Genomic DNA, 129167 nt, shown 5'->3' on the forward strand with positions numbered 1-129167 from the left:
ATGGAAGCTTCCTGATGGGAGAGACTGACTGAGGGGGAAACTGGGTCTTATTCTGATGGACAGGGCCATGCTCAGTAAATCTTTAATCCAATTTTCTGTAGATGGAGGAAGCTGTGCTCCCTCCCTGTTGTTTGACCTGAGGCCAAACTATGGTGGCGGCAGCGAAGATGATGGCGACCTCCTTCAAAATGCCCTTGCACACACTGCTGCACTGAGTGCCCCCGACCCTGCAGCAGGCCACCGCCAACCCACACCTCTGCCAGAGACTCCTGGACCCTCACGGGCATGTCTCGGTCAGTCTCTTTTGGGGTCACTGCTCCTTTCTCCTGGGTCCTGGTGCACACAAGGTTTTGTTTTTCCCCTCCAAGAGTCTGTTTCCCCAGTCCTGTGTAAGTTCTGGCAGCCCTATGGTGGAGTTAATGGCAACCTCCTCCAATAGAGCTTATGCCATACCCAGGCCTGTTGCACCACAGAGCCCCTGGCCCTGTGGCAGGCCACTGCTGACCCGTACCTCTGCAGGGGACACTCAAACACTGTTCTGGCTCAGTCCCTGTGGGGTCTCTGGGTCCTGGTGCACACAGGGTTTGTTTGAGCCCTTCAAGGGTCTCTAGTGGGTATAGTGTTTGATTCTAAATACAATTTCACCCCTCCTACCATCTTCCTAGGGCTTCTCCTTTGCCCTTGGACATGGGGCACCTTTTTTTGGTGGGATCCAACTTTCTTCTGTCAACAGTTGTTCAGCAGTGAGTTGTAATTTTGGCATTCTCACAGGAGAAGATGAGCACATATCCTTCTACTCTACTGTCTTCCTCCACCGCCTACCATGTCCTTTACATATTCTTTCAGACAATGCAAGACTGCCTCTTACAGAAAACTCTTCTCCCAAATCAATCAGAGCTTCCTTCACTGCTTCATATCCATACAACACCACAGCAGGCTTCATGCCATAACACACAGTGAACACAGGGCCATAGACTTCTGAGAGCTGCTGAGAAAGCCATGAAGTAGTCACTCTTTTTAAAGGTGACTTTAAAGCAGTGGGGGGGGGGGGGGGGCATAAAATAAAAACATTTTCTAATAAATGAAAATTGAAAGAATTTGTTGTCAGCAGACCTACACTGTAAGAAATGCTAAAGCAACTCTTTAGACTAAAAGAGAAATTAAACCAGGTGGAATCTCAGATTTAGAGGAAGGAATGAAGTAGTTAAACATACTTAATGACCTGGATAACCACAGTGGTGTGATGATTCACCTAGAGCCAGACATCCTGGAGTGTGAAGTCAAGTGGGCCTTAGGAAGCATTACTACCAGCAAAGCTGGTGGAGGTGATGGAATTCCAGCTGAGTTATTTCAAATACTAAAAGATGATGTTGTGACTCAATATGCCAGCAAATCTGGAAAACTCAGCAGTGGCCACAGGACTGGAAAAGTCAGTTTTCATTCCAATCTCAAAGAAGGACAATGCCAAAGAATGTTCAAACTACTGCACAATTGCACTAATTTCACATGCTATCAAGATAATGCTCAAAATCCTTCAAGTTAGGCTTCAGCAGTACATGAACCGTGAACTTCCAGATGTACAAGCTGGATTTAGAAAAGGCAGAAGAACCAAAGATCAAATTGCCAACATCCATTGGATCATAGAAAAAGCAAGAGAGTTTTAGAAAAGCATCTACTTCTACTTCATTGACTTTGCTAAAGCCTTTGACTATGTGGATCACAACAAACTGTGGGAAATTCTTCAAGAGATAGGAATATCAGACCGCCTTACCTACCTCCTGAGAAATCTGTATACAGGTCAAGAAGCAACAGTTAGAACTGGACATGGAACAACAGGCTTGTTCCATGGGAAAGAAGTATGCCAAGGGTATATATTGTCACCCTGCTTATTTAACTTATATTTAGAATACATCATGCAAAATGCCAGGCTGGTTGAAGCTCAAGCTGGACTCAAGATTGCCAGGAGAAATATCAATAACCTCAGATATGCAGATGACACCTCTCTAACGGCAGAAAGCAAAGAGGAACTAAAGAGCCTCTTGATTAAGGTGAAAGAGGAGAGTGAAAAAGCTGGCTTAAAACTCAACATTCAGAAAACTAAGATCATGGCATCTGGTCCAATCACTTCACAGCAAACAGATGGGGAAACAATGGAAGCTGTGACAGATTATTTTCTTTGACCCAAAATCACTGTGCACTATGACTGCAGCCTTGAAATTAAATGGTGCTTGTTCTTTGAAAGAAAAGCTATGAAAAAGCTAGACATAGAATTAAAAAGCAGAGACATAGCTTTGCCGACAATGGTTCATATAGTCAAAGCTATGGTTTTTACAGCAGTCATATATGGATGTGAGAGCTGGACATTCTTTATAGAAGGCTGAGTGTCGAGGAGTTGATGCTTTTGAACTGTGGTGTTAGAGAAGACTCTCAAGAAGTCTCTTGGACAGAAGGAGATCAAACCAGTCAATCCTAAAGGAAATCAACCCTGAATATTCGTTGGAAGGGCTGATGCTGAAGATGAAGCTCCAATACTTTGGCCTCCTGATGCAAAGAGCCAACTCATTGAAAAAGACCCTGATGCAGGGAAAGATCGAAGGCAGGAGGAGAAGGGGATGACAGAGGGTGAGATGGTTGGATAGCATCACCGACTCAATGGACATGAATTTAAGCAAGGTCCGAGAGTTGGTGAATGTCAGGGAAGCCTGACATGCTGCAGTCCATAGGGTCGGAAAGAGTTGGACATGATTGAGTGACTGAACAACAACAAAAACATACTAAAAGGTTATTGTTTTTCTCTTTGTTTCTTTAAAAGATAAATGTTTAAAGCAAAAGTAGTATCATTGTAGTGTATAAGGTTTATAAAGTCCATAGTAGTAACATATATGACAACATTTACACAAAGATGGAGAAAAGAAATTGTACCATTGTAAATTTCTTCCATTTTACATGAAGTGCTAATTTAAAATGGACTGTGATTTTTCAAAACATAGAAGAACTTTTCTAAATTATGTTAAAATATTCAACTCAACAAAAAGTGGGAAAGTGAAATCGTAGGCAAAATCATTTTACCTCCCTCTACTAATCAAGGTTGTTTTTAAGACTTGCATGTCCTCCAAGCAGCACACAGCCCAAACAACAAAATATTTGCCTCGGTTGTTTTCCAGGAACTTGGAGTCAGCTGTGTCAAGTTGTAACTTAGTTGGTTGAGATCAGATATGACCACTGATCCTCCAGTTGGGCACGTGTGTGTCCAGTTCGTGACCTTTTGACATCAGTGGGACAAAATTCCACCGTCAGATTGTGCTAAATGCCTCCACTTTTTAACATGCAGAACCCTGTAGCTTAGTGCACCTGTGCAGAATGAGGAATACCGCATCTTTTCCCAAGCTCCCTAAGCCTCAGACCGTCCTGTTTCTTTATTCTTTGTTCCATTAATGCCCTGAGCCCCTTGCCTTCAGGGAGGCAGGTCTGAGAGTTGCTCTCCCATCTCCTTGCTTGGCTGCCTTGCAAATAAACCTTCTCTCCTCCAAACTTCAGCACCCCATCATTTTGGTTTGCTGTGTGTCAACCTGATTCAATAACAAAAGGAGTAACAGAGTAACAGAAACACATGACATTGCACTTGAAAACATGTGGGCTATTTTCAAATATCTTCTGATATTGATCTCTAATAATTCCACACTGATAAGAGAATGAGAAGTGACGTGAAGAAGTGAAGTCGCTCAGTCGTGTCCAACTCTTTGTGACCCCATGGACTGTAGCTTACCAGGCTCCTCTGTCCATGGGATTTTCCAGGCAATAGTACTGGAGTGGATTGCCATTTCCTTCTCCAGGGGATCTTCCCAACCCAGGGATCGAACCCAGGTCTCTCACATTGTAGACAGACACTTTACCGTCTGAGCCACCAGGGAAGTAAGAGAATAGACACTGTGATTTCCATACCTTGAGACCATCAAATTTTTGCACCTGGTCTTATGTCCCTGGATATGTTCCGCTGTCTCCTAGTTTATAGTCTTTGGGAACTTGAATAGAATTTGTATCCTACTGTTGTGTGAGAATTGTATACATCTTAATTATGTTGAATTGGTTCATAGTGCTTTTCAGGTCTACCGTAGCCTTTTACTTCTCTGTATATTCATTCTATTCATTTTTGAGAGTTTGATATTGAAACTTCAACTAAAAATCTTAATTTTTCTACTTAAAAATAACTGCAATATATAGCGGAACTATATTAACCTTGTTCTGTATTTACAAAGCCTCCTGTAAATGTGTTACCATATTTTCATAATTAATAAATGCATGACAAACATAAAACAGTACGAATTGATTGACCTTAATCCAACCATATCAACAACTACACAAAATGTCAATGGGCTATATTCCCCAATTAAAGGGCAGACTGCCAGGCTGAATTTAAAATGCAAGATTGAGTAATATGCTGTTTATAAAAGATGCAATTTGAAGACAAGGACATAAGCACACTGAAGGGAAAAGATATATCATGCAACAGTAAGTGTAAGAAAGCTGTTGCGACCATGTTAAAATCAGTCAAGGTAGACTTCACGACAAAGAAGCATTTCATAACAATGAAAGAATCAGTCCATCAGGAAGACATAATCCTGAATATGTATGCCTCTAACATTAAAGTTTCAAAATATATAGAGTGAAAACTGACAAAACTAAAGGAAGAAGTAGACACATCCACAGTGATAACCAGAAACTTGAATTCCTTTCAGCAGTTGACAGAACAAGCAGAAAAAAAATCAGCCTGACCAATTCCTATCAAATAACCATTGCCCCTGGTTCTTTTTCCTTCTGAGGCACCTAGTGTAACACAATACACACAGAATGAATTAGAAAAATTTAAATAATTCAGTATATTTTTTCCAATACAAATTTTTATAAAATGCTATTTTCTTATCACAATTTTATTTTCATGAAGTTCTTAGAGCTACTGCTTTAGCTCACCCAGTGCATGGAGAGGGTTATGGACTGAATTATGTTCCCCAAACTTCTTGTGTTGAAGCCCTAATCCTCAGTAAGTCAGAATGGGTTGGAGTTAGGACCTTCAAAGAGGTGACTAAGTTAAAATGAAGCTGCTAGAGTGGGCCCTAATCCAGTCTGATCTGGTGTCCTTATAAGAGGCAATCTGGACACCAAAGAGCCACAGAAGTGCACGCACAGAAGAGAGACCACATGAGGACTCAGGAAGAGGGTGGCCATCTCTAAGCCAAATATGGAGGCTTCAGAAGAAAACAAGCCTACCAACACCTTGAGCTTAGACTTCTAGCCTCCAGAACTGTGAGAAATAGATGTCTGCTGTTCTGGCCATCCAGTCTGGGTAGCACATGTCCTCAAGTCAATCATCACCCCTCTGCATTGCAACCCCATGACTAACAGACACGACATGAAGGCCTGTTTCTCACCTGGCGAAACCACTGAGGCCTCCATCAGCCCCTCCTCCAGCCCCTGCCTCGTTCTAACTGAACACTCAGCAGAAGTCCAGTCTTTGACCGTTGAAGTGGACAAAAGAAGGGAGGTCATTGGATGAAAATCATCATCATGCTCACTACTGCATTACCTTACTACAGAGAAGTCAGGACATTTGAACCTGAGCTGGAAGACTCTGCATTTAATGTAGTCCTTGAACAGGAATACAGGCAGAAGACCTGTGGCGTGTTTATAGTGCCTTGACTAAGGAAAGCTTTGACACCCAGGACAATATGCCACTGTAAGAGTCAGAGCAAAGTACTGCTCTGACTTTCAAGCAAACAGAAGGAAGGATGGGAGGACAAGTGAGATATAAGGAAGGAAGACACACTACTACCAATATCTTAACCCAGGGATACGTTCAGCTGATCCGCATGCAAAGGAGACAGAGAATTTGAGAGAAGGTGGTGTGTCTAGTCCAACAGTCCCATTTATAAAAGTGGAAGTGATCATCTTGATCACATTATGATAGGCAGGTAAAATTGATTTTTTTATTTTTTTAAATTGTTTTATATGCAGATAAAATTTTCTCTGATACTAGGTTGACTCCAGTTGTGAAATATTTGGCAATATTTGGCAAATATCTGCCAAAATATTTGGCAAATTTGGCAATCAAATGAAGAGCAGGGATATTTCAGTGAATGATGATAATTCAGTCATATTGTCATGTAGAAAGAAAGGAGTTTTTATTCAGTGTTTTCTCTCATCTGTGAATGATAAGCTATTTCTGAGACTGAAAATAAAGGTCCAATATAGCAGTAAGCTAACTACAGGTGCTTTTTGGTGTCACAAAGCAGTAACTGCAGACGTATTGACAGAGAAGAGATTCCGTTGCGGGTGGAATGCAGAGTCGGGGGGCCAGGTTGGGGGAAGAGATTGAAGCTGCCCTCTCCTGATTGGCACTATCAGGCTCCAAAAATTTTCAGAAGCCCATCTAGAATGAGCGCTGCTTAAAATGGCAGGCAGGCCAAACCACACAGACCGAGGGATGAGTTGGCATGAACTTCTGGCCACGGTGAAGGCCAGGTCAGGCGGCTGAGTTCAACAATCCCGCTGCCTCCATAAAGATAAAAAGAGGAATTAGCAGTGAGCTTTCTCTAGAATCAGCAGCTCAGCCTAAAACACTCACTGCCCGTTATCCTGAGTCTAGAGGTCTGTATAAATGACTTTTTATTTACAAAGGCAAGTATTCATTTATATGATAGTGGATGCGAGGTGTGACAACATCGTGACTTATATTTAATGATAAAAAGTATTTTGCGCTTCACACTTGAATACGTTTATTAAATGTTTTCACTTTCATTTTATAAAGAGGATGCTAGAACTCAGAGACGTGAACTGGTTATGTAACGTGTAAAGCCTGCGCAACAAATGAGTCTAAGGCATAACCGGAGACGGAGTCAGAGGTTACAGTCAGGGCTGCTGCATACAGGGGCACAAACAGGCCTTACAGCGGGTCCCCCAGGGCGCAGCTGCAGACCATCAGCTGCTCTATCCTGAGGAGCCCTTTGACAACTCTTATGAAACATGTCTCAGAAACTTCCATGGAAGGTCTTGCCTGGTGGTCCAGTGGCTAAGACTCTGGGCTCCCAATGCAGGGGTCCGGGTTCCCAGAACAGGGAATAGATCCTCCATATTGCAGCTAAAGAGCCTGCAGGCCCCAACTAAGAGTTTGCATGCTTTTGAATATACTATCTAGGTTGGTCATAACTTTCTTTCCAGGGAGTAAGCGTCTTTTAATTTCATGGCTGCAGTCACCATCTGCAGTGATTTTGGAGCCCAAAAAAATAAAGTCTGACACTGTTTCCACTGTTTCCCCATCTATCTGCCATGAAGTGATGGGACCAGATGCCATGATCTTCGTTTTCTGAATGTTGAGCTTTAAGCCAACTTTTTCACTCTCCTCTTTCACTTTCATCAAGAGGCTTTTTAGTTCCTCTTCACTTCCTGCCATAAGGGTGGTGTCATCTGCATATCTGAGGTTATTGATATTGTGCAGCCTTAAAAAGAGTGAGCCCCTGCCAAAGAGTCCCATGCTAAACCGTGGATGAACCTTGAGACATTACGCGAAGAGAAAGAAGGCAGTCACAAGAGGACAAATACTGTGTGTTTCCACTCACAGAAGGTATCCAAAGAAGTGAAAACTACAGAAACAAACAGTAGAAAGGTGGTTGCCAAGGACTGAGAGGGAGGAATTGGTGTTTCCTGGGTATAGAATTTCAGTGTTGCAAGATGAAAAAGTTCTAGAAGCCTGTTGGACAACAATGTGAACATACTTAACACAGCGGAGCTGTACACTCAGAAACAGTTCAGATCAAACACTGAATGCTATGTAGTTGTTTTTTTTACCACAATTAAAAGAAAGACCAAAAAAAAAAAAAAAAGAATATAACCCCCCAAATAATTAACTCAGAATTTTCAAAGAAAGAAAACAATTGGTGAGGGTGAAGGAAATGACACCCAATCCTGGGATTTTTTTTAAAGATTTTTTTTAATGTGGACCATTGTTTTAACTGTTCATTTGTTACAATTCTTCTTGTTTTATGTTTTGGTTTGTTGGCCACGAGGCATGTGGGATCCTAGCTCTTGGAACAGAGATCAAACTTGCAACCTGTGTGTTGGAAGGTAAAATCCCAAAGACTGGACCGCCAGGTTTATGCACAGTTCATTCTCCATTAACATGTACAACAAATTTCAAAGGACACAGAGTCGTTTGGATATCCTCCTTAGCTCCTCTTTCCAAAAATTCTTAGTGAAGAGACTAGTTAGGGTTCAGTCTGGTTTCACCATATAACACACAATGTGCTTATTTCACTCAGTCACTGAGATATCTGTTTCTTGCTTTGGGATCTTTAGGAGTGATTTCTGTGAGTTAGCTTTACTTCTTGGCTTATTTACAGGAATTCTTTGAAGACTGAGTTAGTATCAGCTGGCCGTGAGGAAAGGCTTTGTCCATCCCTGGCTGTGAATCGCTGAGCTCTGACCCTGCCTCTGTGGCATCTGGAGGCACAGGGTACTTTCAGCAGAGCATCATTTTGCAGCCAGGACTAAGTGGGTGGGGGGGTTTCAAGCCAATTTTGGTTATTAGAATCACTTCCTACTTGACGTGAAAGCTAGAAATTCCATCTTGACTGTGTTACTATTAAAACATTTTTTTCTCCCTTTCTTTCTTCCCTCTGCCAACAGTTGCTGGGAGTTGGAACAAATCTATTTCCTCATTCAATGTTGTGTGAGTCACCACAAATCTTCCAAAGCGAAGCAGATAGTCTTTTCGTTGTTGTTTAGTCGCTAAGTCACCAGTGGGACCAGAACTAGACTCTAGGTTTTTCTGACTACACATGGGACATTCAGCTATGTGCTGCGCTGTGCTTAGCTGCTCAGTCATGTCTGACTCTTTGCAGCCCCATGAACTGCAGCCCGCCAGGCTCCTCTGTCCAAGGGGATTCTCCAGTCAACCTACAGGAGTAGGTTTCCATGCCCTCCTCCAGGGGATTTTTCCCAACCCAGGATCAAACCCAGGTCTCCCATCTTGCAGGCGGATTCTTTACCAACTGAGCTACCAGGGAAGCCCAAGAATACTGGAGTGGGTAGCCTATCCCTACACCAAGGGAACTTCCCCACCCAGGAATGGAACCAGGGTCTCCTGCATTGGACGTGGATTCTTTACCAGCTAAGCTACCAGAGATGCCCCATCTCGGCTATACTTCTTAGCTGTACTTATCGGTCACTTATTAGTATTAATTTCAATTTTCAAGAGATTTAAGTTTAAAAGATTATTTTCTTTAAATTATTTTTCGAGCCTAGTAGTAAAAACGACCAAGAAAGCTAAACAAAATAATGACATTCATTATCACAATTTTGTAAGTGTAGGAACAGAGAGGAAAATTAACATTTATTGAGTATCTACTATTTGACAGACCTGTACCCACTTTATCTTATTTAATCCTCACCACACTGAAGAATATTTATTATTATGTAAATACTTTTCCCTGTACTTGAGGGAGCAGGAGAGTGAGGATGAAAAAGTCTAGTAAAGTACATTTATTCACACCATACCATGGCTCCCATCCCTCTGTGGTCAAAAACAGCCCCATGGAGTGTCATGCTCCTAGAACTCAGTTGTGACTCTGTCACCAGGGAGTTCCTGGAAGCCTCCCCAACAGCAAGAACAGAGAGGCCACAGGCCAGTCAGAGACTCAAAGGACAGCTGAGTCCAGGCACTGCCAGGCCACCTGCACCTCTGGCTGCAGATGCAGATGGGGCCCAAGAGGTGCCCCATATACCCACCGAGAGCAAGCATCTATCCTGCCATACCATGCATCTTAATCAGCCCTCATCCAGCTGTCAAATCGCACTGCCACCTTCTACAGGCCTATCAACACCCTGTCCCCAACTGTTGCTGTTGTTCAGTTGCTAAGCCGTGTCTGACTCTTTACAACCCCATGGACTGAAGCACACCAGGCCTCCCTGTCCCTCCCTATCTCCCAGAGTTTGCCCAAATTCATGTCCATTAAATCAATGAAGCTATCCAACCATCACATCCTCTGTCACCCTCTTCTCCTTTTGCCTTCAATCTTTCCCAGCATCAGGGTCTTTTGCAATGAGTTGCCTGAACAGTATAAAAAGGCAAAATGGTACCCAATACATAGTTTAAAATGTATGAAAACAAGAAGAATCATCAAGATATTCCCGCAACCCATCATTTTACTCAGTCCAAAATATTAGTGAATCTACATATGGAAAGTTTCAAAAGAAGTCCTCTGGATTTTAATTATCCTTTTGAGCAAGAATAAAAAGGAAATTGTAAAAATAAATGAGCACTTTTCAGAATTAAAAAAAAAAAAAAACTGTAAGTAATGAGAAGTCATCAAACAGCTGAACAATTGATCTTGATTTTACTTACGGAATCATAACTCTGCAGTGTCCACTAGACAGCTTGGGGGTAAAAAAAATGCCAAGCAAATACAGAGATGAAAAATTCCAGCAGACTGGAAGAAACAACTTTCAAGAATGTGAGAAATTAAGAAACAAACATTTGAGCTTCAACATAGGCAATTAAAAGCTAAAATTATGAAGGGAAAAAAGCAATCTATGCTGTTAACTATAGCTATCCTACAGTATACTACTACGAAGACTTGACTCATTGGAAAAGACGCTGATGCTGGGAGGGATTGGGAGCAGGAGGAGAAGGGGACGACAGAGGATGAGATGGCTGGGTGGCATCACTGACTCGATGGATGTGAGTTTGGGTGAACTCTGGGAGTTGGTGATGGACAGGGAGGCCTGGTGTGCTGCAATTCATGGGGTCCCAAAGAGTCGGACACGACTGAGTGACTGAACTGAACTGACACATTGTATAGTACCTATAGTATTAGTAGTATACTATCAGCTGCTAAGTAGAATATGATTGGACTTCCCAGGTAGCTCAGCTGGTAAAAAATCTACCTGCAATGCAGGAGACCCCTGTTCAATTCCTGAGTGGGGAAGTTCCACTGGAGAAGGGATAGGCTACCCACTCCAATATTCCTGGGCTTCCCTCGTGGCTCAGTCCGTAAAGAATCTGCCTGCAATGCAGGAGACCTGGGTTCAATCCCTGCATTGGGAAGATCCCCTGGAGGAGTGCATGGCAACCCACTCCTGTATCCTTGCCTGGAGAATCCCCATGGACAGAGGAGCCTGGTGTGCTGCAGCCCACGGGGTCACAAAGAGCCGGACACAACTGAGAGACTAAGCACAGCACAGAGTATGATTACTATTAGCTATAAAGTAGATATGAAGCTCTAGAAAATAAATGGAGAAATTTAGAAGCTCTAGAAATTACTATAGATGCAGTTGGATCAAATTTTTAAGCAATAAGGTTTCATATACACACACGCACATTTCCAAGCCCTCTGGCCTTTTCAGACTAAGTCAACCAGCACGCTTTTCTTTGCAGCTTCAAGAAAGGTACTACCTGGGAAAATGAAAAGGACAATGGACTCAGGAGTCTGGCATGCCGGGACTTGGCTGGCATAGAGACAGGTGATTTGGGAGCATACATTCTCTGAACCGGAGAGGGAGAAAGCTAGAGAGAACTGGATTTATTTAAGAGCTATTGAGAGGGAGGAATTGACAGGATTAGTCTATTAATTTAGGACTGTGGAAGAGGCAAGGGAGAAGTCAAGGATGGTTCCTGGGGTTCTCTTCTCAGTAATCAGAAGGATGCAAGTGTCGTTCACTGCCGTTTGGTCCATAGAAGGAGCTGATGAATTGGGTGGGTGGGGAGCAAAAGGAGACTGCTTGTGGCCAGGGGAGGGCAGAAGGAGTCAGCCTTCAGGCTGGGACAGGCTGGGATGGAGCCATTGGAGAGAAGCTGTGCAGTGAATGGCTGGACTTCAGACGCTCAGGAGAGGTTTCAGATAGAGACAGTAATTTAGAAGAGAGTCACATAGAAGACAAAAACCTGTGTAAGGGATGAGATTGCTGGGGGAAGAGTGTGTATAATAAAAAGAGAAGGTGACCCAAGACATACCCTGAAGTCAAGTGAACTGAAGTCGCTCAGTTGTGTCCGACTCTTTGCGACGCCATGGACTTTAGCCCACCAGGCTCCTCGGTCCATGGCATTTTCCAGGCAAGAGTACCGGAGTGAGTTGCCATTTCCTTCTCCAGGGGATCTTCCCAACCCAGGGATCGAACCCAGGTCTCCCGCATTGTAGGCAGATGCTTTCACCATCTGAGCTACCAGGGAAGCCCCGTGTACCCTGAAGGAACATCAGTATTTAAAGGATGAAGGGATAAAAATGAGCCCTCAAAGGAGACCACAACATATTCAGGGCAGTAGGAAGAAAACCAGAAGACGACTGTGTGACGGAAGCCATAAGAAGAACATACTTCAAGAAGGAATTTGTCATCAGGACCACATGCTGCTAAGAGGTGAAAATAGAAGTCGCGAAGTATCCACTGGATTTAGCAATGCAGAGCCGTGACCTTGAGCAGAAGCACTCTGTTGCCATAGTGGAGCAAAACCAGATTCCAGGGGGTGGAGGAGTAGCAGGCGGCAACACAGACACAACTGCTGCATCCACTGGGCTAATATCCCAGGATGCTAACCACCACATTCCGGAATGATCCCTGACTGCCAGCACATGGAGGGAGCGAGCGATGCAGAGACAGTGGGTACAGCTCATCATAGTAATTTCCATATTAACAACACGGCTTGGTGTTTAATTGAAAAGCACTAAACACCACTCATGAAGTAAACATTGACTTGCAGTATATTAGGCAGAGCCAGAGCAAAAGCTGGCACAGTAAGCTGTGATTCTATTCCTCTATTAACTGCAAATCTTACCATGGGGTCACACAGAGTCGGACACAACTGAAGCGACTTAGCAGCAGCAGCAGGACCAGTTTCAATTTTGGACCAGTACTACAAATAATAATAATAAACAATAACGATCTCTGCCAATTCCCAAACACATCAAGTTGTATACCTTAAACATCTCCAGCTTTTTGTGTATCAATCACACCTCTATAAAGCATTCTTTTTTTTTTTGTAAGATCGCTCCCAATTGTTTAAATCCTCAGGCAAAAACGTCAAAAGAATTGACAGGCAGTCTTAAGAAATTTTACAGTATAGACTACTTAAACTTTTACTTTCTGAACTCATCCTAACCCTGTAGTTAGGATCAGTTCAGTTCAGTCGCTTAGTCATGTCTGACTCTTTGTGACCCCATGAACCGCAGCACGCCAGGCCTCCCTGTCCATCACCAACTCCCGGAGTCCACCCAAACCCATGTCCACTGAGTCAGTGATGCCATCCAACCATCTCCTTTGTCATACCCTTCTCCTCCTGCCCTCATTCTTTCCCAGCCTCAGGGTCTTTGTAAATAAGTCAGCTCTTCACATCAGGTGGCCAAAGTACTGGAGTTTCAGCTTCAACATCAGTCCTACCAATGAACACCCAGGACTGATCTCCTTTAGGATGGACTGGTTGGATCTCTTTGCAGTCCAAGGGACTCTCAAGAGTCTTCTCCAACACCACAGTTCAAAAGCATCAGTTCTTCGGTGCTCAGCTTTCTTCACAGTCCAACTCTCACATCCATAATGACCACTGGAAAAACCATAGCCTTGACTAGGCGGACCTTTGTTGACAAAGTAATGGCTCTGCTTTTGAATATGCTATCTAGGATGGTCATAACTTTCCTTCCAAGGAGTAAGCGTCTTTTAATTTCATGGCTGCAATCACCATCTGCACTGATTTTGGAGCCCAGAAAAATAAAGTCTGACACTGTTTCCACTGTTTCCCCATCTATTTCCCATGAAGTGATGGGACCAGATGCCATGATCTTCGTTTTCTGAATGTTGAGCTTTAAGTCAACTTTTTCACTCTCCTCTTTCACTTTCATCAAGAGGCTTTTGAGTTCCTCTTCACTTTCTGCCATAAGGGTAGTGTCAACTGCATATCTGAGGTTATTGATATTTCTCCCAGCAATCTTGATTCCAGCTTGTGCTTCCTCCAGCCCAGCATGTCTCATGATGTACTCTGCATGTAAGTTAAATAAGCAGGGTGACAATATACAGCCTTGACGTACTCCTTTCCTATTTGGAACCAGTCTGTTGTTCTATATCCAGTTCTAACTGTTGCTTCTTGACCTGCATACAGGTTTCTCAAGAGACAGGTCAGGTGGTCTGGTGTTTCCTCCACTAGCTTTGTTCATAGTGATGCTTCCTAAGGCCCACTTGACTTCACATTCCAGGATGTCTGGCTCTAGGTGAGTGATCACACCATCGTGATTATCTTGGTCGTGAAGATCTTTTTGTACAGTTCTTCTGTGTATTCTTGACACCTCTTCTTAATATCTTCTGCTTCTGTTAGGTCCATACCATTTCTATCCTTTGTTGAGCCCATCTTTGCATGAAATGTTCCCTTGGTATTTCTAATTTTCTTGAAGAGATCTCTAGTCTTTCCCATTCTGTTGTTTTCCTCTATGTCTTTGCATTGATCGCTGAGGAAGGCTTTCTCATCGCTCCTTGCTAGTCTTTGGAACTCTGCATTCAAATGGATATATCTTTTCTTTTCTCCTTTGCTTTTTGCTTCTCTTCTTTTCACAACTATTTGTAAGGCCTCCCCAGACAGCCATTTTGCTTTTTTGCATTTCTTTTTCTTGGGGATGGTCTTGATTCCTGTCTCCTGTACAATGTCACGAACCTCAGTCCATAGTTCATCAGGCACTCTGTCTATCAGATCTAGTCCCTTAAATCTATTTCTCACTTCCACTGTATAGTCACAAGGGATCTGATTTAGGTCATACCTGAATGGTCTAGTGGTTTTCCCTACTTTCTTCAGTTTCAGCCTGAATTTGGCAATAAGGAGTTCATGATCTGAACCACAGTCAGCTCCCAGTCTTGATTTGCTGACTGTATAGAGCTTCTCCATCTTTGGTTGCAAAGAATATAATCAATCTGATTTCGGTGTCGACCATCTGGTGATGCCCCTGTGTAGAATCTTCTCTTGTGTTGTTGGAAGAGGGTGTTGCTATGACCAGTGCGTTCTCTTGGCAAAACTCTATTAGCCTTTGCCCTGCTTCATTTTGTACTCCAATGCCAAATTTGCCTGTTACTCCAAGTGTTTCTTGACTTCCTACTTTTGCATTCCAGTCCCCTATAATGAAAAAGACATCTATTTGGGTGTTAGTTCTAGAAGGTCTTGTAGGTCTTCATAGAACTATTTAACTTCAGCTTCTTCAGCTTTACAGGTCGGGGCATTACTGGTAGTTCAGTTCAGTTCAGTCACTTAGTCGTGTCCAGCTGTTTGCGACCCCATGAATCGCAGCACGCCAGGTCTCCCTGTCCATCACCAACTCCCGGAGGATGGGTTAAATTAAATATTTTTGTGTTAAGAGATTAAAAAATTGGATTGTATCAATTGCTTTTACTGCAAAAACAGCACCCCAAAATGTGACTCAAAACAATAAATATTTATTATTTTGCACAATTCTGTTGGTTAGAAAGAATTCAACACAAGCTTGCCAGTGGGGATCTCCAAGCTGAGTCTGCCCAACTGTGGTGTGCCGGCTTGCTCAGGCAGCTAATGGTAGTTGGTGGGGCAGCTGGGGCTGTATGGTCTAGGGTGGCTTCCTTCACAGCTCCGGTGGGTGGCATATGTTTGTTGGAGTGATGTGTCCATGGCCCTGTGTCTCTCTCCATCCAGCAGGGGAGCTCAGGCTCGTCCATGTTGTTCCAAGTGCAGCAGGACAGCAAGCCTAATGTACAAGCATTTTTCAAGTCTCTCCTTATAGTACATTTGTTCCTGTCCTGTTGGCCAAGCAAGTCCATGCCCAAGCCCAGATGTACTGAGTGGAGAAACAGAATTAACTTCTTGAGGGGAAGACCATACATTCACATTGCAAAAGGGCATGCATGTGGGGATGAAATAATTTGTGGCTATTTTTGCAACCTATCACAACTACCTTGAGCTTAATCTGCACGATACCCTAGGAACATCCTCTTAATTCATTTAAAGAGTCATAGAAACAATGAGTCGTGTACATGCCATATATTCAAAAGAGAAGTATTCTGCTGTTTCTTTGTTTCAGAGGTGGTGCTAAAGCACAATGAAGGAAGGGTGTTCTGGGGCTTTGAATTCCTAAAAGGCCAGGTCTGTATCTGCCTCTATTCTATATGCCCAACGCTATGGTAACTTCATCTGAATGAATGAATGGTTTGTTTCCTAAATCTGCTGCTGCTGCTAAGTCACTTCAGTAGTGTCCAACTCTGTGTGACCCCATAGACGGCGGCCCACCAGGCTCCCCCATCCCTCGGATTCTCCAGGCAAGAACACTGAAGTGGGTTGCTATTTCCTTCTCCAATGCATGAAAGTGAAAAGTGAAAAGTGAAAGTGAAGTCACTCAATCGTGTCTGACTCTTAGCAAGCCCGTGGACTGCAGCCTACCAGGCTCCTCCATCCATGGGATTTTCCAGGCAAGAGTACTGGAGTGCGGTGCCATTGCCTTCTCTGTTCCTAAATCTACTAACACCAAAACAACAAGAAGGGACTTCCCTGGTGGTCCAATGGTTAAGAATCACAAGTTCAATCCCTGGTTGGGGTACTAAGATCGCACATGGAGCACCCACGTGTCCCATTCCACAACAAAGACTCAACACTGTGCAATAACAGTCGTGTCCGACTCTTTGTGACCCCATGGACTGTAGTCTACCAGGCTCCTCCATCCGTGGGATTTCCAGGCAAGAGTACTAGAGTGGGTTGCCATTTCCTTCTCCAGGAGATCTTCCCAACCCAGGCATTGAACCCGGGTCTCCTGCATTGTAGGCAGACGCTTTACCATCTGAGCCACCAGGGAAGTCTCTAAATAAATACTTTTTTTAATTTTAAAAAGTTGATTCCACTAAAAAAAAAAAAAAAAAAAAACAAGAAAAAAAGCATAAGGACTGCTGACTCTCACAGATCTTGAATTTCATGACTTTCTAAGAATAAAAAGGTGGGGGGGAATCACATAAAATTAGGCTGTACAGTAATATACTGAGGCATACTTGTCAGCTTAATTTTATTGGTTTCTGGACTCTGGACTTGTTGTGTGTATTGTTGATAAACATAACAGAGAAAAGAATTAAAGGGAAGAAAACTCTGCTAGTACATTTTCTTTCAAGATTGTACATATTAAAAAGACGTTTACTTGCCAGGCACATCATTCGTTATATGCTGATCTTTGATAGCCCTTGACTGAAAGAGGTAAAGAAAACTGACCTTGGGAAAGGCAGAAACCCGACCTTTCCAGAAGGCATTCCATGTAGGGGTAGTCAGATTCTGTCCCTGGTCAGAATCCTCTTTCATGACGGCAGTTCTTCCTTTGTATCACCTGCTGGGCACTCAGAAACAATATACTTGTAAATGATCCTTATTCATCATGTTTCTGTGGTTTAATACAATCTCTCGGGAGGGAGGGGACAAGGAAGAGGATGAAATAAACCTAACTTTGTTGAAATATTAATTTGTTTCTGGTGACCTTTGATGACTGTGTTTTATCACAAGAAACGATCCCTACGGGGGGAAAAGAAAACATTGAAAGGGAACTCCTTCCAAAGAGAAAGAAATTGTACTTCCCCAAAACATGTGGGCTGAGATAGGTTCATGTACTCGTCAATGAGCCATAAAATTGTTCTTCTCTGGTGGCAGCCATAATGGGCCTTGGGAGAAATCAGTGAACGGAGGAGACCCAAGCCCACAGGGAGTGGCTTTCAGAGACCAGCTGTGCCCTGCGTCTTCTCCCTGGTCTCTTGTTTTGACTCTACAGTGTGGAAGGCAATGGGAGGGAAGAGAAGGAGAATTCCTGGTAGAGTTATGAAGGATTCAGACCACAGTGGCAGATTGTTGACTGTGTTCAGACATGTCTCTCCATCCTGCCTGTATCACAGTCCCTTCTAGGTTTCCTCTAAGTCGCTTCAGTCGTGTCCGACTCTGTGTGACCCCAGAGACGGCAGCCCACCAGGCTCCCCCATCCCTGGGATTCTCCAGGCAAGAACACTGGAGTGGCTTGCCATTTCCTTCTCCAATGCATGAAAGTGAAATTGAAAGTGAAGTCTCTCAGGTTGTCTACTTGAAAGTTATACAGTCGTGTCCAACTCCTAGCGACCCCATGGACTGCAGTCTACCAGGCTCCTCCGTCCATGGGATTTTCCAGGCAAGAGTACTGGAGTGGGGTGCCATTGCCTTCTCCAGGTTTCCTCTGGATACCAGCAAAAAGGAGAGCCCTCCATCTAAACCTTCTGGCTTCCTTTACTTCTGCTGCAGGAAGGGCGACCCCTTCCAGGACCAAAGAATGGGCTCTTGTTTAACACTCGGAAATGAATGGTCAGAGGAGACACACGGACTGACAAAACAAGAGGCTCCATTGGGAAGGACACCTGGTCAGAGAGTGGGAGGGTAAAGGGAACCCAAGAGAACTCTTCTGCCACATGGCTCACAGTATCGGGCTTCACGGTAATTGGGTAGGTTTCCGGTTGTCTCTGGCCAGTCCAGTCGTCGTGACTCAGGGTCCTCCCTGCTGGTGTGCGCATCTCTCAGTCAAGATGGATTCCAGCGAGGATTCTGGTGGGTTGGTAGGACATATGAGCTGGCATCTCCTCTCTCCTTTCGACTTTCCCCAATTTCTTCCAGTTGGTTCTGTGTTCCTTACCGAGACCTCCTATTGTTAAGATAACTCATGCAAGTGGCTACTGTCTTGCCTGGTCAGGGTTTCAGTGTTTCCCCAACACCTCTTTCCCATTACCACTGGGGTCACAGCACTTCTTTGCCTCTAATCCTGCTCAGCTTTTCCCAGCCCAGTATGGGCGCCTCTAGGGGTGGCCTCCTGAGAAGCACATCCTTCCAGCTCACCCCCACAACCTACCAGGCTGGACGTCACTGCCAACCTCTCCCTTCTTCGTGGACTGGAGTGAAGACAGAAGAAGCAGCAGCAATCACAGCCTCCTGATGGAACAGGGAGGGGTGCCCTACAGAGGACACTGAGGATGTAGCCTCTGGGTGGATGCTGGTGAAGACTTTGGGAATTCAAAAGGCATGCAACTGAGTCTGACTCTTTTGCAACCCCACAGACGGTAGCCTGCCAGGCTCCTCTGTCCATGGGATTTTCCAGACAAGAGTACTGGAGTGGGTTGCCATTTCCTCCTGCTGGTCATCTTCCCATTTCAGAGATCGAACCTGCATCTCCAGTGTCTCCTGCACTGCAGGTTGATTCTTTCCCATGTGTCACTGGGGAAGCCCCATGCATCAGAGGAGGGAGGCCAAATAACGTGCCGTGGTGCCTGCCTCCCTCAGAGGGTTCTGCCAGGTCTTTTTCCATTTGCATCCCAGACATGTAACGCTTTCAGAAAAACAGTGCTCATGGGCATCCAATGCAGAACCACACAGGATCCCACAGAAAACATGGCATATTTTTGGCATCTGGACAGTGTCAACTTGGAGTCTCCCTCTTCACGTGCTCATTCAAGAATTTTAATGGGAATTTGGGAGATAGGGAACCAACAATGGTGTCTTGTTGGGAGGAACCAAGGAACTCTGCTTCAAAAAAGACAGATTCCTCCATTTACCCAAAGCTTCCCTGATAGTTCAGTTGGTAAAGAATCTACCTGCAATGCAGGAGACCGTGGTTCGATTCCTGGCTTGGGAAGATCCCCGGGAGAAGGGATAGGCTACCCACTCCAGTATTCTTGGCTTCCCTTGTGGCTCAGCTGGTAAAGAATCTGCCTGCAATGCTGGAGACCTGGGTTCGATCCCTGGGTTGGGAGGATCCCCTGGAAAAGGGAAAGGCTACCCACTCCAGTATTCTGGCCTGGAGAGTTCCATGGACTGTATAGTCCATGGGGTCACAAAGAGTCGGACATGACTGAGCAGCTTTCACTTTCCATTTCCCCAAATGTAGCATTTGCCAGAGTGCTTGTATGACTTCATGTTAGCTCTGAAGGTTTTCAAACTTTTTGCTGCATTTAACAACACGCGGGTCACCTAGTTGTCATTTATGCACGCCGCTAGCAAATAGTTATTGAGTGCCTGTTTCGTGCCAGGTTCTGTTCTGGGTGCTGGAACAGAAACAGCAATGAACAGTAGAGACAACCCTGTCCTCGTGAACACACCGCCAACTGTCATCTCCAAACATGCCAAATTCCAGCTTCTCTGCTGGGATCCTGGACCATCTTTCCAAGAGGAGAAACCCAGAGTGTTCTTCTGAGTCCTGGGGTGAAGGACATGGTCGCCCTCTTACCTCCCATATCACTGCTTTTCCGTCTCACCGAGGTGGTTTGTTTTCCAGGATTTACACTGCTGCTGCTGCTAAATCGCTTCAGTCGTGTCCGACTCTGTATGACCCCATAGACGGCAGCCCACGAGGCTCCCCCGTCCCTGAGATTCTCCAGGCAAGAACACTGGAGTGGGTTGCCATTTCCTTCTCCAATGCACGAAAATGAAAAGTGAAAGCAACGTCGCTGAGTCTTGTTCAACTCTTAGCGACCCCATGGACTGCGGCCCACCAGGCTCCTCCATTCCAGGCAAGAGTACTGGAGTGGGGTGCCATTGCCTTCTCCGGGATTTACACTGAAAACTCTCAACTCATGTTTTGTATCAATAGGAGCAAGGATTCTTATGTTTGCTCACAGAGAGTCTAGTTTATGCTGCAAGCTTGATCAAGAAAATTATTCCATTGGATTTAACATGTACTGAGAGTCCCTTGGACTGCAAGGAGATCCAAGCAGTCCATCCTAAAGGAAATCAGTCCTGGGTGTTCATTGGAGGGACTGATATTGATGCTGAAACTCCAATACTTTGGCCACATGATGCGAAGAGCTGACTCATTTGAAAAGACCCTGATGCTGGGAAAGATTGAAGGCAGGAAGAGAAGGGGACGACAGAGGATGAGATGGTTGGATGGCATCACCGGCTCAATGGACATGGGTTTGGGTGGACTCCAGGAGTTGGTGATGGACAGGGAGGCCTGGCATGCTGCGGTCCATGGGGTTGCAAAGACTCGGATGCAACTGAACTGAACTGACAACCTAAAGTGAGCAAAATACTGTGTTTGCTCTGGAGACATACAGGCAAAGGGTGGATTTAGCTTAATGAGAAGGAAACTGCATAGAAATCAGTGAGGAATGAGTAAATAATTTAGCACCACTTGGAAGCAAGGCCAAAGTGTGAGCATACAACCTCCTACTGCTGACAATAAGGAAGGTTCAGGAAGTATCCAGGCAGAAGATAAGCCAGCCCAGGTTAAGAGGATGGCTTTAGAGATGATGAAAGAGGGCCAGATTTGAGGATTGCCACACAGGAAAAATGGAAGGGACATATGTTCCTTAGGAGGATTATTCATATCCCTTGTCCCCCAAAAGGAGATACTGGTTGAGAATTTTTGGTTTGAAGGGTTAAAGGGGCCATAAACACTAAAGTTTGTGAGGACCTTATGACCAATGAGGTTTTTAGAAATTGAGATATTCCAGACAATTAACATTGTCTCATGCACCATGTTAAAACTTCCTGGTCTCTTTTTTAAAGTGAAATAAAGAAGATTACTCTTGGTAGACAGAGTAGAACACCTATACCATTCCCATATCCAGCTAGAATCTGGGTAATGTTTTGAAAGTCAAGAGTCTTTATTCTAAAAGAAAAAAGGCTTAGGAAATGGCTGTTTTTATTTGGATAGTAAAATATTTGATATTAAGTAGCATATTTTCAAAATCTCTAATCTTACTTCTAATCTAGTTCAGTTCAGTTCAGTTCAGTCACTCAGTCGTGTCCAACTCTTTGTGACCCCATGAATCGCGGCACACCAGGCCTCACTGTCCATCACCAACTGCCAGAGTTTACCCAAACTCATGTGCATCGAGTAAGTGATGCCATCCAGCCATCTCATCCTCTGCCGTCCCCTTCTCCTCCTGCCCCCAATCCTTCCCAGCATCAGGGTCTTTTCCAATGAGTCAACTCTTTGCATGAGGTGGCCAAAGTATTGGAGTTTCAGCCTCAGCATCAGTCCTTCCAATGAACACCCAGAACCGGTCTCCTTTAGGATGGACTGGTTGGATCTCCTTGCAGTCCAAGGGACTCTCAAGAGTCTTCTCCAACACCATTTTATAATATTTTTATTCATCTTCATTCAGTCATTTTAAAATTCCAAAAGCTACAGTTTACCTTAACCATTTTTAATTTTATGATTTATCATTACTAACATGTCAACGGCACAGATTTCAGAAGTCAATTTAACTTAATATTCCCCTCAAAGCCCAGGAGAGCACCGCACCCCATCTTACAAGAATACCTTACCTTTGTCCTATCACACTTTACTATTTTTTAAATATTTATGCATTTATTTATTTGGCTGCCCCGGTCTTAGTTGCAGCACGTGGGTTCTAGTTTCCTAAGCAGGGCCACTTGCACTGGGAGCATGGACCACCAGGGAAGTCCCAATGGCACTTTACTACTGCAAAGCACTTGCACACATTAAATTATTTCATCCTCACAGTCAGTCATCCTGTGAGAAAAGTAAAATAGACACACTGGTTCCCATTTTACAGGTGAAGAAAACTGAGGCTCACACAAACTAAGTAAATGGCTCACAATCATAAGCCTAGTAAGTAAAAAAAAAAAAAAATTCTCACTCTGAGTTTTCTAGCCGCTTGCCCTTATCGCCAGCCCACTGCGTCTCCTATCTTCCTGTGCACGCAGTTTCTGTGCATTGGCCAGAACAGGTCTGTCTTTATCAAAGAAAGAATTATCCACCATGGCTTAAACACACCCCTGGTCCCCGGTGATCCTCTCACTTCACAGAAACGCCAGCCAAACTGTACCCAGATCCTGTGCAGGCAGAAAGCGTGTGGAAACAGAACACCACAGGCCAGCGACACACAGATACTTTTTTAAAACGCATGTTTGTGAATAAACACGTCAACATCTCTTCTTCCAGCAGCCCTAGACTTGCTCCCAGTGAAAACTACAGCTCTGGGAGCATTGAATTTCAGGATCATGAGGCATTGCTCAGGGGCAAAAGAAATAAATGGGGAGACATTTTGCTTTCCACACACAAAGGAGAGAAACAGACAAGAGGGCTTGGCCCGGGTGTGCGCGTCTCCATCCTGCGCTCCCTCCACCCACCAAAGTGTCAAAGGGTGTAAATATGTTCAAGAGTCTTGATACATGGAGCAGAATCATGCTGTCAATTATACTTCACTAGGAAGCTGATTCCTGGCATAAGGCACATACCCTATTCTGAAGGTATCTGAAACTTTTCCACAATAAAACATGAATATCTGAGGAAATGTAGTAACATTGTTACCCATGCCCAGCCTAAGGATTAAAATGTTAAGGGTGAAATGCAGTATAGAGGAAAGGTAACTTAGGGGGTCTGGGGGCGTAGCTTACCCATCTCAGGCTTCTGTGCAGAAGCCCCAAACCGAGTCTCCTTTCATACACGCAGCCTGCATCTGGAACAGTTGCAAGAAAAGCGCTACTGACTTCCCTGGTCCAGTATCCAGGGAATAAGAATCCGTGGTATCCATGGTATCCTTGATACCATTGCAGGAGGCATGAGTTTGATCCCTATTTGGGGAACTAAGATATCCCTGCTGTGCAGTGCTGCCAAAAAATAAATTAAAAAAAGAAAAGAAAATCACTATGTTCAGAAACAAGCCAAGTTACAGATAAAGCAAGGAGATGATGTTTTAAAAATGGTAGAGAGGCTGAAAGAGAAGAGATCGTTAATAACTCTAGAGAGTTAAGAAGAACTCTAGAGGATGTAACAGGAAGACGAAACAGGGATAAGAAAGTGAGGAGAAGAGAGAGGAGAGACTAGACTAGAGGAGAGAAATCGCGGGCAACTATTTAAAAGCAGAGAGACAATAAACACTTAATGACTTACATTTTGGTAGTGACCACGACCAACGGGCATGCCAATTTAAATAAAAATATCTCAATAACACCTTAATGCTGAAGGCTTGACTGGACGTTAAACAGCAACTCTAATAGTGTCTCTGGATAATCATGGAAATTGAGAATAGGCTGTGGTTCTCAACCTGAAGTGCCCCTCAGAATCTCCTGAAGAGCTTTCATGAAATATAGATACCCAGTCTCCCTCTTAACCATTACACTAGAATCCCCGGGAGTAGACATGAACATTGATAGTCTCTGACAACAAAAGTATCTTTTTTTTTAATTTATCATGGCTTTTTGGCATCAATTTTTATTTTTGGCCACGCTCCATGGCATGTGGGAACTTAATACTCTGACCAGAAATCAAACCCATGCCTCTTGAGAAGGGAAGTGCACTGTCCTAGCCACTGGACCTCCAGGGAAATCCCAGTATTCTTTTTTTTTTTTAATAGATTTTATTTAAAAATTTTAAATCTGTTTATTATTTATCTGGCTGCATCGGGTCTTAGTTGTGGCACGTGGGATCTTTCCTTACTGTGCACAGACTCCCTAGCTGCGGCCCGTGGGCTTCATTGCTCCATGGCACGTGGGATCTTAGTTCCCCAACCAGGGATCAAACCCACGTCCCCCAAACTGCAAGGCAGTTTCTTAACCACTGAACCACCAAGGAAGGCCCCCCAGTATTCTCTTTAAGATCCCAGGTATAGCCAGGGTCGAGGACCACTGACACGTGGCAGTGATCCTTAAAGTCGATGCTGGACGACCAGTGTCACCGTTACCGGGGAACTTCTTAGAATCAGTCTCAGGCCGCACCCCAGACTTACCGAATCAGAGATGTGGGCACGGGGCCCAGTAATCCAAGTCTTAACAAGCTTTCTAGGTGACTCTGGGATATGTTAAAGTTTGAGAAAACCACTGTCTATGGGATGCAGTGGGGGCAGGGTTCACCTGCAACTCAGAAGCAGCCACAGCTGTATCCCCAAGTATCCTTCCTGGTGAGCAGAAGTTATGTTCTCATCAGCATTTAATGAGAATTCTTACTACTAAATATTTTTACATGTAATTTTTGGCAGTTTAATAGGCAAAAGAAAAATTGTCTCACGATTGAACATTAGTCCTATGTTCATGGCTAACATAAACCTTACATGTAAAAGTTCAAACTGATTTCTTTGATTTTAGTCTAAAACAGAGTGACTAGCCAGTTACTCTCTAGTGAAGGCAAACGCTCTGAATAGATGCAAAGGGGTAACAGCTCTATGAAGCATAAAGATGGTGTTCTAGTTACCAACTTTCAGCCCAGTAATAATGAACATACACAATATCATTTGTTCATAGTCCCTATTTTTTTAAAAAAGAGAAAGGGAACCACTCTCAAAAAAAAAAAAAAAAATTAAGGGAGAGAAAACTAAGAGGAAATTCCTCAAATTAAACAAGCTTAAATATTGGCAGTATGTGGACTAACACACACGCAAAATGTGATATATATTTCCTGAAACTGTTAGTCAAGTGGAAGGAATCATGTTTCTGTATTTTCTTAAATAGAATTTGCCAAAGCCTGGGTGGTCCATAAGTTTAAAATAATAACAATTTGTTCTCCAATCTGGCCTCATTTAGCTTCCTTTTTCACTTTAACATCTTGAATTTCTCCCAGTGCTTAGTTTGCAATTCACTCAACGACAACAACAAAAAAAGGCTAAAAGCAAACATACTTAGAAAAAAAAAAAGGCAAAATAAAACAATAGCTTCAAGTTTGGGCTCAACTAACAAATAAATTATTTATACAGAAAAAATATATCTTCTCTTTTCAACAGGTTGTTGTTATTCCTGCTTACCTAGACTATTTCCTTCCTCTTTCTATTGTACTCTGCTGTAATAATAATTAATGCAAAACTCAGAAGCACTCAGTAACCTATCCCTGACTGCCACCCCATGTAGTGCAGACAAGATGTTTAGCAGAGACAGGCCACAGGGAATCAGTTCTCGGAAAGCTACACAAGAGAGGAACGCGATCATCTTCAAAAGTGTGAGGGATCTCTGGGGAGACCAAAGGCCAGCACCAGCTGTGGGTGGAGAGGCGTGCAGAGGCAGAGGAACAGGTGAGCGAGTGCTGTTCGTTTCTGCTCAGCCTCTCCGATTTCGTTTGACCATGGCTCACCCCGTTAGGACTCAGGAGCTACATGCACAAAAAAGAGCCCTCGTGGCGGGGGAGGCTGGGCAGCTGCCCTGAGCACCCGCTCCTCCCAGCTGCCTCGCCAGCCTGCATCAGAGATGTTAGATCACATCTGAGGGAACCGTCTTCTCCTTTTAAAACTTCAAAGGAGAACCCTCACCTGCGGAGTGCTTAGCTGGAGAGACGGGCAACAGAGGAGCGGTGGTCTGCAGTTCCAGCATCAAGGACTCTCTCCCTGGGGCTCACCTTCTAACCTCTTCTTAAAGTCAAAAGGAAGCCGTAAACCAGAGCCTGAGCCTTGACGTCTCATTCTGGTCTGATAAGTCTAGGGGAACATGGGTTCGCAACCTAAATAACCAAGGTTAGAACCACTATAAAAGGAAAACTGCAAACTGTACAATGTAGATCATATCAAGCAGAAATGCTAGAATAGGCAGATTAAGAATTTAAAATAAGCAACAACCAATGTTGCCAAAAAGATACTGGTAACATGAAGCAGGGAAAAAGTTAAAAAAAAAAAAAAAAAGAGAGAGAGAGCCAAATGGAAGGATTAACTATAAAAAAAGAAATAATACTTAAAGAAAGAATAGTAGACGGGATAAATAGCAAGCTGAATGCAGCTAAACTGCAAAACCAAGAGAGCAGACTGAGGAAATCTCCTGGGAGGCAGAAAAAATAGGATAAAGAAACAAATATGTAAATAAAAAGTTAAGCATGGAAGATAGAAAGCAGACAGGCTGACATACTGAAAATAGGAACACAGGAGAGATAGTTAAAAGGAGGGGAGGGGATATTTAAGGAAATAATAAAAATAAATAGCCCTGAAGTAAAGAAAGATGAAAGAACTCAGACGGAAGCAATTGGGTGCCAAATAAGAGAGATTAAGAACTCAGAAACAATATTGGGAAATTTAAGCACATAAAAGATAGAAAATTCTAAGCGCTTCCAGAGGGAAAGAACATCTTCTATGAAGCTACAAGAATCAGATTTCTTAACAGCAATACTAGAGCGAAAGATTTGGAGATTCTCCAGACATTCTGTTGTTGACTTCTAATTTAACTCCACTGTGGTCTGAAACATACTTTATATGATGTGAATCTTTTAAAATGGGTTGAGACTTGTTTTATGGCTCAAATTGTGGTCTATCTTGAACAGACACTTTACCCAAGAAGATATATAGATGGCAGATAAGCACATGAAAAGATGCTCAACACAATTAGTCTTTAGGGAAATGCAAAATAAAACCATAATGAAATGCCCCCACATACGAACCATACCAAGTGTTGCCAAGCATATAGAGAACCGGAAATCTCATGGACTGCTGATTGGTTCAGGAACTTTAGAAAGTAGTTCAGCAGTTTCTTAAAAAGTTCAACATACATCTTCCATCTGACCCAGCCATTCCACCCCAATGTATTATCCAAAGAAAAAGAAAATATATATCCATACAAAGGCTTGTTGAGTGTTCTCAGCAAACTTATTGGTAATAGCCCAAAAGGCAAACAATCCAAATATCCATTAACAAGGGAGTGGATAAACAAAGTACATTTATAGCACGGAACACTACCCAGCAATACAAAAGAATAAACTATTGATACATAAAATAACATAAGTAAACCTCAAAATAAATGCTAAATGAGACAAACAGAACAAGGTCATAGTATTAGATTTATATTAAATCCTAAAAATGCAGATAATCTACAGTGATAAAAAGCAAGCAAGTGGTTGCCTGAGACGGGGAAGAAGGGCTGGAAGAAATAACAGCAGGATTACAAAACAGCAGGAGAAAACTTTTGGGGGAGACGAATATACTCGTTATTGTGATATTATCATGATTATAGTAATGATCTCATGACTATATACATGTGCTAAGACTTATTAAAATGTACACTTTGAATACATGCAGTTTCCTGTATGTCTTTGTTGCTGGTTTTCAGTCACTAACGCGTGTCTGACTCTTTGCAACCCCATGCATGGACTGCAGCACACCAGGCCTCCCTGTCCCTCACTGTCTCCCAGCGTTTGCCCAAGTTCATGTCCATTGAATTGGTGATGCTATCCAATCATCTCATTCTCTGTTGCCCCCTTCTCATTTTGCCTTCAATCTTTCCCAGCATCAGGGTCTTTTCCAATGATTTGGCTCTTTGCATCAGGTGGCCAAAGTATTGGAGCTTCAGCTTAAGCATCAGTCCTTCCAATGAGTATTTAAGGTTGATTTCCTTTAGGATTGACTGGTTTGGTCTCCTTGCTGCCCAATGGACTCTAAGAGTCTTCTCCAACACCACAGTTCAAAAGCATCAATTCTTTGGTGCTCAGCCTTCTTTATGGTCCAGCTCTAACATCCATACATGACTACTGGAAAAACCATAACTTCAACTATACAGACCTTTGCTGGCAAAGTGACATCTTTGCTTTTTAATACGCTGTCTAGTTTTAGGTTTTTTCCAAAGAAGCAATCATCTTCATGGCTGTAGTCACCACCTGCAGTGATTTTGGAGCCCAAGAAGAGAGAATCTGTGACTGTTTCCATTGTTTCCCCATCTATTTGCCATGAAGTGATGGAACCAGATGCCATGATCTTAGATTTTTGTATGTTGAGCTTTAAGCCAGCTATTTCACTCTTTCCTTTCACCTTCATCAAGAGGTTCTGTTGTTTCTCTTCGCTTTCTGCCATTAGGTGATATCATCTGCATGTCTGAGGTCATTGATATTTCTCCCATCAATCTTGATTCCAGCTTGTGACTTACCCAGCTTGGTATTTCTCATGATGTACTCTGCATATAAGTTTAAAAAAGGGTGACAACACGTAGCCTTGTTGCACTCCTTTCCCAATATTGAACCAGTCCGTTGGTCGATGTCCATTCTAACTGTTGCTTCTTGACCTGCATACAGGTTTCTCAGGAGACAGGTAAGATGGTCTGGTATTCCCATCTCTTTAGGAATGTTCCACAGTTGGTTGTGATCCACACAGTCAAAGGCTTTAGCATAGTCAATGAAACAGAAGTAGATGTTTTTCTGGAATTCCCTTGCTCTCTCTACGATCCAAAGAATGTTGGCAATTTGATCTCTGGTTTCCCTGCCTTTTCTAAATCCAGCTGTACATCTGGAAGTTCTCGATTCAGGAAATACTGAAGCCTAACTTAAAGGATACTGTGCATTACCTTACTAGCATGGGAAGTGAGTGCAACTTTCTCGTAGTTGGAACATTCTTTAGCACTGTCCTTTGGAATTGGGATGAAAATTGACCTTTTCAGTCCTGTGGCCACTACTGGGTTTTCCAAATTTCCTGACATATTGAGTGCAGCACTTTCACAGCATCATCTTTTAGGATTTTTAAATACCTCAGCTGGAATTCCATCACTTCCACTAACATTGTTGGTAGTAATGCTTCCTAAGGCCCACTTGACTTCACACTCCAGGATGTCTGGCTCTCGGTGAGTGACCACACCATCGTGGTTATCTGGGTCATTAAGAGCTTTTTTATACAGTTCTCTGTGTATTCTTGCCTCCTCTTCTTAATCTCTTCTGCCTCTGTTAGGTCCTTACCTGTGCTTTATCATGCCCATCCTTGTATGATATGCTCCTTTGACATCTCCAATTTTCTTGAAGAGATCTCTAGTCTTTCCCATCCTATTGTTTTCCTCTATTTCTTTGCATTGTTCATGGAAGAAGGCCTTCTTACCTCTCCTTGCTATTTTCTGGAACTCTGTATTCCGTTGGGTGCATCTTTCCCTTTCTCCTAGCTTTTTGCAAGGTGTCCTGTATGTCTACTATACCTCAGTTCAGCTGTTAAAATGAAAAAAATAAAAGTTACCAGAAGTTAAAATTTAGTCTGGAAAAAAAAGATATATGAAACACAGACCCCAATTTTTTACTTTTAAAAAATGAGCTAAAAGTGGGGGGAGGGGTGAGCTGGAAGACTGGGACTGACCTATATACTCTACTGATACTATGCATAAAATAGGTAACTAAAGAGAACCTCTGTGTAGCTCAGGGAACCCTACTCAGTGCTCTGTGACGACCTAAATAGGAAGGAAATCCAAAACAGAGGGGTATACGTATCCATATAGCTGATTCACTTTGCTATACAGCAGAAACCAACATAACACTGCAAAACAACTGTACTCCAATAAAAATAAAGAAAAATTTTAAATGAGCAAAGAAAAGAAAGTTTAAAATAAAAATACATATTTATAGTAATCCAGAACTAAAACCCTAGATAATATCAATCCACTGGTGGATAGGAGAAGCCAAAGGGAGATGAGTTGACATCCATCAGGTGGAGTCCAGTCAGGACGCAGAAACGCACCGCTGTTGCTAACAGTGAGAGCAGAACATGATCAAGGAGTTGGTAGCCAGGTTGTAAAGAACTGGAAAGTCAAAAAGGGAAACATTATCACGACCCCAAGCCTTCTTTTTCCCAGCAGTGGAGTTGTGCCAGTAGCAACAGTTGACCCTGGTTTGCAGGGCTCCCGACATCCCCTGGCCCCCACTCTCCCCACTGCCCCCTAATTCCAACCTCACCTTGACTTCCCAAGAGTAACACCCCCCACTCAGAGCTCTCAGTTCCACTCTGCAGGGCTCCGCCTCCAAATTTCTAGATTTTAATAATTTTCATCTCCTCAAATATTTTCAGAAATATTGGGGAATTATAAACACCACTTGTTGAAGAAATAATTAAGAAATTTTCACTGATTTTTTAAGCAAGATAATAGCAGTGAAGTTATGTTTCCCCCTCAAAAGTCTTTATCTTTTAAAGATTCATACTGAAATATTTACAGTTGAAATAATATCATGTCTGTTATTTTTCTCAAAATAATCTGACAGGAGGGATTGCTAAGGAGATGCAACTATAGATAAAATAAGATAAGTAATCACTAATCACTAATTGATTATTATTACAAATGGATGATGCATAGGAGTTTGTTGACATTTGAAATCTTCCACAATGAAGGGTATTTTAAAAAGCTTAAACACAATAGTATTTATATCATGAAAACACATTCAAAAAAGTATGACTATCTAGTGCATTAGCATGGTTGCCGTTGCTGGGAGTGGGGATAAAAGGAAATAAAAATGAATGAATGAAGCACAAGAGTCTAGCCCAGACCAATGACCAAACTTTGCCATAAACTAAGGATTACAATTGGCTCAACTTTAGTACAATATAAGACAAAACAAAGTCCCAAGTCTTTAGACAGGCATTTTAGGTCTTCTAGATTTGGATTTGACCTACTTTTAAAACATTTTTTATCATTCACCTTCAAAATCTAACATCCCGTCAAAATGGAATGTTCACTTGGATCATGAGCAGCCAGTTCTCTCACATGATGTAGTTCCTAATGGTCCTACTGCCTCCAACTCTGTGTCTGCATCCCAGTCTCTGTATAACAATTTGTCACTGGCCCTTCAAAGTCTAGCCCATATAACAGCGCCACTGATGCCTCGCCAGTGACCCTTTCTTCCAATGGAGAAAAATCTACATATAAAACAAAACAGAAACAAAAAACATAGCACTTTATCAGAATTTTGCTTAAATAATTATCCTGTTCTTATTTGTACTAGAGGGCTTGGGTTTTTGTTTGTGTTTTAATTTACTGTAGCTCTAAAGATCCAGTTCTTCACAGTGTAGTATCCTAGGAAACGTACCAGTTGTATTCATCTCTGTATCCCATGCTTAGCACTGTGTCTCGAATATTGCAAGTGTCTCCTGAATGATCAGTGAGGGAAGAAGGCAGAAAGCGTTGGAGGGAAGAAAAGAAAGGTTGAAATGAATGAATGAACTGTGTTATCTCAAGGAAGAAAACTGATTAAAAAAAAAAATCCAAACTCACTTAAAACTGTGGGAATGATTTTTTAGGAAAAGATGTCATCACTTTTGTAACTGTTACTTCTCAATTGTCCAGAGCTTCCTTTTTTTAAAAGCATGTGAGCACATATATCAAATGGGATAAAAGAAAGAAAGACGCAAGGTAAACACGGAAAAACATGTTCAGACGCCGTTTTGTTAGGACACTGTCCCACTTTTATGCCCGAAACAAGGGCAGCAACATGGAAGGCAGATTTCAATCCGTTGCATTTTGAGGAGAGGTGTGCTTCCCTGGATTTACCCTACCTCCCGAAGCTGATAGACCTAGCAAGAGGCAAAAACAGGCAGGAGGACAAAGAAAACTCAGTCTTCTTACCGGTGGTGGCATAGAGAGCTGGGCAAGACTGAAGGCGGGAGGAGAAGGGACGACAGAGGATGAGATGGTTGGATAGCATCACCGACTCGATGGACATGAGTTTGAGCAAGCTCCAGGAGTTGGTGATGGACAGGGAAGCCTGTTGTGCTGCAGTCCATGGGGCTGCAGAGTCGGACACGACTGAACTGAACTGATAGTCTGGAGCTATCATCCCCTGCCTTATTTTCGTAGGTCTGTGACTTTGGACAAGTCATTCAACCTCCGATTCTCTGAGTTCTCTGATTTTACAATGGGGCATCACTATTGTCGTCCCCATTGTTCTTGCTGACTGTCTTTTCTGAATTTTCTTGTAAATGACTTGATGCCTTTTGCGGGGACAGGAGGCTGCTGCAGCGTTTCCTTGTTAAGAAGGAACCACCTGGACATTCTAAGGAGACTAGTCTCTGGAAGGAGGGTGGGCGAAAAGGAGGGATGCAGACCCCAGGCGGCAATGAGGTAAGGAGGCGTGGGCAGGAGCTCCCCTAAACGGCTTGGCGACCACCTGGCTTCCAGCAGAGCTGGGCGCCAGGGACATCTCAGCCTCCACAATGGGATGTCACCAAAATTCCGATGACTGCACGTTGCCAGCGACAGCATCCTGGGACTTTCCTCTCTCTGCAGACCTGGGAAGGCTCTGGAGAGGGTCCCTGATGCCAGAGGATGCAGAAGCCGGGGCCCAGACAGACCTGGAGAGAGAGCTGAGTCCGTCCCAGAGACAGGAGAGGGGCGGCTTCTAAGCCTGGTTGTTCGGTGCCTCTTCCAGGGCTCTAGAAACACTAGTGGAAGTGTGACGGGTGTGGCAGGGGCTGAGGTCAACCAGTCACATTCTGGGGCAAAGAATCATGACAAATTGGATATTAAAAATTAATATCACACTACATATAAAATTAATATTACAATTAATATTCACACACTGCTATCTATAAAATAGGTAACTAATAAGGACCTACTGTATAACACAGGAGAAACTGCTTAGTACTCTGTAGACCGTACATGGGAAAAGAATCTTATAAAAGAGTGGCTGTATGTATACATATAACTGATTCATTTTCCTGTACACCTGAAACTAACACAAATTGTAATCAATTATTCTCCAATACAATTTTTTAATTAATGACATTTCATTTTATACCCCAGGTGGATGAAAGCAAGACTTGCTGCCAAAATCACCATGTACGTCATGCCATATTTTGCCAGTTCTAAGACGCCATTACATTTGACCCTTGACTAAGGATGGGATTAGAGGCACTGACCCTTTTCACAGTTTCACAGTTGAGAACCCATGTATAACTTATAGTGAACTCTCCATACTATTTAAAAGGAGTAACTTTCAATAATAAGGTGATAATTCTTACTCAAAAGGTAGGGTGAGACTACGTATTGTGGTTTTTTTTGGAAAAGCTTTCTAACTGCTTTATTTGACCATTAAAAGTTGCTAAAATTTTATCTATTTAGTCTCCAAGTAAATGTAGATGTACCCTAAACCAATTATTTAACTAGCATTTTATTGGAAGCAAAACACTATGGGGTTATATAAATAAGAATTTAAAATGAGATGTAGCCCAGATACTGTAGACGATTAATACTAAAACAGATGTATTAGGACTTCCCTGGAGTAGCAGTAGATAGGAATCTGCTTGCCAATGCAGGGGACACAGGTTTGATCCCTGGTCCAGGAAGATCCCACATGCCTCAGAGCAGCTAAACCTGTGCACCACAGCTGCAGAGCCCAAGCGCTGGATCTAATGAAGCCTGAGTGCCTAGAGCCTGTGCTCAGACAGAAGAGGAGCCACATCAATGAGAAACTCGCACACAGCGACAGAGAGTAGCACCTGCTTGCTGAACCTAGAGAAAGCCTGCACAAAGCAATGAAGACCCAGCACAGCCAAAAATAAATAAATAAAATAATTTTTTTTTAATCATAAAGAGGATATATGAAATGGTGAGAAGATAATTGCTATCATATGTATAGAAGGAGTCAAACTTTGGTTAATTGGAGGATAGGAGGAAAACAGAACTCTTTTCACAAAACAATTGATATTTTATTACGGCTTACTCCAGGTAATATGAAAATAATAAAATAAGAGTTCCTTAAAATTTATGGTTATAGCAGATATAGAAATATTTCCTTATAGTTGCTATTTACTCTTAAAAGCTATACTATGCATATGTAATAAAAATAAATGCATTTCCTACTATTACTCATCACTTCTATCAAAGGTTAATAGTTATATTATTCTAGAATCATCAATGTACAAGTTTTTCAGAATCAGTTTATAAATATCTTGTTTTAAACATCACTATCTCATAGGGGTTTTTCTGAGGCCATCTCCCATCTTCACTATATCCTCCTCTCCTTATTCCTTGCCATAGCACTCTTTTACTGTCATGAAGGTGTTAGCTGCTCAGTTGTGTCTAACTCTCAGTGACCCCAGGGACAACAGCTCCTCTGTTTGTGGAATACTCCAGGCATGAATACTGGGGTTGTCATTCCCTCCTCCAGGGGATCTTCCCAACCCACTGATCAAACTCGAGTCCCCTGCATTGCAGGCAGATTCTTTACTGTCTGAGCCACCAGGGAAGCCCATAATTTAAAGATACGCATTAACTCATACATCTCTTAACACCACTTTCTTTCTACCCAACCTGGCTGTAAATGGAGAGAGAACTACCCTGCCTTTTGTTTACTTCTTTGTCCTAGCACCTAGCACAGTACAGGGCACCCAGTAGACAATTAATAACTACTCATTCGATCTCTTTCTGTTTCCCCACCACCCTAACCTTACTCCTTTTCCTGCCTCTTTCCCTTAAAAAAGACTCCTTGGTGGGCTGCCGTCTGTGGAGTCACACAGAGTCGGACACCACTGAAGCGACTTAGCAGCAGCAGCAGCAGCCTCATATTATACACCAATTTTTATTCCCTTCCTCTGTGACTCTGGATTGCAATACTAAGGCGATTACTAAACTACAAGCCTCAGAGGAAACAAAACATAATAGTCATTTTTTTTTTTATATTTCAACAGTCTTCTTTCTAAATACGGCTAAAAGAAACTCAGCTTTCCTTAATCATGCAATAACATGTTACCTGAATTAATGTTAACAGACTTTAAAAAATTGAAGTAAATATTTGAAGGCTTATGTTGGCATTTCTTTTTACCTTTTAAATAAACTACCATATAGTCATCTGAATATAAAACAGCCCCACAATGATATAAACTAGCCATAACTTGAAAACAAAAAACTCAGAGACCTCAGAACATATTACCCTAGTTAAAATGGGGTGAACTGAATCTCCTTTTTACAACTATAAAATACAAATATGGATAAAAGAGAAAACTCTTGCTTGGAGTTCCATCTTGAAGAAGCACAATGTATGTTTGTTTCTTATGAGGAAAAAAAAAAAAACAGGATTTATAAACAAACTTGGGCATAATATAATATGGATTAAATTATTTGTTTCTTACAAATGTGACATCTTCAAATGTACCAAATATCTGAAAAATGGAACTATTTGTACATTTCCCTCTGTTTTACAGTTTAGGTGCCTCCAACACCCAGGGAAACGAATTTTCTTTCTTGTGGTCTCAGTGCAGCCAATGCCATTAATTCAAGGCAATGCCATTAATGATCATTTTCAACCCAAGTAAATTAAAAAAAAAAAACCTTGACCCATGTAATGTGTTGAGTCAATTTAATGAAACTCAAATCAAATATTCTTTAATGTTTTGACACTATTTTGACATACTTAAATCTCACCATAAATCTTTCATAAATACTTTAGGTTTTAGAAACCGTTTAAATACTACGCTTCTAAGATCTAGAGATTCATAACAAACTATCAAAGGTAACTAAAGCATCTCTCTTTCAATAGCAATTACAATGATTATCTCATTTTGAAGAAATTTAAGAAGGAAACTATATGCCCTACCTGAAGGAAAAAGGGAGGAAAAAAACTCTACTTCAACTAAGAGAGTTCAGCCCTAGCAGGTATGTGCATGCTAAATTGCTTCAATCGTGTCCAACTCTTTGACCCCATGGACTGTAGCCCCTCAGGCTCTTCTGTCCATGGGATTCTCCAGGCAAGAATACTGGAGTGAGTTGCCATGGCCTCCTCCAGGGGAGCTTCCCAACCCAGGGATCGAATCCACGTCTGTAACGTCTCCTAATACTGGCAGGCGGGTTCTTTACCACTAGCACCGCCCAGGAAGCCCAGGCAGGAGCAAAGGAACATTCTCTAGAGCTGGCAGCTTCTTTGGCTTGCAAAATCACAGGACTGGTAGTTAAATCATTTGTAAAACTAACCACAAGAAGGTCTAGCATACACAAATCATCACAGTAACAATTACTGCTCTCTATTGCTTTCTTCAAAATGGCACCTAAAAATCATCACATCTATTCTCCTGTTTATTGTCTGTCTTCTCCACCTAGAAGGAAAGTTCATGAGAACAGAAATGTGGTCCTTCCCATTCATCCAAAGTCCCCAGTACCATGAGCAGGACCTACATAGAGTGAGTACCTAGTAAATATTTGTTAAATAACCAAGCACACACATCCGACGGGCAGAACATTGCCTCCATGGTATAACTATGTATCATCTAAACATCTAAAAGTTCTTTGCAGCCCAGATCAACACTGGTGCTCATTTCAGAGCTACTTTGTGGACATATTTAATTCATGTTCTTAAATATTAAAGGATATCTGTAAAAGATTTCTTAGGCATTTGTTTTGCACAGTGAAAAGAAGACAGCACCTAAATTTAACTTCAGTTGGAATCTTACCTTCAAGGACAAATTCTCACACCCGAGGTTTTAGCTCTTGCTATCACCCCTGCAACTTTTTTTTAAACCTTTTACTTTGTATTGGAGTATAGCCAATTAACAATGCTGCGATAGTTTCAGATGGACAGCAAAGGTGACTCAGTCATACCTAAACATACATCCATTCTCCCCCAAACGCCCCTCCCATCCAGGCTGCCGCAAAGCACTGAGCAGAGTTCCATGCGCCATACTGTAGTTCCTTGTTGCTTATCCATTTAAATCTAGCCGTGGGGACACAGGCTTGACCCCTGGTCTTGGAGGATCCCACGTGCTGCAAATACTGAGCCTGTTGTCTAGAGCCGGTGCCCCGCAACAAGAGAGCACATCCCATTGAAAAGGCACCGCAAGGAGGAAGTAGCCCCCACCCACCGCGACCGCCCAAAGCCCACGTGCAGCAGTGAAGAGCCAGCGCAGCCAGAAATAGTTAATTCTCACCCTTGCATTTTACTTACGACTCAGAAAACCTACTGAATTTCCCCCAACACACACATCTGCAACTACAGGACCAAGACCCGCCTGACCTTTCCCTGTACATGAAAATGGCTCGTGAGCTCTCACACAAGTTACATTTGGTTTTCCTCCGCAGGATAAAGGGCCTGGTCTATGTGCTTGAGAGACATCTCTGGACAGAGAAATTTATTTTCTATACCGTGAGTTTTAGTGAATAGTACTGAAAAGGAGTGGCCTGTTTTATACTCATGGGTTTACTTTAAGGAGCATACTTATTGAATATTTTCCTTTAAAAAGAAATCATTTCTTGAGGGTCTTCTAGCAGTTTCCACGGTACGGTTATCTCTCATCCAGTCTTTCTCCCTATCTTCCTCCAGCAGCACATGACTGAAGGAATTCCTCAAATACCCAAAAGTCCTGGACAAAGAAATTAAAATACACAGAGAGAGAAAACAGAAATGTACAAAAACTAAAGACGTCAAGTTTAAGAGTTTCTTTTGTCTACTCTTGAGCCAGTAAAGATGATTATCTGGTTCTGAAAGTCTCTACCATATGAAATGAAGGCATCACTCTTGGGGCAAGAAAGGTCCTGAATGTTCTGTCAAAAGACCCAGGTTTAAGTGCAAGTTCTATCATTGAACGTTTCTCCAGCTCAGTCTCCCCATCTCTAAAAGGAAGTCATATTACAATTCTACAGGATTATATAGCCTGCAGGTGGGAGGTCAGGTGAGGGTACAGTTAGGACAGTCTTTGGGGAAAGATGGGCTGAATCTGGGCGGTCAAGCCATCACCTGATGGAGAGAGATGATGATGTCACCAGCTGCCCCTGGCCGGCAGCTTCTCTACGCAGAGAAGAAAGCTGTTTCCTGGACCAGCCTTCCTTTTGCATTTGTTCTTGAAAGACAATTGCTTGAGAACATTTTGGTTGTTTTTCTTCCCCTTCTTCTATTTACTTACTTTTATTTTTTTCCCTGTTGATTGGGGATATTTTGAAAAGGGAGGATAGGAGGAAGCTATCTGCTAAACTTCAAAGCTATCTTCCTTTAAATTAATTTTTATTGAGTATAGTTGATTTACAATGTTGCATCCGTTTCTGCTGCATCAAATATACACAGTAGATTTTTATTAGTTGTCTGTTTTGTATCTGGCAGTGTGTATGTATCAGTCCCAATCTCCTACTCTGTCCCTCCCCCTGCTGAACTTCAAGTCTTGAAGCACGGGGTTAGTGCAGAAACATTCGAGAGTCAACATCCACTGGCAGGTGCTGGCAGAGCTGGAGCAGTGATTAAGTGTTCCCAGCCTGGCCTTATGCTAGTGGTGCCACTTTGGGGCAACATAGGTAACCTCTCAGCCTCAGTATCCTCCTTGTAAAATTGCCCAACTCCACAGGGGGTGATTGAAGAACCAAATGAGATATCAAACATATGTGAAAGCTACCCTGTCATATACAAATATGAGTAATTAGTAGTGCTTGTTCTTAGAACTTGGAGAAGGCAATGGCACCCCACTCCAGTACTCTTGCCTGGAAAATCCCATGGACGGAGGAGCCTGGTAGGCTGCAGACCATGGGGTCGCAAAGAGTCAGACACGACTGAGCGACTTCACTTTCACTTTTCACTTCCATGCATTGGAGAAGGAAATGGCAACCCACTCCAGTGTTCTTGCCTGGAGAATCCCAGGAACGGGGGAGCCTGGTGAGCCGCCATCTATGGGGTCGCACAGAGTCGGACACGACTGAAGCGACTTAGCAGCAGCAGTTCTTAGAACTAGTGGGGCATAGAGAGAAAATGATGACTGAGCAGCTTAAATTTGTAAAACAAAGCAAGGCCGTCTACTATAAGTCCTGTGAATCAGGAATCCACACAGTTAAGAACATTCAATAAAATGGTTGATGGGAAGCCCTGGTTGCAGGTTAGGTATATGAGACACGCTCATTCCCTCACCCCCTTAACGCCCCCCTTTCTTCTGTCAAAGCACTTGGTAGGCCATAAAGGCCGATTCAAAATGTAGGTATTACTGTTTACTCAGTTTTGTTTTTAGCAGTGTGAGGAATGAACTTGGACTTTGAAGGCAAACAGGCCTGGTATCAAACCCTGGTTTTGCTGTTTCTTGCTGTTTCTAGGTGTGGCCTTTGAGGATGGAATAATCTGTGAGCCTCAGCCTCCTCTTCTGTGAAATGGGCTCTTACCTACAGAAGTTGTTCCCAAACTTTTTTATGACATTGAAAATTGAAACTGTTAGTCACTCGGTTGCTTCCAGCTCTTTGCAACCCCATGGACTGTAGCCCACCAGGCTCCTCTGTCCAAGGAATTCTCCAGGCAAGAACACTGGAGTGGGTCGCCATTCCCTTCTCCCGGGTGGGGGATGGGGGGAGTGTTCCCGAACCAGGGATCAAACCTGGGTCTTCTGCATTGCAGACAGATTCTTTGCCATCTGAGCCACCAGGCCACCTTGAAAAGGAGAATATTCTTACTGCAAAGGATGCTGCCACCCACAGTGAGATGTGAACGGACCAGGAGGCTCTGATCACCCAGATCAGGTCCTGCTTTATTTGGCTTTTGGGGGAGGAATAAATGTGAAGCAGGGAGGGGCTGCCCATCCCAAGTGGTGCTTCATGACAACTCATTTTGTGAACTCACTGGCCCATGCTGCCACGAGCTGTGACCTGCCCTCCTTGACATCCTTACAACACCCCCACCCGCCACCATGCAGGCAGCTGCTGGGTAGCAAACCGATCTCCACTTTGTCCAGGCTTCTTCTTGGGGAGAAATATGGTAGAAGAAGCCCATGGAGGTTTGACTGAATTACCCTTCCCAAAAACACACTAGAAGAAATCATAAAACCTTAAAAATGAAACTGTCAGAGAGGCAACTTTCAGTGGCCACTAGAGAGCTTTGAATCCCAGTGTTTACAGGCTGTTGTTACTCAAAAGCCTAGTATCTGTCGGCCTTTACAGAAAAGAAGCATCCAGGGCTTGGAAGATGCTTTGTGAACTCTCTGGTCCTTGAATACAATAGCGCTGGTCCTCTGGAAATTCCTCCCCTGCCTTGGCTGATACAAAAGAAATAACCATTTCAAGAGCCTCTACCTAATACGTGTCAGATGTTTTGCATGTTATTTTCAATCTTTACAATCAGCAAACTATTGCCCAGGGTTAAAGGTGGGCAGAGCTGGGATTCCAATTTTCAAACTGAGATTTCTTCCAGAATGCTGTCAGGCTGCAACTAGCAGGCCTCAAAGTCCTGAAGGCCAACTTCGAAACCAAAGAAAGAGCCTAGAGTCAGCAATGGAGACATCAATGGTGTAATGAATGGGGGAGCTCGCACGTGGGAAGCAAGGTCCTGGAGCAACACCCCACCCGCCACGTGGCAGTCTTTGACGGGGGTGGAGGGTGGGAGTAGGAAGGGTATGTGTGCTGCGGCGGGCTACCGGTTATAGAGGAATTGGTGTCAGCTTGAGGTGGCTCAGATGGTAAAGCGTCTGCCTACAATGTCAGAGACCGGGGTTCAATCTCTGGGTTGGGAGGATCTCCTGGAGAAGGAAACGGCAACCCACTCCAGTATTCTTGCCTGGAAAATCCCATGGACAGAGGAGACTGGTAGGCTACAGTCCATGGGGTCGCAATGAGTCGGACACGATTGAGCGACTTCACTTTCCTTTCACTTTGACTCATAGATTACCAGGGAAACAAGCAGAGAGGCACACCCCTCCACTGGCCTTCTGATAAACTATCATGATGGAGATGTTCTAATCTAAAGTTAGGACAATCCCTAGCTGGGGAGGCAAGTATGTAGGAAGTCAGTCCTGTGAGTATGGTGTAGGTGGAGTAGGCGCTGGTGGAGCAGGGGTGGACACGAAGCAAGAGAACAGCTGTCCTGGGGACATCCTGGTGCTAGAAGAGTGGTTGAGACGCCACACTTCTGCTGCAAGGGGCAAGGGTTCGATTCCTGGTCTCTAAGATCCCGCATGCTGCACGGTGTGGCCAAAAGCTTTATTTAAAAAAAGAGAAAAGTACCTTTGTATCGTGGGTGGCCAGATCACACATGTACCATACTTCCTGTCTAGTAGGAACAGAGCTTTTAAGGGAGCTAATGAGTTTCCATTCTTTAAAACTGAATTTTCAAGAAATCTAGACAGGGGATTAAGAACACTGCAGTTTAATGTTAATATTGGTACAGGTATATCTCTCATCTCACACAAACAGAAAATAAGATGCTATGGGGAGTAGACCGGAGTTAGAGCAGTTAGAAGCCACGAGGAAACCAGAAACAGGATAAAAGTAAGGGCCCTACCCTCTCCCTCCTACGGTAAGTTCCATAAGGGCATCACAGACCAAGAATGTACTAAGACAGTTGTACATATCTGTGTTCATGGTAACTGCAAATAAAGATACTAACCTTTGTATATACTCAGTTTGTCTCAACTAACCATTCTGATGAACTTAGAAACCCTCGCAAAGATTTAAGGAAAAGCACCCATGCAATGCTCAGGATTAATCCTGAGCCACGTAGACCACGGTTTCTCACTGCTGACATTTTGAGCTGGATGATTGTGTGGGGCCGCCCTGTGCACTTATAGGATAAGTTGCATTTTATTTTTTAAAAAACACTTATTTATTTGGCTATTCCAGGTCTTCATTGCGGCATGTGAGAACTTTAGTTAGAGCATGTGGGATCTAAACCCCTGACCAGGGGTTGAAGTTGGTCCCCCTGCATTGGGAGCATGAAGTCTTAGCCACTGGACCATCAAGAAGTCTCGGATAAGGTACATCTTAGATGAGTTGATTCTCCCCCACCAAAGGTACCTATTACGTTTTAGCCTAAGTACCTCAATGAATGGCAGGGGTATTGTGCATGGAAAAATACCTTCAGGAAGAAAAATTACATTATTCCTTTTTTTTTTTTCCTGTTAGGAATTGATCTTATCAAAGCAAAATTGCTCAATATTTAGTACAATTGCCTTTTTCTGTATGTGTAATTATGGTTAGCGCCTTTTCACATCACGTCATCCACAAATGATGGCTTGCTGTGTGACAAAGGTGAATTATCTGATGTCATTTAACCTAGAATGAAGTTTGCATTTATCTGTGTGAACCAGTGTAAGTGAAATGGGAAGAAAAGGGTGTAGACTAACATTACAGATCTTTAAAAGGGTAAATCATGCTTAAAAGGCCTTACACTCCTTTTGACAATGGGCCTACTTTGACCACAACAATTATCCATTCCAGCTATTGTGAAATAGTTTATACTCCATGTGACAAGCACTGTTTTTTGGCTTTGTTTTTGGCTTTGATTTAAACTCAAGGTCCCATAATTTATAACAATAGTTAGAACATTTGGAATAAAAACCACTGGTTAACGTCAACCGTCTCCAATTTCTGAAGGAAGGAAACCGATTTCCAGTAAGAGATCAGCCGACTGCACACTCCTTCCCAGCTTCCTGGCTCTCTCATCCCCATGTTCCTCTTTCTTTCTTAGAGGCAAGGGCTCATTTAGAGCTCACCACTGGAGATCATTCTCAGTAAGATCCGCTCTAATGAGGGGATACCCCAAACAAGAGTAGCCGTGCAGCAACCCTGAGAGGGCGGTGGCCCAAATCCTGGAAATCTCTGCCCCCTCCCAAAAATAGTTGGAATAGTTCTCCCACTCATTAGCATATGAAATTACCCGGCCTGTAAAAACTAACCATGCCCCATTTCACAGCCGCATTCACCCTCTGAAATGGCCCACACTCTGTCTGTGGCATGTGCTTCTCTCTGAATCTGAATAAATCCACTTCTTACCTATCACTTTGTCTCTCACTGAATTCTTTCTGCAATGAGACATCAAGAACCTGAGCTTAATTTGGTCCTAAAACCAGGTACCACGGGTTTTGGCTGGGTTTGAGTCCCAGCACATGGGTTCAAGTCCCAGTCTGTGGTAAAAGGTTTCAGTTTCTCACGCCCACATCTTTAACCTCACCCCTGCTAACTCCTATCCACCTTCTTTACACACCCATGCTTTCCCAGCTTAATAGAGGCCTTCCCTTTACTGAGCAGATCTTTTGTAACTCTACATGAAAAAGAACATGTTTATATATATATATATATATATATATTCATATAAACTAGGGGTTGGCTTTTAAAAACCAAGTTAAAAGGTTTTTTTTCTTAAAATAACAATTGTGTATCTCAGCATCCTGTGTTAGAAATACTACACAATACAAAAAGATCTGCACTTTTTTCAACTAATTTAGTACTACTGACACCCGAGCTGTTTAGGTTGGAAAGGAAACCACATTTCCTCCAGATTCTCACTGAAACAGGTGAAGAGTGAGGAGATGGGTGGTCTCTGATGATGACACTGCTTTGCTTAGATCCACGCAGAAGGTTACCCCCTGAGCTAGGGTGAAGCCCGGTAGCTTCTTTTGGCTACTGTTCTTCTATCTTAAGGTTTAGGGACCTTCTTCAACATCATCAATTCAAATGCTGAACACGCAGCTGTGGGGAAAAATCCTTTCCACATCATTTGCATCATGTACGCTGAAGTTAACAGCACTGTGTGTTTATTTTCTACCAATAATTAAAAAGGAAGAAAATCTTAAGCTCCTCAGTGGCAGACCAGAGGTCTTTTGGGGAGAGGTGTGTCAAAACAGGAAGGCTGTGGTGGTATCAAGACCCAAGAAGAGTCCCACGGAAGGAAGCCCTCAGCTTCAGGCAGGATTCAAGGTGCAGCAGGAAGTGCACAGGCTTTGAAATTCACACTGCAGTTCAGCTCTGCATAGCAACGACCTGTTCACTGGATCTCTGCAGCTTCATCCAAAAACAAGGAAACAACCAGGGCTGTTCCATAGGCTTCCAGATCAAAGAGCTTGGTATAAGGCAGGCATAAAGAGTAAGGTGTTGACGACAGAGGATGAGATGGTTAGATGGCATCACCGACTCGATGGACATGACTTGAGCAAGCTCCGGGAGTTGGTGATGGAAAGGGAGGCCTGGCAGGCTGCAGTCCATGGGGTCACAAACAGTCCAACACGACTGAGCGACTGGACTGAGCTGAAATGGCACCACCCGAGAGACCATCTGGTGGATGCTCAGGCCAAACGGAGCAGTAAGGCCTGGACAGGTCACCTGCAAACGACTTGAGGCTTAGAGGCCCCTAAGTACGGCCCTCTGCTTCCCGCATTGCCTCACTCAAGGCCAGCTGCGGGTTCTCCGCGGAGCTGCTGACTCAGGGGAAACCCAGAGCGATCTGGCTCCAGGGAAACACTATATATTTTTTCTCTTTGCCCGGAGGCCGGAAAACCGAAGAGACTGCAAGGGTAGCGGCTACACCCGCGGCCCCCACCGCCTCTGGGGCGGGAGCGGCGGAGCGCACTCCGACCCCACGCAGGCTCTCCCAGGTTGACCCCGGGGACCGAGCCGGCACGAAGTGCTGAGTCACGGGGAGGCGGTGCCGCGCGCGGGGGCGGGCCGCGGTCACGTGCCGGGGGCCGGACCACAACAACGGCGCGGCGTGCAGCGCCCGCGCCGCCTCCCCGCGCGACCCGCCGGCCCTCGGAGCCTGCGCAGAGCGCCACCCCGCCGCGCCCGGCTCCGGCGCCCGGGTTTTCCCCGCGGCCCTGGGGGCGCGGCTTGCCGCTGGCCCCGGCTCCTGCAGGGCCGGATGAGATGTTCGTAGAGTCACCGGGTTCTGGCCCAGTGGGTCTTTCTCTCTTCTGTAGAACTGACCCTGAATCCGCCTTTGGTGAAGGCTGATTGTGCAGGCTACAAGCGCCTTCCTTTCGTCCTAGCCATCGTTAAAGTCCTGAACGTTCTGTGTGGGGCTGTCCGCTGAGAACCCACTCCCAGAAGTCGAAACCCAACCGTGGTGCAATCTACGGAACAAACTCAAGAAGTAAACCAAAAAATGCAAAACACTAATAGAGGGGAGTGAGTGTTGTTAAATATGGCTTCCCTTGGCCTTTACAAGGCATCCTGGAGGTCAATTAATTTAAGTAATACAAGATATTGAAAATATTACTGTTGGAACATGTAATCAAAATAAAACTACTGAGATATTTATGTCCTTCGTGTGTGTCCTTGAATCTGGTGTGTGTCTTACCCTCACAACGCATCTCCAGTCCACTAAATTTTCTTTGGAAATACTTGCTCTGTATTTAGAGTTTACAAAATTAACAGATGAAAAAGTGGATTTCACACTCCCAATCTGTTCCAAATTTACTTAGAAGTTTTCCAGTAGCCACATGGAACATCAATTTAAAATTTTCTATTTTAGTGAATTAAAATCAAAGTAAAATTCAGTTTCTCCAATTAGCCACATTTCAAGTGCTCAGCCACATGTGGCTAATGGCTATTGTACTGAACAATGCCAGGGTATGCATATGTGAGATGAGATTATTAGAATTACAAAATGATCCTTTGGATGCCTGGCTTGGATGAGAAACAGTGACCAATACTATCTCTTCCTCCCCATCCCCACACCACTTTCCTTCCATTTACACCAAGCACTTTTTTTAGAGCTAAAGATACAAGAGGCCTGAAATCAACTCTATCCCAGAGGAAGTCACTATCTAGCATGGAAATATTTTTTAAGCGATTCTATCATGATGTGGAGAAGGCAATGGCACCCCACTCCAGTACTCTTGCCTGGAAAATCCCATGGACGGAGGAGCCTGATGGGCTGCAGTCCATGGGGTCGCTAAGAGTCGGACATGACTGAGTGACTTCACTTTCACTTTTCACTTTCATGCATTGGGGAAGGAAATAGCAATCCACTCCAGTGTTCTTGCCTGGAGAATCCCAGGGACCGGGGAGCCTGGTGGACTGCTGTCTATGGGGTCGCACAGAGTCGGACACGACTGAAGTGACTTAGCAGCAGCAGTAGCATCATGATGTAGAAACAGTGATACGTACAAATGCAACCCAAATACAGAGAAGAGTAACTGGGACCCAAGGAATGAATAGGATTGTGTCAAATGGAGAATTCCAACCAGAGAAAAACAACAGAAAGTCAGAACCACACAGGTCTTGTGATTGGTGGGGAGGGTACAAGGAAGATTGGGCTATGGACAAAGTAGAATGAGGCTTGATTTTTATCCCAGCTGTTGAAACAGATGATTGAAACATTATCTTCTGAGCTTCAAATATCCTCACATCCCCACTCACACTACACACACACACACACACACACACACACTCCCCTACGGACATTACAGCCAGACCTTGGGTTTCCATGTCCCCAGACCCTGAGATGGGCAAGTCCAATATGAAGGGTGGGGAGAAGAGACCCCTATGATCATTTATCCATTTGATAATCAGTAAGTGTTCGGTTCAGTTCAGTTCAGTTGCTCAGTCGTCTCCCATTCTTTGTGACCCCACGGACTGCAGCATGCCAGGCCTCCCCGCCATCACCAACTCCCGGAGTTTACTCAAACTCATGTCCATTGAGTCGGTGATGCCATCCAACCATCTCATCCTCTGTCGTCCCCTTCTCCTCCCACTTTCAGTCTTTCCCAGCATCAGGGTCTTTTCAAATGAGTCAGTTCTTCGCATCAAGTGACCAAAGTATTGGAGTTTCAGCTTCAGCATCAGTCCTTCCAATGAATATGCAGGACTGATTTCCTTTAGGATGGACTGGTTGGATCTCCTTGGAGTCCAAGGGACTCTCAAGAGTCTTCTCCAACACCACAGTTCAAAAGCATCAATTCTTCAGCACTCAGCTTTCTTTATAGTCCACTCTTACATCCATACATGACTACTGGAAAAACCTTAGCTTTGACTAGGTGGACCTTTGTCAGCAAAGTAATGTCTCTGCTTTTTAATATGCTGTCTAGGTTGGTCATAACTTTTCTTGCAAGGAGCAAGCATCTTTTAATTTCATGGCTGCAGTCACCATCTGCAGTGATTTTTGAGCCCCCCAAAATAAAGTCTCTGTTTCCATTGTTTCCCCATCTATTTGCCATGAAGCGATGGGACCAGATGCCATGATCTTAGTTTTCTGAATATTGAGTTTTAAGTCAACTTTTTCACTCTCCTCTTTCACTTTCATCAAGAGGCTCTTTAGTTCTTCTTCACTTTCTGCCATAAGGGTGGTGTCATCTGCATATCTGAGGTTATTGATATTTCTCCCAGCAATCTTGATTCCAGCTAGTGCTTCATCGAGTCCAACATTTCTCATGATATACTCAACATAGAAGTTAAATAAGCAGGGTGACAATATACAGCCTTGATGTACCCCTTTCGGAATTTGTAACCAGTCTGTTGTTCCATGTCCAGTTCTAACTGTTGCTTCTTGACCTGCATACAGGTTTCTCAGGAGGCAGGTCAGGCGGTCTGGTATTCCCATCTCTTGAAGACTTTTCCACAGTTTGTTGTGATCCACACAGTGCTCACTAAATGTTGGCTGTGGGGTAAGGGAAGCTGGCACAGTAAGTACACACTTTCTGGTCTCAATACGTACATGACCTAGCTGCTGTCACTTTCAGCCTCATCTGTCATCTTATCGCTCTGTTAACACATTATTTGAACAGTTATTTGGGGGCGAGGTACCTCGTTCCTTCCCTTTCCCATGATCGGGCCAACTCAAGAAGTTTCTAATATCTTCCACCTCCATGGTAAGCTCACAGGAACGTCATTTTAATCGCTTGATGGGTGAATTACAACCCTTTGGTTGCAATGAATGGTTTCTGTGCAATCCAAAGAACCTATGTCATCAAATAGAGACTATACAAATACTTAATATGTTTACGTCTTAAAGACTATAGACAAATTTTATTGCCACACCATAATGCTCTCACCCTGTTTTTATAAGTGTGAGGCCTTTCTCACCTAAAAAATAATCTGGTGGATTCTTCATTAGCTCGAATAATCAACTTTCTTCCCCAACTCAGTTTCTCTTTTCGGATTACAAAAAAAGGAATTTCACAGAGATCATTTGCCTAAAGCCAGGCGGACTCCGCCCTAACCACGCCTCCGCACGCCTACCCCGGGCCCCTGAGTCTCCGCAGCGCTCGGCCCCGCCCCTCACCGGCCCCGCCTCTTTCCCCGCCCCTTCCGCAGCCTATAAAATCCGGAGCGGCCTCTCGTGCCCGGGAGCGGCCGGCTGGCGGACGGGAGCACTGGGCATGCTCGGCGGCGCAGGTTTTGGTCACAAGTAGGAAGGAGCTAGTGCACGACACCGGCAAAGAGAAGCGCCAGCCGCCGCCGCCTCGGAGCAGGAGCGGTGCGGGAGCCGGAGTGGGCGAGGGGTCGGGCGGAGGGCCAGCCAGCCAGCCCGGCCTCGGGGTCGCCGCTGCCATCCGCGCGGTGCGCCCGACCCCTGGATCGGTCCCCGGGGCGGCGAGGACCCCGCACTTGGGAGCCGGAGGGGACCGGACCCTCCCTCCCCGGCTGGGGCCCGAGGGCGCCTCCCCCCCGCCACACCCCACCCCGGGGCTGAGCCGCCGCCGCCTTCGGCGGGCAGCTGAGCGTCCGACCCGCGCCGCGCGCCCCGAGCCCGGAGCGGCCGCCGCCGGCCCCGAGGGCGGAGAGAGGGGGCGGCCATGGGGCTGCTGTCCCAGGGCTCGCCGCTGAGCTGGGAGGAGACCCAGCGCCACGCCGACCACGTGCGGCGGCACGGGATCCTCCAGTTCCTGCACATCTACCACGCCGTCAAGGACCGGCACAAGGACGTGCTCAAGTGGGGCGATGAGGTGAGCGCCCGGCCCCCCGCGCCCCTTTGTTCGGCGAGGCCCCGGCCCCCTCGGTCCGCGCCCTGCGCCGCGCTGCCCCGAGGGTCCCCCCGCGCCCGCGGGCGCCCGGCGCTGTCCAGGGCCCTGCCTGCTCGGAGCCTCTGTCCGGACTTCTCTCTCCCATTCATTCATTTGGGGTTCCTCTTCATTGAGCAAACGCGGAGCAGGCGCTAGGAAGGCGTGAGCGTGCCAGAGTGTGACACCGGGTGCCTGGAGGAGTTTTCAGGCTGGGGTGTCTGCCGCCGCCGCCTATTGACGGCGTCCCCGTCCCGTCTCAAAATGCCACTAACGTGAAAGGGACTAGGTTGGTTTCAGAAGGCCGGTTGCTTTTTGGAATCAGGTCTAAAGGATTTCACTTCGGCCGCACCTCATCCAGGTGCCTTTTAAGCCTCCAGCTTCTCATCAACCACCCCTCGACCACAACTTTATAGGTGTAAATTAAAACAAATTATGGGAACTCGGAGAGCTTCAAAATTAAGATTTGTTAGTGCCTTTCCATGGCCCAGATTTAGCCTGTAAACTTTCCGAATCCATGTGTGCGCTTCCAGGTGAAATGCCTCTAGATTCTCAGTGTTGAACCATTATTGGAAGGATCTGGAAAGCACTGCCTGCTGTTAAGAGTCTTTTCTGCCAGAGCTTTCTGTGCCTTCCTTGGCTTCCTGTTTTTAAGAACCACTTGTATATACAATTCGAATCAAGTGACTTCTCAAAAGGTCCATCTGTTTTTCGTGTTTTATGGTCCATGGCTTGCTCAGGTGTAAATTATTTATCTTCTCAGCAGCGTTATCACTCTTGACCTAAGTGTCAGGGTGCTGCTCCGCCAGTGCCAGATCTGTCTCCTTGTAAAAAGTTTTTCTATGATCGGAAAATGCCTCTCCCTCTCAGTAGTTGAAGGAATTGTGCTCTTGTAAGCTAGAAAAGTAACTTGACTTGTAACTCATATTTCTACTATATGGTTTGCCGTACTTTATTGGACAGAAGAGGGGTACAGTATGTATTTGGTGATAATTCTTCAGTTTTAGTCTAAAGCTCCTTGGTTTTGTTTTTAACAACATCCGACATTTTATGTACTTGTATATTGTGTATATTTATGATCTATTCTTGTGTTCCCTCTAGATTTTTTTTTTTTCTCTCCCACACCTCCCTTTCCGTTTTCCCCACGAACAAACCAGTGTCCTTAGCAATGAGGACTGTTTAACAGAAACCATGGATTAGAAAAGTTATCTTAGATTTAAGAAATAACCCACTGACCATTGATTATTACTTTAAATCGTGCTTCAGTCATGTCTGGGTAGAGTGTAGGATTTTCACAGAGAAATTCCTGCCTGCCAGTACTGATACTATCAGTCCAGTTGGGAAATGGGCAGCCTGACCCTAGGGGAGACTTGAGATTGTGTAGACTTCTCAGGTCCTGAAGGGAAAAGCCGCACTCTTCCTCCTCCTGGAATGGCACGGACTGACACCTTAGTCTGCCCCAGGTTGGTCCTCTCTTCTCTCCTTGACCTGGGGCATTCAGATGCTGATCCTCCATTGTGGTACCTCTGCGTTTCTGGGCAGAGAGGAGATGTGACTTGGGGGTTGCCGGGGTGGGGCGGGGGAGTGCGGGATCTCATACCTAAGTATTTGCTGGTGTTTGTGTAGCTCTGGCATTATGTAAAGGTCATCACTGTTATGTTACCAAAAATTACTTTTCAAACTGGAGATCATGGTCCATTAGTAGGTTGAGACATAAATGTAGAAGATTTTAGGAATCTTGATGTTTTTAGAGCAGATTTTTTTTGTCCCAAAGGATACATGACCGTTTCGAGGGTGGTTGAATCCACAGATGCTGAATGGAAGGCTAACTGTGGGCCTTGAGCATCTGTGGATTGTGGTGTTTGGTGGGTCCTGGAACCAGCCCCTCATGGATACTGAGGGATGACTGTGTATTCATTTATGTATTGTGTATTTTATGGTCTTTCCTCCTCCGCTAGATTTTTGTCTCTCCAAGACTGTAAAAAATGAAGAGTAGGATGAAGAGTACCGGTTTATCATACATAGCAAGGATATTATGTCAAACCTGAATAATTTGAGTGTGTGGGGGGTGGTATGTTGGGTGCCTGTATTGCAGTAAGTTATTACTCTGGTTGCAGCTAAGGAGTTTGGAAGGCAGGGTCCCACACCGATTGTGGCAGACCTCTGTGTGAGGTGGGGTACTCAGCAGGACAAAAGTTAACACTGATCCTTGCACTTGGTGGGAGCTCCCTGTCACAACCCCTGAGTAACGTCTGCAGGCAGGGTCAGCCCACAAGTGAGCTTGTCTGTATGCAGAAGCCTAGGCAACCACCAACACCACCAAGAATCAGGCCGGGCAGATAAAAGTGGGGAAGGGTGTGGTGGGGGCTGTGGCCCCGGAGATGCAGGTTGGCCCCACCAGACAGAAAGGGGTGTTTGGGACATGATACGTTGGGCTGTGTTGGTGTGATACCAAATTCTGCTCTTTCTGGAGGTTTTGGTGTTGTGCTTACAGGACCATGGACTTGGATTAAAAAAAAGATAAAAGGAGTCTAAACCCATGGTTGGAAGGCGAACCTGCCATCTTGGAAATGCCTGGCGCTAGGGCAGGGTTTAGTGGTGTTTATCAGGAAGAGCTTGCACTTGGAGCTGCCCTTGTGTTGTATTCCAAGGCCTGCCAATGGCCTGTGTGGTTGTGATGTGAGCCTCGGTTTTCTCCTTTGGAACAAGAGAGAGTTGCTGCTCTTTGAAATCCCCTTGGGCATAGCTCATCTTTAGACTGAAGAGAGAGAAGGCTGGCACCAGTCAGTGGCCAAAGGGGTTGTATCGTGCAGGTGTATGTGCTGGCTTTTTGGAGCTCAGAAGTGTTTTCCCGTGAGAACCTTACAACAGGCAGACTCCCAGGTCAGCTTACAGCTGCAGGTTTCGCCTTGAATGTGGCAGGTCCCAGCCCCAGCCACCAGTGATCCCGCTGTTTCTGGAGGGAATCGAAGTTTTAACTCCCAGGTATAGAGAAGATGCATCATGCAGGCCCAGGATGGGGGTCTGGGGAAGTTGAGATGGGTGTTCCTGGGGGCCCTGATGTCCATTAAGCCTTCTTTTATGCAAAAAAAAAATAAGCACTTCTCTCTCCACAGCCCACACACAACGTTTAGTTTAGGTACAGGTTTTGTTTATAACTTGGAGTATGCACATTAAAAGACAAACCTAGGAAGTTTATAAAAGCTGCACATGTTGCAGTAAACACGACTCCAATATCCCTCCAGCGTCAGCTACCTGCCAGCCTTTTCACCTACTTAGTGGCACAGGCATTATCAGAATTGAAATCTGTCTGACTCCAGGGACCTTTCTTAAACACATTATACCAGGTTTTGGATTATTTACAGTGTATGAGATTTCATCAAATTTCTTCAAACTCTCCTGGTTAGAGAGGTATCAGAAAAACGTTTTAAAGGGAGCATATGTTTTTCTGAGTTTTTTTTTTTTTGACCCAATATTACAGTGGCTTTCAAAGGAAAGAAGGTCAGTTGTCCTCTAATTAGCAGATATAAGTACATGTGAACTTTTAAGAGGAAAATACATCTTTAATATTTATGAGTGTGTTGGTATCATGCATAAAACCATGAGAAGGATTTATAAAGGGCTGGCATATCACTCATTGAACTTCGAATTACTGTGTAGGTTGAGGATGCTTACATGACTAATTAGAAAATGCATAGCTTGTTAATAAGCTTATAATTTCATAGCAAAAATAACATCCTGAATTATAAATCTAGAATGGACAAAAGCATAGTCATTTGAGTCTAATCGAAGGTTCTGTGTAGCTTTGGACAAGTTGTTTAACCTCTCTTAACCTCAGTTTTGTCATCTATAAAATGGAGAGAGTAATTCCTTCCTTATAGAGTTAGTAAGATTAAATGAGATAATGTTGGTGAAGTGGCTTACAAGTCAGTGCCCAGTCTTTTAAGTAAGACTCATAAATGGTAGCTTAAGATATGTGCTTGGAAATGTTTAAATATCCAAGATACCATTCATTTAAAATGTCTCATTTAGGAACAACGGTTGCCGAGTCCGTGTGTTGGCAGGTCGGACCCCACCCCCTCACCCCAGAGGGGCGCGGAGTGTTGGGGGCTAAATTATTTTAAAAAATAAAATAAAATAAAATGTCTCATTTAAATAGCCATGGTCTTTGGGGAATGAGGCATTCCATTTTTGTAGGTTTTTAACTGAAATTTGCTGTTCACATATAATGGTGTTCCATTAGCTTAGTTAGTCATGGTTTATTGTATTTCTTAACTGCATTTCAGAATTTAAATTGTATTCTTTCTTTATTTTTTTTAATCTCAGTTTTATTTATTTATTTACTTTACAACCAGTATTGTATTGGTTTTGCCATACATTGACTTGACTCTGCCACGGGTGTACATGTGTTCCACATCCTGAACCCACCTCCCTCCCCATCCCATCCCTCTGGGTCATCCCAGTGCACCAGCCCCGAGCACCCTGTCTCATGCATCGAACCTGGACTGGCGATTCATTTCACATATTATAATTTACGTGTTTCAGTGCTATTCTCCCATATCATCCCACCCTTGCCCTCTCCCACAGAGTCCAAAAAACTGTTCTATACATCAGTGTCTCTTTTGCTGTCTCACATGCAGGGTTATCGTTACCTTCTTTCTAAATTCCATATATATGCAATAGTATACTGTATTGGTGTTTTTCTTTCTAGCTTACACATTTGAATCAGTTCTAATGAGGTGGATGAAACTGGAGCCTACTATACAGAGTGAAGTAAATTTTTTTTTAATGCATTATTTGACACTGACTTCTTAGAATATGGTTTTGAGCATGAATTCCTCAGAGTCATGCAGAGTCCATCGGCCATCGTGTGTTCTATGCACATGAAGCGCAATTGCTGCATCTTTCCCTCTCTCACCATCATCATGGACATTAACAGCCTCTACTGACATTCTAAAGCTCTGCAATGAAATCCAGGGAAAAGAGTGAAACATGGTTGGCGCCTTCTGGTGATTTTTTTTTCCCCCTATAATTACCTTTCTCAACCAAGAGGTTCATTTTTGAAGATTAGAGAACCAGATCACTGACCCTGTGTGTACAGTTGAGGTTTTGAGCTGGATTTGAGCTGCACTGGTCCACTTTATACATGGATTTTTTTTTTTTTTTTTCCAGTAAATATGTACTAGGTGATCCGGCCCGTAAAGTTAACATGCAGATGTCAGGCTATGGGGAGAGTCGGCATCACTGACCCCCTCCTAGTTCGAGGGTCAATTTCATGTATGTTAGGAACTGAGTTTGGGTGCCTCCTCTGGTGTCCATCTCACTTTGGGATTTTTTCCCCCTTGTTCATTTTGTGTTGTATAGTTTTATGTGGACTTTCTTTTTAAACTAGTTTCATTGAATTATAATTTACATACAATAATACACACCCATTTTAAATGTAGAGCTCAGAGACTTTTAAGAAGTGTATACAGCCAGATATCTGCTACTGCAGTCAAAATTTTGAAATAAGAAACATGTATATTGTATATAACACTTTCATGCCCTCCAGAAGTTCCCTGTGCCCTTTGCAGACATGTGAGACTCACAACCCCTCAGGTGATTCTGCTGCTTCAGCGCGTCATTGGGAAGCTGCCCTAGAGAATCCCGGCCTTATCTAGATAAAGAAAAGGGAAGTCATTCCAGGCGAGTGAGCAGTGTAATAAAGGAGAGAAGGTGAGCAGCTCTGCGCCTGGTGGCGGTGTCAGCGCAGTGAGCGGGCAGGAGGAGCATGCAGAGGGCTTGGATGCTTAGAAGCTTTGCTGTGCCTTAAAGGTACGAGGAAAACACAACGGAAGGAAAGATTTATTCCTTCTGTACACCTGGTTCACCTCGAGGATGTTTCCAGACCTCTGAATGAGTTACCAACACCCCATCGTAGCCCTGTTGAATTCCTCTCCAGGAAGAGGAATGTCCAGGATAGCATTTCTAGTGGTACCACTTCCAGAGATGTCTAGAAGTGGTGTTAGCAAATGTACTTAACAAGAACTCTGTGGGTAGCTTCATTTTGAAGGAGAAACCTCAGTAAAGTTCAGTGTAAGACCCCATGTCTTAAGGAAAGATGGCAGAATATTATTTGCGCCTCTCACACGGAATTTGTGTTTCTGAATGTTTGTTTCGACCCCTGAGGCATTTGAGTGTGTTGTTATATGGGACATTGCTGCTGTTGCATTAACTGGATAGACCATATCCTAATGAGCTTGCTTATTCATAGTCTCTGTTTATACATTTGACCAAATTAAGTGTATTTTAACAGCATTATTTAGATATAGTTGACGTAAGCTGCACATATTTAGACTGTTCAGTTTACTAAGTCTTGATACATACATAATGTGTGTATATATAAACACATACACCTGTGAAACCATCACCACCGTCAGCATAAAGAAGATGCATCATCTCCAGAAGTGTCCTTGTGTCCCTTCATAACTTGCTTTCCATCCGCTTCTGTAGTCAGCTGCTGAGCTGCTTTCTGTCCCCATAGCTCAACTTGCATTTCCTAGTTTTATATTTAGGAAATCACACAGCATGTACTCTTTGGTCTGGCTTCTGTTCTGAGACTCATTTGTGTTGTTGGATGTATCAGTGGCTCAGTCCTTTTCATTCCTGAGTAGTGTTCCACTGTGTGTATACATGACAATTTGTTTATCTTTTCACTGTTGGAATCGTATCCAATTTTTAGCTACCACAAACAAAGCTATGAAAGTAAACATTCAAGTCTTTGTATGGGCTTCTGCCTGCATCTATCTTGTTTATTATGTAGGAGGGATGGACGTTAACTCTTGAAGGAAACTACCAAACTCTTCCGGAGTGATTGTACCATTGTGCATTCCCATCATCAGAATGTGCTAGTTCCAGTTCAGCCACATTCTTGTTGCCGCTTAATATTAGTCTTAAATTTTAGCCATTCTAATTGAGAGTGGTGGTATTTTATTGTAGTTTTTATTTGCATTTCTCTAAGACCACTGATGTTGAGTACTTTTCCATGTGCCTATTTGCCATCCCTGTTGTTTTTTTTGGTGAAGTGTGTTGAAATAATTTGTCTATTTGAGTTGTTCTCTTATTACTGCATTTTGAGAGGTCTTTGTATTTTGGATGTGGGTCTTATATCAGATACATGCTTTGCACATTTGTGTTCCCAGTCTATTTTCATTCTCTTAATTGTGTCTTTTGAGGAACAGAAGTTGTTGGTTTTGATGAAATCTAATTTGTCCTTTTTTTTTTTTTTTTAAGGGTCATGTTTTTGGTCTGGCATCAAGGAAGTCTTTCCTTAGTTTTGCATTTAGGCCTATGAGCCCTTTGGAGTTAATTTTTGTGTGTGATGCCGGGTGTGGCCTTTGGAGTTTGGCTGCTTTGCGAAGTGCCCTGGCACCGCCTGTGAAGAGCCCTCTCTCCGCTCCTGAAGCCTTTGCGAGTTCTCACTGGCGGTTGCCTGTGCTTGTATGGTTTCATTTCTGGACTCTGTGCGGTTCATTGCTATTGTTCTTTATGCCAACACCACACTCTTTTTTATTGCTATAATTTATAATAAGTTTTGATACCAAGTAGTGTTAATTCTCCAACTTTGCTCTTTTTCAACTTGTTTTGATTTTTTTCAGGTTCTTTGAATTTCCACATGAATTTAGCACAGCTTGGCAGTTCCTACCCAAAACGAGCCCTGCAGGGATTTTGTCTGTGGTTGCATCAAACTTATTGATCATTTGGGGAGAACTGACATCTTAACAATGATGCTTCCAACCCAGGAACATCTTTTCACTTCTTTGTTTTTCTCTCAGCAGTGTTTTGTGGTTTTCAGTGGACAAGTCTTTCGTGTCTTTTGTCAGATTTATCACTGTTGCATATTTTTTGTTGTAAATTGCTTTACTCTTTGAGTTACAATTTCTGATTGTTTGTTGCTAATATATTCCAATAAAATGGATTTTGTGTATTTATATTGTATCCTGCAACCTTGCTAAAACTGTTTTTTGAACATATGGCATACAGTTCTAGTAACTTTTAATGTTTTTGCTAATTCTATCTTTGTCATTTAAGATTCAATTGATTTTCTTTTTCCTCTTTATTTTCAGTAGGTTCCTCTGCTTCTTTGCATGATTGATAATCTTTGGATGCCAGACGTCATGAATTTTACCTTCTTGGGTGCTTGATATTTGTATTTTCCTAAAAGCTTTGTTCTGAAATATTGTTATTTGGAGATGGTTTGATAGCTCAACCAGTAAAGAATCCACATGCAATGCAGGAGACGCGAGTTCAATCCCTGGGTCAGGAAGATCCCCTGGAGAAGGAAATGGCATCCCACTCCGGTATTCTTGCCTGAAAAATCCAATAGGCAGAGGAGCCCGACGGGCCACAGTCCAAAGAGATGCAAAGAGTCGGACACAACTGAGTGACTAAGCACATTTGATCCTTGTAGGTCTTTCTTTTACAATTTGTTGGGTTGAGAAGTCTCAGCTTAGGGCTAGTTATTCCCTTCTGCTGAGGGAAGGCCTTCAGGAGGACTTGCTGCAGTGCCCTGAACTAGGAGTCACTCCGTTCTGGCTTGTGGGAAGGCACCCTGTCCCAGCTTTGGGTCCTCGCCTCTCACGTGTGGGTCGGGTCAGTGCCAAGTCCTTAATGCGGACCCTCTGCAGATCTCCGGGGTTGTTTGTGCAGCTCTCTTCTCATTGGTCCTGTGACCTCTAGTTGATTTGGTTCCCTCAGACCTTCAGCTCTCCGTCTTCAATTCAGGGAGCCCCCTTCCCCAACAGGCTCTGCTTCACCTCCCCGCCCAGGGTCTAGTGCCTCTCTGCAGGCAGGAACCTGGGGCCTTTGTCGGTCTCACTCACTCAAACATTTCCTTTGTATCACAGGTGTACAGTGGGAGGGTACAGTTGATCACTGTTACTCCATCTTGAGCAGAGGAGGGTACAGTTGATCACTGTTACTCCATCTTGAGCAGAGGTGGGTACAGTTGATCACTGTTACTCCATCTTGAGCAGAGGAGGGTACAGTTGATCACTGTTACTCCATCTTGAGCAGAGGTGGGTACAGTTGATCACTGTTACTCCATCTTGAGCAGAGGTGGGTACAGTTGATCACTGTTACTCCATCTTGAGCAGAGGTGGGTACAGTTGATCACTGTTACTCCATCTTGAGCAGAGGTGGGTACAGTTGATCACTGTTACTCCATCTTGAGCAGAGGTGGAAGTCTTTGCTGCACCTTTTTTGTTTTTCCTTCAGCTTAGCTCTCCTTTGTCTATAAATTGTCCAAAAGCTAGCCCTCCTGCTTACATCTCCAGTAACCTCAGTTCAGTTCAGTCACTCAGTTGTGCCTGACTCTTTGCGACCCCATGAATCGCAGCACGCCAGGCCTCCCTGTCCATCACCATCTGCCGGAGTTCACTCACACTCACGTCCATCGAGTCGGTAATGCCATCCAGCCATCTCATCCTCTGTCGTCCCCTTCTCCTCCTGCCCCCAATCCCTCCCAGCATCAGGATCTTTTCCAATGAGTCAACTCTTTGCATGAGGTGGCCAAAGTATTGGAGTTTCAGCCTCAGCATCAGTCCTTCCAAAGAACACCCAGGACTAATCTCCTTTAGGATGGACTGGTTGGATCTCCTTGCAGTCCAAGGGACTCTCAAGAGTCTTTTCCAGCATCACAGTTCAAAAGCATCAATTCTTCGGCACTCAGCCTTCTTCACAGTCCAACTCTCACATCCATACATGACCACTGGAAAAACCATAGCCTTGGCTAGATGGACCTTTGTTGGCAAAATAATATCTCTGCTTTTCAATATGCTATCTAGGTTGGTCATAACTTTCCTTCCAAGGAGTAAGCATCTTTTAATTTCATAGCTGCAATCACCATCTGCAGTGATTTTGGAGCTCAAAAAAATAAAGTCTGCCACTGTTTCCACTGTTTCCCCATTTATTTGCCATGAAGTGATGGGACCAGATGCCATGATCTTAGTTTTCTGAATATTGAGCTTTAAGCCAACTTTTTCACTCTCCTCTTTCACTTTCATCAAGAGGCTTTTTAGTTCCTCTTCACTTTCTGCCATAAGGGTGGTATCATCTGCATATCTGAGGTTATTGATATTTCTCCTGGCAATCTTGATTCCAGCTTGTGCTTCTTCCAGCCCAGCGTTTCTCACAATGTACTCCGCATATAAGTTAAATAAGCAGGGTGACAATATACAGCCTTGACGTACTCCTTTTCCTATTTGGAACCAGTCTGTTGTTCCATGTCCAGTTTTAACTGTTGCTTCCTGACCTGTGTGTATATAGATACAATTCAAAGGAGGAGGGCATGGCAACCCACTTTAGTATCCTTGCCTGGAGAATCCCATGGACAGAGGAGCCTGGTGGGCTGTGGTCCATAAGGTCACAAAGAGTCGGACATGACTAAAGCAACTGACCACAGCACATACAATTTAAAAAAAAAAAATGTTTTTGATCTCACTGCATACTTTGTGGCTTTTTAGTTCCCTGACCAGGGATTGAACCTGTGCCCCTACATTGGAAGCAGGGGTCTTAACCACTGGGCCTCCAGGGAAGCCCCTACAATTTCTATCTTTTCAGCTATTTAACTGCTTCAGAAAACAACTCTGCATAACTTACGAAAATCAGGAAATGTGTACAAGAGATGGTAGAATCCATTTCATTTCCTTATCCTGTTACCTTTTTGGGTTTTAGCATTTTTCAAACAACATATTTTACTGGCTCCTGGAAAAAGTAATCTAATTACAAACCCATTGATATTAGGTTTCTAGAAAGTTTTAATTTCCTTCGTAAACCTCTTTGAGCTTCACAATGGTTCTATTTAAAAAGCAAGATGATATTGCAGAATGTTTCTTTCAGAAAAGGTAAGACTTCAGCTTCACTTCAGTTCAGTTGCTCAGTCGTGTCCGACTCTTTGCGACCCCATGAATCGCAGCACGCCAGGCCTCCCTGTCCATCACTAGCTCGCAGAGTTCACTCAGAGTCACATCCATCGAGTCAGTGATGCCATCCAGCCATCTCATCCTCTGTCGTCCCCTTCTCCTCCTGCCCCCAATCCCTCCCAGCATGAGTCTTTTCCAATGAGCTTCACTTAACGTGTGGCAAAACACTAATGACTTTATTTCCGTGATGGATGACCTTTATATATTTGTCAAGTGACTGCTGTTGATTACAGACTTCCCGTGGTTGGTCATGGGCTTGAAGAGAGAAACCGAGGAAAGGGAGGCATTCTCTGCCCTGGAAGAGCTCCAGTGGCGTGCCGGCGGGGGGTGGTGGGGGCACAGGGAGGAGGGAGAAGTTTGTTCTCTACGTGCAAATCCTGGGAGCCTTAGAGATGAGGGTGGGATGTGGGGCTTCTGGGAGGATCTCAGATGGAGGTGGCAAGGGGGCCAGGGATGGGCGTGTCCAGACATGCAACTGTGAAATTCCTGAAGCTGAGGGTCTCTGCCATGGTGTGGGACCAGAGCAGGGCACAGGGCGTGGGTAGAGGCCAAGGCTGTAGAAGGGCCCCCGAGATGGGCCATGCATTGTACTAGGGTCTGACGATAGGAATGTCAGTCTAGGAATGGTGGTACTCGGAGACGAATCCTGGGTCCCTTCAGAAGTGAACTGAAAGTCGCCCAGTCCTGTTCAACTCTTTTCGACCCCATGGACTATATAGTCCATGCAATTCTCCAGGCCAGAACACTGGAGTGGGTAGCCGTTCCCTTCTCCAGGGGATCTTCCCAACCCAGGGATAGAACCCCGGGTCTCCCTCACTGCAGGCAGATTCTTTACCAGCTGAGCCACCAGGGAAGCCCAGGTCCCTTTGGAGGGGCTGGGAAAATTGCCTGGGAAGGTAACTGGAGGCTGGGAGCTCCCACTGCAGAGGGCGCCTCGTTGCTGCGGAAGGGGAGAGAGTGTCACCTGGGGGTGAGGGCCGGGGGGCTGGTTCCTGGGGAACTGCTTGGGCCTTCTGGGTTGAGACCCTCCAGGTGAAGGAGCCCCATGCTGGTGCAGCAGAGATACTGGGCAGAGGAAGCTGGAGCAACGTCTGGGCGGGCTGTGTGTGTGATGGGGCGGCCGCGGGCCTGCAGACAGGGCTAAAACTGAGGAGGGCGAGGTGCCTGACCTAGAGAGGAAGCCTGGCCAGCGCCCCTGAACCCCGCTGACCCCCACTAGGGACCCGGGCGTGTGTGGGACCCCAAGAAGGACCGCAGGGGCGGTGGGTCACTCTGGGGGCAGGGAGGGCGGCAGGCTTTCAAGGGGATCTGGGGACTGGAACGGAAGTGAGCCCAAATTGGCCGGTTAGGCAGGGACTGGAGGCTTTGGCAGAGACCGATCCCAAACATATTAAGAACTTGGGAAAAGAGCAAGAATTGGTTTCCTGCCAAGATAAATGGCACAAAGCCCATGCGTGTTTTCACAGCTTGTAGGGTCCTTGAAATCTCGATTATGAGTCTCAGAAAGAAACAGAATTGAGCTCAGAAAGCATATGCATTTTGGTCACTGAACTTAGTAGCCAAGGGGATTGTATACTGAAACTGATTTTAAAGGATTGAGTAGTTCAGAACAATGACCCTGAATCGCCGCCTCTTAAAGGCTGAGTTTCTCAGATATTGTTTGAGAAATTAAGGAGTCATAAGCATTAGACGTACATCCAAAAGAACACATCTTCTGTAGGCATCCAGAAAGCTTGGTTACCTGTGTCGGTGTATTTTTGGAGAGTTCCTGGGGCCACGGCTCCACTCTGTTTGGAGAGCTCTCAGTGTTCTTAGATGTTTTTGTCTGCTACGGTTAAGATTTAGTAATTTAACTTATTTCCACAACAAGATTACCAAAGAACCCCCAAACCAGATGTTCGTAATTACGTAGATTTTCACACAAACCCACTGTCTTGTCTCCCATGCCCCAGGCCCGTTTTTCAGTCTTGTGGATTCAGTTAACTTCTTTCTGAACCGTGTGCTGAAGAAGCAGGGTTTTAAAACAAACCCGGAGGCCAGAGCCTCCTCGAACGTTTACATTTTTTTTAATTTAAAAAAGGTTTTTGTTTGAAAGAATATGCTGAGCCCTGGAAGCCTCAGAGCAACCTAGAGAGGTTATTTGGGAGCACTCCCCTCATTTCCCACTCAAGTGTTCACGTGTTTATACAAGTTGGGCGCTTGGAAGGCGCACCATCCAGCACAGCCTGCAGCAGCACAGCCTGCGGAGCTGCCTCGGCCCAGGCCGCTCTGGCTGGGTGAGAGGGACCCAGCAGTCAGGAATTGCTGGCCTCAGAATGCAAACAGCCGCAGCTAGGAAGCAAGTATGTAGCACAGAGGGCATGCACTTTACTCCTGGAAGCATGTCCCAAGCCCTCACCCAGAGATCACCCACTTCATATACTGTCCTGCACGCCGGTCAACTCCTTCCTCTGCTCAGGATAAACTACCAAAAACCAGTTGAAGAAGAAGTGAGAAACCAATGCCAAGAGCAGCTTGGAGAAGCAGATCTAGGCGCAGTAGCTGGTGCCTGCTTCCCAGGTCCTTGCTCTGTTATGACCCTCCTTAAAGAAATGAAATTGCCCGGAGTCTGAAGCCTTCGTAAATGGGAGTGTGTTTAGTGTCTTCCTGTTGTAGCACAAGAGGACGTAATCAGCTTTAGGAAGATTTCCACTGATGTATGCATTCAATTTAAGAGATCATGTGCTAGAAGGGGTGAGCCTTGGGTAGCAAGACAATGGATTCGAAAAGAAACTCCCTTCCTGGCAATACAGAGTATGCAATGTCTTGCATTTGAGAGAGAACGAAAAAGAGATGGTCCTATACTGTGAGAATTTCTGGAAGAGTGTATCTACAGAAACAGTAGTTAAGAGTTGGAAGGGACATGGTTGTTCTTTTCCATATTTTCCAGAGATTAAAACATGTTCCTAATGTCCATGATTATAATATTTGTGAGGAGAGAGGGGAAATTGTGACTGCTCTGGCCAGGCTAACCACCTTCCACAACTTCACCAGGCCCAAGTGTGGGTGGAGCCCTTGGACGTGGGGCCAAGAGGGGTCCTGGTGTTGGGAGCCAGCCAAGGGTCCTCTGAAGAGTGGGCGCTTAACCAGAGCCCCTCCGGAGCCAGCTTCCCAAAGGCCTGCGGCCAGAGCTTGCCAAGCAGATAGCAGAGGAGCTGTCCAGGCCCAGAGAAGCATTAAGGCCAGTGGTCACCTTGGTGCGGCCTGGGGGTGGGGCTGGAGAGGAGGGCTGGGCTGGAGCAGCGCGGGGCTGCGGGGCATGGGTGCTGCCTTCCTCTGAGTTTCAGACCTTGGCAGTGGTTGGGAGGGAAGTGACTTGATCTGTGCCTGCTTTCACAGTGCTAATGGGTGTTGTGCCAGAAGGCTTTCCTTTTACTAAGACCCCGAGTACCGGAAATAAATGCCATGGGAAGCAGCATTAGGGTGAAATTTTCATGATATTCTGCTCTATCTCGAGTCTTTTGGGTAATGTTGATTACAGGCCATCGTGCCCCCCTAAGGACACTTGCAAGACACCGTTCTGCCTCAATGTGTGTCCCTGCCCTAAGACTTAGAAAGTAATCACCAGTAATACAGGGGGATACGTGGACTCGCTTCTGCTTTAGGCACTTGACAGGCATGATTCTTTGTAATCCTCACTAGTGACCCCCTGAGGTAGGCGTTATCCTCTTTTTATACAAGAAAAAAATATACAGCCCTTCAGTTCAGTTCCGTCGCTCAGTCGTGTCCGACTCTTTGCGACCCCGTGAATCGCAGCACACCAGGCCTCCCTGTCCATCACCAACTCCCGGAGTCCACCCAAACTCATGTGCATCGAGTCACTGATGCCATCCAGCCATCTCATCCTCTGTCGTCCCCTTCTCCTGCCCCCAATCCCTCCCAGCATCAGAGTCTTTTCCAATGAGTCAACTCTTCGCATCAGGTGGCCAAAGTACTGGAGTTTCAGCTTTAGCATCATTCCTTCCAAAGAAATCCCAGGGCTGATCTCTTTCAGAATGGACTGGTTGGAGCTCCTTGCAGTCCAAGGGACTCTCGAGAGTCTTCTCCAACACCACAGTTCAAAAGCATCAATTCTTGGGCACTCAGCTTTCTTCACAGTCCAACTCTCACATCCATACATGACCACTGGAAAAACCATAGCCTTAACTAGACGGACCTTTTTTGGTTAAGTAACTTAGATTTAAATGAGGCTCCAAGCCAAGAGGAGGCTGGAGGTGGAAGGGAAAGGAGTGGAGTGGGGGTGGGTGACGGAGGAGTGGGCTGCTGTGATGCAGGCCTCGAGCCCCAGGTGCCAGCTGTGCGAGGTGCTGTTGGTTCCCAGATGGCTGGTGATTCCCTCCCAGAGAAATGCCAGTGAGCTTTCAGGTCTGAAATATGGAGAACGTGCAGTCATTTTCTCTGTCCGCAGGGCGGATGTTAACAGGTTTAGTGATGTGACTGCTGCCTTCTCAGCTAATCTTCTGCTGGGAGCCCAGCCCTGGGAAAAGCGCAGACACAGATGAGCCTCTCTGGGGATCAGGCTGACCTCACCTGAAGGTTATGCCAAGGTGCGGATCTTGGACCCAGGCAGCAGGCCAGCGTCAGCACCCCAAATCAGGAGCTCTGATGTATCTGAGATTGTAACCTTTCCCTGTGAATTCCAGGCTTGGTGGGAAGGGGCTTGGGTTGGCGCATCTTCGTCCCCCAGACCCTGTCTTCAGCAGGTCAGAGCTGCTGGTGGGGCCTGCCGCAGCGTCCAGGCACCGCCTCTGTGAGATGCGGTTATGAGAGACCCTCCCTGAGATGGAAGGACATTCGACTTGGCTCTGGAATCCTGGGGGCTTAGGGGGCCCTCCGAACATAGCAGTGACTTCGGAGCTGGACGTCCTGTTTCAACACCAGCTCTCAGTTTCCTTAGAGAGCATCACCCCTCCCTTTGTCGGGTGGGTTAACCTACCACCAGTTGCTGAGAACGAAACCCCTGAATTTCTCCTATCTCCACGGTGGTCCCTGAACTGGGGCCAAGTTCTTCGCTAAGCACACTCACAGGGGCCCAGAGCCCACCCTCCTGAAGCTCAGAGTTCTCCTGCACCTCGTGGGAGTCCTCCAAGGCCCCTCACTCCTTAAATCCAATAAGTCACCTGTGCCTACTGTCTACAATAAGGGAGAGGATGGTGTTTTTTTTTCCCCTTGACTGAGAGGTATCGTCCCCTTTATGAGATTCATCAGTTTTCCCTTCCTGCCCTTTCCCCAGCTGTGTACTGCAGAGCGGTTGGTCCATGGCACCCTCTCTTGTCAGCCACTTGGTGACCAGGACCCTGTTCTCAGGAAAGAGCCAAGGAACTAACTTATCCTCAGAGTCTGGAAGGTTCTAATCGGCAGGTGTTTTGAGATAAATAAGAACTACTTGTGTGCTTCCTGGTGGCTCAGATCATAAACAGTCTGCCTGCAATGCAGGAGACCTGGGTTTGACCTGTGGGTTGGGACAATTCCTTGGAGGAGGGCATGGCAACCCACTCTAGTATTTTTGCCTGGAGAATCCCATAGACAGAGGAGCCTGGCAGGCTGCCGTTCATGGGGGAGTCGGACACAACTGAGCGACAAAGTCCAGCAGACAAGAACTATTTATATTTTCAATATTGTTTCTTTAGGAGGAAGTGTCTTCTGGCTTAGGTTTCTAAGTTGCAGAGTACCCCTGTTGATGGCCACAGCAAACATCCCCTTTGATAACTTCACATAATCTGCTGTCTTTTCTGAGTTTAATTTGTAAGAGCAGGCCAGTTGGGTTCTGCTAGTTTGATTCAGAAATAAGGTAGGAGTGCCTTAGTCTGGCCTTTATTTCTTGTTCAGTCGCTCAGTCATATCTGACTCTCTGCAGCCCCATGGACTGCAGCATGCCAGACTTCCCTGTCCTTTACCATCTCCCAGAGTTTACTCAAACTCATGTCCACTGAATCAGTGGTGACATCCAACCATCAGAAAATTAAAACCATATGCCTGACATGTAGTGGCATGGTTAAAAAAAAAAAATCAGCCCTTGTCAGTTCAGAGGCCCAGAAGGTAGAGGTCTCACAGCATTTGTAGAACAAGAAAGAGCCAATCTGCATGCAGGATTCCCTTTGAACCAGCAGCAATGCATCAATAAGTGTGTCCAAATATAATTCCAGGAGGTGAGTTCTCCCGAGCTTAAGTCCAGAGCTGTGTAGTACCACTTGCTGCAGTAATCGAATTGTTTGCAATATCCAGTTAGGAACTTGGGAACTGAAATTTTTATTTAATTTTAAATCCAGGAAGTCACACCTGCCTAGTGTCTCCAATAAAGGAGAGGATTCCCCCCCCGCCCCCCCCCTCATTTACTGAAAGGTCTCGTTGTCCCCTTTCTGAGATCCATCACAGTTTTCCCTGCTCTCTCCTGAATCTTAAAAGTTTTTTCACCAAGGCCTCTTATCTTAATCTTGGCCTGGGAAGAATTTGTTTTGGTAGTGATTCAAGGAAGTAACTTTACCTAATCGTATAGGAAATTCGTCACTTTGCACAGTGTTATATTTGAGATTAACATTTTATAAATAAAGAGCCTCCTGCTTTGTTAGCTGAAGTCCAAGTCTAGGACATGCCAGCGGAAGGCCAGGCCAAGGTCACTTTATTTTGTGTAAACTTCCCTGGTGTGCACCCCGTGTCATCTGTGGTATGAAACAGCATTTCATAGTAGGGAAAAAATCAAAATATAACAGATATTCTAAGAGTTTGATGTAACTTTGTTTTTGGCCCGTGTGTGTTTTTTTTTTCCTATTGAAGTATAGTTGATTTACCATGTTGTGTTTCGGGCGTACAGCAGAGTGGTTCAGTTATATGTACATATATATACACACATATATGTACAGACATACACACACATTCATATATGTATGTTTTCTGCAGATTCTTTTCTCTTAGAGGTTATCACAAAATACTGAGTTTAGTTCCCTGATGTAACTTTAGAGTGAGCTACTGAAACGTTTCCTTTTGGGGAAAATAGGACGGTTTTTAAAAGAACATCTCCACAGTTACAGTCTAAAATATCACCGTTTACAGGTGGTTCCTGGACTTGTGGCAGTCAGCGCAGGTCCATCCGCCGTTTCAAGCGCGGCTGTTCGGATCTTGCCGCACTGGTCTCCGCTGTTTCACTGCAGGTGATTCTGAAGCCAAGTAGCATCACCGTGGCAGGCACGTCCTTGGGTGCTCCAGGCTTGGGTGTCATGCTCGATGTGAAAATGGGTGCCATCCAGCTGGATGGTCAAAAGTGCTCAAAAACATCGGTCATTAATATTTGCTGTGTGAGGGAACCGTCTTCTGGTCTCTCGCTTTAAAGCAGTTTAGGATCTAGAGGCGGGCCTACGTGACATGGTCCCCTGGGGGGTGTGCTCAGTTTATCTGTATCTCTGGCAGCCCGCCAGGTGATTACACTGCAGTCAGGGTAGCTGTCAGGCGGGGGGCTGTATTTATGAGGACCTCCTCCTTTGCCTGGCCAACCCCTTGCCCCAGGAAGCCTTCTGATCCCCAAGGCGGAACCAGACCCTCCTGTTAGCACAGGCCCAGCTCTGACGGTCATCCTGAGCTGCTGCCCAGACCGTTTAGCTCCCTTGGGTTGTTGACTGTCATTCCAGGCCCCGCGTGAGCTGAGAGCAGGAGCCATCCGCCTGGATCTGCACCGGCACTGCTCCCAGCACTTGCGGAGGATAGGACTTGAGTCAAAGGACTTGCAGGGGGTGCTGCGGGACACTGCGTTTCGGCACTCGAGGGTCATCGGCCACTTAGAGCCTGACCACAGGATGGCTTCGGGCTTGTTCAGGAGATCAGTGTAAGGAGAAAACCAGGTTTCTTAGAAATAACAGGTGGTTCCAGTAGGAGTCAAGAGTACTCCCTGCCTGGGCAGGTGAATGGGAGGAGCTGGCCCTAAATCCTGAATTGTGAATGTCAGTAAGGTGGCTGCAGCCCACTCCTCCTGGGCTAAGTCCCCCCACCCTGCCCTCCTGGGCCTGACCTCCTGGGCACAGGTGTATAGCGGTGGAGTCCTCCCAGTGCCGGGGAAGCACTTAGGACCTCATTGTCCCCAAGGATGTGGTGATGGGTTCCCTCTCTTGAGAGGTTGGGCACATGATCTGTTAGATACTTAGAGAGGTGGCCCAGGGACCTTTGTGTAACTTTGTTTCAAAGAGATTTGAACATTCCTTTTTTCTAATGTACACAGAAATTGACAGGAACTTCCTCAAAGTACTGTCTCCCTAAATAGGGAATTGCCTATGGCTGATTCTGAGTCTTAATAGATCTAGATTCTGAATCAAGCACTGTTTTCATCTCTGGGAAGCAGAAATTTAAAACTTAATATTTTATAAAACATCTAGTCTTTCCTCAAATTCTGAGCTTCCTGAAACCTTTACCTTCATGGTAGAGTATCAAAATGCCTTAAAAAAAAAAAAAAAAAGAATGTTTAAATTTTAAACTAGTTAGTGCTATTGAATGACTTGAATTCTAAAAATGTCAGCATTTTAATATTACGTTAACAGTACTGTTAACTTGAGCTTTAATGCCACAAGTATGTCACTGTCTGTGTTCGGCACTGACTTACATCACCCTCAATTAAAGCTCTTTATTTTTATTGGCCTAATTTCAGGTGAACACACAGCACCTCCTGCTTGTGCAGACCTGCGTTGAATGGCTGGAAGGCTCCCGTGTCCAGGTCCTTCCTAGCAACCCTCTATCGTTAGTAAACCACATAATAGTCTTTTGAATGTGCCTTTGTCTTTGATTCAGCAGCTCAGAAGTATTGGTGACTTTTATCCTAGTGGGATAGCATTTAGTCTTTTAGCAATAGAAACTTAAAGGATTTTAACTTTATTTGTAGAAAAAGTAGCGCACATTTTAAGTAGAGCGTCTCAAAACCTACTTGGACGTTTCTGTTGGGCCTGTCCTCCTTGCATTTAAAGAGACAACTGATGGGCACCAAATAGTAGTGCCTTAAATTATTTGCAGGGAGTTGTAATCTGGTCAGAGAACAGATGGCTATTTCTGCTCCTTGCAAATGATATGCTACTCGTGCAAATTTGAATCAGTCACTCTGCCCATTTATAATGCTCCTTGGGTGTCTGCCTCTAGAGCCGTGTTGTGTGCCGTGCACGTAGAGAGACACTGCACCACGCCAGCTCGGGTGCTATTTGAAGCTAGCAGGCGGAGCCAGTCCTTAGAATCGTGTTGTATGCAGAAGGGCCTCGACATCCTGTTTCGTTTTCCCTTTGATTTTGTCTTTTCCTCTCATCCTTTGTATGTAAATAGCAAGTTTAGGATGGGGACAAAAATCCAGAAATAATCAACTCCTTGTGGCTCTGGGTATTTTATATTGGAAACGCAGTCTTCTAATGTGTCACTTTTTGTAACTGAACCAAACTCCCTTACAGTTCTGGATTGGCGCCTAAAGAACGAGTTGTTTATTTGAGGGCTTGTGTGAACTAGATTGGAGAAGGCAATGGCACCCCAACTAGATTGGAGAAGACAATGGAACCCCACTCCAGTACTCTAGCCTGGAAAATCCCATGGACGGAGGAGCCTGGTAGGCTGCAGTCCATGGGGTCGAAAAGAGTTGGACACGACTGAGCAACTTCACTTTCACTTTTCCCTTTCATGCATTGGAGGAGGAAATGGCACCTCACTCCAGTGTTCTTGCCTGGAGAATCCCGGGGACGGGGGAGCCTGGTAGGCTGCCGTCTATGGGGTCGCACAGAGTCGGACACGATTGAAGTGACTTAGCAGCAGCAGCAGCATGAACTAGAATTGGAGATAAACGTAAATATATTGGGATGGAGGAAGGGGTAAAGAAGTTAACAAAAAGCTGGGAGGCTAAAGAAGCCTTTTGAGCCATAATTGAGAGACATGGAGGAGGTTGTAGGGGATAATTCAGAAAGCCTTAAATTTGAGTTTATAAAATGTTCAGGGAATTCTAGGCCTTCTAACTGAACTTAGATTTTATCCCCAAAATAAGTAAATTTTATCCAGAAGTTTCCCTTCTTCTTGTAAGTATTCTGTTTTTCTGTTTCACTTGCTTAATGAGATCATGGGTGATTATTTTTTAATTAGGGTTTGGTGTGTTAGCATTTTAAATGCCACCCATTTGGCTGATATTTAAAACTCAAACTGAGTCTGAGCTTTCTATTCTCTTGCCCTACCCAAACTTCTGGGCCAAGCGTGATTCTGAAAACAAGATTTCAATTATTTCAAAACCAGGAAACTAACAAAAGTAATTGCAATATAGGTTGTATAAATTGGTACCAACGTTCTTGCTCATTTTGATAAATAGACAGACAGTGGGAACCCAGTCAGCAGGGGAGTATCTCTTCATCTCTGTTTCCGGAAGAAGCATGTTATCTCGTTAAGAAGATAACTTCACCCCAACAGATGGGGCAAGGCAGATGTGTTGGAACCAGTGATCGAAGGAGGAGGATTCCTTCTACGCGGGACGGGGGGATCTGGGGGGCTCAGAATGCAGCATAGAGCAACGGCAATCTGAGCTGGGCCTAAAGAGGCAAGCTAACCCATCAGTGTAGATCTCCACCTAGAACTGTGTGAGCTCCGCTTCTGTGATGTAACATCAGGCCTACTTCATAAAGTGGAGGTATAATCCAGTCTGAGAGATTTGCAGCCAGTATTAGAACCTTTCCCTGCCTCACAGCTTACAACAGTTCTTTCAGAAGGCTTATCCCTATCCTTATCCAAGATTGAAATCCTCTGTGGTCCTAGCAACAAGTTGTGCTGGGCCTTGAGACCAGGCAGGCTGGGGTTCACATCGCTGCTGACACTCGCTGCCCTGGGCGGTCCGCTCAGCCTCTTTGTCCATCTGCAAAGTGGGTGATCGTGCCTACGGGGCGTGGTGGGTAAGACGACGATCCAGAGGTTCCTAGCAGACCACTGCTCATTGTGCTTGTTTAAAGGTGAAGTTGTTTCTCATACTTACGATATTTTCATATCTCCCCCGTGAGACCTAACAAAGTTTCCTGTTCCATCAGGCTTTAGCTTTTCAGGAGTACTGAATCTGTAGGTGTTACCTGAAAACTTGTAAATGTTGGGAGCAATTCCAGATTCTGCCGCCTGCAGCTTCCTGGCATTTGAACATTGAGTGATTGTACAGGTGCAGATCTCACGTTTCTGGTTCATGTATGTAAATCAAGCCATCTTACTCATTTTTTTTGAACTAAAGAAATCCGTGATAGAGAACCAAGAGTAGGGACTTGAACTCATCAATAAGACAGCTGTCTCGATCCCCTCAGGCTGCTGTAACAGATACCACAAACTGGGTGGCTTAAGCAACAGACATTTATTTCTCACAGTTCTGGAGGTCAGACAGTCCAGGGTCAAAAATGCTGGTAGTTTTGGTTCTGGGTGAGGGCCCTCTTCCTGGCTTACAGTCAGACGCCTTCTCGCTTTGTCCTCACGTGGGGGAGAGAACTCATCTTCCTCATCTCTTCTTAGAGGGTCACAAGTCCCATCAAAGGGCCCCACTTTGCTGACCTAGGTACACCCCCACCCCCACAAGGCCTCAATTCTAAATGCAGTCCAATCGGGGTAAAGGGCCTCAACATATGGTTGGGGGTGCGGGACACCAACATTCAGTCCATAACAGCAACTAATAAAAGTTAATTTCTTGTTGTCATTCAAGCCTGTTGTCAAGCTCTTTCCCAATGGTTACTAACATTTTTACCCTTTTGTATTTTTTAGCTGAAGGGCCAAACAGTCTCTTGAAAGTCTCTGATACGGATGTCTGACTCAGGCACCTTGCAAGGCTGGAGAGGCAGGTCCGTGTGAATTAGGCACAGACCAGACCCCCCCTCCAGGGGGAGCAGCCCACCCCCACCCCGGGCCTGCTGCTGGGCTTCCCGGCTTTGGTTTGTTTTTAAGGCTGTGATCTGGATTTACATGCAGAATGTCAGGTGGATAAGGCAGATAATGGGTGCCTTGTTGCTTGCCTCTTTTATGATAAGCCAGACAAAGTAATTCCGGAGAGCCAGCTGCCTCATGGCACAGGTCTGGGGCCTTGTGCAAAGGGTGCTCTCACATGTTTCCCTGAACGATCCAGCTCCAATCTTTTCACTTACGTATGGACGCTGTGTGTCTTATTTTAACCGTAAAGAGTGGTTCACAACCTTCAGGATTAATACCAGCTCTCATGACTTACAGCACACAATTTCAGGGAAAACAAAAGCAGGTTCTATTTATACTCAGCCCAGAAAAGTCTTACTTTGGTATTTCACTCTTGATTTTTATCAGAATTCCACCAGGTATTGTTATAAATGCACTAGCGCACCTTGAATTGTGAATTCTGTGTCAGTTCAGAGTCGGGAAGTGGCCTTAATCTACTCTTGAAAAACTGAAACAAAATTGCCGGGCGTCTTCCCTGGCAGTCCAATGGCAAAGACCCCGTGCTCCCAAGCAGGGGCCAGGGTTCGATCCCTGGTCAGGGAACTAGATCCCACGTGCCCCAACTAAACGCTCGCATGCGGCAGCTAAAGATCCCGCCTGCCACAACTAAGGCCCGGTGCAGCCAAATAACTAATAAATACTAAAAAGTGAAAGTAATGACATGTGTATTTTTAAAAAAGAAATTGCCAAAACTCTTAGGCTAACACTTCCATATCTATGTGTTTGATTATGATTTAACAGTCCACTAGCAGGGCTTACAGTGGGATGATTAAGTAACCTCCCAGTGAGGAAGGGTCATCTACCCTGATGAGTATGCCCAGGTAACCCCTTTCATAAATTTATAGTAAGCCCACTGAGGAAATACATTGTAAAATGCGACTGCTGCTTGGAGCCACGATTTACAGAATCTTATTTTCAAAACTTCTCTCTCAAAGTACCGTTTGTCAGAGTGGGCGTGTTGACCTTTCTAGAAGGGACTACGTCAAACAGGAGAAGACAGACTTGAGTGAGAGCTCTGGTCCCCCTGCCAGACCACTGTTGGCCGCTCTCTCCGGGTGTCGCGTCATACAGCACCATCATGTAAGCCACGGTGACTCCTGGCTCCCGTGACCCTTCCCAACCTCCCTGCTTCTCTCTCTCTCGAAGGTCACATCAAGCTCGAGTCTGGATGGAGGAGTGTTCATCTTTCTCTCCTTTATTCTCAATAGGTGGAGTACATGTTGGTGTCTTTTGATCATGAAAAGAAAAAAGCCCAACTGGTCCTGTCTGGAGAGGAACTTCTTGAAACTCTGCAAGAAAAGGGGGAAAGGACGAACCCAAAGTAAGCTGATGGACTGGGGGCTTGTTTTTGAGTTTCTGAAACTGTTAGGACCATCGGAGTGACATCTTTCCTCCCACTTACAGGAGACCAGGGATCCCAGCAGTTTAAGGCTCAGGCTCTGGTTCCCAGTTGCCTGGGTTCAAATCTTGCTCCCTCTACTCAATAGCTGAGCACCCTTAGGTGAGGGGCTTAGCTTCTCTGTGCCTCAGTTTCCTCTTCTGTAAATCAGGGGTGCCTCTTAGGGTGCTGACACTCTAAATACATTATTGAGCACTTGGAAGAGTAAATGCCACATAAAGTCTGTTTACTATTTAAATATTTAAAAAAAAAAAATTGGCAACGTGTTCCCAAGATCGCAAACCATGGTGCCAGAGAAAACTTGCAGATGGATTTTGTTTGGCTAGAAAGATATTTTTTTTTAAATATTTCTTTATTTCAGTAGACAGAGGTGAAGGGGGCATGTTCATTTTTCTGCCCACTAAATTTTGGGAGGCTGGGTTTGTGTTTGGAGCCCAGCGTTAAACTGAAGGAGCCTTCAGCCCTCACACCCTTCCCTGCAGAGTGGACGGGCTTGTTTGTCTTGGACAGTGCATGCCCTGCGTGCAGCTCAGTTATTTATAAATATTTTGGACCCAGCACTTGTAACCCTTACACAGTTAACACAGCTATGGAAGATTAACAGGCTCTGGGAACCGTAAAGCATTCTTGGCTTCTTGTATACCCAGTGTTTTGTAAATTTTTGGAAGCCGCTTTTTCAAAACTGAAAAGGGAACAGCCTGCAGCAGAAGAATAAGAGGGACCTGAAACCTTTTCTCCTTTGCAGCCATCCGACCCTTTGGAGACCAGAATATGGGAGCTACATGATCGAGGGGACACCCGGGCAGCCGTACGGTGGGACCATGTCTGAATTCAACACAGTTGAGGACAACATGAGGAAACGGCGCAAAGAAGCCACATCTCTCCTGGGGGAAAACCAGGCCCTCTGCACAATCACTTCCTTTCCCAGGTTAGTCCCTGTGTCGACGCCCGCAGCTGGCGCTTCAGAGCATCCGGTGTCCGGAGAGCAGCTCACAACCTAGCACTTGACCCCGCAGCTCTCATACTGTGGACGGTTTATCCTCGTCACGCTGCATCTGATAGAATCTGTAACGTCAGAGCTGCAGGCCGAGTCACATGCTGGCCTCCGGCGGTGATGGTGGTGGTGGGGCTGGGGGACTGCGGAAGGACCCGAGGGCCACACACTCCCCAGGCCAAGGGCAGGGAGCATTGTTTAAGGAAGGGCACACGTTGCCCCCTAGATCAGATCAGCGGGTCGGCTTCAGCGCTCCTGGGACGGGCGATGCACACAAAGAACACGGGAGCCGTCGGGTCATGTTTGGATCACGCTGAAACAAGTTAGGATTTCTCGTCAAATCCGCTTATGGCTAAAAGTTCACAAGAGTGAATGTAAAGTCAGTGGAATTCTGTCCTCGGCTTAGAATGAGGTACATAAATACCACACGGTTTTGTGTAGGACCTGTACGCAAGAATGCAGTTCTACCAAATCGTAAATCTGGTTATCTCTGCGAGAGATCTCTCAGTCATGGCAAAGTATGCTTACCTCCCCAAAGTTCAGAAGCACTTTGAGGATTGGTATCCAAAGCCTGGAACATGCTGAACTATTTTTATACCTTTTTTTCTTTTCCTGATAAATGTCCACTGTGAACACAGGCATTCAGAAGACACACCACCAGTCTGAGGACACTTAAAGGGAATTTTCTTTTTTAAAATCTCCACGGTCACATCGAAATAATCAAGGCCTTAATTGAAGCACCTCATCAAATATTTTAGAGAAGTATCTTTTTCTCACATTATGAAGGGAGGAACGTTGAGCGAGGAATACGTTTTATTCTAAAAATCTAATTTTTTTTTAAAGTTTATCTTCTATGATGGGAGGGTATTTTTGGATTTGTAAGCAAAACAAGAGTAATAATTATTGGTTTGTAAAAGCCTCATCTTAAATGCACAGTTAAGTGATCAGGAAAGTTTTGTTTGGGGATCAAGAGGGAGAAGACGACGGCTTTTTTCAGTGTGAACAGGGGGATTCTCTGTTCATAAACGGGCGCAACTGCAGGGTGGCCCTGTGACCCCGTGCTCACGTGACTGTTGACACGTCAATTACTCAGGCTGACGCAACCGGAAGTGCAGTTCCTCGGTCCCTGTGGCCTTATTCCGTCTGCTGGTGCTCACCCGGCAGGGCAGGTGGAGGGCGTCCCCACCCCTGGAGGTGCCATCGGATGGTCATCTAGAGGGAAGACCTGCATGCTGGGCATGCAGGTCTGAGTCCCGGCCGCCCACTTGGCGCCCAGCGCACTCGCGCTCACCTCCCCGCTCCGGCCCGATCCTGGTCAGCGGAGAGTGCCCAGGTCTCAGCCTGTCACTCTCTGTGAGGGCTTCTCCTAAGGCTTCAGGCTTGTGGTGGATAACGCAGGCTACTGCAGGAACCCTCCCAAGACCCCATCACATCTGGGACTGTTCCAGATATGATGGGCAAGTTCACTGTTTCACAAGGTGGTTGCGAGCAACTGGTTTTATTAAAGCTGAGACTGAAAATAAAGAAGGCACCAGCTAGTTTTGGCTCCTAGGCCAGAAATTCCCCACCCTGGAGCTGCGCACCCCCAACAGCCACTCTTCCTCTCCTGGCGCTGCTCTGTGAGTCCCATGCCCACCCCCAGCACACTCAGCAGTGACCTTAAATTTGGGAGAGCTGGTGGCATCACTGCCCGTGATGTGGAATTTGAGCTTTACATTTAGGGATGAACGCAGAGCTTTGTTTCTGTGTTGTAATTAAAGCGCTTCTTAAGTCAACTGAGATAATAGGCTTGGATTTCAGCCTCCGGGGGAAACCTGGGGGCGAACGGGGTCACCTGTGGGGGACCTGCCTGATCCAGAGGGATTCGGGAAGTGCTGGGCAGAGGCAGGAAACAGGAGACCCTTCCCAGGGCACCCACGCTGACAACCAGTACAGGAGCACACCTCAGACAGAAGCTCCTGGGGGAAACAGCTGAGGCGGCTGCGACATGTGCCCTGCAGACCCTGGGTGGACAGAGGCTTCTGATAAATCAGCCCAAGGCTGCGATCACAAGAGAAGAGCTTGGTGAGCAAGGTTGCAACGGGCTGGTTGCAAGGGGCCCAGGGTTGGCAGAACACCTGGACCCCCCCTGAAAAAGGCAGTGTTGCACTTGTGAGTTTTTAATCCTTGGACACACATTCTATCTCTTTAGTTCTTCAATTTGTTGTAGATTAGGCTGCCCTGGGTTCACGCTGCCCGAGTTCAAACCCAACCCGGTGGAAGGAGGAGCTTCCAAGTCCCTTTTCTTTCCTGATGAAGCCATCAACAAGCACCCGCGCTTCAGGTGAGTGCCTGTGACTCAGCGCCTGGCCTCTGCCCTGGGGGTGCATTATCCCCCCGCGACCCTCCTGTGCGCTTCCTGAACTCCGAAGAAGCCAGCAGACGCGCAGCTGCACCGGCTCACACCCTCCGTCTCCCACGGCTGCACGGCCCTTGCCACTTGTTTCCAGGCTGGATCTGCCCGTTTTCCTAGTCATCCTAAAGTTGTTCACTTAGCTGCAAATTCATTTCAACCCCAGGTCATTTCAATTCCTGTTTGGAGAAGCTTTCTTGTCGTTATTTTTATCTTTTACCTCCGGTGTCTGTGATCTCCTCACCCTGCTCGTGTACCTTGACTATAAGGTAACATGTCCAATGCCTGTGTGTGTGATAGGCACGCGCTACCTGCTGCTCTGTAGTTTTGATTCCAGGGTTTCAAGTTGCTTTAGGGCCCCCACCGGTCTGACCTCAGCTTTGTACTTTTGGGTCTCCCCTGTCATCCTGAACCCAGGCTCCTGACCTAGGGTTACAGCTCAGTGTTTGTTCCTGTAACACGTCTGCACACCCACTACGAGTGGAGTCTTTGGGGAAGAGGAAGACCCAGAAGCTTAGTTTCCAACATTAGGGTTAGGGTGTGCCAAGGAGGAGATGGTCAGCTGTAAGAAAAGGTAGATTGTGTCCAAAGATGGCCGCAGCCGACAGGAGGGTGCTTCTGACCGAGGGGGTCAAAGCCGGCCTCCCGCGAGTGGTGGCGTCGTGCCGGGCGGACAGCAGCCCTGCCTGGTGAAACCGTAATGCGAGGCACACGTGATTTTAATAGTAATTTAGTAGCCACGTTAAAAAAGTTAAAAAAGTAAATGACATTTATAGCTATATCCATCTCAAGGGCCTCCCTGGTGGCTCAGACGGTAAGGACTCTGCCTGTAAGGCGGGAGACCTAGGCTTGACTCTGGGTCCGGAAGGTCCCCTGGAGAAGGGCGTGGCTACCCACTCCAGCATTCTTGCCTGGAGAATCCCATAAACAGAGGAGCCTGGTGGGCTACAGTCCACAGGGTCGCAAAGAGTTGGACACGATTGAGTGGCTAATGACACACATACATCCAACTTGCAATGAGTATTTTTAAATTACTAGTAAGTATTACTTTATTTCTTAAACCAAGTCTTAAAAATCTGCTGTGTGTTTGCCCTCAGAGGACATCTCTTTTAGGACTGGCCGCATGTTCGGGGCTCACAGCGTCCCTGGGGGCTTCTGGATCAGGTGGTGGGCCGTGAGATGGTGTTAAGCTGCGGGTTGGATGCGGGCAGCGATGAGGTACGGGGTCCCGTGAGGCACAGAGAACGTGAGGACCTCAACTTGGCTCAGGTTTTGGACTTAACATGGAAAATGTTAGAAGCATAGAGTGAGGCCAGACCACGGCAGACCTTGAACACTTGAGCTTGGTTTGGGGAGTCACCCGGAGCCGGGGATGGGGGCTTGGACAGGAGAGAGGGTGATGTTCTCAGGCAGGAGCCCGCGGGCGAGGCTGCAGGAAACCCCTCAGTCTCGGTGCATGTGATTTTTCTGTAGGGCTGCCTTAGGGGACTTGTCTGAGGGAGGAGCCGTCCCGTGTAGCGCTATGTTATCAAATTCTTCTTCCACATGAGGGTTTTTGGGCCGCCCGCTCAGGACGTCTGTTGTCTGTTTCAGCACGCTCACCAGGAACATCCGGCACCGGAGGGGCGAGAAAGTGGTCATCAACGTGCCCAGTGAGTGTGGGCGGGAGGGGGCAGCCCTGCCCCGCTGTTGACGCTGACTCTCTCTCACTCCTTGCTCTCTCCTCTTTCTCTCTCTGTTTTTATTACTGCAGTCTTTAAGGACAAGAACACCCCAGCTCCATTTATAGAGACTTTCCCTGAGGACGAGGAGGCCACGAAGGCCTCTAAGCCCGACCACATTTACATGGACGCCATGGGCTTCGGGATGGGCAACTGCTGCCTACAGGTACCGTGCAAAGACCCAAAGAGGTGCTTCCGCCTCCACTTCTCTCCATTACCTTCTTTTCTTGAGGTGTGCGTGTTTCATCTTTAAAATTTTCATCAGGTTGAAATATTTTTGTAACTAGTAACACCTTTCTGAAAACCACTGGTTATGTCAGTAAATTCATTGGAAGGTATCTCTGAACAGATTATGCAAAATCTTGAGTTCACTGCGAAGACACAGTTGCTCGTGAACTTAAAATGTGGAATGTTCCAGGGCCACTGTCTCAGTTCTTTCTGTGCCTAATTTTTGCTGCCATCTAGTGATGGTTTAGCTTTGAGATTGTAAACACTGCTCAGATCTGTTTCTGAAAATGAACCCTGGATGCACCCCGGTGAGTTTGTGGTCCAAGGGAAGGGTTGTTTGGACTTTAAACTTCTATCTTCCTGCAAGGCTGTATAGTGGTATAAAAAGAATCAATATTTAACAGCCCCGGTTTGCCTTGCCCCTGGCTGTTTCACAGGACGTAGAGTAGCCTCGCTTTTAATGACATGATTATACTGCCCTCCCCACCCCACCCCGGGTCTAATCTGATTGCTGGTGCCTACGGCAGCGACGCATCCCCATCCCATAGACGATCTGTGGGGGGACCCCTCAGGCTGCCCGCCAGCCTGCACCCGGGCTTCAGCTGTCATCTCTCAGGTACTTGGCTAACTCCTTTCCCTTCTGGCCTCAGTTTTCTCAACACTTGAAAGAAGAGTTTTTATTAAGGCCCCTTCTAAGTCTGACTCAGCTCATACTTTTTTGTTGTTTTATTAACAGCAATACTGGTTTCAATCTTTAGTTTGTTTAAAATCATGTTGGGACCTTCCTGGTGGTCCAGGAAAAGATCACCTTAAGGTTAAAGAGCAGGTTAAGAATTCGCCTGCCAGTGCAGGGGGACACAGGTTCGATCCTAGCCCAGGAAGATTCTGCATGCCTCAGGCAGCTGAGCCTGTGCGCCTCGAGCCCACGCTCCACAACACGAGAAGCCGCTGCCGTGAAAAGCCCACGCACAGCAGCCAAAAATAAGTAAATACAAATTAAAAAAATAAAATGTTAGAAGTAGGAGAGGCTCAAAACTAGATATTTCAAACTGAAAATCTCCGATAAAAAGGGGGGCCTTGTTATTACTTACGGAGACTTTTTCCAGTTCCGATTACTTGGCTGGTGGAGCACCGTGAAGCCTGACCCCACATGGGATGGCTCTGCTGTGCACACACGGCTGGTGACCCTGTGTCCCACCATCTCAGGCAGCTTCGCACAGAGGCACACCTTCCTGCACTTGGATCTCGGATGTGTTCATTTTTCCAACTATGTATAATCAGAATTGAACGTGAGAGTCAGATGTATCCATGCTAAGTGTGTTTAACTGTGGCCGAGGATCCCATTCCCCCGCTTTCCCCGACTTACTGATGTAAGTGGTATAAAGCGGGTCTGCCAAACCTAGGCCATGAGTTTCCTTCCAGCTGGGCACACTGCATAAAAAAGGAGACCTTTTGACTTTTAACTGCATGTCTGCTTAACTATCTTAATTACAAATATTTCTGAGGAGAGCCATTAAACTCTAGAACTTAACAGTGCGTGGCTTTAAAACTGTAGCAGTGTATTGGAATGCCAGTTGCCTTTTTTTCATCAGTTTACTATTAAACCGAGGTGTTTTGCCGCAGACTGCACTGTCGCCCCATTCCAGAGGGATCATTCTTTGCCTTGATACAGTGTTTATACAAACAAATGTGTCCTAATGGCAGGTATTTTGCATTTTTATTGCTTGTAGATACAGTTTTCCATCCAGTTTAAGCTTTGTCATGGGTTTAGGGTTGTTTTCTTTTTCTAAATGGCGTATCCAGCCACCCCACTTTCAATACTACTCGTAAAAGTCTTTAGCCCAAGTGCTGTGAGTAAGTGGAAAATGAGACAGGTTCCACCAGTCTCCATAGAAGTCTCTGTGTTATCTTTTAAGTGGAACCCTAGAAACTACCCATTATAGGAAAGCAGGACAAAATGATTTCAAAGTATTGTTTTAAGGCTTTTGAGCAACTCACTATACAGAACAAAATGAATTTTAACCATATTCAAATTTTTGACTCTCGGGGGACTTTTCAGGAATCATTTAATAAGTTCATACATGTTATGATAGGCTCCCTTCCTCCCCCCACCCCCAAGAAAATTCTATGATTTCAACACTGGGTACTAGACAAATTTTAGGTATTTAGTTTTCTAAAATCAATTTTCCTTCTTTTTTTTCCCCTCCTCATTTTCCTGAGGGGAAATTGCTTCTCTTCTTTATATGATACTTTGAAAGGATACCAGAAGCCAAAACCATTCATATATTCATACCTTGTTAAGGTGTTAAGATTCTTTTTTCCCTTCCCATCATTACGGCAGTGATGTCCTGTTTGGTTTGGCTGTGGCTCTCTCAGTCCTGGGGTAAGGAAGCTAGCTCTTAAATGTACTTAACATAACTAAGCTGTAAGCTGCATCACTGCTGTAACTTGGTTACTGAATTCCAGCTGCCAGTTTTCTTAAGCATATTTTTCTAGGGTTGACTTTTCCAGAATTTGCCTGTAAATGTAGCGTGTACTAGACCGTCTAAGAGACACCAATCAAAAAACTGAGAAGAAAGCATGCTTACAGGTCTCTTGGTCACTTCCGTGGCTCTGTAAGCCTGTCGTGTCCTGGTGCTACAGCTCCCCACCTGCCCAGGTCTGCTCTCTCTGGTCTGTGCCCACCGGTCTCCGGGCCCGCTGTGGCTCTTCTGTGCCTCCTCCACCAGCCTGCAGTTCTTCCTGGGCAGTCGAAGTGTTTTAAACTGCCTTCTCTTCCTGCCTTCTCTACAGTCCTGCCCCCTCCCAAGCTATTACCCATGGTGCCACAGTGGGGAGCTTTGAAGCCCATTATTCACGTCTCCAGATTCTCCTTTTGTACCAAAATGTATACAAGCCCGCAGCCAACCGCACATGGATGGCCAGCCATAGAGGAGAAGTGCCTGGCTGAGCTTCATTGTTAGTATCAGATCAGATCAGTCACTCAGTCGTCTGACTCTTTGCGACCCCATGAAATCGCAGCACGCCAGGCCTCCCTGTCCATCAGCAACTCCCAGAGTTCACTGAGACTCACGTCCATTGAGTCAGTGATGCCATCCAGCCATCTCATCCTCTGTCGTCCCCTTCTCCTCCTGCCCCCAATCCCTCCCAGCATCAGGGTCTTTTCCAGTGAATCAGCTCTTCGCATGAGGTGGCCAAAGTACTGGAGTTTCAGCTTTAGCATCATTCCTTCCAAAGAAATCCCAGGGCTGATCTCCTTCAGAATAGACTAGTTGGATCTCCTTGCATTCCAAGGGAGTCTTAGGTCCTGTTTTTCTTTCCTGACTTCCTAATCTTAACATCAGAACAGGGTTATTTATATCCCATGCAAACATGATTAAAGCCATATTCTAGACAAGTTCATCCAAGACAGCTTTTAAAACTGGCTTCAGTGATGGGATCATTGGAATGACCTCACATGCCATAAGCAACGACCTTCCTTCTCGGACTGGCTCCTTGGGGAGGATGGTGATGATTTTGTATTATTCTTTAATAATCTGTGATTCTTAAACAGGTAACGTTCCAAGCCTGCAGCATATCTGAGGCCAGATACCTTTACGATCAGTTGGCTACCATCTGCCCAATTGTCGTAAGTAGAAATCACACCTAATTTTAACTACTCTTTTATATCAGATAAAGACTGCATGTGCAAAATTCGCTGACTATGTGCTATTTAAGTCCAGTTAAGACTTCATTTAGAACTGAACTAACACAACTAGTATGCAGACAGAGAGCTCATGGATAAGTGTCTAAGCTGAAGAGTTTAGCAGTGCTTTAGCTAGCGAGGCATTTATGTGTTAAACGTCAAGTTCAAGCATAGCTTTTTCCTTCTCTCATCCCGCCTGCCCTCACCGTCTAGAGAGGATGATTCAAGGAAGCAGAGGCCGGGGCTGGCGTCACTCCCGCCGTCCTTCCCCAGAGCAGGCAGGCGCAGTGCCTGTGGTAGGGCCCGCAGGGTGGTGCACCCTGGCGCTTCTAGACCGGGGGTAGCCGCACAGAGCATTCTTCAGCGTGCTGGTGACACTTTGACCTTGCAGGTGCTGACTTCTGTTTGTTCCTAGATGGCTTTGAGTGCTGCGTCGCCTTTTTACCGAGGCTACGTGTCAGACATTGATTGTCGCTGGGGCGTGATTTCCGCGTCTGTAGATGATAGAACTCGGGAGGAGAGAGGACTGGAGGTGGGCACGCTTTTCCTTACCAGCCTTTTGAATCCGGCAGGTGACGTGGGGGTCTTGTCGCCACTCACAGTGTTGAAGTCTCCCTTAAACCGTTTTCATCTTGAGTGGGTTAGTCACACACGGGAAGAAGCTGACAGCTTATCAGCCTGTCTTTGGCTTTACGGTGTGTTTGGGGTGAGAATGTGGGAAATATGATTTGGTTGGGGGGCGGTGCCAAGTTAATTTCCATCATTTGTTGAAATCTGTGTTTGTTTTGCCCTCTAAAATTGATAGAACAGTTTTTCTTTATTTTGGAAGTCAGTGCTGATGGCTGTTTTTACCAGAAAGCTTTTTGGCGCTACATGAGTGCTTTGTCTATGGTGCTTTCTCTGCTGGGGAAAGCGCAATCTGTTGTCAGATTCCTTGGCCCCTTATAAAAGGTGAGTTTTGCCTAAGAAGGGTAGGTTTGTGCCTCTTGTTTGCATGTTGAACTCTGACCCTGCATCTCTCCAACCAAGAGTGCGTCAGAACCGCCTATAGAGCTCTTTAAAAATAGTTACCCAGCCCTGGTGGGTAAAAATAGTTACCCACCCCCAGACCCAGTGAGTAAAAAAAGTCCAGAACTGAGACGCAGATGTGCATATTAGTAAGAGTCCTCACAGGTGATTCTCATGTTCTTGACCAGGGCTGCACTACTGCTGCTCTGGTCTTTATATAATTGTTCATGAAGTGTTGACCATACTAAGTACAAATAAGCTTTAAAGTAGACATTTTAATGGTTTTTTAACGGTTTAAACCAAATTTTTTGGTTTACATTATGAAAGTGAAAGTGTTAGTGGTTTAGTCATGTCCGGCTGTTTGTAGTCCCATGGACTCTATAATATATAAGCCCACTAGGCTCCTCTGTGTCTGGGATTTTCCAGGAAAGAATACATGGTGGGTTTATATTTTTGCTCTCAACATGGGCGTTTTCTAGTCTTAATAATAATGGCGATCCACTTGTTAAAAAAAAAAAAAAAGAAACATGTATATATATTTAATTGAGATCTGAGAACAGATTAAATTGTCTCCAAAAAAAATTTTTTTTTTTTTCTAATACTTTTCAGGGTTAACAGCTATTTTTCAGGATCTCATGTTCCGGTTGGACAGTTTTATGTAATTATTTATAAAGTATATAACCTTTTAATATAATTACTTGGGGTATTAGTTTATTTCCACATTACTTTATATGGCATTCATTTGTATTTTTTCAATTTTAGCCACTGAAGAACAACCACTATAGGATCAGTAAGTCCCGATACGATTCGATAGACAGTTACTTGTCTGAGTGTGGTGAGAAATACAATGACATTGACCTGACAAAAGACAAAGAAATCTACGAACAGCTGTTGCAGGAAGGTAAGCCTTCATTCCCCTTGTCTAGATTTGACTGTAAGCCTTTAGTTCTTCAAAACTCTCTTAAACTCCTTTGCTTACTCCCATCTGGCTTCTATTTTTAATGTGAGGTCTCTTAACTTTTCTTACGAGGCTGTTTGCCCTAAAGTTTCAAGTCCCAGATACTTGTGAGAGCTTAACTTTTAGCAAAAAGAGCTGACTTTGGAGGTGTGTCCCTCAGATCCCCACGGGTGTCATTTAAGGGGTGAACACAACTCCGACACTCCCCTCGGGTCTGCAGGATAAACTCGGGGCGGCACAAGAATCCTGCACAGTCCAGCGTCTCCTAAGCTCCTAGCTGCCTTTCTTCAACCCCCCGAGCTGTCTACCGTCCCCGGGGCGTGGAGAGCAGCTCTGGAGTGAGCCTGGTGTGACCTCTCCGCAGGCCTCGACCACCTGCTGGCCCAGCACGTGGCGCATCTCTTCATCAGAGACCCGCTGACTCTGTTTGAAGAGAAAATCCACCTGGATGATGCCAACGAGTCCGACCACTTTGAGGTATCTGCAACAAATGTTTTAAAAAATAAAGAACACGACTGCTACGTTCAGAGTCGCTGACATGTCACCTCACTTCTGTTAAATGCTCGCTGTTCAGTTTCCTTTGTAGGTCGAAGGGTATAGACAGTAAATAGTCTGCTTCACATGAAGCAGAGTCACTATTAAATATGAAATCATCTTAGTATCTTCTTGGATATGTGGAAAACTGGTTTTATTCTCTTTTTTTTTTGATTACAGAATATTCAGTCCACAAATTGGCAGACAATGCGATTCAAGCCTCCTCCTCCAAACTCTGACATTGGGTGGAGAGTGGAATTCCGGCCCATGGAGGTATGCGGCCTGCGGGCAGGAACCGACATGGTCGGACCTATTCCCACCTGACCGCCACCCACCCACCTGTACCCTCCCCAGAGGCTCGGGTTACCCAGACAGCAGCACAGATCGTGTCTGTGTGTGTGTGCATGCGTGCGGCATGCGAGCCCAGTGGCTCGGGAGGACTGCTTTCCGGGAGTAGCCTTTGGGCAGAGGCTTCCGGTCCCAGGTGGGGGCTCAGGAGGTGCATGGCAACCGCTGTGACCCGCAGGGCCCCTCGGGGAGGCACCGCTGGCACAGTGGGTCCCTGACATCTTGGCCCCACGTCCAGGTTCAGCTGACAGACTTCGAGAACTCCGCGTATGTGGTGTTCGTGGTGCTGCTCACCAGGGTGATCCTGTCCTACAAACTGGACTTTCTCATCCCGCTGTCCAAGGTAAGGATGGTGTTCAGCGTCGGGCTGGCCGTGGGTGTCTGGATTATCATCCAGTGCACCTTTCCAAAGCTTATACTATAGATTTGAGGACTGTTTTGGTGGAGACGCCTGAAAAAAAAGTGCTGATGGTAGCTCCTTACTTGGCCCATTTGAAGGACATTAAGAGTTTCATTTGAATAACCGCTAATTTCTAGACTTTCGATTTAAGACGGTGGGAGGGGGTGCCCCCCAGTGTGTTTCATCCTGTCAACTCCCAGGCCGGTCACAACCTTCGCGGGAGGAAGGGACCCGTAACTACTCAGTGCAGGGAGGGGGCAGCTCAGCGGTGCTGAGCTAGGGAGGTTTCTGGAGAATGTGGATGTCAGGGCACCATCGGAAAAACAGATCTGAATCCGCTTTAGCCCAACTAAAACCAAGATGGAGCTTTCTGGAAGCCGTTCAAGGCCTTGAAATAGCTCCAGGCTGTGAGGCTGCAACGCTGCAGACCCTGGGGCCATAGCCAAGCAAGCACGGAGGCCTTGGGCTCCCAGCTGGAGGGTCTCAGCACGGAGAGGGGCTGGGAGAGACTGCCAGGCAGAGTGGGGGTCTGCGGGGCTCAGGGCCAGAGCAGAGACAGCGGGACACGCTGCTTGTCCCAGCAAGCATGGGAGGAGGACCAGAGCCGCCGGGCCAGCGCCTGCCCCCAATGCCCCCTTCCTCTGTTGGGGCCACTCCCGTCGGCGTGCGCACACGCACCCTGAAGAAGTCTGGCGGTCAGGCTGACCCTGCCTGCCCACTGCGCCTAGGCCCAAGGTGACCTGCAGGACTCTGCGGGCCCCTGTTAGCCTTGTGGGGCACCCCCTGGGGAGATCAGCCCATGTCACGGGTCCCCGAGAGCTGCCAGTCTAAGCCTTTGTTGATGAATGTAAATACACTTGACCCTTGGACAACACAGGCCTTAGGGACTCTGACCCTCACACAGGCAGAAAACTACATGTAACTTACAGTCGGTTCCTCCGTGTCTGAGAATTCGAGCAGCAGCAGATCATGGAGTACTGTGATGTTTACTGCTGGAGAGCATCTTCATCTAGGGGGACATGCGTTGTTCCAGGGTCAGGTATAGATATCTGAAAGGCAGGAGAAACTTGAAAACTTTTAATAGCCTTATAGAGAAGAGCCCATGGGCCCCCAGAGTGTGTTATCCTCAGTAGGACACGGTTAATTTGGAAACTGGAAAGAATATTTTAAGAAATTCTCACTAATGCCCTTGAAGAAATTCTAGAGAAGAGCCGCATCTTAAATAAACAAGCCCTGTGGATCAAAGAACATTTGGAGAGCAGAGGAGTTCTCAGAAACAAAGGATGTGGTGGCCACACTTTTAATACTCAGTATGCTCCCCAGTAAGCAGATATGGTTGAAGGTCAAAGTCACTGATTTCGGGAACCAAGCTGAGTTCGTCCCTGTAGGACAGCAGAGAAACGGAACTCATGGGAAAAGCAGGAGAGAAATTCTTTGAAAAGTTCAGTGTTTGTCTGTAGTCTTCACAGAAGAGATGTGAGATACAATAAAGAACATAAATGAATATAATTTTTCCTGAGTAAGAGTCCATTAAGGATGAGACAGAAATAGGTAAAGAGCAACCAAAATCTAGGAAGAATCTCAAAGTAAAGATCAGTTGTCCAGAAAGGACAGGAAATTAGGCTACTTGGCTTTCTGCCAAAAAGAAGAAAAATCAGTTGGTCTCATTTCTCATCTGCAATTTTAAATGCTGGAAGAGATGGAGAGAAGTCTCCAGAATCCTGAAGGTAAAGAACTGGAACCGTGGATGTCTCTGGCAGCCAAGCTAGTCTTTAAATTCCAAGTGATTATAACAAAAAAGGTGAAGTTAGGGCTCAGAGTCAACCAGAAATCTTACCTAGCAAGGGGCCAGTGGAAGGAGGGGAATAGTAGATGCTTCTTAATGGCTGACATCTGGGGAAAGAATTTCAAAACTGCTTGTCCGTCTAGTCAAGGCTATAGTTTTTCCAGTAGTCAGGTATGGATGTGAGAATTAGACTAGAAAGAAAGCTGAGCACCGAAGAATTGATGCTTTTGAACTGTGGTGTTGGAGAAGACTCTGGTCCCTTGGACTACAAGGAGATCCAACCTGTCCATCCTAAAGGAGATCAGTCCTGGGTGTTCATTGAAAGGACTGATGCTGAAGTTGAAACTCCAATACTTTGGCCACCTGATGCAAAGAGCTGACTCATTGGAAAAGACCCTGATGCTGGGAAAGATTGAGGGTGGAAGGAGAAGGGGACGACAAAGGATAAGATGGTCGGTTGGCATCACCAACTCAATGGACATGAGTTTGAGTAATCTTCCAGGAGTTGGTGATGGACAGGGAAGCCTGGTGTGCTGCGGTTCATGGGGTTGCAAAGAGTCGGACACGACTGAGCGGTTGAACCGAACTGTCTGAAAGTAAGAAGAAACACTTAATGCTTAGAAATAGGATTTGTCGCCTCTAATCTCCTGGCTAAAGGGGGTGGGGAAAGAACAAAGACAACTTCAGAGCCACAGCAGTGGGTCTCTGGCCATGGGCATGGTAAGACAGTATGCCCAAGAGAGCACACAATGGGGAAAATAAGATGAAGACAAATTTGAATAGACTGTGTTCTCCTATTCAAATGCTGAAAGAGGTGATCTAAAATGGCAGTGCAATTTGCATAAGATACACCTAAAACACGGACAGATATAGACAGTAAAGAGCTCCATAATGACCTTTTAAAAAGAAAACAGGAATGGTGAAGTTGTAACAGAGAAATGTGAGAAAGTCTTAAATGAGATACAGAAAGCAAGTTTATCCACTTGCTCATCCAAGATCTTTAGAGCCATGATTCTTTTTTTTTTAATCTTCCAGAAAGCATAGCTTCTCAAGAGCATAAGCAAATTTAAGGGCACTGTCGTGCAGTGGGTAAGATACTGGTCCGGGTGAACACTCAGTTTGCTTGCACCACTTACCAGCCTTTTCACCTGGACGGTCGGTGTCTTCTCGGCGTGCAGGTGTAGAGTGGGGCCGCGCGGACTGTCCTGAGGCCCCGTCGGGATGGTGGAGTAGACCACTCACAAGAGCGCCCGTCCCGTTACTCAGTAACTGAAGGCCGCATAGTCAGAGGAAGAGAAAAGCCACAGCGGAGGCAAACAGCATGGCTAACGAGCCGGGCTGGGTCGTCTGTGTCGCAGACCTCATACCACACACGCCTTTTGAATGCCCTGAGGAAGAATATCAAAAATTAATCGAGGGAAATTTTCATTTCTCAAAACTAGACAGAGTACAATAAGTCACATTTCCACCAAAACTCATCAAGAAAATGTTCAGGAAAAATTTAGCCGTTGGAAATTTTAAATTGTTTTCCTAATAGGTTCTAGATTAAATCAAAATTAGAACTGTAGATTGTATAGGAAAATGATGCTGGCAAAGCTGGTCTCAAGGGAAAACCGTAGCTTTAAATGCTTTAACAGAAAGATTAAAAATAAACCCAAGTAGTCAAATTCAGAATCTAAAGAGCAGTAGTAAAATAGACTGAAAAAGGAATTTATAAAAGCAGAAATTACAACTGTTGATCTTTGTGACTTTTTGTCAAGACTAAGAAAAAGACAAGTGTTGATTAGGGTTTAAGCCAGACATAGGAGGATTATTATTTGAACATGTTCCTAGGACTATCTATATTAATCAGAAGGTCATATGTACCTTTTAAAAAAAATAAATAACTGTAGGAATTAATGGGTGCAAAGCTGATCCAGGACTTTGTCTCAGCCGTCCCCTCCAGTGTGACCTCTGACTTGTGTCCGTTTTGTATATTGGAGTGTTCTCTAAGATTTCGTTATGTTGATCGAAATAAATGAAGAATTCAGGAAGAGGGAGCTGGGGGCTCCTGAGGAAGTGGGCAGAGCCCCAGGCGGGCAGGCAGCATTGGCGACCTGCCCACTGCCAGGTGGTCGGGTGAGACAGCAAAGCCCTGGGGGCCAGGAGGACAGAGGGCCCCCCACCCCCCAAGGCAGCAGGGCCTCTGCGCTTCCCTTTGTGCCTGCAGCTATGAGCTGGGATGGCTCCGTGCCTCCCTGGCACCGTACATTCCCCCCAGGTTTTCCCAGGCAGCCTCCACGCGTGTAAGTTTCACATGGATTTCTAAGGTGCGCATCTGTTCAAGTTGCCCCGTTATTGAAAAGCATGTCCCAGGCTCGGGTTGAGAGACACGACTCCACGTGACCGTGCAGCCTCTCTGGCCCCAGCCAGCGCTGGGGATGGGAGCGTTCGTCTCAGGTGGGTGCCCACCACAGAGGCCAGTGGCCCCACCCACGTGGGAGCAGGAGTGTCCCCAAATTCGGGAACATTCTGACGTGGCCGCGATGGTTTTCCTCCTTAGGTTGATGAGAACATGAAGGTCGCCCAGAAGCGAGATGCCGTCCTGCAGGAACTGTTTTATTTCAGGAAAGACATTTGCAAAGGTACCGCCTTTTCTTGCATTTCTGGGGTCCCCGGAGGCAGCACCGGTGGCTAACGCGCCCTGCTCCCCTCCAGCAGGTGGCAATGCCGTGGTGGACGGCTGCGGCAAGGCCGCGGGCAGGGCGGAGCCAGCGGCGGAGGAGTACGCGCTCATGACCATCGACACCATCATCAACGGCAAGGTAGGGCCCGCCTTGGCCTGTGCCCCGCCTACCTGCCCAGAGCCCCCCCAGAGCGCCCCTGCCTGACCGTGCCCTGCTCCTCGCAGGAAGGCGTGTTCCCCGGGCTGATCCCCGTCCTGAACTCCTACCTGGAGAGCATGGAGGTGGACGTGGACACCAGGTGCAGCATTCTGAACTACCTGAAGCTCATCAAGAAGAGGGCGTCCGGTACGGCAGCCTTGGCTTTCCTTTGTTTTTTCAAAAAGAATCTCTTAACATAGGCTTAACATCTTAACATAGGAATCTCTTAACATAACTCAGAACCTCATGGTCTTAAAGTACTCAGTTTTTAAAGCGGTCTTTTATTAGAGTATACAGCATCCTGATCACTGCACTTTCCCAGGTAGTGCCATCTCTGTGGTTACACACCCCTTGTCTTTTGCAGTCTCCTTTGAATCAACAGCGCTTTTTCTCTTACTGGTTCATAAACTAGTGTTGAATCTTTAACCCGATGGCATTTTAGGCGATGAAATACCGTATGTGGATGTTTGTCATTACTGCCCAACTGTGTGTGCTCTGCAGCACCCCGGACTCTCTACATGAGTCTAAGCATCTCCAAGGTGAGCCAGCTGAGCACACAGCTTGGACTCGGGCCCTCTAGCCTGGCTCCCTGTAGGGCCGCCCAGGGACCCCTGCTTTCCCAGCTTTGAGATCCCGGTGGCCAGGGAAGAGGACAGCAGCTTGTGTGTTTCGCCTGAGGCTTCTGTAATGTTTCCAGAGCCAAGAGGATGACCCCCCAAGTGCTGTCTCTGCGGGTTTCTCTCTGAGTGCATCTACACACTATTCTGTGTCCCTCTTGGATCAGGTTGCTCTGGGGAGCACAGAGTCCCCCGTCCAGGGCAGTCTCTGACACCAATACGGGCAGGTTTGGCTGGATGGGAGGACACAGACTGGTCAACGTGTGTTGGCTCCTGTGTCTTAGGGCGGGCGGCGTCCCTGTATGGGTGGCACCTAACAGGTCTCATAGCAGCAGGGCATGTGTGTTCTTGCAGCCTGCCTGCAGCATGAAACCCTTCCCAGGAGGAGTTCTTCAGACGAGGTGAAAAACGTCTTGTTCCCAGCCCCTGTCCTGTGGCTCGGCCCAAATGCCACTCTTGATTCTTCAGGGTTGTGATGTCCAGCTGCTAAATGTCAGGTTTCTAAAGATAAAAGCCAAACCCAACAAATTAAAAAACTATTACTAAGTTGTCATTAAAAAAAAAAATTATTTTCCCCCCTCCAGGAGAATTAATGACAGTTGCCAAATGGATGAGGGAGTTTATCGCAAAGCATCCCGACTACAAGCAGGACAGTGTAATAACTGACCAGATGAACTATAGCCTTCTTCTAAAGTGTAATCAAATCGCAAACGAATCGTGTGAGTGCCCAGAGTTACTCGGACCAGCGTTTAGGAAAGTCAGGTACAGTGGAAGTAAAACCGACTCTTCCACTTAGACACCCTGCAGGACGAGAAGCCCTGCCCCGTGTTCCCGAAGAACTGACGGCTGGACCGGCTGTGTGCATTGTGTGAGGAGCGGGGGGTCATGGCGCGCTGCACTGGCAGAGGCGGGATTAAGCAGACCTAGAGTTTATACAGTGTACATGTACATAGTAAAGTATTTTTATGATTAACAATGTATTTTAATAACATTGTACCTAAGGTTCTCATGAGCTGGCTTGTACATTTTTCAATTCTGACTCTGGAGCAGCTGCTGTCTGAAGCAGTTTTGTAAATGTAACTTACCGGTAACTGTACTATATCTGCATTCCAGAGTTTAAAATGTTTACTGTAAATTTTGGCTTTTTTTTTTTTTTTTTAAGGCTTTAACCTGGTACCTGATTCACTGAAAATTCTGTCACTTTACCTTGAAAACAGATTGTCCTGCTCATTTTCTTTGCATCATCTCCTTTGGCATATATGTAAAATCAATTTTGAATCCACCAAAGTGCTTCAGGGGGAAGCTTGGGGTTCTGGCGCCTTATCTGTGACAATTCTCTCCTAATTTGAATAGCTAATCCCTTGGTAACCCTGTCCCAGGCTTTCCCTACTAAAACAAAACCCACTGAACTGATGGTACTTTTTATCCACATTTGCTAATTTTGGTGTTAAGTTTAAAGACGACTCTGGAAGAAGAAAGACTCTGAGTTCACATGTAGTGATTATTGGGGTGTTTTTTTTTTTTTTTTTAAGGACAAAAATAGGGAGAATCGTTTTTCTCCTTGTACATAACAAAACTAATATCAAAAATGCCACCAGCTCTTCTCTTGTGGCCCCTGTTTTTTTTCTGATTGCTGCTGTCTACTTAAATTTTCAAATCAAACGCAGCTGCTGAAGTTTTTGTTTTGTTACTTTTCCTCTGGTTTCCAATAAGCATATTACAGACATTCTTCGAAAAGCCATTCATTCTAGATTTTACCCAAGGAATATTTTGCATAGCTGCTCTGCAAAAATCATGATATGCACTAAGTTTTGTGAATCAGGACCCTAAATGTTTAATTGTAAATAATTTAAGTTGCACACAATTGTTAGAGCTTTTTTGTTGACATTTTTCTCTGATTAATTAAATGTCTTAACTACTTCTGAAATAACTATGTATAGTAGATTATGCAAACCTTTACAGGCATAAATATTTAAACTGTCATGTTCATTTTAAGAAATTGCCATAAAGCTTCAGCTAAGCCTGTTCATGTATAAATATTAGAGTTTGTGCTATATTTCTTACATGCATTTTGGAGGATAAAAGAATGCCTGTTTTTCCTTTGCAATTTGCTTATGTAAATTCAGGTTGTAAAAAGGCAGTAAAACGTTTGTGGTATAAGGAAATAAAAGAATGGAATTGGCATTGTGAAAGCTCTCGAAAGTGAGTTCTACAACTAATCGGATGGTGGTGGATTGTTTTTTTAATTAGCCCAAATACGCCAGAAAATGATTTCTTCATCATGCTCCATCCTCAGCGCTTTCTAGAAAGAAGCACAGTGATGAGAACAGATGCCTGACCTCCCCAGGAGCCCTCAGCCCTGTGGGGAGGGGAGCAGTGACCGCCGGACATGAATTTTCCTTTTATCCCAAACCATCACCGTGCTGAGTCAGTGATCACGTGGTGAATTACATGCAAGTAACTCAGGTGCTGTGTGCACAGTGGTGAATCCACTCAGACTGGATCAGCAGGCCCGGCAGACAGCCATTGCCCACACATCCCTCACCTACCCAACCCCTAGTTCATCTGGCCCGTCCACTTTTCTCAGCTTCACCTGCTGGTCTGCTTTTGTCTATCTGAATGATCCCAGGGCAGGATCACTGTCAAATGAATCTGCACACACATCTGAAGTGCAGCCCTGGCTCAGTGGGCCTGGGATGGGGGCCCACAGGCAACGCTGATGCTGCTGGTCTGTGGACCATGTTGAGTAACAAGGACTTAGATGACTCCTGTACCTCAGACACACGTCCGTTCTAAGTCTCAGCTGATACTGATCTTTCATGTGTATATGAACATCAAATAGCACTGTCTCTGTCCAAGACAAAGCATCACCTTTTCCTCCTGAACACAGCTGAGGGTTCAGGCTTTGGTAGCAAAACAGTAAACAGTGAGATAAGCAAGGAGTGCCTTGTCCTTGGTGGAAATAGCATTGGCTGAGCCCAGACACTCACTCAGAACACAACTGGCCCTTTCTTGACCTATCAAGTCTCCTGGATTTACAAGAGGTTTCCAAACAAACAAAACCTGTGAAGGAGGCTTCCCTGGTGGCTCAGTGGCGACGAATCCACCTGCCAGTGCAAGAGACACGGGTTTTTTGATCCAGGAAGATCCCACATGCCACAGGACAGCTAAGCCCTCGGGCCACAACTGAACTCACCGCCCTGGGGCTCGTGCTCTGCAGCAAGAGACTCCACCACTGTGAGAAGCCCGCGCCACAATTATGGAGTAGCCCCCGCTTGCCACAACTAGAGAAAAGCTTGTGCAGCACTGGAGACCCAGCACTGGAAAAAAATACAGAAAAGTTTACAAACAAACCCCTGGCAGGCTTGTGTTGTTAACACTCGAAGCTTCTGAGGCAGGGGTCTTAAGTTCCATCCCTGGTCAGGGAACTAAGATCCGTGTGCCTCATGGCCCGGCCTGGCCCCAGGGTGCTTCTGTCTGCTGCCCGGCCCCTGGCTGTTGGTGAGCCATTCTGTCTCAGTGGAGGGAGCCAGCCTGGGCTGCCTCCTGAACTAGCACCTGCACAAAAAGTGCAAAGTGTGGAAACCCAGGATGAGGCCACATCTCAGGAGGTTCCTTGGGGACCCTGCAGAGAGAAAATGTAACAGCATCCTTCAAGCCCTGGTGGTGTCAGATGTAGGGAAAGGGACCTGGGCTATGGGCCTGGGATTCCAGGGCATCAAGGTTCCCTGCTGGGGAATGGGCCCTTCTCAGAACTGGGCATGGGCTGGTTAACAGCAGGTTCTTAAGGGTGCTGCTAATAAATTTTCCGTTTCGATTAAGGCTCCCTGCTCCTGCGTTCCCTGAAGATAAGCCACTGAGATCTACCAGCTGCTCTCTCCTCTTTATGCTTTTGTGTAAATATTTAACATTCCCTGTAAGTGCTTCTGAACATATAGGCCAAGTGATATTTAGGAAAGTGTAAATTAGAAGGGAACCAATGTCTGGACTGGACGTGAGGAGGCCTTAGCAGGTGACCTTGGCTGGGAAAGATGCACTCCTCAGACTAAGTCTATACATGAGCAAGTTCTGTTCATGTTCTGACCACGTTCGTAAGTCCAACAAAGTTAGCCTAGCACAATCGGCTATATAGTACTGTACAGTAATAGGTTTATAATACTTATCACACAAATAATACCTGAAAAAACAAACAAAAGATAAAACATTTTTAATCTTACAGTTCAGTTCTTTGAAAAGTACAGCAGTAGAGGACAACAGCCGGCATGCACACAGGGGCTGGCATCAAGTGAGCAGGCAGGAAGAGTTACCAACGAGGAGGGAGAGAAGGTGGGAGACGGCAGAGCTGAAGGGTCAACAGTAGGAGACAGGACGAGCTGCAATTGCACTAAAGCCTGACCGCGATGGAAGGCAGGTTTGCATCTTTGAAAGTTCAAAACTTAAAGGTGTGTACGTAGGGGACTTGCTATATTTGCATTATGGTATTATTTGTATTTATGGTAAATGGAGGCAAATTGCCTGGCTAGTCCCTAAAAGCCCCTTTCATTCTTAACATTTTGTGAAATGAAACATTACAAAGTATGTGCACGCGTGCTAAGTCACTTCAGTCATGTCTGACACTGTGCAACCCTATGGACTGTAGCCTTCCAGACTCCTCTGTCCATGGGATTCTCCAGGCAGGAATACTAGAGTGGGTTGCCATGCTCTCCTCTAAGAGATCTTCCAACCCAGGGATCGACCTTGTGCCTCTTACATCTCCTGCATTGGCAGGGGGTTCTTTACCACTAGCACCACCTGGGAAACCCATGAAGTATGGAAGATGCAGTAAGAGCAATCGTGCCTTCAGGCTTTATTTCAAACCACATTGCAAAGCTGTGGTCATCAGCATGGATTTAGTATAAAAACTGACCAATGGAACACAATAGAGAGCCCAGAAATAAATTCACATATATTTGGTCAGTTCGGTTCAGTCGCTCAGTTGTGTCTGACTCTGCGACCCCGTGAACTGCAGCACACCAGGCTTCCCTGTCCATCACCAATTCCCAGAGCTTGCTCAAACTCATGTCCATCGAGTTGGTGATGCCATCCAACCATCTCATCCTCTGTCATCCCCTTCTTCTCCCGCCTTCAATCTTTCCCAGCATCAGGGTCTTTTCCAATGAGTCAGTTCTTCACATCAGGTGGCCAAAGTATTGGAGCTTCAGCTTCAGCATGAGTCCTTCCAATGAATATTCAGGACTGATTTCCTTTAGGATTGACTGGTTTGATCTTGCAGTCCAAGGGACTCTTAAGAGTCTTTTCCGACACCACAGTTCAAAAGCATCAATTCTTCAACACTCAGCTTTCTTTATGGTCCAACTCTCATATCCATACATGACTACTGGAAAAAACATAGCTGTGACTATACGGACCTTTGTCAGCAAAGTAATGTCTCTGCTTTTTAATATGCTGTCTAGGTTGGTCATCGCTTTTCTTCCAAGGAGCAAGTGTCTTTTAATTTCATGGCTGCAGTCAATTAGTTTAAAACAAAAGAGCCAATACACGATGGGGAAAGGACAATACCTTCAGTAAATGGTGTAAGGAAAACTGGACAGCCACATGCAAAAGAATGAAATGAGACAACTATCAATAATAACACCATACACAAAAATTAACTCAAAATGGGTTGAAGACTTGAATGCAAGACCTGAAACCACAGACTCCTAGAAGTCAACGTAGGTGTTAAGCTTCTCGATACAGGTCTTGATGACTTTTTAAAATCTGACCCCAAAAGCAATAAAAATAAACAAGTAGAACTACATCAAAGTAAAAAATTCTTGCAAAGCAAAGGAAACCTACCAAAAATGCAACCTACCAAATGGGAGAAAATACTTGGAAATCATGTATCTGATAAAGGGGTTAATATCCAAAATATATTTAAAAATCCATACAACTCAATGTGTGTGTGTGTGTTAGTCGCTCAGTCGTGTCCGACTCTGTGACCCCATGGACTGGAGCCCACCAGGCTCCTTTGTCCATGGGATTCTCCAGGCAAGAATACTGGAGTGGGCTGCCGTTTCCTTCTCCAAAAAGGCTGATGAAAGAATGTAAAATAAGCACACTGCACGTATTAATAAACTCTGTTTTTCTTTTGTTAAAAAAAAAAAATGTAAAATGAAGATGATAACTGTACTTGGCAGCACAGTCGCAATAAAGCATCACTGGGATCTGAGAAAGTATTATACAACTCAATATGGGGGGGAAATCCCATTAAAAATGGGCAGCGGACATTTTCCACGGTGCACATTTACCCAGTGCTGCCCTGAAAGATGCCCTGGGTACCCCGTCTCACCAGCACCTCCCTCCTAACACCAAGGGCATTCGGCCTGACAGAGGGAGCTGGGAAGCCTGACCATCTGCAACTTCATCCTCTAAAAGAAGTCCCATGACTCCCTCGGCACACCCCGGCCCCGCCAGCCGCCGAGCTCCCAAGAACCAGAGGGCATCCGCCCTGCTCCTGGGCTCCCCGGGTCCAGAGGGCCAGGACGCCGGGGCCGTGGAGGGCGCGGTCGGGGGGCTGCGTCTCTCCCGTTAGTGCTCCGGATGTCCGCTCGCACCACCTCCCCAGCGACAGCTCGGGGGTCTCTCCTTCGCGCTCTGAAGGCCCCTCGCAGCTTCGCCACTTCGCTCACCTCTGTCCGCAGCGGGCGAGGCTACGCAAGCTTCTCCAGCCGGTGTCCGGATCTGGGCCCGGCGGCCAGCAGGGGGCGCGCGACAGTGTTGCTGCTGCACCTGCTGCTGCTAAGTCGCTTCAGTCGTGTCTGACTCTGTGCGACCCCACAGACGGCAGCCCACCAGGCTCCCCCGTTCCTGGGATTCTCCAGGCAAGAACACTGGAGTGGGTTGCCATTTCCTTCTCCAATGCATGGAAGTGAAAAGTGAAAGTGAAGTCGCTCAGTCGTGTCCGACTCTTAGCGACCCCATGGACTGCAGCCCACCAGGCTCCTCCATCCATGGGATTTTCCAGGCAAGAGTACTGGAGCAGAAAAAGGTTTTTTTGTTGTTACTGTTGTAGTTTGTTGGGTTTTTGTTTGTTTGTTGTCCCCAGAGCATCTTTAAGCATCTTCCTGGTGGTCCAGTGGCTAAGATTCCGAGCCCCCAATGCAGGGGGCCTGGCTTCCATCCCTGGTCAGGGAACTGGATTCACATGCCACAGCTAAGACCTGGCACAACCAAATAAATTAATAAATAAGAATACTTTTTAAAAGTTCCTAATAGAGGACATCGCTAAAATCTCACTGGAAAGCATCCTACTAAGCCTGCTGAGGGCTGATGCAGCCTGTAAATGACAGTCTTCTGTGGAGGATATGCGTCTCCCTTGGTAAGAAGAAATGCGACCTGTTGATCCATTTCCTGTTATTAATATTTTTCCTTAAATAAAGGAACCACCAACCTGCTTCTCACTTTAGTTTCCAGCTTAGTGCTGATAGCTTCTGAAAACTACAGAGAATATATTAAACTACTTGGACAAGAGAGAGACATTCTATATGCTAACTAGCTTGCGATAATGAAGAACCCATTTTTCCAGAGGTATAGCAACTTTCCAGGCTTTCTACAAATGAGTCCTATTCTGTGACAGTTTGTGGGACTCAAAGCATCCTGTAATGATACAAACTTCCACCTGCTTGTTGTTCGGTGAAGGTCTGTGCTTGTGATGTCACTTGTTTGCTCCCGAGTGTTGATTTATTGCCCACAGAAGCAAGCATATGGTCTCATGCATCGAGAGCAGAGACTAGAACTTCTACCCTGAGAACCACTTTATTCCAGAAACCAAATTAACTGCATTTTCCTCAGGAGATAAGCTCTTTCTTGAGACTTCTCTTACATAGTCGGAGCTGAGCAGGATTGCTTCTCCTCCTGCTTTCAGTGAAGAAGTTCAGCCTCAGGATCACCTTAGGGATGATGCTGTGGTGACAGTTACTGCATTGTTTTACCTGAATTGTCCTTATATTTAATTAGTATTGAAGAAAAGTTGAGATTTACAACATTTAAAGCAGTACATCTTGGTTACGTGTAAATGTATACATCCCATCCTTTTTGAAAAGAAATTTGTATGAGTTTATAAACTCTGTGTCGGATTTACATGAATGAGTTTTGGTAGTGCCCTCTTTCACGGGGCTTTGGTATGTTTGTGACATTGAGTTACTTTTCCTCGGCATTCCTTCTATCCTGCCATCTCAGGTGGACCTTTGTTAGGCTTTCCACACTGTCACAACTGGTGAATTCTGAGTAAATTATGACTTTCTGTTTGTCGAATTAGATGTGATAGTTTCCTGGGGGCAACTGCACAACCGCTGCTGGTGCTGCTGAGTCGCTTCAGTCGCGTCCGACTCTGTGCGACCCCATAGACCACAGCCCACCAAGCTTCCCCATCCCTGGGATTCTCCAGGCAAGAACACTGGAGTGGGTTGCCATTTCCTTCTCCAATGCATGAAAGTGAAAAGTGAAAGTGAAGTCGCTCAGTCATGCCCGACTCCTAGCGACCCCATGGACTGCAGCCCACCAGGCTCCTCCGTCCATGGGATTTTCCAGGCAAGAGTACTGGAGTGGGGTGCCATTGCCTTCTCCACTAGCAGTACTGAATTATCACTGGGGTCCTGGGGACGTAGACGCTTCTCAAGTCCAGGAACAATAGTGACTGCTCCTCAAGCTCTACCTGTCCAAGAAAATTTTTGAACTTTCCACAGGCAAAGAAATCTTTTTTCCCAAGTAAGTGAGGCACCATTTGATTCTCTTTTGCAGTGTTCAAACTTGCACTACATTATGCTGAAAAATCTGGAATAATAAGTGAGACCAATGGACTGGGTTTAGGAATGTTCAAGTCATTTTTATCTTCAATAAAAAGGAGACTTGGACAAGAGCTCTAGTGTCATTAGAAAAGATCCAAGCCAAGTTTGTTGTTTCCAGAGGAAAGCAACAGTGAAGATGAGGGGAAACTTTTGGAGGAACTAGAATTGCAACACTGCAACTGCCTCAGTTTGTATAAAATGCTGTCATTCACTAAAATGAGCCTCTCATAGATTCACATGTCCATTGAGATGAAGTGAAAAAATTGTTTTAATCTAAGGACCCTGTATGGATGTGAGAGTTGGACTATGAAGAAAGCTGAGTGCCAAAGAATTGATGCTTTTGAACTGTGGTGTTGGAGAAGACTCTTGAGAGTCCCTTGGACTGCAAGGAGATCCAACCAGTCCATTCTGAAGGAGATCAGCTCTGGGATTTCTTTGGAAGGAATGATGCTGAAGCTGAAACTCCAGAACTTTGGCCACCTCATGCGAAGAGTTGACTCATTGGAAAAGACTCTGATGCTGGGAGGGATTGAGGGCAGGAGGAGAAGGGGACGACAGAGGATGAGATGGCTGGATGGCATCACTGACTCGATGGACGTGAGTCTGAATGAACTCCGGGAGTTGGTGATGGACAGGGAGGCTGGCGTGCTGTGATTCATGGGGTCTCAAAAGTCAGACACGACTGAGCTACTGAACTGAACTGAAGGAACCTGTTCTCTTCAGAAATTGAATGTAAATTGTTGTGAAATAATAGCTGATCTTGTGGGGTTTGGAATCACATTTGGTTGAGTGTGGAGAGTATCACTCATCAGATTTGCATCCTGGCAAAAGTCATTCTTCTCCACCATTTTATTCTGTCCATCTTCTGGTAATTCAATCACTGAGATGATGTGAGAATTCAATAAAATGATGATACAGAAAGCCAGCTCAAAAATTCCTCAATAAATTCTAGTCATTTTAAAAAATATATTTATTTATTTGGCTACATTGGGTCTCAGTTGTGGCAAGCGGAATCTTTAGTTATGACATATGACTTCTTAGTTGCGGCATGTGGGATCTAGTTCCCTCAACAGGGATCAAACCTGAGCCCCCTGAATTGGGAGCATGGAGTCTTAGCCACTGGACCACCAGGAAAGTACCAGTTCTAGTCATTTTTATGGCAGCATGGTGAGTTTCCTGTCACTAGATACATTAAAGCATGTAAAGATGGACTGTTCATCAGAATTGTGGTAGAAAAAGAATTAATGCAGAACTTTAGATAGACAGCTTTCCTTTAAAGTCCATTCTGAATCACAGATACTGCATATATTAATATAAGATGTAATCATTAATCTAAAAGTAGAATGATATATTTAAATCATATGATTGCATCAAAGGAGGTAATTCATAGTTTTTTTCATAGGGTTCTGTTTACCAAACACTCTACAATGTGTTCTGAGCAACATGCTTGTATCTTTCCTTCGGGTAAAGCAAGAGAAGGGGACATGTCCCCAGTAGAAAGAGGAGAGTCAAAAATGGGAACCAGGAGGAAGGGATTAATCACTTTTTCACATAAAATACTGATTATTCTAAAGCAGAGTTGCTGGTTTGAGACCTATCTCTGAGCCCCTGCAGGATGGGATTAGGACATGGACCCTGTTACACTATTAGTTCACAGTCTGCAAAGGTACCTTCAAGACCCTCCGTTGCACACAGATCGCTCTCTATAAGCGGCTTTATCTTATGTGTATTCTAGAGGTGCCACTGACGGTAGAGGCAGCGCTGGGAGATGATCCTGAAAAACTTAGGTGACCATCACTGACCAGCAGAGCTGGCTCACGATAGGGCCCCAATTAAAATGCTACAACTACAAACGGATCAAACTTATAAAGCACAAAATTAAAACAATCCTAAGGATTCAAAAGAGGAACTGCATACTGATATCTGACCAGCAACTGATGATGTTATCCGCGGATGAATCTGATTGGCTTTCCCAAACTGAGCCGACCCAATCCAGGAATAGAGCAATGAGTTCCTAGGTTGGTAATATTTGAGATGTGGGTGGAGGGGGGCCTTAGTCCTCACCGAGATTTTTCTGCTCCCCTGCACTTTGCCTTCTTCTGTTCTCCTGCATGGTGTGCCTTTGGTTCCCCCCAGGCTCCTGGACAGTAATTCTGCCAGTGATACTGATGGTGCTGAGCCCTCTCCTGGCTTGGGCTGGGAACACCCGAAGTAAGTGCACACCTTGGATGGTGAGCTGCTGTGGAGGGAGGGAGAGGGAGGGAGTTAGCTTTACCTCTGTGTCCAGGCCACATCCCTCAAAAATCAGCATCCTCTCCAGTGACTACTTATCTTTATCATGAGTGCTTGCATGCAGGCTCAGTCACTTCAGTCGTGTCTAACTCTTTGCAACCCCATGGACTGTAGCCCGCCAGGCTCCTCTATCCGTGAGATATTCTCCAAGCAGGAGTACTGGAGTGGGTTGCCATGCCCTCCTCCAGGGGATCTTCCCAACCCAAGGATCGAACTCAAGTCTCCTGCATTTCCTGCATCGCAGGTGGATTCTTTATCCATTGAGCCACCTGGGAAGCCCTATCTTTATCATATGAATCCTCGATTCCTTCTGCAAACAAAAGGCGCCTGGATACTTGCCCTCTTTAGGAGACCTGCCCAAGGAGCCTTCGTATACGTGTATATTTCTTCTCAACTCTCTTCTAATAAAACCTCTCCAGTCTCGCATCCCATTCCCTCAGGTTTTTGAGAGGATTTAGAAGTGATTTCCAAAATAATTCAAAATGTTTATGATGCTGCTGCTAAGTCGTTTCAGTCGTGTCTGACTCTATTCGACCCCATAGACAGCACCCCACCAGGCTCCCCGGTCCCTGGGACTCTCCAGGCAAGAACACTGGAGTGGGTTGCCATTTCCTTCTCCAATGCGTGAAACTGAAAAGTGAAAGTGAAGTCGCTCAGTCGTGTCCGACTCCTAGCGACCCCATGGACTGCAGCCCACCAGGCTCCTCAGTCCATGGGATTTCCCAGGCAAGAGCACTGGAGTGGGGTGCCATTGCCCTCTCCAAAATGATTATGAGTAATTTCAAAATAATTCCCGTCCGTGATTCCGTTTATTCTATTAAGCTATGCCAGAAAATGGGAACGATCCTCTGAAAACGTTAAGGGGATGCAAGAGGAATTAGAAAGACCTCTTCTGGAAGACCCTTCTTGTGTCCTCCAAAGGATCTGTGACCCTGCTTCTTCTTCCCAGTATGTGAGGATGTTCTATGTGAGGATGTTCCAAGTGGCCTCCCCACTGTCTCCTCTTTTTTTCAATTGAAGTATCGTTGATTTACAATATTGGGTCAGCTTCTGGTGTACAGCACAGCAACTCAGTTATACATACGTATACATGATACATATGTGCTGAGCTCTCCTGGCGGCTCAGACGGTAAAGAATCTGCCTGCAGTGCAAGAGATCTTGCTTCGATCCCCTGGGTCAGGAAGATCCCCTGGAGAAGGGAATAGCAACCCACTCCAGTATTCCTGCTTAGAGAATTCCATGGACAGAGAAGCCTGGCAGGCTTCAGTCCATGGGGTTTCAAAGAGTCGGACACAACAGAGCAACTAACACTTTCACTTTTTCATAGTTGATTTACAATATTGAGTTGGTTTCAGGTATACAGCACAGCAATTCAGTTACATATATATGTAGTATGTATATTCTTTTATATATATAGTATATATATTCTTATAGTATAATATAGAGTATGTATATTCTTTTTCAGATTCTTTTCCCCTTTAGGTTATTACAAAATATTAAGTAGCATCCTCTGTGCTATACAGTAGGTCCTTATTGGTTATCTATTGTCTCCTTTTCTTTCTCCCTAAACCCCATGGTTTATAAGGCCTGTGTCCCTGGACTGGAGGTTCTCTGGCACAAGTTGGGGTTAGTTTTCTCTTGTTTCTCCTGCGGTATAAAGCACTCTGGAACTAAAGTGGGAATCCTCAGTACTCGGAATGACCCTGTAGTTAAGGAGCATCTAAGGGGCATTCTGTGATGCCTTAAAGAACTCAAGAAGAACTGAAAACCTGGCACAGGCCAGTGCTTCTCGTGACTATTTTGAGCCTTTCTAGCCTCTCAGTTTCTGCTACATCACCTCTTGATCTGGCCTGAACCCCCAAGAAGAGATTCAACTAATATAGAATGCAAGTGTGTGTCTTCAGTCGCCCAGTTGTGATCCTATGGACCATAGCCCACTAGGCTCCTGTGTCCAAGGGGTTCTCCAGGCGAGAATACTGGAGTGGATTGCCATGCCCTCTTCCAGGGGATCTTCCCAACCAGGAATCAAACCTTCGTCTCTTATGTGTCTTGCATTGGCAGGTGGGTTCTTTACCACTAGTGCCACCTGGGAATCCTGGTATAGAATAGACCATATTAAATTATATTTTTATAAACTCAAAATAGTCACATATCAGCCATTTCATATGGTTCAAACCATATACCCTGAGCAGGATACTGAGAATGTCAAGGCTGTTTCCATCCCACGGGGCTGAAAGCCAATAAGGAAGTCAAGGGAACTCATTACCTCTTGGAGTCTTGAGCCCAATTTTCATATGTTCATTCCTCATGCCAACAGTTTTCCGTAATCAGCCATCTCCCTCCATTTTTCTGTATCCTTTCCCCAACCATGTTATCACCATTGCTGAAAATTCCCAAAGTTTGCACAAACCTTCAGCACTATAACAGACCCATTGGATGAGATGAAACTTCATAAAATGTTGCCTGTCTCTTAAAATCACCTGTGAATGTTTCTTTACAGTAGAAAGAAGAGAAAGAGGAAGTTAGTCTTAATTTCTCACAGGATATAGAAGAGACATAAGGTATAGAGTCTTCCCCAGTGGTCCGGTGGTTAAGACTCCACCTTGCACTGCAGCGGGCACAGGTTCGACCCTGGGGAATTAAGGTGTCATGATTTCAAAACTGTGTTGGAGTGGGAGCCCCTTCCTGCTTTCCAGAAGCCCCACAAAGATTAATTCCCCAAACCATAAATGACAAATACTTTTTTGAGCAACTATTATGTACTAGGCTCAGTGAATTCTATTTGAATAATACAGAGAAGTCCATTATGATTGTGGAAGTTACCTAATGACAAGAAAGACAACAATCCAATAAACACTGAACCAAGAAAAACATTTTAAACAGTAGTAAATGCTGTTTATATATGTATATTATATGTGATGAGTGACTGTTAGTGTGTCCAACTCTTTGTGACACTATGGACTGTAGCCCACCAGGCTCCTCTGTCCATGGAATTCTCCAGGCAAGAATACTGGAGTGGGTCGCCATTCCCTTCTCCAGGGGATATTCCAGACCCTGGAGGGATCAAACACAGGTCTGCTGCATTGCAGGCAGATTCTTTACTGTCTGAGCCATATATATATATATATATATATATATATATATATATATATATTATTCACCCGACTTCAGTGCAAGTGTCTAGGGGGCTTTTCCTGCGAAAGTGACATCCAATAAATGATGAGAAGAAAACAATCATGAGAAAGATCTGAGGGACAAATACTCCAGGGACCAAGGGAAAGGTAGAAATGTGGGAAGATGTTTGCTGTGTTCAAGGGACAGAAAGAAGGTTCGAGCAGCTGAAACAGATAAAGCAGATGGGGGAGTGGAATAAGGTGAGGTTGGAGAGAAAGTCAGGAGCCAAATCACGTTAGGCCCCAATGGCTCTGATGAGAAATTTGACTTTTACTTATAGAGATACGTGAAGCTACTAAGGGAAGTTACAAAGTGAGTCCATTTGTATATTTTTTAAATATTTATTTATTTATTTGGCTGCCCTGGATCTTAGTTGTGGCACGCGGGATCTTCGATCTTTGTTGTGCTATGCAGATCTGTAGTTGTAGCATGCACGATCTTTTTTTTTTTAGTGGCAGCACGTGGGATTTTAGTTGTGGCACGTGGGATCTAGTTCTCTAACCAAGGAGTGAACGCTGGCCCTGTGCATGGGAAGCTCAGAGTCTTAGCCACTAAACTACTGCCCTATATTTATTTTTTTTAAATAATTCTAGCTACCACATGGCAATTAGATTGCAGGGGTTCATGCATCCCAATGTTGCACCCCACAGAACATGCATCCCAATGTTCATTCACTGCAGCATTATTTACAATACCCAAAATGTGGAAGCAACTTGTGTCCATTGACAGATGAATGGATAAAAATGTGGTACATATACAATGGAATATGACTCAGTCATAAAAAAAAGAATGAAATTCTACCATTTGCAACAATATGGATGGACCTAGAGAGTATTAAGATTAGTGGAATAAGTCAGACAGAAAAAGTCGAATACTCTGTTATCACTTATAAGTGGAATCTAAAACATAAAGCAAACAAATGTATATGACAAAACAGAAACAGACACACAAAGTGTGAACTAGTGGCTACCAGTGGGAAACCGGAAGGCAGGAAGAACGAGACAAGGGTATGGTATTAAGAGATTCAAAGTACTGTGTATAAAATAAATAAGCAACAAAGACTTATAGTACAGCACAGAACATAGCCATTATCTTGTAATAACTTTAAATGGAGTATAATCTATAAAAGTATTGAAGCACAGTGTTGTACACCTGGAAATGATATAATATTGTAAATCAATGACACTGCAATTTAAGAAAAGACCCAAAAATTAAAGAACATATACACTCGTATGGTATGTATGTGTATATTTGTATCTCTGTATCTTTACACACAATGAAGCTACAGAACCATGGGTAACCAATAAGAGCCCTGAGATCCAGCTGACCCTTTCCGTCAGCAGGTCAGAATTGCCAAATGAATCTTGGCACCAAATGTTTAGAAAATCTGGCTTTCTGAGCTGTCCAGACTTGGAAAAGGAATGGTGGACCAGTCCTGGGCTTACGATTTTAATCTCCTATAACCCATCAATACTTTTCATCACATTCAGCATAAAGTCAAAATCCTAATATTGCCTACAAGCACCTGGTTCCATGTAACTTCTCCAGTCTCATCTTTTAGCCTCCTTTTTCTCACTTTTTTTGTGCTTCAGTGAACTGTCTTCTTGAGGAAGTCCATCAGTTCTTTCAGCTTTTCCACACTTCTACTTCTTTTCCACATTTCTACTTAAAATGTGTCTCTCTTTTTCCCCTACACACACACACTCTTCCTCGAGCTCCCAGCCACTTCCCTAAGTGTCTTCAGAGACCATGCCTCTGAGCTCTAACCTAACTTAGGTCCTCCCATCATTCACAGATCCCCACCCTGGTATCCTGACATTTCTCATTCCTGTATAAATGTGTGCATTTGGCTTCCGTCCATCACTTTCACTAAATTTCAAGCTCCACGAATAGAGGGACGGTGCCCGTTTCCCGATTCCTGGCATCTCAGGGGCAGCGAGGGTTTGGCAGGCGGGCAGTCCTGACCAAGCACTCACAAGAACAAGGGGGCGGCCGTGTTGTAGCAGAGGTCGTGCGGAGACTCAGCGCTGGTGTCTCTGCGGTGGAGGGTCCCAGGAGGAGGTGGTGGTGGGGACCCCGACCAGGCCACACTTGGCGACGGCCAGGCGAGCCTGGTGGCCAAGAGGAGCCCGATTGGCTCAGGGACAGAGCTCGTCTTCCCTGCGCGGCTGGCGGGGGAGGACGGACCCGGGCTCCGAGGGCCCGGGGGAGCCCTTGGGGGTCCCCGCTGCCCCGCGGCGCCGGGCGCCCGGTGACCAGGGCACTCCCCTCCCCACAGCACTCTTCATGGTGCAGGGCAAATCCGAGTGTCACTTCTCCAACGGCACGCAGCAGGTGCGCTTCCTGGACAGGTACATCTACAACCGCGAGGAGCAGGTGCAGTTCGACAGCCTCGTGGGCGAGTACCGGGCGCGGACCGAGATGGGGCGGCCGGCGGCCGAGCGCTGGAACCGCTGGCCCCAGGCCCTGCAGCGGGCCCGCGCCGCCGTGCACGCCTTCTGTGCCAGCAACTACGAGTTCTTTGCGAGCCGCACGGTGCAGAGGAGAGGTGAGCCAGGGTGGGGGTGAGAGGTCAGTGCCGGGGAGGGGAGTGTGAGAGCGACCGAGACAGAGACGGAGAGACAGAGAGAGACGGAGACAGAGATACAGAGGTGGAGATAGAGAGACAGAGAGAGACGGAGATAGACAGAGACACAGAGACCGAGAGAGACAGAGACACAGAGAGACAGGGACACAGAGAGACAGAGAGAGACAGAGAGAGACGGAGATAGAGAGACAGGTGGAGATAGAGAGACAGAGACACAGAGAGAGATAGAGAGACAGAGAGACACAGAGAGACAGAGATGGAGAGAGACACAAACAGACAGGCAGAGACAGAGACACAGACAGAGAGACAGAGAGAGAGACGGAGCTAGACTGAGTCCAGTGAGTGAGTAAGATTGGGGAGGACAGTGCAGGCTACGAGGGTCCCCGTGTGAGAGCCTGCTGTCAGAAAGCTAGTGTGCGATTTTGTCAGTATGCGGTGGGCGGAGAGAGGGTATGTGGTGGGGAGTGGACCGAGGTCTGAGACGGGGAGAGAGGGGCGAGGTGGGAAGACAGATGTGGGGGACGGGGGTCTGGGCCTCCTGCCGTCCAGGGAGGGCTGGGGCGGGGGTGGAGGGGAAGGCTGGCTGAAGTGGGGGCAGAGACTCGGGAAGGGGCCTCGAGGTGTCCGTGGTTTGGGGGAGGTTTGAGGGAGCTGAGGAATGTAAAGGACTGTGAGACTGTGAGAAGAGCTCCATCTGCTCTGGGCACACCCCTCACTGCTGAACCCTCCGCAGTAAGTGTGCTGGCGTCTGTGTGCAGGAGTGTTGCGTTGAGAATAAATTAGTGGGGGCACTAATTTCTAGGGGTGCAGTGGAGAGGAACCTCCCACACCCCTCTGACCTTTCTGAAGCTGCTTTTAGTTCTAAATTTCCGACTACTTTTTTGCTTTCTTGGTATGTACATGTTTACATATTTGAAATGATTGTGAAGCCAACTTTCGGATATAATTTTGTTATTTAATATTAACATACTAATATTACCATGTTTATAATGCTAATAGTACTTAGGGAGTTACATATTAACCCTTTGTATGGTTGTAAACAATTTATCTGGCACTCCCCATTGTAAATTTTATTTTCCATATTGCCATTTAGTTGGAAATTTATATCTTATTGTTTTTAACTTATATTTCTTTTATTTCTAAAGTTCTCTTTTATCACTTTTTTTTTTTTTTTTGCCAGTTGTAACGACTACTCCAAACACTATCTATTAATCTGTTATTGCTGAGGTCCATGTGTTTTTCTCAGTAATTTTATGGCTTCTCTATGCAGTAAGATTATTAATATTTTGAGTCAACATTTTCTCCAGTTTGCAGTTTCTATTAGATTCTGTTTAATATTTTCCATGTTAAGAGTTTAACAGTTTTTATTTACTGAAATAGAAACAGCAAAATTGTGACTAATGGTTTACCGTCGATCTTAAATCTACTATTTTGTGGTTCTGTACAAATGCATCCCCCACTTCTCCTTTCTTTTAAAATAATTGTATTTACCTAGGGCCTGATAGTGTTAGAGAAGGAAATGGCAACCCACTCCAGTACTCTTGCCTGGAAAATTCCATGGACTGAGGAGCCTGGTACACTACAGTCCACAGGGTCGCAAAGAGTCGGACACGACTGAGCAGCTTCACTTTCACTTTGATAGTGTTAGAGGTTGTTTCAGATATTGAGTCCCAGGCCATACTCTGATCACAAATGTCAGTTTAGGAGAGAGAATTCTAAAATGATAACAATTCCAAACATTGTTGTCTTCAGTCACTCTGCTGCTGCTGCTGCTGCTGCTAAGTCACTTCAGTCGTGTCCGACTCTGTGCGACCCCATAGACGGTGGCCCATCAGACTCCCCGGTCCCTGGGATTCTCCAGGCAAGAACACTGGAGTGGGTTGCCATTTCCTTCTCCAATGCATGAAAGGGAAAAGTGAAAGTGAAGTCGCTCAGTTGTGTCCGACTCTTTGCGACCCCATGGTCTGCAGCCTACCAGGCTCCTCCATCTATGGGATTTTCCAGGCAAGAGTACTGGAGTGGGGTGCCATTGCCTTCTCCATTCAGTCACTCAGTCATGTCCAACTCTTTGTGACCCTCTGGACTGCTGCACACCAGGCTTCTCTGTCCTTCACCATCTCCCAGAGTTTGCTCAAACTCATGTCCATTGAGTCAATGATGCTGTCCAACCATCTCATCCTCTGTCACCTCCTTCTCCTGGCTTCAGTCTTTCCCAGCATCAACGTCTTTTCCAACAAGCCAACTGTTCACATCAGGTGGCCAAAGTATTGGAGCATCAGCTTCGGCATCAGTCCTTCCAATGAGAATTCAGGGTTGATTTCTTTTAGGATGGACTGGTTTGATCTCCTTGCTCTCCAAGGAGTCTCAAGAGTCTTTTTTAGCACCACAGTTTGGAGCTGTTTCTCTGCTCTTCCTCAGTAGCATACTGGACACCTTCTGACCTGGGGGGCTCATCTTTCAGTGTCATTCTTTCTGCCTTTTCATACTGTTCATGGGGTTCTCAAGGCAAGAATGCTGAACTGGTTTGCCATTCCCTTCTCCAGTGGACCATGTTTTGTCAGAACTCCACCATGGCCCATCTGTCTTGGGTGGCCTTGCACGGCATGGCTGACAGTTTCATTGGCTTACACAGGCTGAAATCCATGTGATCATTTTGGTTAGTTTTCTGAGTTTATAGTTTTCATTCTGTCTGAGCTCTGATGCATGGTGATAAGAGGCTTGTGCAAGCTCCCTGATGGAAGAGACTGGCTGTGGGGAAAACTGGGTCTTGCTCTGATGGGTAGGGTCATGCTCAGTAAGTCTTTAATCCAGTTTTCTGCTAATGGCTGGGGCTGTGCTCGCTCCCTGAGGCAGCCCAGTCCTGGACTCTGCAGTCTCTGAGCTAGGGCTATTGGCTCCAAGGATAGGGCTAATGGACATAAGCCTCCTCCAAGTGGACATAAGCCACACACCACTCCTCCCGGGACTGCTGCTGCCAGAGCCCCTGCCCCCGTGGGAGGCCACTGCTGACCTGTGCCTCTGCAGGAGACCCTCAAACACTCACGGGCAGGGCTGGCTCAGTGTCTTGTGGGGTCACTGCTCCTTTCCCTGGGTCCTGGTGTGGACAAGTTTTGTTTGTACCCTCCAAGAGCCTCTGATTGAGCCCGTCCTACCATCTCGTTGTGGCTTCTCCTTTCTCCTTGGACACGGGGTATCTTTTCTTTGGTGGGTTCCAACATCCTGCTGTCAGTAGCCTTGTTCAGCCGCTAGTTGCGATTTTGGTGTTCTCGCAGGAAAAGATGAGCTCACGCCCTTCTACTCTGCCATTTGTATAATGTCAGACAGCTGTAATCAGGTCAGACTACTATAATAAACTACCATGAACTGTTTTATGTTAAAAATGACATAAGTGTATTTCTCACAGCTTTAGAGAAGAATAAGTCGAAAATCAAGGCACAGGCGGATTCAGTGTCTGGTGAGATCCCACTGTGACTTTTTTTGAAAAAAGGGAGACAAGGGGAGAGATTCATCAGCTGAGTATAAAGCTATAACAACTTTTAAAATGATGAACTCTCCGTGTTGCTTTTCCTGTGCAGGACTCATGTTTTCCTTGAGACGCCCCTCGTGGAGAATGACCTCTGTGGTCCGTCTCTGCTGCTCAGGGGAAGAACAGGTTCCATGCAGCTCTACATCTCTACCAACCCCACTGCTGCTCTCTCATTTATCCTGAAGCTTTGAATCATATTCTCTTTCATAGTAAAAAGAAAAATTCAATGAGTAACTAACATATATTGAGCACTAAGTTCCAGCCTTTTTTTGGCCACTCCACACAACCTGTGGGACTTTAGTTCCTCGATCAGGGGTTGAACCAGCCCCTTGGCAGGGAGAGTGCAGAGTCCTAACCACTGGACCACCAGGGAATTCCTCCAGCCGTTTCTTAACATAGCTTAGGTCTATCCAGTCTTTTTGTTTTTAAATATGATGGTCAATATTTTTTATTTAAGTATAGTTGATTTACAATGTTGTGTTAATCTCTGCTGTACAGCAAAGTGATTCAGTTACAAACATTCTTCTTTTAATACTCTTTTCCATTATGCTTTATCATAGGATACTGAATCTAGTTCTCTGTGCTATACAGTGGGACCGTGTTGTTTATCTGTTCTGTATATAATAACTTTCATCTACCAACCCCAGACTCCCGCTCCATCCCTCCCCCAAGCACATCCCCCTTGGCAACTACAGGTCTGTTCTCTGCGTCCATGTGTCTGTTTTGTAAATAAGTTCATTGTGTCGTATTTTAGATTCCACATATAAGTGACAGCATGTGGTATCTGTCCTTCTCTTTCTGACTGACTTGACTTAGTATGATCATCTCTAGGGGCATCTGTGTTGTTGTAAATGGCATTATTTTGCTCTTTTTATGGCTGAGTAGTAGTCCATCTTGGAGAAGGCAATGGCACCCCACTCCAGTACTCTTGCCTGGAAAATCCCGTGGACAGAGGAGCCTGGTAGGCTGCAGTCCATGGGGTCGCTACGAGTCAGACACAACTGAGCGACTTCACTTTCACTTTTCACTTTCATGCATTGGAGAAGGAAATGGCAACCCACTCCAGTGTTCTTGCCTGGAGAATCCCAGGGATGGGGGAGCCTGGTGGGCTGCCATCTATGGGGTCGCACAGAGTTGGACATGACTGAGGTGACTTAGCAGCAGTAGTCCATCTTTTTTTTTAATATAAATTTATTTATTTTAATTGGATGCTAATTACTTTACAATATTGTATTGGTTTTGCCATACATTGACTTGAATCCGCCATGGGTGTACATGTGTTCCCCATCCTGAACCCCCCTCCCATCTCCTTCCCCATCCCATCCATCTGGGTCATCCCAGTGTTCCAGCCCCAAGCATCCTGTATCATGCATTGAACCTGGACTGGTGATTCATTTCACATATGATAATATACATGTTTCAATGCCATTCTCCCAAATCATCCCACCCTCGCCCTCTCCCATGGAGTCCAAAAGACTGTTCTATACATCTGTGTCTCTCTTGCTATCTTGCATACAAGGTTATCATTACCATCTTTCTAAATTCCATATATATGCATTCGTATACTGTATTGGTGTTTTTCTTTCTGGCTTACTTCACTCTGTATAATGGGCTCCAGTTTCATCCACCTCATTAGAACTGATTCAAATGTATTCTTTTTAATGGCTGAGTAATACTCCATTGTGTATATGTACCACAGCTTTCTTATCCATTCGTCTGCTGATGGACATCTAGGTTGTTTCCATGTCCTGGCTATTATAAACAGCGCTGCGATGAACATTGGGGTACACGTGTCTCTTTCAATTCTGGTTTCCTCAGTGTGTATGCCCAGCAGTGGGATTGCTGGGTCATATGGCAGTTTTATTTCCAGTTTTTTAAGGAATCTCCACACTGTTCTCCACAGTGGCTGTACTAGTTTGCATTCCCACCAACAGTGTAAGAGGGTTCCCTTTTCTCCACACCCTCTCCAACATTTATTGCTTGTAGACTTTGGATAGCAGCCATTCTGACTGGCGTGAAATGGTACCTCATTGTGGTTTTGATTTGCATTTCTCTGATAACGAGTGATGTTGAGCATCTCTTCATGTGTTTTTTAGCCATCTGTATGTCTTCTTTGGAGAAATGTCTGTTTACTTCTTTGGCCCATTTTTTGATTGGGTCATTTATTTTTCTGGAATTGAGCTGTAGGAGTTGCTTGTATATTTTTGAGATTAATTCTTTGTCCATTGCTTCATTTGCTATTATTTTCTCCCATTTTGAAGGCTATCTTTTCACCTTGCTTATAGTTTCCTTTGTTGTGCAGAAGCTTTTAATTTTAATTAGGTCCCATTTGTTTATTTTTGCTTTTATTTCCAATATTCTGGGAGGTGGGTCATAGAGGATCCTGCTGTGATTTATGTCAGAGAGTGTTTTGCCTATGTTCTCCTCTAGGAGTTTTATAGTTTCTGGTCATACGTTTAGATCTTTAATCCATTTTGAGTTTATTTTTGTGTATGGTGTTAGAAAGTGTTCTAGTTTCATTCTTTTACAAGTGGTTGACCAGTTTCCCCAGCACCACTTGTTAAAGAGATTGCCTTTTCTCCATTGTATATTCTTGCCTCCTTTGTCAAAGATAAGGTGTCCATAAGTGTGTGGATTTATCTCTGGGCTTTCTATTTTGTTCCATTAAACTATATTTCTGTCTTTGGGCCAGTACCACACTGTCTTGATGACTGTGGCTTTGTAATAGAGCCTGAAGTCAGGCAGGTTGATTCCTCCAGTTCCATTCTTCTTTCTCAAGATTGCTTTGGCTATTTCAGGTTTTTTGTATTTCCATACAAATTGTGAAATTATTTGTTCTAGCTCTGTGAAAAATACCATTGGTAGCTTGATAGGGATTGCATTGAATCTATAGATTGCTTTGGGTAGTATACTCATTTTCACTATATTGATTCTTCTGATCCGTGAACACGGTATGTTTCTCCATCTATTAGTGTCCTCTTTGATTTCTTTTGCCAGTGTTTTATAGTTTTCTATATATAAGATCAGATCAGTCAATCAGTCGTGTCCAACTCTTTGCAACTCCATGAATCGCAGCACACCAGGCCTCCCTGTCCATCACCAACTCCCGGAGTTCACTCAGACTCATGTCCATCGAGTCAGTGATGCCATCCAGCCATCTCATCCTCTGTCGTCCCCTTCTCCTCCTGCCCCCAATCCCTCCCAGCATCAGGGCCTTTTCCAATGAATCAACTGTTCGCATGAGGTGGCCAAAGTACTGGAGTTTCAGCTTTAGCATCATTCCTTCCAAAGAACACCTAGGGCTGATCTCCTTCAGAATGGACTGGTTGGATCTCCTTGCAGTCCAAGGGACTCTCAAGAGTCTTCTCCAACACCACAGTTCAGAAGCATCAATTCTTTGGCGCTCAGCTTTCTTTATAGTCCAACTCTCACATCCATACATGACCACTGGAACAACCGTAGCCTTGACTAGACGAACCTTTGTTGGCAAAGTAATGGCTCTGCTTTTGAATATGCTGTCTAGGTTGGTCATAACTTTTCTTCCAAAGAGTAAGCATCTTTTAATTTCATGGCTGCAATCACCATCTGTAGTGATTTTGGAGCCCAGAAAAATTAAGTCTGATGCTGTTTCCACTGTTTCCCCATCTATTTCCCATGAAGTGGTGGGACCAGATGCCATGATCTTTGTTTTCTGAATGTTGAGCTTTAAGCCAACTTTTTCACTCTCCTCTTTCACTTTCATCAAGAGGCTTTTGAGTTCCTCTTCACTTTCTGCCATAAGGGTGGTGTCATCTGCATATCTGAGGTTATTGATATTTCTCCCGGCAGTCTTAATTCCAGCTTGTGCTTCTTCCAGCCCAGCGTTTCTCATGATGTACTCTGCATATAAGTTAAATAAACAGGGTGACAATATACAGTCTTGATGAACTCCATTTCCTATTTGGAACGAGTCTGTTGTTCCATGTCCAGTTCTAACTGTTGCTTCCTGACCTCCATACAAATTTCTCAAGAGGCAGATCAGGTGGTCTGGTATTCCCATCTCTTTCAGAATTTTCCACAGTTTATTATGATCCCCACAGTCAAAGGCTTTGGCATAGTCAATAAGGCAGAAATCGATGTTTTCCTGGAACTCTCTTGCTTTTTCAATGATCCAGCAGATGTTGACAATTTGATTTGTGGTTCCTCTGCCTTTTCTAAAACCAGCTTGAACATCAGGAAGTTCATGGTTCACATATTGCTGAAGCCTGGCTTGGAGAATTTTGAGCATTACTTTACTAGCGTGTGAGATGAGTGCAATTGTGCGGTAGTTTGAGCATTCTTTGGCATTGCCTTTCTTTGGGATTGGAATGAAAACTGACCTTCTCCAGTCCTGTGGCCACTGCTGAGTTTTCCAAATTTGCTGGCATGTTGAGTGCAGCACTTTCACAGCATCATCTTTCAGGATTTGAAATAGCTCAACTGGAATTCCATCACCTCCACTAGCTTTGTTTGTAGTGATGCTTTCTAAGGCCCACTTGACTTCACATTCCAGGATAGCCCATCTTATATATGACTCATCTAACTCAAAGAGGTAAGTTTGTTTAATTATCCTCCTTAGAGATAAGAAAGTTGAAGCACAAAGTAATTTAAAAGCTCTTCCAGAATTAACCAGATAGAAGCAGAGCCTGGATTTGAACCCAGGGAGCCTAGTTACAGAAATCACACTTTTAATAAATATAACCTGTGTCCTGCAAAAAGTGTAAATACTGCAGTTCAACAATAAGTAACTCCTTCAAGTTATGAAAAGAAACCCCACAATTTTCCTCAACATCTCTCAACTCTAATGGGGGTTGGAAGTTTTAGGATTAAATTCAAGCAAGATTCATGGCACCATGTCCTCTGAAGCCACATGGGAAGCCTGGCCTGTCCGAGGCTGCAGTCTGGTCAGGAGACTTAGTCTGTCTCCCACACTAACCCCCGCTGCCTTTTCTCTCCTAGTTCAGCCTACCGTGACTGTGTATCCTGTAAAGAGTCGGCCCCTATGGCACCACAACCTCCTGGTCTGCTCTGTGAATGGTTTCTACCCAGGCCTCATTGAGGTCAGGTGGTTACGGAACGGCCAGGAAGAGGAGGCCGGGGTGGTCTCCACAGGCCTGATACCTAATGGAGACTGGACCTTCCAGATTATGGTGATGCTTGAAATAGTTCCTCAGGGTGGAGAGGTCTATGCCTGCCACGTGGAGCACCCCAGCCGGACGAGCCCTGTCACAGTGGAATGGAGTGAGGAGCTCTCTGATCTCATAAGTTTCTCAGCCACCACGGAGGGGGCCCGCTTACCCCCGAGTGTCAGGATTCTCCTCTCCCCACACAAGTGTCCATGGGCTCCATGTTCTCTTCTCCTTCAGCTCAGGTTGTTGGGGTTGCCCTGTGACATCCTGTGATGGAGATCCTCCAAGAGTTTGCAGATATCCCATGATGGTTTCTGTAAATACCTGGGCCCCCTTGGGAGCCAGTTCTGCCCAACAAGCAGAGAAGATGACATCTCTCTTTGAGCCTCCTGTGACCTCCCAGGTCATGGTCACTCTTCAGTCCTGGGCACCAGTCCCCTGTGTCAAGTTGGGCTTGTGCTTCAGACACTCTTACCCTGAGTTGTTCACTGTGATCTGAGAAGGGGCACACACACTCCAAGGACCAAGTTCAGTCCCAGCTCTGCCTTTTATTAGCTCTGTCAGCCAAGACAGACTTGCCCACCTCATCCAGTCCCAGGCACACATCCATCAGATGTTGAAGATGTGTGGCCTTCTATCAGGGCTGGGATACTTAAATGAGTCACTGCCCAAACCTTGTAGCAACTCAGCTTGAATTTTCATCTCTTTTCTAGGAATGGCCAATTATTTCAGTTTTTTCAGAGCATGCTTCTCCACCCTACCCCCCCCCCCCACCAATTTCAATTAGAGAAGTTGGATTTGGGATAAAAATCACTCAGAAACTGGCTTCTTTTCTCAGGGGCACAGGACGAATCTTCACAAGAAAAGATGCTGAGTGGAATCGGGGCCTGTGTTCTGGGTCTGCTCTTCCTTGGGATGGGGCTGCTCTTCTACATCAGGAGGTAAGGGACCTGTTGGCAGCTGAGATGGCCCGCAGATTGTTTGGAGGAAGAAATATGGCTTTACTCAATTAAGTTCTCTGAATACAACCTTTGCCTAGTTGGTCTCAACTTTCCTAGAAATCCAGAAAGTACCTATGGGTGAAATATAAGAGGTGATGGCCTGTAGAGATAAGAGAAGGGTTAGCATGCATGGAGATCTCAGATGGAAATCCTGGAGCAAATGCAAGAAGAGACACTAAGACTGATGAAATGGTGCTGGATTTGTGTGATGGAAGCTTCCTAGGTCATATGCGTTCCAGGGTCTGCTCCCCTCTCCACCCTGGTATTCGGTGATGCAAGAAATCTCAGGGGGTGGTCAGGGGCTGAGACAACTGTATCCTGGGAATGTGCCTCCTCCCTCTCCTTTCCTAGGAGACACTGGGCTTCAGCCAAGGTCATGCCTGTTCATCCTCTTTTAGAGAGAGATTTGATCTCCTAGGAACAGTGGCGGTGATGACAAGTGAGGCGACAGACAAAATGAGAAGGACTGAGATCTGATTAGGCAGTTTGCAGTAAAGCTTTGCACAATTAATAAGAGAACAGACTTGTGTTTGCCAAGGGGAAGGGGGTAGAGATGAGAGAGATGGGGAGTCTGGGATTGGCAGATGTAAACTATTATATACAGGATGGATAAACACCAAGGTCCTACTGTACAGCACAGGAAACTCTATATCCTCAGATAAACCGTAATGGAAAAGAACATTTTTTAAATGTATGTATGTGGGGTTTTCCCTGGTGCTCCAGTGGTTAAGAAGCTACCTCCCAATGCAGGGGACACAGGTTCAATCCAGGGTTGGGGAACTAAGATGCCACATGCCACAGGGCTAATAAGCCTGTATGCCACAGCTACTGTGTCAATGTACCCTAGAGCCTGTGCTCTACAACAGGAGAAACCACCACAGTGAGAAGCCTACCAGCCACAACTAGAGAAAGCCCGTGCCCAGCAACGAAGATCCAGTGCAACCATAAATAAATGAAAAGTAAAATTTAAATGTATATATGTGTATAACTGGGTCACTTTGCTTTACAGCAGAAATGAAAACAGCACGGTAAATCAACTATATTTCAATAAAATTAACAAAGACTACCAGGCCAGCAGCCACCAAAGGGACATCTCTTCAATTAAAACTCTAAAAATAATAAAATAAGAGGCCCATGGCCTGAGGTAGCTGTGGTTCAGGGAAGCATAAGACTGATTTCCGCCTTCTTACTGCAGAGCTCTCAGGGGAGGCCCCCAGGAAGAGGGGAAGAAGCAACGTGAAGCAGTGGTATGGAAACAGCCCCCTTCTCTGTCCCCTGCAGGTCTCCTGAGCTGGAGCAGAGACCATGACACTCGGACGAGAACCTTCTGTCCCAGCTTTTTCGCAGCTTGAAAAGATTTCCTACTTCAGACTGTGGGCCTCTTATTTTATTACTTTTAGAGCTTTTAATCGGAGAGATGCCCCTCTGGTGGCTGCTGGCCTGGCAGTCTTTATTTGTTAATTTTATTGAAATATGGTTGATTTGAAGTGTTGTTTTCATTTCTGCTGTACAGCGTTCATTCCTCAAAACAAGAGTACTTTCTCAGGATCTAATTTGCTCTGGGTTGAATGACCCTGCAGAAAAAGTGCTGGGTGGCTTCTTCGGCCCCTGCTCTGCACCCAGAAGTCTCCAACATTGATCCCAGTACCTTATCTTCATTCTTTCCTGGTCCTCTTTGTTCTCTGCCCCTGCTGCCTCCATCCGTCCACATTTCTTTATATGTATTTTTTAAAATACAAGAGAGTGGAATCTTCATACAGGTTAGACAAGGCATGGTGTGTATTCATGATAGCATTAAGTGGGAAGTCAGTTTCAACTGCTCATTGATCTCATTCCTCTAATTAAGTTCCTTTAAGGTTAGAGAGGAACAGAAATGGGCAAAAGGGGAAGGAGCCAAAGAGCTGCTTTCCAAAAGCAACAAAATTGAGTAAGGTGATACATAGAAGCAGAAAATTGAAACTCTGTAATCAGAACAGAGTTTTTAACATTTTCTTATAGCATAAAGATTAAAGAGGAGAAAGGCAGAAAAATAACTATAGCTACTTCAACTTGGGAATAAACACAACACAAAAGGTGCTCTTTTGAGACAAAAAATACAAAAAGGGAAGGAAAAAAGTACAGAAGCCGAATAGGTAAATGAAGATAAAATGCTATCAGCAGGAAAAAAGACTATTTTGTCTACGATATGTTTTATATGAACTTCATGGAGGCCACAAAACATAAATCTAGAGCAGAGATATAAAACATTAAAAAAAAAAGGGAACTGAAGAAGACATACTGTAAAGCCACCAAGTTAAAATGGCAGATAGAAACACAAGGAAAAAGGAAGCAATTGAGATCAGAAAACAAAAGATAAAATAACGGTACTGTGTCCTCATCTATCAATAATCACCCTAAATGAAAATAAGTTGAATCAGCCAATCAAAACACACCACTGGTAACCACTTCTCTGTTCATTGTATCTAAGCATTTATTTTTGTTTGATATGTTTTATTTATTTCATTTTGCTTGTTTTTGCATTCCACATATTATGAGTAAAATCATACAATATATATCTTTCTCTATCTGACTTATTTTACTTGGCGTCATACCCTCAAGGTCCATCCATGTGGTTGCAAATGGCAAGACTTCACCTTTTATACGGCTGACAGCACTCCATTGTATAAATATATATATATACACCACATACCACGTCTTGTTTTAATCCATTCATCTGTGGGTGGGCACTTAGGTTGTTTCCATATTTTGCTATTGCAAATATCACTGTGATAAACACGTGGATGCATATATCTTTCTGAGTTAGTGTTTGCATAGTCTTTGGAGGAGGGTGAGATGGGTAAAGGGCATCAACTGTATGAAAGTGAATGGAAACTAAATTGCTGGCATGCTCTAGTGTACACAGAAGTAGAAATATAAGGTTTTAATGTAAAACTTATATAGTGCTATAAATTAATGTTCATTTCAGTTCAGTTGCTCAGTCATGTCCAATTCTTTGTGACCCCATGGACTGCAGCACACCAGGCTTCCCTGTCCATCAGCAACTCCCGGAGCTTACTCAAACTCATGTCCATAGAGTCGGTGATGCCATCCAACCATCCCATCCTCTGTTATCCCCCTCTCCTCCTAAATTAATGTTACCTCAATAAAAACTAAATTTAAAACAAGAAAAAAAATCTATAATTTACTAAAACATTAAATTGTACATGTAGAAAGAATGAAATTGTGATAAGCTAATTACACCTCAGAAGATTTGTTAGAATAATCTTTTTTTTTTTTAAGAAAAAGAGTCTACATAAGCAAGACAGAAGACCTAGAAGACATAAATAAAAATATGTCTTTGAATAAAAATTAAAAATATATTTGCATGGATAAAATAAGTTTTAAAGAAATAAAGCCCAGGAAAACTTTGTAACACATAAGGCTGACAATTGGATTAACTTTCTTATCATCTAAAATTGCCAACAAATCTATAAATAAATAAAAATAAACAACAGAAAATTGGTCAAAGATCTAGACTATTTACAGATGATAATATATCAAAGGCCATTTTTTATAATCTTGAATGGCAAATAACCCAATAGCCTGCCTACCAGAGACATTTGTGATTGTTCTGTTACTTGAATAGTCCAGCGGTTTTGTTTTTGTTTTTCAATGTTTACAATTATCCAGTTTTAGAAAAGAGAGACTTTAATGCCTGGTTACTTGTTTTATGCTGTAATCTAGTTTATTTTATGTAAAATGTATATTGAATGCTTTCCTTTTTTATACCTGCCTTAAATAATTTGGCAATCAGAATTAAAAAGGTTTTTTTATATATTAAAAAAAGATATTCACTGAAACAGACCAATAATCAAAAACATGTAAATTCAGATAGCGATATGATGAAATATTTCTCCCCCAAATTGGCAAATGTTGTAGTCTGGTTTTGTAAATAAAGGATTTAGAAGATTCTGTGAGAATGGATTCTCTCATATATTATTAGTAACATCATGAACTTGGTTATATCTATGGCTCAGATGGTAAAGAATATGCCTGCAATGCAGGAGTCCTGGGTTCAATCTCTGGATCAGGAAGATACCCTGGAGAAGGGAATGGCAACCGACTCTAGAAATCTTGCCTGGAAAATTCCATGGACAGAGGGATTTGGCAGCCTACAGTCCCTGGGATCGCAAAAAGTCAGACACAGCTGAGCAGTTAACACAGTCATTAAAATTAAGAGTGCAAATGTTGCGTGATTGACAACAACAATAAAATCCACATCTATATCTGCTATGTTCTGAATGTTTGTGCCTCTACAAAATATGTCTGTTGAAACCTGATCCTTAATGTGATGGTATTAGGAAGTGGAGCCTTTGGGGGTGATTAGGTCTTGAAAGTTGAGCCCCTATCAGTTCAGTTCAGTTCAGTTGCTCAGTTGTGTCCGACTATTTACAACCCCATGAATTGCATCACGCCAGGCCTCCCTGTCCATCACCAACTCCCGGAGTTCACTCAAACTCATGTCCATCAAGTCAGTGATGCCATCCAGCCATCTCATCCTCTGTCGTCCCCTTCTCCTCCTGCCCCCAATCCCTCCCAGCATCAGAGTCTTTTCCAATGAGTCAACTCTTCGCATGAGGTGGCCAAAGTACTGGAGTTTCTGCTTCAGCATCATTCCTTCCAAAGAATACCCAGGACTTATTTCCTTCAGAATGGACTGGTTTGATCTCCTTGCAGTTCAAGGGACTCTCAAGAGTCTTCTCCAACACCACAGTTCAAAAGCATCAATTCTTTGGTGCTCAGCTTTCTTCACAGTCCAACTCTCATATCCATACATGACTACTGGAAAAACCATAGCCTTGACTAGACGGACCTTTGTTGGCAAGGTAATGTCTCTGCTTTTGAATATGCTATCTAGGTTGGTCATAACTTTTCTTCCAAGGAGTAAGTGTCTTTTAATTTCCTGGCTGCAATCACCATCTGCAGTGATTTTGGAGCCCAAAAAAATAGAGTCTGACACTGTTTCCACTGTTTCCCCATCTATTTCCCATGAAGTGATGGGACCAGATGCCATGATCTTTGTTTTCTGAATATTGAGCTTTAAGCCAACTTTTTCACTCTCCTCTTTCACTTTCATCAAGAGGCTTTTGAGTTCCTCTTCACTTTCTGCCATAAGGGTGGTGTCATCTGCATAACTGAGGTTATTGATATTTCTCCCAGCAGTCTTAATTCCAGCTTGTGCTTCTTCCAGCCCAGTGTTTCTCATGATATACTCTGCATATAAGTTAAATAAGCAGGGTGACAATATACAGCCTTGACATACTCCTTTTCCTATTTGGAACCAGTCTGTTGTTCCATGTCCAGTTCTAACTGTTGCTTCCTGACCTGCATATAGGTTTCTCAAGAGGCAGGTCAGGTGGTCTGGTATTCCCATCTCTTTCAGAATTTTCCAGAGTTTGTTGTGGTCCACACAGTCAAAGGCTTTGGCATAGTCAATAAAGCAGAAATAGATGTTTTTCTGGAACTCTCTTGCTTTTTCCATGATCCAGTGGATGTTGGCAATTTGATCTCTGGTTCCTCTGCCTATGACATTAATGCCCTTATAAAGGACCAAAGAGACCAGGGTCTCCCCTTCCCACCACCATATGAGGCTACAAGTGAGATGTTGGCAGTTTGCAAACCCAGAAGAGGTTTCTCACCAGCACTTGACCTTGCTGGCACCCTGAACTCAGATTTCCCAGCCTCCAGAACTGTGAGATATAAAATTCTGCTATTTATAAGCTACCCCACTTATAGTATTTGGTTCTGGGGGCCTGAAGGAACTAAGACAATATCTGTCTTAAAGGAACAATCCTACGTGAGCCTAAAGAAAACTCTACTAGAATGTTTGTTGCACCAGGGTTTGGAGTAATAAAATTATTTCAAAATTCTAAGAGAGAAACTTATAATCATGTCTTGATTATAAATATTCTGTATGTTAAAAAATTATAAAATATGTTAAATACTAGTGTATACCCCTTTGGGTAGTCAGATAATCCCAGATTTCCATCCTAGTTAAAAACATTCTAAATAAATTCTCACATATGTGCCCAAGATGACATATTAAAAATGCCATTGAAGAGAAAAGAACAAGTCTTAATTTTCAGAGAAAGAACAGGTGAATTGTGGTTTAGCCATGCAAAGGGATAATATGCCAAGTGTTAAGTGAATGAAATTAGGACTAGCCAGCCTGGATAGCAAAAAAAAAAAAAAAAAAAAACATAAATTACAAAAGCCTCAGAATACCCAAAGCAACCCTGAGAAAGAACAAAACCAGAGGTATCACACTTCCTGATTTCAAACCATAGTAAAAAGTTATAGTAATAAAAACAGTATAGCCTGACATTAAAATGGACACACAGACCATTGAGACAGAATAGACAGCCCGGAATTAAACCCTTGGATGTACAGTCAACTAATATTTGACAAGGGAGCCAAAAATATCCAATGGGGAAAGAATAGTGTCTTTAAGAAAACATGCTGTGTAAACTGGAGTAACACACCAAGAAAAGTAGAAGAAAGGAAATGATGTCAGTAAGAGAGGGAATAAATAGAATGGAGAATAGATGTATAGAGACTTCCCTGGTGGTCCAGTGGTTAAGACTCCAAGCTTCCAATGCAGGGACACGGGTTCAGTCCCAGGTCATGGAACTAAGATCCTACATGCCATCTGGTGTGGCAAAAAAAAAAAAAAATTGATTCTTATTTGATAGCAATAAAGGATTTGCAGTTAATTTTAAAAGAAAATAGATGTATAATAAAGAAAATCACAAAACTAGAGTTTTCTTTCTTTTTTTTGATGATCCACCTGCAAGACTGACAAGGAAGAAAAATTCAACTTGCAAATTATTACCATCTATAATGAAAAGATGCCATTCCTACAGATTCTACAAATATTAAAAAGACGCTAACAGAATATAAAGGATTTTGTGCCAGGAGATTGGACGTTTTAGATGAAATTCTTTGAAAACCCCAATATTTCATGACCTAGTTCTGTGTAAGTCATTACACTACTCCTTCCATTTTCAGTTATGTTTGAAATGTTTCATAATAAAAAAATTAATAAATAAAAATAAAATTTCCACAGCTACTTTCAAAAAAATTACCCTAAAACTTCTACAGCTATTTGGACTTCCCTGATGGTACAGTGAATAAGAATCTGCCTGCCAATGCAGGGGCCATGGGTTCAATCCGTGCTCCAGAAAGACTTCATGTGCCTCAGAGCAACCAAGCCCTAGTGCCACAAGTACTGAGCTGGCACTCTAGAGACCGAGCTTCACAAAAAGAGAAGCCAGGACAATGAGAAGCCTGCGTGCACAGCTAGAGGATGGCCCCAGCTCCGTGCAGCTGGAGAAAGCCCACACACAGTGACAAAGACCCAAGCAACCAAAAATTAATTGATTAGTTATTTTTAAACTACAGCCATGTAGTGATTTTTTCACAGTCCTAGAGTTGACTGAACGTAGTAGGTGGTTTTCATGGAAGGTCCCTCATGTGGCTGCAGTCAGGTGGCAGCTGGGGCGGGGGTCTCCTGAGGCTCCCTTGGGATATGGAGACAGACTCTCTCTCAGCAGATCCAGCGCCTCTAACGTGGCCCATGTGGTCCCACCAGCAATGAAGACAAGTTCTCACCTGGTGGCTCAGCACTTCCGAGAGGAAAGTAAATGCCCCAAGACTTCTCCAGATGTAGTCTCAGAAGACGTGTGGTGTCCTCTCCACCACATTCTCATGGTCTGAGCTCAGTGCCGGTCCAGATGTAAGGGGAGGTGGCCATTTCCCTTTGTTTCTGCGTGTTTTCACTTCTCTGATTAGACTTATCCTTTGGCTAAAGTTTTTCCACAGACAAACGGCAGGCTGAGGACATAGGGAGGAGGGGACAAGGACCACCCTCCACTTCAAAAACCTACCAAATGTTTCAATCTTTCTGGAACTTATTTTATTAATGGTTAGAGTGTGCATTTGAATGTTAAGTCACTTCAGTCATGTCTGACTCTTTGTGAGCCTATGCACTGTTGCCCACCAGGGCTCTTCTATCTGTGGAATTCTCCAGGCAAGAATCCTGGAATGATTTGCCATTTCCTTCTCCAGGGGATCTTCCCTACCCAGGGATTGAACCCACATCTCTTGCATCTCCTGCATTGGTAGGTGGGTTCTTACCACTAGTGCCATGGGGGAAGCCCAATGATTAGAGTAAGTGCCATGGTAAATTTTCTCAAAGAGACATTCAAACGACCAAGTCATGTTTATTGAAAAGACCATCTTCCTCCCATTGCTCTGCAGTGCCACCATAGACCAGAGCATTTTCTTTGAGAGAGGATCTGGTTCTAGAATTTCTATTTTATTCTGTTTTCCTATTCATCTTCACCCAAGCAAACATCACACTATGTTGATTAATATACCACAATTAGCATAGCCAATACAGCACAACATAATCTAACAAGGCTTTTGTTATGTTGTACTAATTTTCTACCAGGTTTGTTCTTACTTTTGAACATTTCCTAGGTGATTCTAGGCTATAAAATGTATGTTCAAATTTTAAATTTAGTTTTACAATCTTCACACATACACATCCAGTCCCATCACTTCATGGCAAATAGATGGGGAAACAATGGAAACAATGACAGACTTTATTGTCTTGGGCTCCAAAATCATTGCAGATGGTGACTGCAGCCATGAAATTAAAAGTGACTTGCTCCTTGGAAGAAAAGCTATGACAAACCTAGACAGCATATTAAAAAGCAGAGACATTACTTTGCCAACAAAGGTCTGTATAGTCAAAGCTATGGTTTTTCCAGTAGTCATGAACAGATGTGAGAGTTGGTCCATAAAGATGGCTGAGTGCTGAAGAACTGATGCTTTTGAACTATGGTGTTGGAGAAGACTCTTGCAAGTCTGTTGAACTGCAAGGAGATGAAACCAGTCAATCCTAAAGGAAATCAAGCCTGAATATTCATTGGAAGGACTGATGCTGAAGTTGAAGCTCCAATACTTTGGCCACCTGATGCGAAGAGCTGACTCATTTGAAAAGATCTTGATGCTGGGAAAGATTGAGGGCAGGAAGAGAAGGGGACAACAGAGGATGAGCTGGTTGGATGGCATCACTGACTCAATGAACATGAGTCTGAGCAAACTCCAGGACATGGTGAAGGACAGGGAAGCCTGGCATGCTGCAGTCCATGGGGTTGCAAAGAGTTGGACACGACTGAGTGACTGAACGACTGAACAACAACAGCTCATAAACACACCTTCACATACACAGAGACCAAAGGAAAAAGCAGAAGAAACAATCAAGCAAACAAAAATCCTTACCTTGATTTTCAATGAAAATTTAATTGAATGTAGATTAATTTAGAGGTAACTAGCATTTAAAATACTTACCCTTACCATCTCTGATCTTTATTGTCATCAATTACATGGGTTCACTGACTTGTCCCAATGATGTTTTGTAGTTTTCAGTATAGAAGTCTTACTCATATCTTGTTAGGTTTATTCCTAGATATTTGATATTTGGGATTGCTACTCTGAATGATATCATTTTCTCAGTTTTGATCTTCATTTCTGGTACAACATAATAGAGTTGGTTTCCTATATATTGGCCTTTTATCCAACAAAACTATTAAATCTGTTAGTTTGTCTACTATTTTTATTTTCAAAGTGTAGGAATAAATTAAGAGTAAATAATGACAATTTTACCTCCATTGCAACCCTTATAGCTTTATTTTTCTCTTCACTTTTCATTGTCTACCATCTCTAGTATTCCAGATATCAAGAAGAAGATTTTAAATATTTTGCCATTGAGTCTGACGTGTGCAGCAGAGTAGTCTTCTTAGATTGAGAAAATTTCTCTTGAGTACTCATTCTTTAACAAGAGGTTTAAATTTTTAAAAATGAAGAACAGAGATTGAATTCTGTTTAATAATTCTATCTATAAAAACTATTTTATAATTCTGTCCACATGGTCATATACCTTTCTCCTCCTTTAGTTAACACATTAATGGAAGTCCTCATCAGCGTAATAAAACAAGAAAGAGGAGTCAGTGCTGTGTTATATTGTGAGATCTGACATTTGAACTGCAGCCAAGACCTCCTCAAGCCTCACAGGGCCCCAGACTGTGAGTTCCTTCTCTACTTTCACTAGGCTTGTCTCTCTACCCAGCTACTTCCCGTCAACCTGAACAGCTGAACTGCCCTTGCTTCTCAGTCTAAGGTTTCACATCCCAATGAGCTAATGAAACTATTCTGACAAACCAAAAACATCCTTCCATAAAATCCAGGGGGACCCCATTATCTGGTTACTGCAAAGGTTGTCTTCCATAGCTCCTACTTATTCACTGTGTTCCTGAGTGCAGCCTCCATGTGCCCCTATGGAGGGAGTCGTATCCTCAGGCTGAGTCTACATAATAAACTGCTATCAATTCATCTGTCCGTTTGGATGTTGTGTGTTCAGCCATCTCATACTATTAAAGGTGGGGGACCCTCCTTCATGTACAGAATGAAGAGGAAGTGATCAGAACACACGCATATCAGAAATAAATTGTGTGTGCGTGTGTGTCTGTGCATGTGTCTGTGTATGTTAGTCGCTCAATTGTGTCCAAGTCTTTGCAACCCCGCGGACTATAGTTTTCCAGGCTCCTCTGTCCATGAGAAATCTACACGCAGGAATACTGGAGTGAATTGCTACGCCCTTCTCCAGGGGATCTTCCCGACCCAGAGATCAAACCCATGTCTCCTGCACTCCAGGCAGATTCTTTACTGTCTGAGCCACCAGGGAAACCCCTAAATAAAATTATACCTATCCTCATTTGATATAATGGCCCACACAAAAATTTCCAAGGAATGCCCAACCCTTCATAAAAAATTCTATATAACTAATAATGGATTTTATCAAAAGTGCAATTTCAAAATCAATTTAAAAAATCAACATGTATGTCTATATATGGCAATGAAGACATAAAACAAAAGTTAAAAATATAATATTTACAATAAGACCAGAAAGAGAGACTTAAGTATAACTTACAGAACATGTGAAGAACTTGTACACTGAAAGGCTGATGAAAGAAGTCAAAGATATAAATAAATGGAAAGTGTAACCATATCTATCAGCTGGAAACCTGAACACAGGAAAGATGTCAATTCTTTCCCAAGTTGATATCCTGGTTTAATGTAATTTTAGTCCAAGCCCCAGCAAAATCTTTAATAGTTGTAGAAAACTTATTCTGAAATATTTATGAAAAAACATATGAATTAGGATAGATAAAACAAATCGAATGAAGAAAAATAAACATGTGAGACATTTATTTCCAAGTATAAATGATGTTTAACCAAATTTAAAACTATTTTATAGCTAGAGTGATCCAAACTAATGGCTATTTTGGAAGGATGGGTACTTAGATCAATGAAACAATATAAAATCCAAGAATAGATCTACAGCAGCTCACTTCTGACAAAGGAGGTGAAAA

At 44.8% G+C, this 129167-nt stretch overlaps 2 protein-coding genes across 5 annotated transcripts; both read left to right on the forward strand.

The window, feature by feature from the left end:
- Positions 1-48609: 48609 nt before the first annotated feature.
- Positions 48610-93329, forward strand: GCLC (glutamate-cysteine ligase catalytic subunit). 4 transcript variants are annotated; one of them, XM_061397841.1, is made up of 16 exons: positions 48610-49227; positions 73412-73524; positions 74348-74530; positions 76806-76919; positions 78582-78640; positions 78742-78875; positions 82491-82565; positions 83038-83154; positions 84393-84531; positions 84953-85065; positions 85303-85395; positions 85709-85813; positions 90199-90280; positions 90354-90460; positions 90547-90667; positions 91492-91703. In XM_061397841.1, exons 1-16 carry the CDS (start codon positions 49078-49080, stop codon positions 91611-91613), a joined length of 1827 nt encoding a protein of 608 aa, XP_061253825.1. In that variant the 5' UTR covers positions 48610-49077; the 3' UTR covers positions 91614-91703. The 4 variants fall into 4 exon arrangements, with proteins under 4 accessions (XP_061253825.1, XP_061253826.1, XP_061253823.1 ...); XM_061397839.1 differs by lacking the exon at positions 91492-91703 and adding an exon at positions 91722-93329 and having other exon boundaries at positions 48611-49227; XM_061397840.1 differs by lacking the exon at positions 91492-91703 and adding an exon at positions 91722-93329 and having other exon boundaries at positions 48611-49227; positions 90357-90460.
- Positions 93330-93421: 92 nt separating this feature from the next.
- Positions 93422-121641, forward strand: LOC133236062 (DLA class II histocompatibility antigen, DR-1 beta chain-like). The gene is made up of 5 exons (XM_061397843.1): positions 93422-102173; positions 107708-107977; positions 116520-116801; positions 117528-117630; positions 118972-121641. Exons 1-5 carry the CDS (start codon positions 102074-102076, stop codon positions 118997-118999), a joined length of 783 nt encoding a protein of 260 aa, XP_061253827.1. The 5' UTR covers positions 93422-102073; the 3' UTR covers positions 119000-121641.
- The last annotated feature ends 7526 nt before the right edge of the window (positions 121642-129167 follow it).

The sequence above is a fragment of the Bos javanicus genome, chromosome 23 (genome assembly GCF_032452875.1).
Source record: "Bos javanicus breed banteng chromosome 23, ARS-OSU_banteng_1.0, whole genome shotgun sequence".
In the NCBI taxonomy this organism is placed as follows: Eukaryota; Metazoa; Chordata; class Mammalia; order Artiodactyla; family Bovidae; genus Bos; species Bos javanicus.

What these genes read in the sequence shown, in the direction of transcription:
- LOC133236062 (XM_061397843.1), top strand. Translation starts at nt 102,074, where the DNA reads ATGGTGTGCCTTTGGTTCCCCCCAGGCTCCTGGACAGTAATTCTGCCA. An exon ending in TTGGGCTGGGAACACCCGAA is followed by an intron (nt 102,174 to 107,707) that starts GTAAGTGCACAC and finishes CCCTCCCCACAG; the next exon opens with CACTCTTCATGGTGCAGGGC. An exon ending in CTGCTCTTCTACATCAGGAG is followed by an intron (nt 117,631 to 118,971) that starts GTAAGGGACCTG and finishes TGTCCCCTGCAG; the next exon opens with GTCTCCTGAGCTGGAGCAGA.
- GCLC (XM_061397839.1), top strand. Translation starts at nt 49,078, where the DNA reads ATGGGGCTGCTGTCCCAGGGCTCGCCGCTGAGCTGGGAGGAGACCCAG. An exon ending in GGGGAAAGGACGAACCCAAA is followed by an intron (nt 73,525 to 74,347) that starts GTAAGCTGATGG and finishes TCTCCTTTGCAG; the next exon opens with CCATCCGACCCTTTGGAGAC. An exon ending in AACAAGCACCCGCGCTTCAG is followed by an intron (nt 76,920 to 78,581) that starts GTGAGTGCCTGT and finishes TGTCTGTTTCAG; the next exon opens with CACGCTCACCAGGAACATCC.